The 131,430-nt window shown below is 40.9% G+C and overlaps 3 protein-coding genes and 1 long non-coding RNA gene across 7 annotated transcripts; 2 read left to right on the forward strand and 2 right to left on the reverse strand.

Moving 5' to 3' along the window:
- Positions 1–57,435: 57,435 nt before the first annotated feature.
- Positions 57,436–63,863, forward strand: SFRP5 (secreted frizzled related protein 5). Its single transcript, XM_074233198.1, has 3 exons — positions 57,436–57,988; positions 60,642–60,719; positions 62,874–63,863. Exons 1-3 carry the CDS (start codon positions 57,436–57,438, stop codon positions 63,218–63,220), a joined length of 978 nt encoding a protein of 325 aa, XP_074089299.1. The 3' UTR covers positions 63,221–63,863.
- ZFYVE27 (zinc finger FYVE-type containing 27) lies at positions 59,238–93,497 on the reverse strand. 4 transcript variants are annotated; one of them, XM_074233196.1, is made up of 12 exons: positions 93,382–93,497; positions 92,298–92,511; positions 90,427–90,497; positions 85,797–85,983; positions 85,440–85,535; positions 84,762–84,874; positions 83,209–83,336; positions 82,853–82,924; positions 81,942–82,086; positions 78,042–78,088; positions 77,007–77,088; positions 59,239–76,555 (listed from the first exon to the last, which is right to left on the reverse strand). In XM_074233196.1, exons 2-12 carry the CDS (start codon positions 92,492–92,494, stop codon positions 76,491–76,493), a joined length of 1,203 nt encoding a protein of 400 aa, XP_074089297.1. In that variant the 5' UTR covers positions 92,495–92,511; positions 93,382–93,497; the 3' UTR covers positions 59,239–76,490. The 4 variants fall into 4 exon arrangements, 3 of the variants coding, with proteins under 3 accessions (XP_074089298.1, XP_074089297.1, XP_074089296.1); XM_074233195.1 differs by having other exon boundaries at positions 83,209–83,339; positions 93,382–93,496; XR_012477844.1 differs by lacking the exon at positions 59,239–76,555 and having other exon boundaries at positions 77,036–77,088; positions 78,042–78,284; positions 83,209–83,339.
- Positions 93,498–93,844: 347 nt separating this feature from the next.
- Positions 93,845–121,532, forward strand: LOC141521078 (uncharacterized). The gene is made up of 3 exons (XR_012477845.1): positions 93,845–93,876; positions 104,141–104,235; positions 119,738–121,532. It is a non-coding gene; the product is annotated as an uncharacterized LOC141521078 (long non-coding RNA).
- A 3,310-nt stretch (positions 121,533–124,842) lies between these two features.
- On the reverse strand, positions 124,843–129,306 carry MARVELD1 (MARVEL domain containing 1). The gene is made up of 2 exons (XM_074233199.1): positions 127,027–129,306; positions 124,843–125,955 (listed from the first exon to the last, which is right to left on the reverse strand). The coding sequence occupies exon 1, from the start codon at positions 129,304–129,306 to the stop codon at positions 128,782–128,784; it is 525 nt and encodes a 174-aa protein (XP_074089300.1). The 3' UTR covers positions 124,843–125,955; positions 127,027–128,781.
- Between the last annotated feature and the right edge of the window lie 2,124 nt (positions 129,307–131,430).

Consider the following 131,430-nt stretch of genomic DNA (forward strand, 5'->3'; position numbering starts at 1 on the left):
TGGTCTCAGACACTTCCTGGCTGTGACCCTGAACAGGCTACTTAAACCTCTCTCTGACTCAGTTCCCTCAATTGTCAAATGAGAAAAAAATAATGCTTGCTTCACAGGATTTGTGGTGAGGATCAAGTGAAATAATATTTGCAAAGCACTTGGCAAACCTTAAAGCAATATGCAAATACTGGTTATTATCATTATAAGCCTGAAAAGGTAAATTGGAAGAAGATAGTAAAGGGTTCCAAATACCAAACAGTAGAGTTTATGGTTTATCCTAGTGATAATAGAAAGTCACTGTAGCTTCTCGATCAGTAGAGTGACCTATCTGAGCTGTGCTTCAGGACTATCAATTTAGCTGTGAAGACGATGGATTAGAGAGGAGAGAGACTGGAGGTAGTAAGTTCAATTAAGTGACTATTGCAATACTCCAGCAAAAAGGCTATCTAAGGGAGAGGAGGGGAAAGAAGATAGATGTTAGAGAAGTTGGAGAAGTGTATTAATAATTAAAATCATTTTTAGGCATAGTAACAGTATTTTAAATTTTTCAAAACATTTTGCATCTTAGATCCTTACAAGAGAAAATTATTACTATCCACATTTTACAGATGGAGAAACTGAAAGTTAAATGATTTGCCTGGGGCTAATAAGTCTCAGGCAAGATTTGAACTCAGGTCATTCTGACTCAAAATCCCAAACTCTAGCCACCACACCTACTTAGCAACTGAGGGGAAAGTAGAGGATGAATCCAAAGTCCAAACCTGAGTGACTAGAAGGATGGTCGTGTCTTTAATAGAAAAAGAAATTGGGAAAGGGGCAGGAGTTGAGGTACCTCCGGGACAACCAATTGGAGATGTCCAAAAAGAAATTGGCAAAGTAAGACTGGAGTTCAGAAGAGAGAAAAGGGATGGGTTTATGATTTTAGAGTCATCTTCGAAGAGATGATCATTAAGCCTATGAAAGCTATTGAAACCACTAAGAGAAAGGCTATGGGCAAAGAAAAGAAAGGTCAGGTTAAATGCTTGAAGAATACCCATAGCTAGGGGATAGGGCATGGATAATAGTTCAACATGAAACTGAGAATCAGCAGTAGGAAGATAGAAGGAAAACTCAGGAGAAGGAGACTCTTCAAGAAGATGGTGTGGTCACCCTTGTCAAATACAACAGTAAGAGCAAGAAGAATAAGAATGAAAGAAGATGGAAAATGATCCATATGTCAAAAAGGTTTTGTGGTAGAATTTTTATATGAGAAACAAATGCCTTAGCAATTGGAAAAATAACTGAGCAAATTACAGTGCATGAATGTGATGGAATACTATTATGCTGTAAGAAGGGATGAAAGGGGTGGTTTCTGAAAAATATGGGAAGATTCGTATGAACTGATGCAGAGTGGAGCGAACAGAACTAAAAGGAGAATTTACACAATAACAACATCATAAAGACAAACAACTGAAAGATTTAAGAACTCTGAATAACCATGATTCCAGAGAACTCCTGATGAAATATACCAACCTCTATAAAAAAGAATAAATGGACTCATACTACAGATGGAGTCATATTTTGGGGACACTAAGAAAGCAAAAAAAAAGCAGACTTATTTATTCAAGTGTTTTGTTTTTCTTTTTCATTGGGCAAGGAGAAGATAGTAGGGAGGAAAAATATTTTCATTTGTGGAAATAAATAAAATTTAGTTTAAAAAAACAAACAATCTTGAAAGACTTAAGAATTCTGATTAACAAAATGACAGGTCACAATTGTAGAGGACTGACAATAAAACAAGTTCTCCACCTCCTGAAATAGAGATGATAAACTCAGGGACCAGAATGAGACATTTTTTTTGGACATGGTCCATATTAGAACTTGTTTTGTTTGACAGTTGGTATTTGTTACAAGGGGTTTGTTTTTTCTTTTTTCATGTGAATAAGGAAAGTGGGAGATAAAGTAGATTTTTAAGTGAAAAATATTTTTTTTTAAAAAAGAACTCTACCCTTAAAAAAGGAGGGCTGAAAACAGACTATCAGTTTAAGCAGGCAATCATTGGTAACCTTGGGTGGAGTATATTTAATTTAATATTGGGATCAGAAGCCAAACTTTATGACAGTAAGGAATAAGAAAAGATGAGTGTAGATGGTTTTGAGGGCCCTATACAGTGTTCTAAAAGATGGAGAAGACCTGGGAATGTCAATAAGTAAGAGAAGGGACCAATGAATAAGGACAAATTGAAAATAAGAGAAAAAAGAAGGAATTAATGAGGAAGTCATCTACCAAGGTATATTAAAGGCGATGGAATCAGGGACATAAGTAGAGGCATTGGTCTTGGTGAGGAAAAGGACCACCTTTTACCAACTGATCACCCAAATATGGAGAGAAATTGAAACAAAGGAGGAGGAGATGGGGATTATCAAGGAATTTTGAGATACAGAGTGAAGAAGACAAATCTCTTTTCTTAGTCAAATATGAGGCAGGTTCTCTGCTAAATGATAATAGAAGCCATAATAAAAGCTTTGAGGAGAAAAATGAAGTTTGGCTATAGAAAATACAATCAAAAATCAATCAAAAGATAAAAGAATTGCCTTTTACAGAGAGGACTCAGTTGAGATCAGCAACCGGAGTTCCCCACACCAATGAAATAAAAAATCTAGACTAAAACAAATGTACAAGGCAAAGGCATAAAAACATAAATGAATAATCCCTCCCCTCGAGGAGCCTACATTCTATTGAGGAAATATGATATACACACAAATAACGAACACAATTCTCCTGATCCAGTTTTAATCAAGAGAAATAGCTTCTCCATTTCATTTCATATAGATATACCTAGACATCTTTATCCAAGGCATGGAGTTGACCAGCCTCCATTCCAAATATCTATGGCCTTGGGTTCCTTGATGTCCTCCATTATACCATAAATTGCTCTATTGATAATGAAGATGTTGTAAAGAGTGCAGATGACAGTGATGGTGTTGATGCTTTTTCCTTTGTTTCTTTTGTATTTGGCTCATCACCCATAACAAATATTTAATTAATGCTTGTTGGTCAGCTGATTGATCAATTGATTGAATTAAGGATGATGACGACACTGACTTGATCCCAAGCAGGAAAGTCCACCAGTTGCCTCACTTCCCACCTGAGCTACTGCTCTATGTACCCCCTTCCAGAATGCTCTGGGTACCCTCCTCAGCCAATCCAACAAATTTTTCTTCATAGATTTCCCCACCTGCCTTCCCAGACAGACTGCTGTGGTCTCTCTCAGAAAGAAACTCCAAGTTGTCCTGCCAGATCCCCATGGCGGGGGGCCAACTCCAGCACCTGGTCATTTGGAAGGAAATCATTTACATCTTCAGACCAGCATGGAACATCCAAGTCATTGCTAGCCTCTCACACTCCCGGGGGCACTGCCAGAGTCAATACACCAGTTCTGGAAGTCCAGGAAGAGGGCCAGTTTTTGAGTTAAGCATGGAAGCAGCTGCAACCCTTAAGGACTACATTCTTCCTTTCACCCACATAGAAACCAAGTTGGTTTGGCCCCACCTGAAACACTGTTGGTGGCCAGGGGGTTGATCCACAATCTGGAAAATCTTGGAGGAGTGGGGAACTAGTGAAGCCTGAGGTACCCTCAGACCTTGCCCCCCCAAATCACTAGCTTGGCCTCCAGAGTGACCCGGACTCCTAGAGATCCTCTAAATGAAGGGGTACTAAGACCCAAGACCTCAATTCCCAAGGCAGAGGTTCCAGCATCTGGATAGGTGTCTCTTTTTGTATCCTTCCCCTAAATACAACATCTGCTCCCTCTGCTGGAGAAAGCAGTCAAGTGTACAGACATGTGGAGAGACTGGACAGAAGGTAGGAGCCTGAGAAGTCTGGCTCCTCTGAAGCAAATCCTGAATAGAGGTGGAAGGGAGCCTCCATAGCTACAGCCACTTCTGAGCACTGGAGATTGTAATGATTCCTGCTCCACCTTAGGACCCTGGGAGACAAGAGCAATGCCTTCACACCATCACCCCATTGGTCACACCTTCATCTTTGGGGTCAGCAAAACCTGCCCTGTCCCTGCTCCAAAATGGAACTGGTTTCTCATAGCAGCTGGGAAGTGACAGGCAACATGACAGGCGTCATTGCCACCGCTGGGATCTATTTGATATCTGGTCTTTGGGTTTGAGCCGGTTCTCAATTCAATCTCAGGTGGAAGACACTGTCTGGTCTGAGGTTTGATAAGGCCATGCTATCATATGACATTTGGTCTAGTCATCAGGACAGAGGAGAGGAGCACACACTATCACTGATTTGACTGAGCAATGATAGACTCTTACCCTGTCATCCACCCTCTTAGCTATTCCTCCCAGCTTTGTATCATCTGCCAAGATGATAGTTCATAGAAGACATTATTTCAAGATCCTTCATTATCTTAGCCAAACTCCTATTGACCATTATTATCAATTGTTTCAGTTATGTCTGATGCTTCATGACTGGATTTGGGGTTTTCTTAGCAATGGAAATGAACCAAAAGCTTTCTGATGCCATTTTTTCAGTAGAGGAGGAATCCCGGGTAGCCAGAAAAAAACATAAGGAGTGGATACTAGAACTAATGAAACATAATATGAAATATTTTAAGGGTCATCTAGTCTAACTTCTCACACAATAGAGGAATTTCTTTTACAGCATTCTTTCAAAAAGCTATTCAGCTTCTACCTCTCCAGTGATGGAAAGCACATCACCTATTAGGGTAGACTATTCTATTATTGACCAATTCTAAAAGTTAAAAGTTCTTCCTTCTGTTGAGTCAAAAAGGGGCCTCCTTTTAATTTCCACCTATTAGTCCAAGTTCAATGATGTAGAAATTAATGGCATAACTGAATTCCATCTCCCATATGATGGCTCTTCAAAGAGATAAAAACTTCCACCATGTCTCCTCTTAGTTTTAAATCCTCCAAAGACCATACACAGTATTTTGTCTGCTAAGTGGCACAGTGGATAGAGCACTGGATCTGGAGGCAGACTCAGACACTTATTTGTGGGATGATGCTGAACAAGTCACTTCACTGTCTGCCTCAGTTCCCTGATCTGTAAAATGAGGATAATACTAGCACCTATCTCCCATGGTTGTTGTGAGAATAATATAAGATGATAGGGGGGCTAGGTGGTGTAGTGGATAGAGCACCAGCTCTGGAATCAGGAGCACCTGAGTTCAAATCCAGCCTCAGACACTTAATAAATTGCCTAGCTGTGTGGCCTTGGGCAAACCACTTAACCCCATTTGCCTCACAAAAAAACTAAAAAAAAAAGACTAAGATGATATTTGTAAATTGACTATAAGGCATAGTACCTGGTGCATAATGGTGCTTATTCTCCTCTCATCTTCTATATCTCCTATTTGCTTCTATTATATTTTGTATCCTAGCTCTTTGTGCTTGGTATTATGGATTCTATGGGAGCAGGGATTTAATATCTAGAACAATGTGTTACACATGTTTTACTAAGAGCATGAATTGAAGACCCATTGCTTTTATCTGGATGCCCTCCTCTAGATTCTCTCCACTTTTCAATATCCTTCCTAAACCATGATACCCAAAACTAGACACAATTCCCCAGATGTGATCTGACCTGGGCAGAGTACCATGGGCCTATGACTTCCCTTCTCCTGGAATCAGGGTCTCTCCTAATGCAACCCAAGATCACACCAAAATTTTTGGCTGCCAAATGACTCCCTAGATTCCTGTTGAATTTTTTATCCATAAAAATCTCAGAACTTTTTCAGACAAACTTGTCTCTTGCCAGGCCTCCCATATCTTGAGAACTTACTTTTTCTTTAACCCAAGAAAAGATTTTACATTTAACCCTATTAAATTTCATCTTATTTATTCAACTAAATCATATCAAGATTCTTACTCTGTCATTCAGCCTCTTAGCTATCCCTCCCAGTTTTGTATCATCTGCAAAGTTGATAGGCATCTATCCCTTTATATATTATTATTAAGTAATATATTAAAAGGCATGTGGTCAAATTTTAAACCCTGAAGCATGCCACCAGAGACTTCCTTCCAAGTTGACAACCAGTTTCAAAGCCATCAAGTTGCACAGAGGTCTCTCCCCATCATTTCCTCTTTCCCAGAAGACTAACAAGAGATACTTTACCAAATACTTGGTTTAAAATCAAGTTAGATGATATCATTTCTCTAATCAATCAATTTAATAATCTTTCAAAAAAAAGAAACAAAGTTAGCCTAGCCTAGCCTATTCTTAATGAAGTCATGTTGGTACTTTGAGATCATGGCTTCCTTTTTAGAGATTCACTACCATCTTTTTAATGATCCACTCTAAAATTTTCCCAAGGATCAAAGTCGAGCTTCATGGCCTGTGGTTTACAGATTCTATTTTGTTCCATTTTCAAAAATTCAGAACATTTGTTCTCCTCCAGTAGTCCCAGTCTTCTATTCATTTATTTATGTTTTGTGTTGGAATTAGTTGTGCTCACACTATAACACCTCTTTGAGGGCAGGGACATTTCCTTACCCAACTTTGGCTTCCTAATGTAAATTCAATGAATTCTCTACACTCAATTTCATAAGTTTAGGCAACTCAGAGAGATGGGAGAAACTCTTTCTATCAATGAAAACTAGCAATTTGCAATCTGGGAGCCCTGATAGTCTAAGGAGCATGTCCAGGATGTGTCAGAGGCAGAATGTAAACTCAGGTCAGCTTAACTCCAAGGCTACCTTTATAGTGACTGTATTATGCCGCCATCATGTCAAGAATATAGAAAGTGCTTAAGAAATATTTGTTTGACTGTGGTATATGCATGTCATGGAACACTATTGTTCTATTAGAAACCAGGAGGGATGGGATTTCAGGGAAATCTGGAGGGATTTGCATGAACTGATGCTGAGATGAGCAGAACCAGAAAAACACTGTACACCCTAACAGCAACATGGGAGTGATGTTCAACCTTGAAGGACTTGCTCATTCCATCAGTGCAACAATTGAGAACAATTTTGGGCTGTCTGAAAAGGAGAGTGCCATCTGTATCCAGATAAGGAGCTGTGGAGTTTGAACAAAGTGCAAGGACTATTCCCTTTAATTTAGGAAAAAACAGATATCTTATTGTCTGATCTTGTTACCTCTGAGAATTCTCTTCTCTTTAAGGATATGATTTCTCTCTCATCACACCCAATTTGGATCAAGGTACAACATGGAAACAAAGTAAAGACTGACAGAGTGCATTCTGTAGGGGGGGAGGGGGAGGGAAGCAAGATTGGGGGAAAATTGTAAAACTCAAATAATATCTTTAATAAAAATAAATTTTAAAAAAGAAATATTTGTTTGATTTGGTGAATAAGCATATCAAGGCTCTTTAACTAGTTCACATAAGACATCACTTTAAGGGCATAATCTTAACCATCATCCTATAGACTATTGTTTTAGTCCTGTCTGATTCTTCATGACCCCATTTGGAGTTTTCTTGACAAAGAAACTGGAATGGTTTGCAATTTCCTTCTCCAGCTAATTTGACAGATGAGGAAACTGAGAGAAACAGGGTAAATGACTTGCCAAGATTACACATTTAGTGAGTGTCTGGGCTAGATTTGAACTTGGGAAGAAGAGTCTTCCTAAATCCAAGGCTGATGCCCTATCCACTGAGTCATGTAGTTGTCCCTCTTCCTATAGATGAACTTAGTTTATGAATGTTTTCCTTGAAATGTGGTGCTCAGCATTAAACATAATATTGCTAGCAAAGGAATCACTATGGTACAGTGGAGAGAATACCAGCCAGAAAGACTGGAATAAAGTCCTACATGACCATTAGCATGTCTCTTGACCTCCAAGTGTCTCTGGCAACTCTCTAAAACTCTAAGTTAGCAGTTAAGTTGCTGACCTGCAATAGTGGAGAGAGTTTCCACACTAAGACATCCCTTTACTGATGAAATCCCCAGATCTGGAGCAAAAATTTTCCAAGTATTCTAACCAGGACAGATTATAGTAGAGCAATTATGTCATATGATTTGAGCATTATACTTCCATTAATGTAGCCAGAAATTGCATTAGTGTTTTCAGCAGCCACATAAAATTGTTGGCTCATATTGTTTGTGATCATCTAAAATGTCCACATGTTTTTAACATAAACTGCCACTAAGCCTGATCCCTTCCATCCTGTGTAATTGATTTTTTAAAAGCTAAATGCAGGATTTTATTTTTTATCCCTACTGAATTTTATCTTCTTGGTTTTGATCCATTATTCGGCTTGTCGGGATGATTTTGAATCTTATTTTGTTATCTTTCATATTAACTGTCCCTTCCCGTTTTGTATAATGTCAGAATTTGATGAGCAAACCCTATGTGTCTTCTTGCAATGCATTGGTATATTGACCTGCATAGGCTTAAGAACTGAGACCAGTAGTACTCTACTGCCAATCTCCAGACTGAGCCAGTCATTCATCAATGTTCATTGGTACAGTTCTTCAACTCACCTAATGGTACCACCACCAGCTTGAGACATCCCAGATTAGCATTATCAAATTCTGTGTTGAAATCAGGAAGGTGACTGGATCCATCTGGAAAATCTGGAAAAAATGCAGAAGTCAGTGTAAGAGCATCTTGCTTCACATCCCAGTCCTGCCTGTGTAACCTTAGGCCAGTCACTTTCCCTCCATCACTCTACCTTATCTGTAACTCAATGCACATTTAGAACCGCTAGGATCTATTATATAATATCCCAATCAAATACTGGATGGAACCATAAAATCATAGACTAGAGAGACTTTGGAAATCAACTAGACCAAGCCCTTAATTTTTTTTTAATAAAGATCCTGGGGAGAACATTGTTCACAGTAACAGAATCATCATGTGATGATCAATCATGATTGACTTAGTTCTTCTCAGCAGCACAAAGATCCAAGACAATTCCAAAAGATTTGTGATGGAAAATGCTATTCATATTCACAGGAAGAACTATGAAGTCTGAATGCAGATCGAAGCATACTATTTTCACTTTTTTTTTTCATCGTGTTTCCTTTTATTCTGTTTCTTCTTTCACATGACTAAAGTGGAAATATGTTTCACATGATTGCACATATACAATCTATATCAAATTGTTTACTATCTTAGGGAGAAGGGGAAGGAGGGAAGAAAATATGGAATGCAAAAATAGAAAAAATGAATGGTAAAAATTGTCTTTCCAGGTAAAACACTATTTTTAAATATATATATATATATATATATATATATATTTTAAATATATTTTTAAAAAAAGAAATCTATTGGGGTAGTTAAGTATTTTATTGAACCTGAATTCAAATCCATCCTCAGAAACTCACTAGCTGTGTGATCCTAGGCAAGTTATTTGCCCTGTTTGCCTCAGTTTCCTCATCTATAAAAGAAGTTGGCAAAGGACATGGCAAGAACCCAGATCTTCTGAACTCTTTGTCTTTTTCCTACAACCCAGCTGCCTCTCCCATATACCACTTCCTCTATAAGATTTCAGATTTCAGAACCCTGGCTTCCATCTCTTCACCATGAGAGGATAAGGGAACAGATTCTGAAGCAAATTCTACCTACCAGCTACAAATGGATCAAGGTCTCTCCTCTCTCTCTCTCTCTCTCTCTCTCTGTCTCTCTCTCTCTTCTGGGATGTGTCTGCTCATTCACCTAGCCTAGGCTTCCCAGCTATGTACCCCCTACCAAGACTCTAGCTGACTCAAGACTCCAGCTCCCGGCCCTGGAATGTGGACATGGCGTCCCACACTTTCTCTCGGTCTCAGCTCACCCATCACCTATTAACAGTTTTCTGTCAGCCACAGAACAGAGTGAGGGAGCTCCCCAGGGCTTATCTCAGCTCCTCAGTTTCCACCTGTAATTCTGCTGCTGTCTCCAACACCCCTTCCCCCTCCTGCTACTGGGCAGCCCTGATTAATAGGCTAATGTTATCTTATCACGCTGTTGCAATGGTTATGTATTAATGGGTTGAGAATGGAGGGGAGGGGGGAAGTTAGAAGGAGACATTCTTCGCCACAGACCAGCCTGAAAACTAATCAGGAAAGGAGGTACATCTCAGTAAGGCAACATAGAGGGACACATCCATAATCCTTCCCTAGCCCACAGACAGAGGAGCACTGTAAATAGCTAGTGATGAGGGAATTTGAGACAAGGCAGGAAGGTTCTGGGAAAGGTAGGTAGCAGACTAAAAAGTACGCTACTGAATTTTGTAAGGAGATGGGGGGAAAAAATAGATGGTATGAAGGCAAGTCAGCCATTACATGGATATGGATATGGATGTGAATGCAAGTCAATTTATGACATTTTATGACAAAATCAGCAACATAGGATAATATGGAGGCCAAAAAGCAGGGGACTGACCCTATCTTTTCTTATAGTTTTCACTTGTGTCCAACTATCCATGAGGGTTTCTTGACAAAGATCCTAGATTGGTTTGCCATTTCCCTTCTCCCACTCATTTTACAGATAGGAAAACTGAAGTAAACAGAGGTAAATGACTTGCCCAGGGTCACCCAGCTAGTAAGTGCCCGAGGTTGAATTTGAACTCAAGCCTTCCTAACTCCAGACCCAACACTCCATCCACAGTACAATTAACTTCTCCAAACCTCATTCCTTTTTTTAAAAAAATTTATTTATTTAAAGTAATGGAGTTTAAGTGACTTGCCCAGAATCATACAGCTAGGCAAATAATAAGTGTCTGAGGGTGGATTTGAACTCAGGTCCTGCTGACTCCAGGTCCATCTGTCTAAACCTCATTTCTTCATCAGCAGCATGGGAATTTCTGCAATTTAGTGAACCCAAACTTAGTCTCCTCCTCCTCAAGAGGTATCTCTGGTTTTGAACATGTATTAGCATGAATTATGAGAACAACAATAATGAGATGTCAACAGCTAGTATGGGGAGAGAGCTTTAGACTGGAAATCAAGACAGACATAGATTCTGCTCCATCTTGAACATATTTACAAGCTGTGTACTGTTGGCTGAAATATTAAATCTCTCTGAGCCCCATTGTTCTCTTTTCTGAAATAAAGACAGTACCTGTAATACCTGTCTCACAGGCTTACGGTGAGGTTCTAATAAGATCAAACAGGTGAAAGCTTTACAAAGTTTGAAGAGCTGTACGAATGTCAACTAGTTTTAGTACTACCATGAAGAGGGAAGAAAAGGAAAGCAAAATTAAAAAAGGGTTCAAATGGATGGAGAGATACAAGAAGAGAGAAATAGGTGGCTAGAGGGATAAAGGGAAAAAGGAAGGTAGGAAGGAAGGAATGGAGGGATGGAGGAGGTGAGTGATGAAAAGAAGAATTGATGGATTGTTGGGTGGAAGGATGTAAAGTTAGAATCAGATGTTTTAAAATAATTTATGACAAGAAAGCACATCATATGTGTAAAGTCATGTTTAATGGATACAAACTCAATTGACAAATATCAGGAATATGTGTGAGCCTCAGGCTCCCAAGGACCAAGAAAGAATGTCCCATTTCTCTACCTGGGAAAAGTTGAAGAAGAAAGTTCCATTTAAATGTCCATAAGAGAATCCATATTGGCACAAACAGGAATAGGGGAGATTTGCCTTAAAGTTATGTCTCCTCCCTCCCTTATTCCCTAAGCCATCTCTGGCTATTCCTTTCCTCCTATGGACCTCTTTCCCTCCTCTCTTTGCTCTGTCATTTCCCATTGCCTTTTTTCAAAGGGCAAAGGGCAAGCCAACCAGGGAAAACAATGTGATATCAACCTCATTTATCCCAAAACTATTTACTTTGGGTCTAGAATTAACAGAGTCTCATTCTCCAACCAATTAATATTAGGGACCCAGAGAGGGCATGGGGAGGCTGGGTTACTCATTGCCAAAAGATGAGGAATTGACAGGACCCTGGGAAAAAAAATAATAAATCTCTCTAATTGCTCCCTAATCCTGCTTAGAGAGCTTACTGCAAGGAGCATTCAGCTCCCATTTACCATGGTAGTCATGCCCTCCACCATCCCCAGGCAAAGAGGTACTCAAAGGCTCAGTGTGAGCCTGTTCTCAGAATTCCCCAGATGGAAGAAAATAGAATGATCGACTTCCTTGGGGTGTGTGATTTACTTCAAAATGTTCATGTTAGTGATCCCAGCTCTATATTCCTGTGGGCCTCCCTTACATCCCTGTTTCTATTTTCTCTCCTGCCAGAACATCTTTATCTCTGGGAAAGGGTCTTAGGTCATTAATCAATCACATTGGCTCCGCTAGCACAAAGCAGAGTCTGACCCACAGTTTTCAGGGTCTGCATTCTTTGGAGTTCTCCCACTCTATTCTGGGATCCCCCCACAGAGCTGGAAAGCACCTGCTTGTATTGGGGACCTCAGTCAATTCAACCAAACAAACAACATGATGTGGGTCATGAAGAAAACTCTAGATTTGGAATGCAAAAGTCCAGAACCTGGTTCTACCATCTGCTAGTTGTGAAACCACAAGTCACTTAAATACAAATATAGAAAAAAAGACATTCAATAACAGGCTAGTACGTACAGACCACTAGGTGGGCATGGGGGAAGGGGTGAGGTGAAGAAGATCTTCCAAGGATAGTGTCAGACTTGGAGGCAGGAAGACCTAAATTCAAATCCAACTTTAGACTTTACTAAAGTGACTCTGGGCAAATCCTTTAATTTCTCATTCTCAGTTTCCTCATCTGTAAAATGAGGATATCAAGGGCACAAGTTATGAGGATTATACATATGAAGCACTTTGCAAACTTTTAAGTCCTGTATAACTCACAGCTGTTATTATTATCCACAGTTTAGATAAGCTAGAATCTTGGTCTTTAATGAACTGACAGTCCAGAAGGCAGATAAGATACCAGGACAGATAACTATAATACACAATATTACATGATAAGTGTATTACAGAGTAGGTCTGATGGGGATGGTTTTCCTGCATTTGAGTTTTTTAAAGGATGGTTAGAATTCTCAAATTTGGAAGAGTAGAAAGAGAGCAGAGACTTGTAGCCAAGAAAGCTTCAATAGGAAGGTCTAGGATGGAGAATTGCCTAAGGAAACATAGGCATAAAATCATGGTATGGGGAAGCAAGGGGAGGGGGGTGTAGTAGAATTGCCCAATTTTCTTGGAGCATAGATTTTGAGGGAAGTAAGAAGACATAAAGTTGCAAAGGTAAGATAGATTATGGAAAATCCTGAATGCCAAGCAAAGGAGTTGGAACTTTCTTTAGCAGCAATAGGGAGCCATTGAAATAGAGTAGGTAGTGACATTATCAGTCCTGCACATAAGGAATATTATTCTGTAAGCTATGTGAATGGTGTATTACAAGGGAGTGAAACTATTAAGGATAACGATGGGAAACTGTTAAGAAGCTAGTGCAAAATCCAGCAGCTGGGAAGACGGTGATAGCTGTGATATCATTGTCTTATCATTCATTCTACGAAACTCTTATCAGGATATTAGCATGATATTCAGCTAATCAGTCAATCTAATAAGTATCAACAGAAAATTATGAATGTTAAAAAAGAAAGGAGGATTTTTCTTTTACGAGAAATTTGGAGTCAGTAAAAGAATTAGTAAGGTAATCCAGTCCATTCCATTTGAACCCTAAGCTGATTTTTAAAACAATCAACAAACATTTATTAAATATCTTCCCTATGCTAGACTCTAAAGATACAAAGACAAAAAGGCACAGACATCTTTCATGACTAACCAGGTAATATTCCCTGTTTAGAATCCAAGGTTCCTTGAACAAGTTCATCTCTCCTTTAGGTTCTTTCAAGTAATCTTGTGTGACTTCAGTGCATGCATAAGTGACACCTAATTGAAGATAAATTGGTCAACATATAATAAGCACAGTTAGATCTTGTATTGTTTCCCTCTTTAGATCCATCTGGGTGGCACAAGATCCATTTTGCAGTAGAGTATCATTGATAAAGGCAATGATGTTTGTAAACATTTCGTATGGCGCCTGGCCTATAGTCACTTAACTTCTGTCTCCCTCAGTTTCCTCATCTATAAAATGGTGATAAAATTCACACCTGTCAAGCAGGATTATTGTGAAGATGAAATGAGGAGGTGGTTAGGTGGTGTAGTGGACAGAGCACTGGCCCTGGAGTCAGGAGTACCTGTGTTCAAATCCAGCCTCAAACACTTAATAATTACCTAACTGTGTAACCTTGGGCAAGCCACTTAACCCCATTGCCTTGCCAAAAAAATAAATAAATAAATAAATAAAATAAAATGAGATTTTGAAAGCCCTAGACAAACTTTAAGGCACTCTATAAATACTAGAAATTATTATTTTAGAGACAACTAGTAGGTCAATGGATAGAGCCCTAGACCCAAAATCAGGAAGACCTGAGTTCAAATCCAGTCATGGACATTTACTAGTTGTATGATACTGGGCAAGTGACTTGCTTCAGTGTCCACTACCATGAATCCACTAAAGTCTCTGGACTTAATGAAAAGAAATAGAAAATAGAGCTCTAGTGTCTCTATAAGGTGATAAAAATCAAAAGTCGTAAAATCATCAACTTCATCAGAAAGATTGAATTTGATAATGTTTATCAAATATTGATATCCTCCCCTCTTCCATATATCTATGGATCTCATAGATATAAATATATATATATATATATATATATATATATATATATAGAGAGAGAGAGAGAGAGAGAGAGAGAGAGAGAGAGAGAGAGAGAGAGAGAGAGTCTAGTCTAGGTCTTGTAAATGGTGTAGCAGATAGGACAGAACTATGCATGACTCTAACAAGTCATCTAATCACTGCCTACCTCAGTTTCCCCATATATAAAATGGGATTAATAATAGCATCTACCTCAAAGGCCTGTTAGGATCAAATGAGACAATATATGTAAACCCTTTGCAAACTTTGAAATGTTATACAAATATTAGTCTTTACTTCCTTGCTCATCTTTATTTCTCATTGCAGCATGACTGAGACTAATCTTATCAGAATCTAAATGAGGGACTCCACGTAATGTTTTATTATTGACATTTTATCATATCTCTGTCATTTTTTGTTGCATTCCCTTTAGTTTCAGCTTTCAATGTACTCCTTAAATGCATCCTTAAGTAATGTCTAAATTGTGTCTCTTGTCAAACCTTGCATAAAATTGCTTTTTTTTTACCCATCCCAATACTTTTCACTTTTAAAGAATAATACTGTCCATAATCTTCTGCCATCCTCCTCCATAAAGTTTTATAAATAATTTTATATTCTAAAATGGTATTTCTTGTAGCATTCAGGTCTTTCCACTTGACCTGATCAAGTGATTACCAGCTCATGAACTTATTAGACCCTTGTTCTCCCCAATGGTGATGGATTTAAATTGGTTAAACTTCCTTAGGATACCATGATCATCTATGTTCCTAATTGTTCTTTTATCATTTCCCATTTTCCAGCATCAACAGCACATTTCAACAGGTCAGGTTAGCATTGCCTCAATTGTACATTTAAATAGTTTCATTTTTGCTTTCTTCTAATTTGATATTGATCTTTATCTTTGTTCTCACAAGTCAATGCTTTACCTTTATAAAGATAGCTAATGGCTCCCACATTAGTTACTATCACTTCCTGTCAATTAAAATATACTCCATTTCCCTTGCTGTGGGGCTATTTGATACCTGACATGTTCAGCCCTCCCCAGCTATCTTCTTGCAGAATGTATTTATGATAAAGGCAGGAGTCTTCAATAATTGTCTATAAGCCTGTGTTGAGATAATACTTGTAAAATGTGTTGCCAATGCTTGATCCAAAGGAGAAGCTTAATAAAAGTTTTTTCCTTTCTCCATCTCATTTTTTACTCCTAAGCCATATTTCCTAACAATTTTTTCTCTCCATTAAAATATAAGTTCTTGGGGGCGGCTAGGTGGCATAGTGGATAAAGCACCGGCCCTGGAGTCAGGAGTACCTGGGTTCGAATCCAGCCTCAGACACTTAATAATTACCTAGCTGTGTGGCCTTGGGCAAGCCACTTAATCCTGTTTGCCTTACAAAAAAAAACTAAAAAAAATAAGTTCTTGAGAGTTGGGACCATGTTTTTACCTTTCTGACACATAATAAGCCCTTAATAAATGTTTGTGGACTGAATGACTGAATAGCTAACTCTTCTAGGACCACTTTTGATTAAATTATTGAATATTAATGCATGTATTTGTACATTGATATGAAGGGTGTCATTGAGTTCTTAGAACTCTTCCTCCTCATCATCATCATTACACGCTTCAGATTCTGATGACCAAGATGCATTTATTTTCACCTGGTCTTGTCTTTGGATGCAACTACTCTGCCAACTGCTTGATTTTTCTCTTCATGAAGTCTGAGTCACTTTTTCACCAGACTGCTATTTCTTTTCATCTTCTGTTTTCATTTCATGAGAATGTCAAGGTTCTCCCAATTCAATTCCTCCAGTGGAGTGCCCAATTGTAGTGTACAAGAATCTCACACAGGGAATTCCAATGGTTAAGATAATGTTTATAGACAATCTCAAAAGTGGATAGTTCTCAGCATCCTTTGCTTCCTTTTCAATTACTCAGACTCTAAAGTAGAAACGAAAAGGGGCTGCACAGAACCACAGGCTATCTTATATTTTATTTTGTTACCTGGATTAATATGCCTAGAGAATTTATCCCCAAGAAGGAAAATTATTCAAAGAAGTCAATCTTAATAGAGATGACCTTCTCTACATTTAGGTAAGTTTGTCCCAAGAAAGCAGGCATATTCCAAAAACTATCCCTAAAGCCTTTCTAACATGGCAAAATTTGTCAGCACCTGCACTGGCAGAGGTCTATTACCACAGCCTTTGATTATCCATGGTCACTTCCATGCTTCAATGAGAAATCAATCAGATGAGGAATTTGCAGAGAAAGATTGACTGAATTTTGTGTATAAACTTCCATTCATATATAAAACTGTAAAACCAATGAAATGTAGTGAAAAGAGTATTGAATTTGGAGTTGATTTAATCTCTCTCAGCCAGTTTCCTCATCTGCAAAATGAAGGCATTGAACTCATGAAATGAAAATTGGATTTGGAATTCAAGGTCTTGGGTTCAAATCTATGTTGCTGGTTTTCCCACTGAAACCTCACTGGGTCTTTATTTTCTTTATCTACAAAATAAGGGAAGTTAAACTAAATAGATGGCCCTTGATATTCCTTACAGTTCTAAATCTACAATCCTAAATCCTATCTAAGAGAGATCTCTTCCAGCTCTAAATCTTATGAAAAAGGACAAAGAAGAGGAAAAAATGAGTTAACAGTCTACAAGGGCATCAGTACAAAGCATCCTTCCCTCCACTTCCCGCCCAGCTGCTACTCCACATGAGGACACCATTGTTGGGGTCTAGTCTAACTGACCAACAGCCAGAGCCTCAGCATACAAATAAGATTATTCCATCCTCCTACCCAGTGGGCCTACCAGAAAACTAGGTAGGGCCACCATAGCCTTTGTTCCCTGCCCATTTTAAAAATCTCAACCTCCAGTTTGACAAAAAAAAGCTACAATGGAATTCATTATCAATTTTATTCAGGCAAAGAGGGTCAACACTGTCCCCCAATTCCCATTTAAATAGATTTTTGCCTCTCACCAAAGAGAGTAACATTATCTAATCCAGAAATTCCCCAATCCCCCAAAATGTTAGCAAATCAACTAGATTCCGGAGGCCTCAACTTCCATTTTTATTTCCAGACTTTTCCTAGTCCTCATTCTCATTTCCAAGGTCCTTTAAGTCACAGTTCCCATCTAGGAGACCCTTTCTCCTCTTCTTCCTCAAAAACAAAAAGAAAGTAAAGACATGAAGTCAGAGGCTAAAAAAATAACAAGAGGTGATTCCATAGATTCTGGAGGCCTCCACATAATCAACAACACTATCTCCTCCACTAATTTTGTTCTGGGATGGAAGAACTAAAAAGGGAAGAGAGGAAAGGTGTTCAGCCAAGACCCACAGGAGAGATAACATAAAATGTAGACCTTGATGCTCCACAGTAAGCCCTAAGAACAGAAAAGAAAAAAGGAAAAAAGCAAAATTTCCTAACAGCTATGAAATAAATCAAAGAAAAACAAACACAATAGACACTGCCATACAAAAAACTTCAGAAATGCATGCTGGAACATCATTAGAAGATATGTAAGAAATACTAAGGGATAAAATAAATTGGATAATAAATGTATTAAAGGAATTAAAAGAAGACTGTAACTCAGGAGGAAAAAAAAGTCACAGGAAGAGATAAAAGAAGAATGAACAAGAGAGAAAAATACTAAAAAACATTTATGTTGTCACAGAATGATTATACCCACACTCATCCTGGGCTCTGAATCCATTTGGGTCCCCTGAGGTGAAGTCTTTTTCTCTCTGAAATCTGCCTTTCAGATATGTAGAATCTGATCAGGTTTTCTTATCTTCCTAGTACCAGTAATATTGAATGAGATGTGAAAGCTCCAAGCCCCAGAAGTGAACCTATTCTTGCCACAAACATTAAGTGAGACTTCTTGAACCCTCTCTGTGTCTGTTGCATCTAACTTTCTCTCACACACATGTCAAGGCTCCAAATCAACTCTTATATATACACAATAGATTTTCTCTCTCTCTCTCTCTCTCTCTCTCTCTCTCTCTCTCTCTCTCTCTCTCTCTCTCTCTCTTTCTCTCCCCTCTTTACTCTCTCTACTCTTTCTTTTTTCTTTCTCTTTCTCTCCTCCCTCCCTCTTTCTGATGTTGTCTCTGTTACACACAAACATACATACACACACACGTACACACAAACACAGAGCTTTTTCTGCAGTCCCAAACTACTTCAGTCTCCTATTTCTTGCACTGTTTTTCCATATCTATTTTCCCACATCTTCTAACAGATTGGTTGAAAGTAGTCTCAATACTTCTAAAATAGCAGTGGGACTGACTAGCCTCTAGTGCACTTTTACTTACCCTTTTGTTGATCTAGCACCTAGGATTATACTACAAACACAACTTTCAGGAGGGGGTACCCAGTATATGATTATTGGAAAATTAATGCACTTGGTGGATCAAAGAGCACTTGCTCTGGAAGTTGAGGATATGAGTTTAACTTCTTCCTTTGGTGAATTTCTTTGAATGACCTTGGGCAAGCTCTTTCCTTTCTATAATCCTGTGCAAGTCTTCCCTCCCACTTCTTTGTTTACTTTTACACATCTAGTTCAAAACAGAAGCATTTAATGAAAAGGCTTACTACATTTTTTCCTATTATCTACCAGTCCCAAGTCCACCCTTCCTTCTTTCTTTAGTTCAATACTTGACTCACACCTTTCCTCTCTACCTCAACTCATGTTCTCCTATTTTGAAGACTTCGTTAATAATGTTGACCTCCTCTCAAGCAGCCTGGACTCCCACATCATCAACCTCCTTGACTCCCATGATCAGGTTCCCCATTCTAGCTCTCAATATCACTCATAATTGCAGGATCCCATGATCTCATGAATTCTAAAATTCTCCTTTCTCATCATAATCCTAGTGTTCCATTTCTCCTCCTGCATAAACATATTCTTCATCCTTCCTTGACTTCCAGTCATTCTCCCCTGCTCCTGCCTTACTTCCTTCATCCTATATTTAATATGCATATCCTATATTTAATCAGTTAACCTATGCAGTGATTTCTATTCAAATCCTCTGAGCCTTGTCTTTCCATCATTCATACCCTGCCAATCCTCAGTCCTCCATCCTTCCCACTACCTACCAAACTATAGGAAGAACTACACACACACACACACACACACACACACACACACACATGTTTGTGTGTGTGTGTGTGTGTGTGTGTGTGTAAAACAAAGATATATATAATTATGTATATTATATATATATGGTGATGTCCACTGGATAATATTAGTTAATCTCAACTGGACTCTCACTGTTATATACACCAATCCTTTCACTCTTCCTTGGTTGGCTCTCCACCACATTCTCTGTTTTCTATTTTCAAGTTCCTAGCATCATCCTACATCTCCTCTCTCTAAGCAGATGAACTCACTTTTACTTTGTTGAAAAAAGCAAGGCAACTCCTCCTGAGGTCTCTCATCTCCCCTGTTCCATACCTCAAAATACTTTTATATCTTTATATCTCCTCTCTCTCTCTTTCTTGACTTCAGCATCTGAAGCCGTGGAATTTCTCCTTGCCAAGTTTTGAAATATGGAGCAGGGGACATGAGAGACCTCAGGATGAGTGGTAGCCTTGGTTTTTCTCAGCAAAGTAAAAATAATGCCTGTCTGTGACCCCGATCCTTTCCTTTCCATGATCCTCTAGGAGTTTGTTCCTTTATTCATCTCTTTCTTTCATTTTCCTCTCTCAAACTAGTTATCCCCAGTTATCTATCTCCCTAGCTTTAAATATTTTCACTTGACCCTGTCATCCCCTCAGGCTATAGACCTATCTATCTCCTCCCTTTCACAAACTAATTCTTAAAATCATTAACACTTACTGCCTCTACTGCCTCACCACCCACTCCACATCCCCTTGCACTTTGGCTTCCAACCCCAGCACCACCACTAAAATTACCTCCAAAGTAACCAGCACTCTCTTTAACTGCCTAATCCTATAGCTTTTTCATAGTCCTCGTGCCCTCTGTCTTTGTTGAAGCTTTTGACACCATGGACATTTCCTCCTGGACACAGTCTCCTTCCTTGGCTTTAATAACAATGCTCTTTCTTATTTCCCCTGATCCCTTTTCTGTCTCCTTTTCTGGTTTATCATCCATCTCATGCACCCCTAAACTTGAGGGGTCCCCCAAGCCTCTTTCCTGAGTTCTCACTACTCTGTTTTCCATGGGTTTAATTATCTTTTCTGCACAAATTAACTCCCAGATCTATCTATCTAGTTCAAACACCTCTTCCAAATCTATTCACTGTCAGTTCTGAGTGATGATGAAAGTTAGAATAGGGATGTTGATCATGAGAGTCAGGGAGGTTGATGACTTGGACAACCAGGCTGCTTAAAAGGACACCAACATTAAGACTAAAGGAAATGAGTAGAGAAAAACTCCCAAAATAAATAAGAGCAGGTAATCCTCTACAAATGGAAAAAGAAGCAGATAATGATCTGGGGAAAAAAATCTTTAATGCAAACTCACAAAAAAAAAGGTAGATGGCAATACAATATATGTGTGTGTGTGTGTGTGTGTGTGTGTGTGTGTGTATGTGTGTGTGTAATGATAGCTAAATTTCCATTATCAGAAAACAACAAATCTAAAATGACTTAATAAAAAAAGAAATATGGGAGATCAGAGCAATCTGTAGTCATATGAAAAATTGCTCTAAATCATTATTTACTAGAGAAATGCAAATTAAAGCTTCTCTGAGGTACCACCTCACATCTCTCAGACTGGCCAATATGACCAGAAAGAATAATGATCATTGTTGGAAGGGTTGTGGGAAATCTGGGACACTATTACTTTGTTGGTGGAGCTGTGAACTCATTCAACCTTTCTGGAGAGAAATTTGGAACTATGCCCAAAGGGCAACAAAAATGTGCATACCCTTTGATCCAGCAATTACCACTACTGGGTCTATACCCTGAAGAGATGATGAAAAAAAGGGGGAAAACATCACTTATACAAAAATATTCATAGTAGCCCTGTTTGTGGTGGCAAAGAAATGGAAATTAAGTAAATGTACTTCAATTGGGGAATGGCTTAGCAAGCTGTGGTACATGTATGTCATGGAACATTATTGTTCTATTAGAAACCAGGAGTGATGGGAATTCAGGGAAGCCTGGAGGGATTTACATGAACTGATGCTGAGTGAGATGAGCAGAACCAGAAAAACACTGTACACCCTAATAGCAACATGGGGGTGATGATCAACCTCGATGGACTCACTCATTCCATCAGTGCAACAATCAAGGACAATTTGGGGCTCTCTGTGATGGAGAATATCATCTGTATCTAGAGAAATAACTGTGTAATTTGAACAAAGACCAAGGACTATTACCTTTAATTTAGAAAAAAACTAATCTTATTGTCTGATCTTGCTATCTCTTATACTTTATGTTTCTCCCCTAAGGATATGATTTCTCTCTCATCACACTCAATTTGGATCAATGTACAACATGGAAACAATGTAAAGACTGACAAATTGCTTTCTGTGGGGGGTGGGGAGAGGGAAGTAAGATGGGGGGAAAATTATAAACTCAAAATAAAATCTTTAAAAAAAGAAATATGATAAAGTCAAAATTTAAAAATGATATAGGCTGCATTTTCAGACTGCAGTGCAATAAAATAAGAGATAACAATTTGAATAAGAGGAAGCAGAGCAGAGCAGACAGAAAACCAGCCTTTGGACCAGGAAGTAGTTGTTATTATTGCTGTTTAACCATTTTCATCTTGTCCAACCCTTTGTGACCTCATTTGGGGTTTTATTGGGAAAGATACTGAAGTGGTTTGTTATTTCCTTCTCCAGCCCATTTTATAGATAAGGAAACTGGGGCAAACAGGGTTAAGTAACTTAGCTGTCATACAGCTAGTAAATGTCTGATGTCAGATTTGAAATTAAGAGGTTGAGTCTTCCCGACTCCAGGACCAGCATTCTACCCCACTGCAGCACCACCTAACTGGTTTTTTCCTCCAAACCAGAACGATTTGGGTCCAAGTCCCATCTCTGACACATTTTGCCTGTATGTAGGCTATTCCTCTAGAGCTGTGGTGTCAAAAGTTAATAGAAACAGAGCCACTTAACTATATATAAGGATCCCTGCTGTTACATATTGACTTAGAAAACAGGTTGACATTTTCTATGCCCTATTTTATTTTTCTTTATTTGCTTAAATATTTCACAATTTTAATCTGATTGAAGCCCACAAGGGTATCACAACCACATGTTTGAAACTTTTTCTCTAGGCAAATCTCTAAGATTTTAAGTCACAGAGGAAGTGCCAACCTGCATTGGTAGGTAAAGTGACCTCAACCTGAAAGTTCCCCATACCAATGCTATCACAGGTCAAATCCCTATCTCTGTCCCTAACTTGAATAAATCCTACCCCAGTGTCTCAATGTGTCATGAAGTTGATCTCGGGCTCTTGAACTTTATGCTAACTAGACTGTGTTGGAATTGATTCGTTGAGCTACCTAATCCTTATAAAAATATTGACATATGGAACAGTCAGTTTTCAGATGAAGAAATTAAAGCTATCTATAGTCATATATAAAAAATGCTCTAAATCATTGTTGATTAGAGAAATGCAAATTAAAACAAACTTACACCTATCTGATTGTCTAAAATGAAAAAAAGGAAAATGATCATTGTTGGAGGTGATGTGGAAAAACTAGGACATTAATGCATTGTTGGTGGAGTTTTGAATTGATCCAACCATCCAACCAGAGCAATTTAGAACTATGCCAAAGGGCAATAAAACTGGGCTTCCCTTTGATCCAGCAATACCATTACTGGGTCTGTATCCCAAAGAAATAATAAAAAATGGAGAAAGACTCAAATGCACAAAAAAATTTATAGTAATTTTTTTTGTAGTGGTCAAGAATTGGAAATTGAGGGAATGTCCATCAATTGGGGAATGGCTCAACCAATTGTGGTATATGAACATTATGCAGTACTATTGTTCTGTAAGAAATCATGAGCAGGTACACTTCAGAAAAGCTTGGAAAGATTTGCATGAACAGCTGCTAAATGAATTGAACAGAACCAGAAGAACATTCTGTACATCAATAGCAGCATTGTGTGATCAGCTATGATGGGCTTAACTCCTCTCAGCAGTTCAGTGATCCAGGATAATTCTAAAAGACTTGTGACAAAAAAATGCTATCTATATTCAGAGAAAATACTATTTTCACTTTTTTAAACTTGTTTTATGTTTTTGTTCTTTTTATCATAGTTTTTTTTTTGGCCTTAAGTTCTGATTCTTCTTTCACTACATGACCAATATGGAAATATTTTAAACATAATTATATATGTATAACCTATAACAGATTACTCACTGTCATGAGGAAGGAGAGGGAAGGAAAGGAGGTAGGAAAATGTGGAACTCAAAAACTTAATGTTGAAAACTATCTTTGCATATAATTGAAATAATAAAATAACATAACATAACATTAAAAAATTTTGACATATGAAGACATTTTGTGAATTTTAACATACTATATAAATAATAGCTGTTATTATATTGCCCCCAAAAAGGAGCAGAGAGAACAACAATAATCATCATTCCATATGTTTACTTTCCCATATTTACAAATTTCTCTCTTAAATAGCATCTTATTTAATCTTCCTAATAATAGTCTCAGATTTTCACCAAGCATTTGGCATTGTCTGCCCTTTTCCATATCTTGAGAATTGATTCTTGAACACCTTTAAAATGATGTGATGCCTCTAGCATGGGTAGACACTCCTCTGTATATTTATTCTAACCAGCCTCTTTTCTTCACTTCGTTTTCCTTAGAAACATTTCTATTTCCTCATATGCATAATTGGGACTATGATGTAGGGGACATGAGCATAAACCCTGAAGCCATGACAGTTTGAGAAGGAAGTTAACAGCCTTTCATAGGCAATTATTCTAAACCTGGCTGCAGCTTTGCTTCCATATTTAAATTACTTAAATATAAATTATTTAATAAAGCACATAATATCCCATTTTGCTTATTGTTTGTTGACTTTAAAATTATTTAATTTGGAATAAAATGCTATCTCTATTGCATAAGTCATAAAAAGGTGTCTCCCTTGCATAAGACAAAATCACATAGAATTCCATGAAAGATGATGAAACAGAATGCCTTTTGTTCAAGAAAGTCATATTAATTTATTATTTGTCAATCAAGTCGTATACAGGTACATGGTCATCAAAACCATTTGCCGCCAACACAGAGGCTGTCCAGTGCAGCATCCAAATGGAAGAGTGATTGTACATGGGTGATGAAGACCTCCAAATGTTTGCAGATGGCATTGTACTATTCATGTCAAGCCCTGCAATTTCAGAGAGTCTCCTAAATGCAATCCATAATTTCTCACAAGAGTTTGCCTAATTATCCATACAGGAAAACCGAAGTGGATAAAGAATATCTACTGTCCAAATCCCAGATTTACATATTCAATTTTATCAGCAGCCCAGAGAGTTGGTCTACTAGTATAGATATTTCAAATAGAACATGAACTGGAGTCCAAAGCTGAACAAGGAAGGAGAAATGTATGGATTGCCTTTGAGAAACTACAAAGTGATTTCAATGAAGCCAACCTTCTCCCTGCAACAAAGGCACATTATTTACATATAATATTCTACTGTCAATGCTTTATGACCAAAATTATAAAATAATATTTAACAGAAAACAACACTAATATCAAATATCAACCAGGGGAATGAAATAAAATCAGTGCTTGCAGACAAAGTTGTTAGGGTACCTATGTGAATGAAAGGAAAGGAGAGACTAAATTCATTAAGGCTGTATGAAAAGACACTAGAAAAATGAACAAAGTAATGGACCAAAGAAAGTAGAGAAGGAGGACTAATATAATTGAAAGCAATAAAAAATTAACTGGAAAAATAAATGAGCTTGCCAAAGTCATAAGATAGAAGATAAACTCAACAAAGCACCAACATTCTTAAATACTAACAATGAACAGCAAGAAAATATGATAAAGAAACACTATTTTAATAGCAAAAACATTAACTTTCCTAGATATACATATGACCTTTATAAGGATAACTCTAAAATTATACTGACAGAAATAAAGGGGGACATTCAACATTTATGGATGAGCTGTATTAAACATAGTAAAAATGACAATACTGGCCAAATTAATTTACAGACTTAATGAAATACCAATCAATTGTCTCTTTATAGAACTCTAAAAAATCATAAAAAACATTTTATGGAAAAAACAAAAGAGCAAAAATATCAAGGAATACTCTGAAAAACAGCTGGAAATGCACATTTAGTCTTTAAAATATATTATAGAGAAATTGCTATCAAAGCTATCTGCTATTGGGCAAAAATAAAAAAATAGAAAACAAATCAGTAGGAAAGAATAGAAAGTCCAAGAAAAACAAATAAAAATAAAGGATTAGTGTGTGATAAACCAATAGAAATTTAAAAACTAGGGAAATGATTAGTAAGTTAATAAACTCAATTGAGAAAATAGGTTTTGAATATAGTAAAAATAAATAAATTAACTTAAAACCATCTGAATTCATTAAATTTCATATGTACTAAAGACTTAAACATTACAGATTGAACCATAGCAGAACCAAGAAGGGAGTTAGGGGTAGCCACCAATTGAACTCTCACAACATTCCTCTCCAAACAACTTTAAAATCACACTTCAAATCAAATTTTAGAGTGGAAGGACCAACCAAAGGTCAGAATGAGACATTTTTCTTTATGAAAACTGAAGAAGTCAGCAGAAGTCTGTGACACAAGGGTGGAGGACTGTCTGAAGCATCCACAGAGCAATGGCAGCAGCATCTGGTGCTTTGGGGATTTTCAAGTCCAAAGATGGTAAGGAGAAAGTCAGACAATTGATAAGAAAGTCATTACTAGGGACCCATTATTGGTATTGGGTGCAGCTAATGCTGACTTGGTAACTCTCAAAAGCAATTCTGAGTCACAATTCCAGGACAGAGAGGAGGCTGGGTCCTGGGAGTTAGTCACAAGGGAGCTGGGACCCTCTTCTCAGTTCCAAGACAAAGAGAAGCATTAGCACTTGAAAATGCAGGAGACCAGGGGCGGCTAGGTGGTGTAGTGGATAAAGTACCCACCCTGGAGTCAGGAGTACCTGGGTTCAAATCCGGTCTCAGACACTTAATAATTACCTAGCTGTGTGGCCTTGAGCAAGCCACTCACCCTGTTTGCCTTACAAAGACCTAAAAAAAAATGCAGGAGACCAGGGGCCTTTCCTTGTAAAGGCCAGACCACAAAGCAGAAGAGTAGTGACCAAATCTCTTTCTGGACCACATCACTTTGGAAGCACTAAAAACTTGGAGATCCCCAGAACTAGCTCTGGAAACAGCAGCACAAAAAAATCTGAAGTTTGGGAAAGTGCCTCTCCACTCCCAGGTGAGCAGAGCCCGACTTTAACACAAATTACACAGTTGAGAAATAATGTTGAAAAATGAGTAACCAACAAGAACCATAAAGTTACTGTGGTATGAGAGAAATTAATAGTATACTATTTTATTAATTACTAATATCAATTTGTGATTCACTCTTCTCACTTCCATTAAAATCCAACTCCTGAAAAAGTCAATATCCAAAGAGCCTATTTGAGTGATGAAATTTCCTCTTAGATCTCAGACCATTCTCTCTGGGTTGGTCCTCACCAGTTGGGAGACCTAATTTCTGTTTGGGAGCATAAACAGAACCCAGTCTCGGTGAGCCTTTGCTCAAGTTAAAGACTCTCTGACCTCCATTAAAGTGTATGGATACCCATTTTATGAAGGAGAAAATTAGCTGGAAATGTCCAGATGAAAATACCTTCTCCTGCTCAGATGCCATGAGGAGACTGAGTCTCATGATCAAGTCATCTTCTCAGCAGGAGTTAAAGACTTTTAGGCCATTTTCTCATTAGATTTCATCAATCAGGGTTGAATTTCACTTGTCAAGGGAGATCCTTTTCAGAAGAGATTTAAGGAATTTAGAGTCTCCCTTGATGTCTTTGGTTATCAAGAGGAATCACTGACCATCAATAGTCAGATTAATAAGTTAATTATTAATTATCCAGAAACTCTGTTTCTTAGAATTTTCATTTGTCACAATTGGCAGGGAAGACCAAGACATTAACTCAGAAGACAATAATGTGTAAAAAAAAAACTTCCCAGAAAACCTCAAAGAAAAGTGCTAATTGGATTTAATTCTAACAAGAATTCCTGGAAGAGTTAAAGAAAGAGAGAAGAATGATAAAGGGGAAAACTGGAAAAAGAAAGGAGAATGATACAAATAAATTATGAAAAGGTAACTAATAGTTTGGTAAAAGAGGCACAAAAATACTGAAGAAAAGTCACCCTTAAAAATATCACTAATGAAAAGAAACTCTTTTAAAAAATTGAGTTGAGGGGTGGCTAGGTGGCGTAGGGGATAAAGCACCGGCCTTGGAGTCAGGAGTACCTGGGTTCAAATCCGGTCTCAGACACTTAATAATTACCTAGCTGTGTGGCCTTGGACAAGCCACTTAACCCCATTTGCCTTGCAAAAACCTACAAAAAAAATTGAGTTGATCAAATGGAAAAAGAGATACAAAAGCTCATTAAAGAAAATAATCTCTTAAAAATTAGAATTGAAAAAAAATTAGAATTGGATGCTGGAAGCTAATGACTTCTTGTGATATCAAGAAACAAAGTCAAACGAACCAAAAAAAAGATTAAAATGTGAAATATCTCAGAAAAACAACTGAACTGGAAAAGAAATCAAGGGGAGAAAATTTAGGAATCATTAAATCACCTAAATACCATAATCAAAAAGAAAAAAAAAAGACATCACAGAAATTATCAAGGAAAAACTGCCCTAATATACTAGAACTAGAAGGTAAAATAGAAATTGAAAGGATTCCTGAAAGCAATCCAAAATGAAAACTCCCATGAATTGTAGAGAGCTCCTAGGTCAAAGAGAAAATATGGCAAGTAGCCAGAAAAAAAATTCAATATCATGGAACCACAGTCAGGATGACACAAGATTTCCCTTTAAAGGAGCAGAGGTCTTAAACTATAAGATTCCAAAGGGCAATGGAACTAGAATTTCAACCAAGAATAACCTACTCAGCAATACTAAGAGATATCCTTGGGGGTGGGGAATAGGTATTTATTGAAATAGAAGACTTTCAAACATTTCTGATGAAAAAACCAGAGCTGAATAGAAAAATGACAAGACTCCAGAGAAGTAGAGGGTAATCAATCATAAGGAACTCAATAAAGTCAAACAATTTACATTCCTTTGAGACAATAATACATGTAATTCCTAAGAACTTTATCATAATTAGGGCACTTAAAAGGAGGTTACATAAGCATAAGACATGGATGTGAGTTTATTCTGTTAAGATGATCTCAAAAAAAAAATGAAGGGGGGGAGAAAGAGGAATGAACTGAAAGAAGGGGAAAAGGGAGAAATAGAATGGGGAAAATTTCTCAAAGAAATTTGCAAGGAGAAGTTTTTACAATAGTCGGGGAAATAGAGTGTGACAGGTAAGGCTGGAACTTTGTTTTCATTGGAATTGGTTCAAAGAGAAAAAAATATGATATGTGTATGTATGTATGTGTGTGTATATATATATATATATACACATATATATACATATATATATCCATATTCAGTTGTGTGTGGAAATCTAACATATCCAATATGAAAATAGAAAGTGAAGGAGAGAAGAGAAAAGTGACTGGGGAGGAGTGGAGGGGTGAAAGAAGGGAAGGCTAATTACAGGAGGTAGTGGTTAGAAGCAAAATAGACTTTTAATGAGGGACAGGATAAAAAGAGAAAGGAAGAAACAAAAGATAATGAGAAAGAGGGAAATACACAGTTGATAATCATAATTGTAAATGTGAGAGGGATGTGCTCACCCACAAAATAGAAACAGCAGAATGGATTAGAAACCAGTATTTAACAATACATTGTATGCAAGAGACATACTTGAAACAAAAAGATATAGAGTTAAAATAAAGGACTGGAAAAGAATCTAATATGCTTCAGCTGCAGTAAAAAAAAGTAGGGGGTAGCAATCACTATCTCAGACAAAGCAAAAGCAAAAATAAACCTAATTTAAGAGATAATCAGAGAAACTACATAATGTTATAAGGTGCTATAAATAGGTACCATAGATGAGCAACTAGGCAGCATATGTGGATAGAGAACTGGGCCTGCAGTCAGGAAGTCAGGAAGATCTGAAATTAAATCCATCTTTAGACATTAAATAGTTGTGTGACTCTGGGCAAGTCACTTAACCCTGCTTTCCTCACTTTGCTCAATCTGTCAAATGAGGTGGAGAAGAAAATGGCAAACTACTCCAGTCTCTCTGCCAAGAAAACCCTAAAATAGAATCATGGAAAATTGGACACACTGAGCAATAAACATAAACAATGAAAAAAATTTCAGCAAGTTTCTCTGCTGAGTCCTCATTTCTCAATTTACATTGAGTATATAACTGAGTGAAATTTATAAAAATGAGAAGCATTTACAAATTTTAAAATAAGTGTCCAAAGGATAGAAACAGTCCTCAGAAAAAGAAATCAGTTATCAAAAGTCAAAGCAAAAAAAAAAAAAACCTTAAATCGATTGATTAAAGAAATCCAAATTAAAACACTCTGAAATATCACCTCATACTTATCAGAAATGAAAAATATTTGGGAGATGGGGGAATGAGAGAAAAATAGTGGTTCTAATGAACTATTGGTGGAGTAGTATACAGATTTAACCTTTCTAGAGAACAATGTGGAGCTTTTCCTAAAGAGATATAAAACTGTGCATATTCTTGCACCCATCAATAACACTACTAGGTCTATATCCCAAAGATATCAAAGGAAAAGGAAAAGGACCTTTATCTACAAAAATATTTACATCATCTCTTTGATGATGATTGTAAAGATGCTCATCAATTGAGGAAGGACTGAGCAAGTTGTGGTATATAATTGTGAAGGAATACAATTGTGCTATTAAAAAATAATGAAGGGGCAGCTAGGTGGCGTAGTGGATAAAGCATTGGAGTCAGGAGTACCTGGGTTCAAATCGAGTCTCAGACACTTAATAATTACCTAGTTGTGTGGCCTTGGGCAAGCCACTTGACCCCATTTGCCTTGCAAAAACCTAAAAAAAAAAATAATGAGAGGGGGGGCGGCTAGGTGGCACAGTGGATAGAACACCAGCCCTGGAGTCAGGAGTACCTGAGTTCAAATCCGGCCTCAGACACTTAATAATTGCCTAGCTGCGTGAGCTTGGGTAAGCCACTTAATCCCATTGCCTTGCAAAAACCTAAAAAGAAAAGAAAAAATAATAATGAGAGATGGTTTCAGAAAAACATGACACAACCTCTATGAACTGATGCAAAGTGAAGAGAAGTACTGGGAGATTATTGTTTTTAGTAATAGCAATGGTATAATAATGATCAACTGGGAAAGATTTGGCTACTTTGATCAATAAAAATGATCCAAGATCATTCCAAAAGACCCATGATGAAAAATGCTATCTCTCTCCAAAGAGAGAACTGATAAACTCTGAGTGAAAAATGAAGAATAATTTTCTCATCATATTTTTTGTTATATAACTTATTTATATGGAAATAAGTTTTACATGATTTCACATGTATAATTAATATAATATTTCTTGCCTTCTCAGTAGGTGGGGGATGGTTAGGAGGGAAAAAAAATTTGGAACTCAAAAATTGAAAAAAAAAGAATGCTAAAATAGGTAAATAATAAATTTTAAAGAACAAACCCCAAAATAAAAAAAAATTTAAATGAACTATAAAAACATAGAAGGAAATGGAATCATATTTATCCCAAATACAGAAAAGATAAATTTTTATCTACCAAACAAATGAAAGTTTTGAAGGTAAAGCAGATGTATGTACTTGATTATATGAGAGTTCAAAATTCTTATATAGAAAGATCAATACAATCAAAATAAAAAATATAGATGGTGAAAAATATTTGTGGCCTTAACATCTAAAATTGGTGAGAAACTAATAAAAATCTCAGAGGCAAAACTCAATCCCCAAGGAATATATGGCAAAGAAATATTAACAGACAATTCACAAAAGTTTAAAGATAAATTATAAATTAATCACTTGAAAAATATTCAGTCTTGCTAATAATCACAGAATCTGTTTGAAAGAACCTCAGATGTCATCAGATACATTCAAATGTATTCAAATATCCTCCCTCAGTTCAACTCTGGGACCAGTTCATTGTCTATTTGAGACAATTGTATGGGTTGTCTATACAATGATAAAACTCCATGTTGGTGAAACTATAAATAAAGGTACCCCATATTACTAATGGGACCCCAAATTGGTGGGATATTTTTGGAAAGTTGTCTGGCAGCACCTGTCAAAAGTTACAAAATTAACCATATCCTTTGATAGAATAATCCCTTTATTGTGAATATACCCCTAAGAGCAGTATTGAAAAAGAGGTAGGGAAAAACCTGTGTTTTGAAAGATTTTATAGTAGTTTTATTTATTATTAGAAAAAAAATTGGAGGGGTGGCTAGGTGGGGTACAGTGAATAGAGCACTGGCCTTGGAGTCAGGAGTACCTGGGTTCAAATCCAACCTCAGACACTTAATAATTACCTAGCTGTGTGGCCTTAGGCAAGCCACTTAACCCATTGCCTTGAAAAAAAAATCTAAAAAAAAAAATAAAAATAAAAAAATTGGAAACAGCAGTTGTAATATGTGAGATATCACATTATGTCATAAAGATGTACTTTGGTGTAAAACAGAAGTTCTCAAAGTATGGTATTAAGAGAACTCTGAGTCTGAGGAGTATGAGGTCAAAAATATTTTCATAGTAATTGCCTATTAAAATGCTGCTCTGAGGTAAGGGAGTGGAGAGAGAGTTCCAAGGTCTGTCCTTTGGGGTTCTGACCACATTCAAATCCTGATCACAGTCTAGGCCCCCCATAGCACAGCAGGGCCCCCCCACCTCAGCCCCATAGCAGAGTGGTGTGCTTGTGGGCATTCACAGACCAGGAGGGAGGACAGAGCTTCACATACTGAGATCCTTGTGGGGGGATCCCAATAATACTCAAAAGCTCAGGAAGCACCCCAAGACCAGGCACAGGCTAGGGAAATGAGTAAACAGAGAAAAAAGAGGAACACCATTGAGGAAAACTTTGTCTATGATCCCAAAAAGGATCAAAATACTCAATCTGAAGATGAGGAAGTCCAAGCTCCTGCATCTAAAGACTCCAAGAAAAAAAACAGAAAAAACAGGCTCAAGCTATGACAGAGCTCAAAACAGATTTTGAAAATCAAGTGAGGGAGACAGAAGAAAATTTGGGCAAAGAAATGAGAGAGATGTAGGAAAAACATGAAAAAGAAATCAGCAGCTTAGTCAAGGAGATCCAAAAAATGCTGAAGAAAATAGCATGCTAAAAATCAGCTTGGGCCAAATGGATAAAACAGTTCAAAAAGTTATTGAGGAGAAGAATGCTTTAAAAAGCAGAATTGGCCAGATGGAAAAAGAGGCAAGAAAGCTCTCTGAAGAAAACAAATCCTTCAGATCTAGAATGGGGCTGAAGGAAGCTGATGACTTTATGAGAAATCAGAACACAATACTTCAAAACCAAAAAGAATGAAAAATTAGAAGAAAATGTGAAACATCTCATTGATAAAACAACTGATCTGGAAAACAGATTTAGAAAAGATCATTTAAAAATTACTGGGATACCTGAAAGTCATGATCAGGAAAAGTGCCTTGACATCATTTTTAAAGAATTCCTACAGGAAAATTGTCCAGATATACTAGAAGCAGAGGGCAAAATAGAAATTGAGAGAATCCACTGATCTCCCCTGGAAAGAGATTCAAAAAAAAACACCCCCCAGGAATATTATAGCCAAGTTCCAGAATTCCCAAGACAAAGAGAAAATATTACAAGCAGCCAGAAGGACACAATTCAAATATCATGGAGCTGCAGTCAGGATCACAAAGGATTTAGCAGCAATTACATTAAAGGCTTGTAGGGCTTGGAATATAATATTCCAGAAGACAAAAGAGCTCAGAATACAACCAGGAATCAACTACCCAGCAAAACTGAACATCCTCTTCCAGGGAAAAAGATGGACTTTCAATTAACCAGGGGAATTTCAAATATTCCTGTTGGAATGGCCATAGCTGAACAGAAAGTTTGATCTTCAGGTACAGGACTCAGGTGAAGCATAGAGAGCGGAGGAGAAGGGGAAAATATGAGGGACCTAATGATAATGAACTGCATGTATTACTGTATAGAAAAATGATACTGATAATACTCATAGGAAACTTCTCATTTAGTAGAGCAGGTAGAAGGAGCTTTTATGGATGAAGCACAGGAGAGAGCTGAGTTTGAAGATATAATAAATTGTAAAAAATGGATTTAATGGCTAAAAAGGAAATGTAATGGGAGTAAGAGAAAGGAGAAGTGGAATAAGCTATTTCATATAATAAGATTTTTTTATTACAATGAGCTATTGCAATGATATAGAAAGGGGGAAGGCAAGGGGGAATGAGGGACTCTTCACTCTCATCAGAGGTGGCTAGGAGATAAAACAGTATATATACTCAATGGGGTATAGGCATCTAGAATAAGAAGGAAAGAAGAGGAATAGGGGGAGGGGGGGATGTGAGTGATTGAGGAGAGGGTCCACCATGAGGGAGAGTGGTCAGACATAACACATTTTCTTTTTTACTTCTTGCAAGGGTCTGGGATTGGATGACCTGTCTGGAACCACAGGGCCAGGTGGTTGCTGGGCTTCAGGGGTGGTATGTGGGCTTGGGGCCTCTTGACCCCAGGGCCAGTGATCAGTCTGCTGTGCCACTCAGCTACCCTACAGCACATTTAAGAAGAGGGACAGAATGAAAGGAGAGAGAAAATATAGTGTGTGGTAGTGGGGAAGTACCAATGGAGGGAGTTACGATCAGCAACAGCAACAGTAGAAAATTATAGAAGTAGCTTTTGTGATGGACTTATCCTAAAGAATATGATCCACCCACAGCAGAGCTGGTGGTGTTGGAACACAGATTGAAGCACATTTATTATTATTATTATTATTATTATTATTATTATTATTATTATTATTGGGGGGGGCTTGCAGGGCAGATGGAATTGGGTGACTTGCCTGGGGTCCTACAGCTGGGTGATTGCTGGGTGTCTGAGGCCAGATTTGGACCTGGGTACTCCTGACTCTAGAACCAGTGCTCTGTCCACTGCACCACCTTGCCACCCCTATTATTATTGTTGTTGTTGTTATTGTTGTTGTTATTATTATCATTTTATTCTATTTTGGGTTTTTTTTTGTTTTTGCAGGGTAGTGGGGTTGGAGTGGCTTGCCCGGGGTCACACAGCTGGGTGATTGTTGGGTGTCTGGGGCCAGATTTGGGCTCAGATGCTCCTGACTCCAGGGCCAGTGCTCTGTCCAATGTGCCACTTAGCTGCCTCTATTATTATTATTATTATTATTATTAAATTTTAATTTTTTCTTCTTTCCTTTACTTTATTGCTCATGAGAGTCTATATTTTGGGTGGAGGGGGTATTATGTTTACTCATAAACAAGAATATTTTAATAATGTATAAAAAAACATCATTTATACAAAAATAAAATAAATATAAATTTTTTTTTTAATGCTGCTCCCTTTCCATCTACATATCAATGTGAGGCTGGATTTTCTTCATATACTTCAATCAAAATAAGGTATGGCAACAGATTAAATGCAGAGGTATACAGGCAAATCCAACTGTCTTCTATTAAGTTTGGCATTAAAAAGAACACTCTCAGTGTCCTCAAAAGATTTTTTTTTTGAAAATATAGGGGTAGCTAGGTGGTGCAGTGGATAGAGCACCAACCCTGGAGTCAGGAGTACCTGAGTTCAAATCCGACCTCAAACACTTATATATGGCAAAGAAATATTAACAGACAATTCACAAAAGTTTAAAGATAAATTATAAATTAATCACTTGAAAAATATTCAGTCTTGCTAATAATCACAGAATCTGTGTTTGAAAGAACCTCAGATGTCATCAGCTGTGTGGCCTTGGGCAAGCCACTTAACCTCATTTCCCTTGAAAAAAAAAACTAAAAAAAAGTTCTTTAGGGTGGCTAGGTGGTATAGTGGATGGAGCACTGGCCCTGGAGTCAGAAGTGCCTGGGTTCAGGTCTGGTCTCAGACACTTAGTAATTGCCTAGCTGTGTGGCCTTGGGCAAGCCACTTGGCCCCGTTTGTCTTGCAAAACCTAAAGTATATATATATGTATATATATATATATATATATATATATATATATATATATATATATGTATGTATATATGTATATATATGTATGTATATATGTATATATATAGTTATTTTTCATAAAAATGTGTTAACATGAAATGGGTTTATTACTTTTATTTAAAATGATCTGATTACTTCTAAAATTATCTGTTTTCATTTCATTTCTATGGAAAATATCAATAGATATAACTGGTTCTTTGGGAACTACTGGTTTGGGGACTAGAATCCCATGGCTATGAATGATATTCCCATGACCTGCTGAGCACTTTATGGGAAACCAAAATCTTTGGGTTACAAGGGAAGTATGGTTACAAAGCTGAATAGAACAGACTGTTGTGAGCCAGGTTAGGATACTTTTATTCTACCTAGTAAGACAACAGAAGTTCCATACATTGGACATATCTATTGATAAACACTTGTCGTCCAACTCAAGGGATATATCTGCTTGAATGAGATCCAAAGGGGTACAGGTGTGAGTTACGGAACTTTGATTGAATGTCACTAGGTCAAAACCCCTAAGCCTGATGATACCGCAGCACTGAGATATCTTGGTGATATGGGAAAGACCTACATCTAAAAGGTCAAGGTCTCCCATTATATCCACACTATCATCAGTCATCCTGTTCTATCAACCCACTAGGTTCAGATGATGCTGGAAGACAGTGAAAATGGTGTCTTTGAACTATCACCCCTTCACTTTAAAACAAATTAGGTGCATGTCATGATATCATTTATTTGATGTCTTGGTCTACTTCGAGAACAAAAGACAACAACATTCTCTGACAAGGTAAATTCTCTAAGACCAGAGTTGTAAAGTAAGCGATGCCCTATATCAGAAAAGGAAGTTTGCTTATCAAGAGTTCCCTGAACCAATGAAATCACAGGATCAGTTTTAGTTTGGGGGTTTTTTTAAAGTTCAATATAATGGAATACTATGATGAAATTAAGGCTGATAACCATAAGGAATATAGAGAGACTTGGAATAACCCAAATGAAATTATGCAAAAAAGAGAAAAGAATCAGAAGAACAAAACATACTTTTTAATAGTATCTCTTTTTTCCATTTACATGTTAAGACAATTTTAAACATTTATCTTTTTATTTAATCATTTATTTATTTTTCACATTACTACAATAGCCTTGCTGTGAAAGTAAACATAATTCCCCCCTTCCCCCATAAAGATAGAGAAATCTCAGGAAAAAATAAAGTGAGAGAAAAAAAGTGTACTTCAATCTGTATTCAGATACCATCAGTTCTGTCTTTGGGATGGATCACATTCTTTACCACAAGTACATCAGAGAAGTTCCTTCAATATTTTTTCCCACAGTTGCTATTGTTAGCTATATTTCCCTCCATCCTATTCCTCCCCACTCCCATTTATTCTGTTCTCTCTCTCATTTCACCCTGTCCCTCCTCAAAAGTGTACTGCATCTGACTATCCTCTCCCATGATCTTCCCTCTCTTCTATCACCTACCCCCCCCACCCTGTCCTCTTTCTCCCATCCCTTTCCTCTTCTTTTTTTCTTTCTGTGGTAAGATAGATTTCTATAACCTATTGAGTGTATATGTTATTTCCTCTCTGAGTCATTTCTGATGAGAATGAAAGTTCACTCATTCCTGTTCACCTTCCCCACTTCTACTCCATTGCAAAAGTTTTTTTCTTGCCTCTTTTATGTGAAATATCTTAGCCCATTCTACCTCTCCTTTCCTTTTCTCCCAGTACATTCCTTTCTCATCCATTAATCCCATCTTATATATTATACCTTCATAATCAGCTCTCTCCTGTGCCTTGTCTATATATGCTCCATTTAACTATTCTAATAAATGAGAAAGTTGACCTGAGCTTTCAGTATCATCTTCCCATGCAGGAATACAAGCAGTTCAACATCATTAAATATCTCATAATGTGCCCTTCCTGTTCACCCTCTCTATGCTTCACCTGAGTTCTGTACTTTTTCAACTCTGGTCATTTCAATAGGAAAGTGTGAAAGTCCCCTATTTCACTGAATGTCCATCTTTCCCCCTGAAAGAGTATGTTCAATTTTGCTGGTTCACTGATTCTTGGTTATAATCCAAGCTCTTTTGCCTTCCAGAATATCATATTCCAAGTCCCTCGAGCCCTTAATGCAAAAGATGGTAAATTCTGTGTAATACTGACTGTAGTTTCATGACATTTTAATTGTTTCTTTCTGACTGCTTATAATATTTTCTCCTTGACTTGGGAGTTTTGGAATTTGGTTATAATATTCTTGGGAGGTTTTACTTTGGGATCTCTTTCAGGAGATGATTGGTGGATTCCCTTAATTCCTATTTTACCCTCTGCTTCTAAGATATCAGAGTAATTTTCCTGAAGAATTTCTTGAAAAATGAAATTTAGCTCTTTTCCTGGTCATGACTTTCAGGTAGCCCAATGACTTTTAAATGATCTCTCTTGGATCTGTTTTCCAAGTCAGTTGTTTTTCCATTGAGATATTTCACATTTTCATTTTTTTGGATTTGTTTTATTGTTTCTTGATTTCTCACAGTCATCAGCTTTCCTTAGCTCCATTCTACATTTCAAGAAATTATTTTCTTCAGAGAACTTTCTTATCTCCTTTTCCATCTGATCAGTTCTGCTTTTTAAGGCATTTTTCTCCTCATTGATAATTTTGGATTTTTTTTTTCATTTTCCCCTGTCCCCAAAATGATAAGCAATTTGATACAGGTTATGTTAAAAACACATACTTTTTAATACAATTATAGAAAAAGAAAAATCTTTTAAAAGTATAAAGATGAATGGACAAAAAAATAAAGGAGATATAGAGGAAGCTCTATTTAAAAAGCTGATGCTAAACATTTTGTTGACAATCATAAATTTAAAGGTGGTTGTTCAGATTTGTCTGAATCTTCGTGACTCCATACACCTTAGTACATGTACACTGTCCATGGGGTTTCCTTGAGAAAGATACTGGAGAAGTTTGTTATTTCCTTCTCCAGTAGATTGAGGCAATCAAATGTTAAGTGGCTTGTTCAGGGTCACAGCTAGTAAGGGGCTGAGGTCAGATTTGAATTCAGGTCTTCCTAACTCCAGATCCAACATTCTATCCACTGAGCCACTTAGTGGCCTTCATTTCTTCTTCTTTCTTCTTCTTCTTCTTCTTCTTCTTCTTCTTCTTCTTCCCTTTTTTGGTTTTGCTTTGTTTTTTTTGCAAAACAAAGAAATGGGGGTTAAGTGACTCACTGAGGGTCACACAGCTAGGTAATTGTTAAGTGTCTGAGGCTGGATTTGAACTCAGGTTCTCCTGATTCCAGGGTGCTATATTGACTGCACCACCTAGCTGCCCCAGCTGCCTCCATTTAAATGTTACAAGTATATTATTCTGTTTTATTGATAGTTAAAATTAAATTCACATCATTAAAAAAAAGAAAAATATACAACTAACTCTAAAAAAGGAGAGACAAGTGCCATAGTCCAAGCAAGGTTTTAGTCTGTTAGTCTAGAAGTCATAGGAATGGAGAAGAGGTGACAAGTGAGAAAAGTGTGGTAGGAACAGAATGAAAGAGACTCAGTAACTGATAAAATACTAACAGTGAAGGAGAGAGAATAGTTAGGAGTTCACCTTTCCAAATCCATTAGAATATAGATGAATAGTAGATTTGTTGGCAAAAATGGTGAAGTCAGAAAGGAAAGAAAGATAATCATGATGAGTGGATGCTCCTAAATTCATTCAACCAATCCGTAGTACCCACTAAAATCACAAAGACAATTAAGGAAACACTTCTGGGCCTCAAACAGCTTACCAGAGAAAACAATATATATATGATGCTTCAAGCAAAATAATCAATTAGTTTTTTTATGCCCAAGTGAGGAATAAAATCAAACTGCTTTGGGTCTTGATCAGTCTCCTGCTCAAGTCTGAATAGTGTGATTTCCTGTCACTCTCTGTTTTTCATGGCAAGTTGCCTCAGAGAGAGAGGGTTTCCTAAAATGGAGGATTTTTTTTCACCCACTATCAGTTGCAGGACATGAAAAAGAAATGGTCCATGTGATGCTCAGAGCCAGTGGGGGCCTGCTAATAAAAATTGTGGTGTTGGAAACTGATTGCCAAGAAATTTAGAATTTTAGCACAAATTCCAGAAAGTCAGAGGCTTCTGGATAATGTGTGAATCACAAGGAAGGAATCTACTATTTTCTGGCCAAACACTCATCTTTAACAAATTCACAAGGAACATCAATTTCTCTCTTTTTTTAACTATTCTCTTCCTGGTTTTCCTTTTAATTGCCTTGTTTTATATTGTGTTTAACTGTCTAAAGTACTACTGGCCAGGATAAATCCTTTTTTGGAGATAAACAGAGTGGGTCTTTAATAAATAAATAGATAATGGCTTTAAAAAGTTAAGAGATCATGGAAGGTCCATCGTCTTCCTTGAAATTTGCCTCATCTTCTAGCTATTACAATTCCTGCTAGCACAATAGCATTTATACAGCTTGTAAAGCAAAGGGTTTTACTTGTTTATTTTATTTCATTTGATCCTATAACAATTTTGTGAAGGAGGTACTATCATTACTCCCATTTTATAGAGAAGGAAGCTGAAGCACAAAGCAGTTAGGAAACTTACAGTCATAATGCAATTAGTAAGTATCCAAGGCAAAACTAGAACTCAGGTCTCACTGACTACGAGAGCCTCTCCTCTGTCCTCTTTGCTATTTAATTGTTACAAGGATGGATTGCGTTATAGATTTAACAATTGAGGCATTATAGAAATCATATATCTCTTCATTCTACAGATGAAGAAAGTGAGACCCAGAAAAATGAAGTTACTTGTCCAAAGATAGCATGGAGAGTGATTAACAGAGGAGGATATGAAGTCACGACATGTTGTTCCAAATCCATTATCTATTACTATACATCATTCTTTCTGCATCCCTTGCTTAGGAACCACATGGGGCCAGCATCGTCCAGCACACTAGAAGCTCCTGAAACAGCCTTTCAGAATCCAATTCCTTCCTAATAGGAACAGTCCTGGGAAAAATCAGCAGCCACAGAATTTGCCTCTGGGGCTTTGATGTATGAGAAGTTACTAAATCACAGGACTTTTTTCTTGCTCTGATTTCTTAGAACTTTAAAAGCAAGCTCCCATTGAAGATTATAGAATCCCACTTTCCTCACATGTTTTTAGCCCATGTCCCAAGAAAGGGGGCAGAGGGTTACCACTCTAAGTCTGTGCAAGTCCCAGGGGATAGAACTGGGAAGAGATCCCCAAAAGGTCAGCAGAAAATGCTGGCTGCCTAAATAGTCTTTCAAAGAAAGAAATCCAACTTAGCAAGAGCCATATGAAAAAAAATGCTCTGAAAAAGTACTATTTTTGAAAAATGCTAAGAATTAGCATCACTAAGAATTAGAGAGATGCAAATTAAAACAACCCTAGGATTTCTCCCTACACTCATCAGATTGGCCAAGTTGACAGAAAAAGGAAAATGACTTATGCTGGAGGGGCTGTGGGGAAGCAGGTACATTAATATACTGTTAGTGGAGCTGTAAACTAATCCAACTTTCCATTCTGGAAAGCAATTTGGAACTATGCCCAAAGAAGCTATTAAATTGTGCATACCTGTTGACCCAGCAATACTGCCAAATCTATACTCTGAAGAGATCAAAGAAAAAACACACATATGCACAAAAATATTAATGACAGCTCCTTTTGTGGGAGCAAAGAATTGAAAAGTGAGGTGATGCCTATCAATTTGGAAATGACTGAATAATTATGGCATATGAAAGTGATGTGATACTATTGTGTTATAAGCAATGATGAGGAGCATTATTTCAGAAAAAATCTAGGAAGACTTGTAGAATGAAGTGTACAGAACCATAATAATTTTTACAAAAACAACAACAATATTATAAAGACAAACAACTCAGAAAGACCTGGGAATTCCAATCACAACTTCAGAACAGTTGTGACCAAGCACAACTCCAGAAGACTCATGATGAAACAGTAAGAAATGATGGCCTCAAAAGGTAGATTGAGGCATATTATTTTTTTAAATAACTAACAGAAATTTGTTTTACTTGACTATATACATGAGTAAGAAGGACCTCCAAGTGTAGAGAAGCCCTCATGTGGCAAGGCACTATCCAATACATCTATCATGGGAATGTCCTTGTATGACTCAAAGGTATCTCTTCTCCAAAGAAACTTTCATTTCAGCCAGCAAGGAAAGCAGGAAGTTGGGACCAGAGGCCACCATTCTGCTTTCCTCAGAGAGAGGGATATAAGGTTAGAATCATATCTGTTTTCACCTTTAAATATTATTAGTTTAGTAGAAATTATTGTATTCAATCTAACTCCTCATCACTCTTTCTCATTATCAGTAAAAGGAGAACTCCAAGCTCTTTATCCAAGGCTCAATCCTTTTCCCACCAAATATCAATTCCACAATGAACACCCATAACAAATTGCAAAGAAACTCTCTTATCCAAGTCACAGCAAAATAGAAAATACATAGGTAAATATATATATATACCAGACAATACAGAGGGAAGGAGGAACTCTCCTATTGGGAGCAAGATAATTTTGCTCAACCAAGAAAGAGAATTCTAGTCTCCCCTAAGGGAAAACTCTTTAGTGTAGCAAACTAAGGATAGGGATATGATGGAGACTGCCAGCCCCTCTTGTGTCATTCAGCAACCTTCTTTCCTCTCAGAGTTTGGAAACCAGAAGCAGCCAAAGTTATGCAAAGATCAAAGAAGCTTGAGAAACATCAAAGAGGATTCAAGAAGACCAGAACCCAACTACTCTGGCCAGCTCTACCCCACCCCTCATGTAGAACAGAACATTCATCTCTACCAACAAAAGAGTACACTATCAATGAGCTTTGGGATAGTGGTTGACAAATGTATGTAATCGGCGCTTGGATTTTTCTTGCTTTCTTAATGGGAGGAGAGAGAAAGGATCTTCAATAAGAGAAAAAAGGAGAAAAAAAAAGGATAAAGATGGGGGGGGCGGAATGCTGGTTGCCACTCTTTCCTGTCTTCTGGCTTATTTAGATTCCAACTTAAAGAACAAATTTTTTCTGATCCCCAAAGAACTGATTGTAGGAATTCCATATATTAATTTGGTCCTGTATCTCTTCTTAAGGACTTTTGTAGCTATGGTAGCAAGACTTCAGGACTGTACACTGGGTTAAAGTTGGGAAATATATTGGGGTGGCTAGGTGGTGCAGTGGATAGAGCACCGGCACTGGAGTCAGGAGTACCTGAGTTCAAATCCGGCCTCAGACATTTAATAATTACCTAGCTGTGTGGCCTTGGGCAAGCTACTTAACCCCATTGCCTTACAAAAAAAACTAAAAAAAAAGATGGGAAATATTAAAGAGAATCAGATGCCATAATTTTGCAGGGACAGTCTCAGAATTCGACAATCTATACTGAAAATCCTGGGGGAATTCCAAGAAAGGTTTTTCTTGCTAGTAGACTGATGAAATTTCTTTGGATAGACTTTTCTTTGAAAAGACTTAGAGATGTAGTAATTTATTTTAAATTTATTCTTTACACATGTTTATCTCAAGTTTCTTCAGATAGACTCCTGAGCCAGAATTTTCCAGAACCTCATCAATCTCAAGCCTTAGTCTGGGGGCTAATGGAAAGACTTCAACCAAGTTCCTCCTTAAAGTTGTAGTCCTCAGTGGTACAATTCAGCAATGAATAGTTCTCCTCTCTGGTCATATAAATCACCTCACCCTCAGGGTTCTAAGGAAGGAAAGGGAATTAACTCTTCTCGTCTCCTCTTACCTCTTACCTCTTCTCCCTTTGGTTCCTTTTTTTGTTCCCAGCTCCAGTTTCACATAAACCAGTGGTTCTTTGGGTGGACTTTCCAGGAGAGTAAAACTCAAAGGAGAATAGCACTACTGACATCATCAACTCTATGAGGTGACTGAGTCATTATCATATTTGCAGTTGCCTATGTCCCAACTAGAAAGAGAGAGAGCGGGGGGTATCTTACATTTTTATGCACCTTCACTACATATCTCCCTGCCCTTGTTAAAGATATCCCCTATGTCTGGAATGCCTCACCCAGTCAAATCTATGTGATGTTGATTCCTGTGTTTGACAAATACAAGAATTTCTATTATTGGAAGAAGGTATCTCTTTTTTTATAAGAGCTCCTAAGAAAACTAGACAAAGTTTAGACCAACAACTTATACTATACACCACAATAAACTCAAAATGTATACTTAACCTTGAATATTAAAGGTCATACTAAAAAAAAAGTTAAGAGAACAGGGTGAGATAATTTTCACAACTGTGTCTAAAGGAAGAATTCCTTTCTTAAGTTTTTAATTCTTTTTTTATTCACTTTGATTTTATTTCCTCCTCCACATTCCCTTTCACTTCCCTTCCCCCATTATAAAAGCAAGAAAAACAAAAAGCTTGTTACAAAACTTTGTATACATATATGTATGGACACACATGTATACATATATGTTATGTGTGTATGTGTTTTAATCTATACTTTGAGTCAATAACCTCTCTATCTAGAGGAGAGTGGCCTGTTTCATCATGAGCCCTCTGGAGTTGTAGTTAGTCATTATGTTACTCCAAATTACTAAATCCTTCAAAGTTGTTTGCCTTTACAATGTTGTTGTTTTTGTATAAATTGTTCTACTCAATTGTGTATCAGTTCATACATGTCTTTCTAGGTTCTCTGAAACCATGCTTTCCATCATTTCTTACCACACAATAGTATTCCATCACATTCAAATTCCATAACTTGTTTGGTCATTCTGCAATTGATGGACATCCCCTAAGTTCTCCTCTGCCACATATATCAACACCTCCCTTTGGTACCACATCCAATCTTACATAAGTCATTAGGAAATGTGAATCTTCGGGACCTGAATGGAGTAAGCTCCACTAATTATGTATTCTTGTATTTTTCCACAACCCCTCTAGCATTTATCATAATTCTTTTTAGTCAACTTTGTCAATCTAAGGGGGAAATCTCGGGGTTGTTTTAAATTGCCTTTCTCTAATTATTAGTGACTTAGAGCATTTTTTCATATGACTAAGATTTGCTTAGATTTCTTCCTCTGAAAATTACCTATTTGTATCCTTTGACCATGTATCAATTGGGACATGACTCCTATTCTTTTAAATATGAATCATTTTAAGAAGAAAATTCTTTTTTTTAAGATTTTATTTGAGTTTTGAGTTTTATAATTTTTCTCCCAATCTAACTTCCCTCCCCCCACCCCCCCACAGAAAGCAATCTGTCAGTCTTTATTTTTGTTTACATGTTGTGCATTGATCCAAATTGAGTGTGATGAGAGAGAAATCATATCCTTAAGGAAGAAACAAAAAGTATAAGACATAACAAGATCAGACAATAAGATATCTGGGTTTTTTTTTTTCCTAAATTAAAGGGAAAAGTCCTTCAAATTTATTCAAACTCCACGGCTCTTTATCTGGATACAGATGGTATTCTCCATTGCAGACAGCCCAAAATTGTCCCTGGTTGTTGCACTGATGGAACAAACAAGTCCATCAAAGTTGAGCATCACCCCCATGTTGCTGATAGAGTGTACAGTGTTTGTCTGGTTCTACTCATCTCACTCAGCATCAGTTCATGCAAATCCCTCTAGACTTAAGAAGAAAATTCTTAATAAAGGAAGATAAAATATCACAAAAGATAAAACAGGCAATTTTGACCTCATAAAATTATAAAGCTTTTGCATGAATAAAATCAGTGACGACAATGAGAAGAAAAATTATAGAGTTAAAATGATTTACATCAAATATTATTAAAGTCTAATATCTAAAATAAAAAATTAACTGACATAAATGAATAAGAGCCTTTTCCCCAACAGATAAGTAGTCAAAGGAATGAATGGGTTCCAAAAGAATATTTGCAGACTACGTGTTCTAAAATGAAAACATGATTTAATCACTAATAGTAAAATAAATACATATTGGGACAGCTACAGTGGATAGAGCACTGACTCTGAAGTCAAGAGGACCTGAGTTCAAATCTAATCTCAGTCACTTAACATTTACTAGCTAAGTGACCTTGGGCAACTCACTTAACCCCATGGTTCCACATTTTAAAAAAAGAAGAAATACACATTGAAACAGCTCTGAGGTTTCATTTCATACTCCACAAACTGGCAAAGCTTTTAAAAAGACAATAATAGTCGATATGAGAAGGGTTAATGAGAAGATAGAGACATTGATATACTGTTCCTAAAGCTTTGAGGTAGCCTGTTACTCAAGATATAAATTTGGAATTACACAAGAGAAATTACTAAATTGTCCATAACCTTTGACCCAGCAATCACACTACTGGGTATATCCCCTGAGGAAATCAAAGACAGAAACAAAAATCTAATTTATACCACAAATATTCATAATAGAATTCTTTGTGGTTGGAAAAAAACTAAAACAAAATAGGTGCCCAATGAATGGGGAATGTCTTTTAAAAATTCATTATATGACCGTAGTGGAATATTATTTTACAGTAAGAAATTATAAATATGAAAAATTCAGAGAAATGGGATATTTATATGAAATAAACCCTAGAAAAAGGCACAGAACCAAGAAAACAAGGTACATAATGAATACAGCAATGGGAAAGAAAAAGATCCCTAAAAGGAAGTTGACCAGCAAATAATGGGTGGTTGGGGGCAGGAGACAGTGAAGATCCTGGAGAAGTGATAATGACGCGTGTCTCCTCCCTCATATCAAATGAGGTGGGAACTACTAGGATAAAACACTGCATACAGTTAGACATGGTTTTTCTGTTGGATTTTTTTTCTTAATTATTTTCATTTCAAGGAAGGTTTCAATATGCTAGGTAGAGTGGGGAATGACAATGCTGTAAAGACAAAAGGAATAAACTATATGTGTGTATAAATGAATATATGTAAGTGTATATGCATATATAATTTCCTTATAGTGCTCTTTAGGACTGGTGTGTGTCACATCTTCATTAGTCAATTATTATAAACTTCTTTTTTTTCAATTATAAACTTCTTGAGGGAAGAAACTATGTTGTTTTATCTTTATATCTCCTCTAGTGACTGATGTAGCATCTTATACATGGTAGGTTTTTAAATGTTTGTTGAAATATTAAACTGATCTCTCCCTATTATAGTGTAAACTCCTCAAAAACAAAGATTATATTCTATTCATCTTTGGATCCACAGAGCCTAAAACATTACTTAGAAAATAGGAGAGGCTTAATCAATATCTATTGAATGAATGAACAATTGAATGAACAAATTCTTTCTAGGTATTCATTGGGCTCAAAGAATTATTAGTATAAATCTCAGGATTTGGCCCCTACTAAAGGGGTGTTTTTTTCCTACACTCTCTGCTGTTGTTGCCCCATGGCTACTGCTCCTGCAGCCTCAACATTTCAACTGTCTAGGGTTGGGCTAAAGAGAGGAACAGAGATAATTCTGTTGTTCACCAGGCCATAAAATGGTGGAATTGGGGAGAGCAGGGTGGGAAATAGATGTTTATATAGGCTTTATATGCATTATCTCATTTAATTCTGCAACAATCTCGTGAGCCAAGTCATGTGGAAATTATTATCCTGATCTAACATATGAAGACACAGAGAAATTCAAATAAGTAACTTGCTCAAGAACATACTGCCTATGTAAATGGGAAAACCCTGAACCAAGGACTCCTCCAAAACCTGAGTTCAATTTTGCCTACCAACACCTTAAGTACAAAGGGAAGCAAACATCCATAAGGTTGGAGGGAGATAAAGGGGAATGGTACTAGTCAAAGAGAATGAAGGTTAAATAACAATCAATCAACAAGATTTTATTTATTTATTTATTTTAGATTTTTCAAGGCAATGGGGTTAAGTGGCTTGCCCAAGGCCACACAGCTAAGTAATTATTAAGTGTCTGAGGTCGGATTTGAACCCAGGTACTCCTGACTCCAAGGCCGGTGCTCTATTCACTGTACCACCTAGCCACCCCAACCAACAAGAATTTATTAGGTGCCTACTTTGTGTCAAACACCATCTTAAGTACTGGATATGTTGTTGTTGATGATGATTCATTTTTTTTCAGGCATGTCCAACTCTTTGTGACCCCATTTGGGGTTTTCTTGGTGAAAAATCTAGAGTGGTTTGCCATTTCCTTCTCCAAGGTGCTAGAGATAAAAATTCATGCATAATGAGATTGGGAAATTAGATTGGGGTCAGGTTGCAAAGAGATTTGAAAGACAAACCAAAGACCCACTTGTGAATTGATCACCCAGTCAATTTTGTGTGTGTGTGTGTGTGTGTGTGTGTGTGTGTGTGTGTGTGTGTGTGTGCCTGGTCCCTCTATTGCTCTAATGGCTACTCTAATTCAGCAATGATCAGATCTGTTCTTGAGTCTTTTCCCATGAAACCAGATTATTATTCTACTTCAAAGAGTTTACAAAATTCTTTCTCCTCATCAGATGAGTAAAGCAAGTAAAGGCAGCATAGTGTATTAACTCGTTTGCTGGACTTGAACTGAGAAAGTCCTGGGCCCCAATTCTTCCTCTGACACTAATTGTGTGACCATGGGCAAGCCACCAAACCTATCTAAACTGCAGTTTCTTCAACTATAAAATAAAGATACTAATAATACTACAATACTTGCCTCACAGAGTAGAAGTAAGATTCAAATAAATATATGCTCTGAAAATTCTCAAGCATCATAGAGATGTTTGTTGTTATTTCAAGGTTCATTGTTCTTATTTTGGAGATGAGATATGATCAGTAGATAGAGTATTAGTTTGAATCAGGAAGACCTGAGTTCCATATTGCCTTCTATCTAGGTAAGACACTTAATTCCTCTTAGCCTCCATAAAATGGGAAGGGGATGGAGTGGATTTAGGAGCCTCTAAGACCCCCTCCCAGCTCTAAATCAGTGATTTAAGAAGATCAGAAAGGGTAAGAAACAAGCTCATAATCAAACAGCTATCATTTAAAACAGCATGTGGTGGAGCTATATATTTAAATGTCAGCTATTATTACCCCCCACCCCAAACTGCCTCGTTTCCCTTAGTAACATACCATTGAGCAGTCATCCATGCATTTATTTAACATCTATGCATTTATTTAAATCTTTTTAAAGCCCATATTTTCAGTTTGTGCCACCTCTTGGTAGCTCTGAGTAGGAGGAGATTGACTGGGCTAGATCACACTTGGGGAGCTGAAGAGTGATCCTACATTACTCCTTGGTTTTCAGCACCAATATTTTCCCAGTGATGCTATATGGTTGTGAATTCAGGAAAGTCACGATCTTAGAAGCATCAAAATGGCAGCTGACCCACAGGGCAATAGAAAATTGCATGGGTGTGGCTGCAGCATATTATCAACAATGACTATTGAACCTTGAAGAGTAACGTAAAAGGCATCATTAAGGATCTTCAGGGCATCCGCCAAAAGAAAAGAAGATGGGTTGTCAAATAGTGGGAGTTCAAGATAACACACAGGTAGCCCAAGTGGTTAGTTGGTGCCCTGGAGACACTAAAAGAAGTAGAGGCAAGCCCCAAGAATGTTAGGTGATTCCTTGGTGGAGAATTTATGCAAAATCATCAGCAAGAATAGTACAGGATGAGTAGGGCATGATGGTTCATGTCTGTAGTCTCATGATGCTGGGAAGGCTGAGGATGGTGAAGCACTTGAAATCAGGAGTTCTGAGCAGCAGGTAAGTTAAAGTCATTAGGGGATGTGCACTAAATCCAACACAAATAGGGCAAACTCCCAGGGATCAAGGGCCAGCAGGCAGCCTAAGGAGAGGCAGACTGGCTCAGGCTGGAAAATGGAGTAAAGACTCCTTGCCAATTAGTATTAGGATCAGGCCTGTAAGTAGGCACTGGGGTTCCAGCTTGAGCAAGATGAAAAGAAAATGGAAGAAGGAAGGAAGGAAAAAAGAAAAAAAGAAAAAGAGAGGGAGAAGGAGGAAGAGAAGGGGGGGAAGGGAAGGGAAGGGAAGGCAAGTGAAGAGAAGGGCTGGGATGAGGAATAATGAGGGGTCTGTGATCTATATCAGTGGAGGGGCTGCACATCTGAAATAACAGTCATCAACATAGCAAAGCACCATTGCCAAGGGTCACAAGTTCTAAAATTTCCTTCCCCAGTGTGAGAAAGAGGATCTGCCATCCCTGTGTTTATCTAGTCCTCTGTGAATCAATTTATGCAATCAGTAGATACTACCTTTTGGGAAAGTGATTTCCCTGAGCTTACTACCACTGTGACAAACAGATCGATTCAATTTAAGAAGTTGGACTTTTTGTTTTCTCTCTGTCTGTCTCTGTGTCTGTCTATCTGTCTGTCTCTTTGTGTGTGTGTGTGTCTCCCTCCCTCCTTTTTCCTCCTCTCCTCTCTTCTCTGTTTCTCTCTCCTTTGCTTTCATATGTCTCTTTCCTCTGTCTCTCTCCTTTCTCAATCTTTCTCTCCTTTCTTTATCTTTGTGTTTCTCTCTCCACTCCATTTGTCTCCATTCCTCTGTTGCTTTGGCTTTGTCTCTGTGTCTTTTCTGTCTCACTTTTTCTCTTCTCACTGTCTCAATCTCCCTCCTCTGCCTCTATCTCTGTTTCTCTCTGTGTGTCTCTCTGTCTGTCTCTCTCCAAATCTCCCCAAAATAGTGTCCATTTCAAAGGTTTGGAAAATTGGTGAACAAATTCACATTCATCTCAGATCATTGACTCTGATAACAGCTAACACTGACATAGTACTTAAAGTTTGCAAAGCATTTTGCATACGTGATCTCATGTGAACCTCACAACTATAAAGCAGGTGCTAACAACATCCTCATTTAACAGATAAGGAAACAGAGGTTCCAAGATATCAAGTAACTTGTCAATGGTCCCACTAGTAAAGCATCAGAGGCAGGATTTGAACTTAAGTTCCACTGATTTCTAGTCTAACCTTCCTTCCACCATCCCATGATGATGATATCCCCATCCAATGTGAAAAAAATGTACAATCCCTACTAACAATCTGATTGCCTATTTCTCCTCAGGAACTAAACATCCCCCCCCTTTTGATCTCACCATTGCTAATACGTCAGTAGTAAAGAAGTCAATGATAATATTACAGGTTTAGATTTGGAAGCAACATCAGAGATCCTCTAGTACCATCTCTTCATCTTATAGTTGAGAAACTGAAGTCTAGGGAAATTAAGAGATCAATAATGGTCAAACAAAAAGAGATGTAACTGAGCCAAAATTAAAATTAAGGTCCTCAGATTCCAAATTTCTTCCTGTTATGCTATTGTACCACTCAATTTACTTAAAATAACAAGAATTGTGGTACTATCAGCATTCAGACTCCCACTAACCACCGAAAGCCCAGACAAGCCCCCTTATTTCCTCCTAACCCCTCTTGAATCATAAGGATGAAGCATGAGATCCCCACCTCCTATCAGAGAGGTGAAGGCCTTAGGGTGCAGATTGAGACATCTATTTTTGGGATATGGCCAACACAGGAATTTGTCTTGCTTGACTATGCATGTTGGCTCTAAGGGTTTTGTTTTTCTTTCTTTTTCTGTGGAGAAGGGGAAGACAGGAGAGGGAGAGAAGGTGGATTTTTGTTCATTAGGGAAAAAAATTAATTTTAATTTTAAATGAGTTTTTTTAAAGACAAGAGAAAAAAAGTTTTGGAACTCAAAATCTTGTAAAAATGAATGCTAAAATTTTTACAATATATAATTGGGGATAAAGAAAATACTATTAAAAGACAAGCAATCAGGAGCCCAATCATTCCCCCAAGCCTCCTTCCTTTTCCATAAGGGAAGAGAAAATTAGACTGCCATTGCCTCCACAAAAATCTATGAACCTCTCACCCAGTGAAAAAAAAGATTTTTTTCAGTTACTTTTGTCTCTTTCTTGGGAACTTGTCATCGTGTTAATTCAGGAACTTTGGAACTCATTGCTACAGTTTTCTCACCCTCAGCAGAATATTGTGCAGAGATCTTGGAAGTCTTGTCTCTCTGGCTGTTCCCAGTGGGTCCTTCCTCTTGGTGTCATGAACAGAGTTGCTCTCACAAAAGGAGAGAAAAACCCTAAATGTCTGCCAGTGAGAACAGTCTTCCTTGGACCCCAATTCTTAAGTCCTTGCTTACCTTTTGCCTCCAAATATCACCTTGTACTATTCCAGGAATCACTTACACCCCACCAATAAGGTCCATATCCTCACCATCCACCAAAGAGCACTGGATTGGCAGGCGGAAAAACAGAATTTGAAATCTGTCTCTGCCATCTCATGCTAATTAATCATATACTTCTCTGAGTTTCAAGTCTCTTAGCCTCTGTTTGCCTCAGTTTCCTTCAACTATAAAATAGAGACAATAAAGTATAATAAACTAATAAACTTACCTCACAGGGTGGTTGTGAAGATCAGATAAGTATTTGTGAAACACTTAACACCAAGCCTGAAGTATAATTGGCACTCAGTAAATGCATATTTCCTTCCTTCCTACTCCAACCCATCTTCCATTGCCCACCTTCTCTAGGGTTTTTTCCCAGCTATTGAAACTCACACAAACCTTTCTGTTCTCTGATTTTTCAACTACACCTACAAGCAGGAGCACCCCATTTGGCACCTGATTATGTTCTTGTCTAGCAGCAGAATTATAGACTCTTAATATATTGAAGGGAGAGGGGACTTGAGAGATCACCAGGATACCTAATTTGTCCTCATAGACCAGAGACATGATTCACCTAATTCAGTGGTACAGCTTGAACCAGAGCCTGAGTCAAATTCAAAGGACTCAAATCCTTCTTCAGCTTTGCCCCAAAAAGTAATACCCAGACCTTCAATATAGTTCCAGTTCCCCCACTTTCTGCAAGTGAGTTTTGTATTTGTATCTTCTTTGAGAGGCAGTTAGGTGGTGCCATGGAGCATGAGTTCAAAAAATAGCCTATCAGTTGTATGACCATGAACAAATCACTTAACCTTTATTTGCCTCAGTTTCCCCAGCTGTAAAATGAGCAGGAGAAGAAGATGGCAAACCATGCCAGTATCTTTGCCAAGAAAACCCCCAAATGGGGTCACAAAGAGTGGGACACAACTGAAATAACTAAACAACAACAATAACAAAACTAAGTATATTTCTGCATATGTTGACTAACAGAGTGTAAGCTCCTTGAGGGGAGGAACTATTTTACTGGATTTTTGTATCTCCAGAATCTAGCAGAGTATCTGGCACATAGTAGGTGAACAATAATAGCCCATAAGTTGATATTCATTGATAAGTATATTGAATTTAATTTAACCCATTTCAGTTCTCCTGACTCTCAGTCTCTTACCTTTATGCCACTCCCCCTCCTAGTTAAACTAAATTCTTGGATTCTATTCATATCTGCCTAGTTTGAAAGAGTTTCTGAGTAACTGTAGGCAGCTACTCTCCTCTAAGAGGATTAAAAAAATCATTCCATTGTATACTCAATGAGGGCAAGACTGTCTTTTGGTTCTTTTTGTATTCCCAAAGCTTAGTACAAAGTACAAGCACTAAAGTGAATCCAAAGGCCTCAAATCCTTTACCAGTACATAGTAGGCACTTAATAAATGTGTATGTGACTGACTGACTGATTGATTGATTGACTGAAAAATGTACTCCACCTGAGAGAAAGTCATAAACTGAGGACAAGATCTCAGGTTTTGCCTTCAAACTTGGAGATAGCAATAGTTAATCCAAGTAATCATTTAGTCAACAATTATTAAACTCTTTCAATGTGTCAGATACTGGGAATTGATGCAAAGAAAGGCCTTCCCTGCCTTCAAGAACCTTGAATTCTATTGGGGAAGATAGCATACAAAATACCTACCTAGACACAAGACGTATGCATAGTGTAAATGAAAAGTAATCTCAGAGATAAGGAGCTAGCAAGAAGTGGAGTGGGTAAAGGCATCTTGCAAAAAATGATATTTGCTCTGAATCTTGAAGGATGCAAAGGGAGAGCCACAACCAAATCCCATGCTCTAATCTCTAGGAGCCTGAAAGAGAGGTTAGTATATTTATATTGAAGAAAATCTGAAGCCATCTCTCCCAAGTGCTCTGTGGCCCAGAGTTATGCAACCAGGATGGGGAAGGTCCTCCCAAGCAGCCTGAAGGTCCCCAGAAGCTCCATCACTAGGCCAATGAGTGGCTTAGAGTGGGGGTTGAAACAGAGCACAGAGGGGCCTTTCTTTGGGCTGGGGAAAAAAGTCAAGGCCCATCAATGTGACCCCAAGTTCAAGTGTCTAACAGTTCTAGGCCATGACCCTGGCTCCAAGGAGAAAGACAATCCCTCCATTGGCCCCCAAGACTTGGGCATCAGCATCCTTGCTCCCATGAATAGCTCCTCCTCTCCAATTCTCCTATTCCTTAATGAAACCATTGTAGGCTCTGTGTTCCCTTAGCCACCCTACCTCCCCCTCACTCTCCTGCCCTCCCTTGCCCCATCACTCTTTGGCTTTCTCTTCCCCCCTGAGGTTTTCAACATCTCCCTTGACCATCTAAAAAAGAACTAATTCCCTGAGTCCTATATGACCCAGAGCCTTTGACTTGGTTCCCAGGGCATCAGCTCTGACCAAACAGAGCCCAGTCAAAAAAAGGATGCCCCCCTTTCCTTCCTGTCCCACTCCTCACAGAGCTTTTCCTTCCAGATGCTAAGAAGAAACTCAGAAACTCTACCCTCTATCTACATGGATATGCTCAAAGAGCTGTCAAGTGTAGTGTGATACTACATTCCCTTTGAAATCTTGAGTCCTTGCCCTCCTTAGGTCTCTCTGGATAGCCTAACTCCATCAGCAGCCACTTAGAGAAGGCTAGAGTGGTCTTAGGGAACCAGGTCAGCTCATTTTCCTCCTTTTATTAGATAGTTTGAATCACTAGTCTGTAGAATGGTTAAAAAGAGGGCTAGACTAGATAATAATTATAACTAATAATAATAGAATATTTGTGAATATTGGTTACCATTTATATAGTATTTTTAAATTTGCAAAGCCCTTCCAAATAGTATCTGATTTTATTTTCACAACAGCTTGGGAGTAGATACTTTTATTATCCTCATTATACAGATAAGGAAACTGAGGCAGACCTAGATTAAACAAATTGCCAAGGATCACCCAGCAAATAGTCTGTGACGTAGGATTTGAACTCTGGCCTCCAGGTGGACCTACTGGTTTCCTTAGATTATGTCTAAGGTCCCTTCCAATTCAAACATTCCATGTTTTTCTAAAAACACTTTCCTCATTCTCTCACACTGGGGTCAATGTTAAATGCAACACCCTTCTCACTAACAACTCTTTCTCCCTTGCCCAGAGTTACTGGCTGGCTCTCTAAAAGGTCTCTGCAAGGCAGTCATTGGCATCCATTCAATTTACTCTATTCTGTTTCCATGAGATCATTGAGTAGCAGGGTAGAAGAATGCCAAGGACTTCCATTACATCTGAGAATCAGGAGACCTTTTGTTTTAGCCCTTCTAAGTAACAAGACCTTGGACAATTCATTTCCCTTCTCTGAACTTCAGTTTCCTCTTTTGCAAAATGAGGAAGTGGGACTAAACGCCCCACCACACACACACACACACACACACACACGCACGCACGCACACACACACGCACACACATGCACACCACATACAAGATCTAATCCAGTTCTATCAGTCCATGGTTTGAAAATAGAATATTCAAAATGGTTCTAAGGGTACTTGCTTCCCTGAGGAGCCCCTGCTGCCCTGAAGTGAGGACAGAATCCTCCCCTCCAGAGTAGAGCCCCCCAGAAGTCAGCCTTAAGTCTGTTGAGCAGACTCCTTCAGAACTCCCTAGAGTCACTTCCCCATAGAGCACTTGCTTCTATTCCCAGTTGTATTTGCAAGGAGGCTTCTTAGGTGGGCGAGATTAGCTGACTCCTCCTCCTCCCCCAATGAGCTTTCTACCCCAAAAGGACTGCCAGGTATCCATCCCAGCTCTCTTTGGGGGGGGGGCTGTTGTAAGCAAGTGTTATGAAACTGCCCATAGCAACAATGCATCTCTCTGTGAGGCCAGCAGACTAAGCAGCCAAGAAAAGCAGAACCCTGGGGCACGAAAGGGCAGCCAGCACCTTTGAAAAGTACCTAGGTGGCTCCGACTTCCCGAAGATTGAGTCCCCTTGAGGGTGCAGGTTCCGTCTGGTGCCCAGCCCCTGGGGCATAAGCACAGACACCTCAGGGAGCAGAGATACCATCCAAAGCCTTTCAATGGAACCTTGGTCAAAGTTGGTGGGGCCCAGTCTTCGTTATAACAATTGTCATTTCTCTAACCACTTTATGTTTTATAAAATTCTTTCCTCAAAGCAACCACGTGGTTCAGTCCAAGTATTGTTTTCATTTTGCAAAAGAGGAAACTGAGTGTCTGAGAGGTTTTGAGACTTTCCTATATCCGCACAGTCAGCCAGTGACAGAGCTCCCATGACCACCAAGTCGACTGTTCTTCCCGTTCTACCATAATAAGCCAGGTCTGGGGAGTACTGCCATCACTGTGTACCCACTCCCAACTCACCAGTCACTAGCTTTCTACTGCCCTCTCTTCCTAAAGGCAGAAGGATGACGGAGGACCCATGACCAAAGAGGAGACCTGGAGGCAGAAGATCTAAGCCCCAGTTCTTCCTTGTTATCTTGGGGAAATCATTCAGTTTCTTCACCTATAAGATGGCGGGAGTAGAAATCATGGGGAGGACGAGTGAGGATGGAGAGAGGGCTTGGTGAGTGGCACAGAAGACGAGCGGATGGTGGGAAGGGAGCCACTCGTCCTCCCCAAACTCACATCCACCCTTTTCCTGCTCAGCTCAGGAAGGTCACGTTGCGCTTAGTGTGTTAAGTCGGCGTCCTGAGACAGCCCTCGGGTTCCTTGTCGGCTGTGGTTCGGAGGGAGTTGATTCCTGTCTCACGTCTAACTCACAAGAAATGGGATCGGGGAAACAGGTGGAGATTCCAAAACTGAAGCCCAAGCAGAGGAGATGAAGCAAGACAGGGTTCCCTGGAGAGCCCTGTGGCGGGGGGGGCTCGAGAGAGCCCCAGTACCTCCGTGCCTCCACGGACCACCTCAGGGCCCACGGGCGGCCAGGTTCCGCCGTGGAAACGTTGTCTTCTACGGCTGCCCGCCGGGACCCGACGAGCAAGGCTCCTGATGAAGCCCAGCCTGCCTCGGCGGAGGGGGCCAGAGTCAGCCCGGGCCAGAATGGGGAGCAAAAGGAGCGGGCAGAGGTGTGAGCGGAGAGAAAGCAGAGCGGGAGGCGCGGGCCGGGGGTCGCGATAAGGGAGCCCAGGAGGGGGCGAGATAAGGAGGGCTGGAGGGGGAGCCGCGCCGGACCGGGCAGGAGCGGGGGGCCGGGCCGGGGGGGCGAGGGGGCCGGGCGGGCGGGGGCAGCCCCGGGGCGCGGGCCGCAGCAGATTGGCGGGGCCGTGGCCGGCGCTCCGAGGTGGGTGGTGCCAGGGCGCTCGGTCGGGCCGCCGGGCCCCGCGCCGCAGCCTCACACGCCGCGCCCCCGAGCCGCAGCCCGGAGCGAGCGCCCGAGCCCTGGCGCCACAGGCGGCCGAGACGGAGATGCGGGGCGCGCGGGGCCCGGCGCTGGCGGGGCCGGGGCCGGGGCTGGGGCTGGGGCTGCTGCTGCTGCTGCTGCCCGGCGCGCCGGCCGCCCGGGCCGAGGAGTACGACTACTACGGCTGGCCGGCCGAGCCCCTGCCCGGCGGGCCCGGCGGCCGCTTCTACTCCAAGCCCCCGCAGTGCCTGGACATCCCGGCCGACCTGGCGCTCTGCCACACGGTGGGCTACAAGCGCATGCGGCTGCCCAACCTGCTGGAGCACGAGAGCCTGGCCGAGGTGAAGCAGCAGGCCAGCAGCTGGGTGCCGCTGCTGGCCAAGCGCTGCCACTCGGACACGCAGGTCTTCCTCTGCTCGCTCTTCGCCCCCGTCTGCCTGGACCGGCCCATCTACCCGTGCCGCTCGCTCTGCGAGGCCGTGCGCGACGGCTGCTCCCCGCTCATGGGCTCCTACGGCTTCCCCTGGCCCGAGATGCTGCACTGCCACAAGTTCCCCCTGGACAACGACCTGTGCATCGCCGTGCAGTTCGGACACGTGCAGGTCACCGCGCCGCCAGGTAGCCGCCGCCCGCCGCCGGGACAGCGAGGCGCCCGAAACGCCGACCCTCTCCCGCCTCCCCAGTCCCTTCCCGCCCCCGACGCTGGGAGCCGTCTCTGCCCCTGCCCTGCCTCTGCCCCTGCCCTGCCTCTGCCCCTGCCTCTGCCCCTGCCTCTGCCTCTGCCCCTGCTTCTGCCTCTGCCCCTGCCCTGCCTCTGCCCCTGCCCTGCCCCTGCCTCTGCCTCTGCCCCTGCCCTGCCTCTGCCCCTGCCCCGGCCTCTGCCGTTCTCTGCCCCGGCCTCTGCCTCTGCCTCTGCCCCTGCTTCTGCCTCTCTGCCCCTTCCCTGCCCCTGCCCCTGCCTCTGCCTCTGCCCCTGCTTCTGCCTCTGCCCCTGCCCCTGCCTCTGCCCCTGCCCCTGCCTCTGCCCCTGCCTCTGCCTCTGCCCCTGCCTCTGCCTCTGCCCCTGCTTCTGCCTCTGCCCCTGCCCTGCCCCTGCCCTGCCTCTGCCCCTGCCTCTGCCTCTGCCTCTGCCCCTGCCCCGGCCTCTGCCTCTGCTCCTGCCTCTGCTCCTACCCTGCCTCTGCCCCTGCTTCTGCCTCTGCTCCTGCTCTGCCCCTGCCCCTGCTTCTGCCTCTGCCCCTGCCCCTACCCCTGCCTCTTCCCTTGCCCATCTCTGCTCCTACCTCTGCCCCTGCCCCTGCATCTGCCCCTACCTCTGCCCCTGCCTGTCCCTACCCCTGCCCTGCCCCTGCCCTGCCTCTGCCCCTGCTTTTGTCTCTGCCCTTGCCTGTCTCTGCCCCTGCCTCTGTCCCTACCCCTGCCCCTACCTCTGCACCTGCCCTGACCTCTGCCTCTGCCCCACCCCCAAAGTCTCTCTCACTCCAGTTTTGCCCATCACAGGCTCAAACTTCTTTCCTTCTCTTCTTTCTCCTTTGGAACAACCACAGGGCGCTTGAATCTACTTCCCAGCCCGAGGCCCGGTGTCAGAGGCACAGAATAATGGGGTGGGAGGAGGTGGAAACTGAGGCAATAAAAAGTAAAGACAACTGGCCGACAAACGAATAGTGTAGTGGCCTTAACCTGGGTTGGGACTCCACTGATATAGCCAGTCCTCATCTAGGCAATGCTCCCAAGCCCTCCCCACAATCTTTTCCTGGGAAATATGGACTCCAAGTGGCCCCCAACCCTGTACTCTGCCACCCATGACAGACTCTGAATCCTATCCAAGACTGACCCTGATGGCATGTTAACCCGCAAAATCCACTCCTGTCCCCACTCCCCCCCTATCCCCTCATTCCTTCACAAAAGCCCAGAGATGTGAATCCTTGAGGGTGAGTTCCTGAGGGGCTTTATTAAAGGTCTAGCCTTAACCTGCATTGGGTTGAGAAAGAAGAGTGAAAGGATCAGTGGAATGAAAGAGCAAAGAAGAGGCTGCCAGAAACCACTTCAGTGAGATGTTTTTCAGCCTTGGGTATTAACCCAAGCTCTCTCCTCTTCTTCCCTTGGAGATCAAAATGCAAACAAGTCCTTCAGTTTGCTTCCCCTTCTCTCTGAGTCCCTCTCACTCTCCCCCTTTGGCCCTGTGGGGTGAGGGGAGGAGGAACTAGCTGGAATCCAATCCTATCCCAGAACTGTTCCTTCCCTTATCCCATTTCCATCCTCTCTTGGCTAAAAGTGAAGTTCCCAGCCAGTCAGGTAGACAATTCCAAGATGAGCAGGAACATTCTCAAATACGTATTCTTCTTAGTTGGACGTTTTTTTCCTCTCCGTGGAAGCTCACTCTGATACCTGACTTTATGCTTTCCAACACTGTCCCCTTAACTACTCCATAACTCTCTCTAACCAGGCGGTGACTTTTTAATTGAACAGAGCTGGGCAGGACCAAGGCAATCCTATATTGTTGTCCCACCATGTTGGGGGGAAGCAGGTTGCAGATCCAGAAACTGATCACTAAAGGGCTCTGGTCTGGGAGAAGTAGACTCAGCTAGCCTTGGCAGTCCACGAATTTTCAGTCTCACAGGCGCCAGACTCTGTGAACCTGATTTAAGTCCTGTCTGTGATGCTTACTGGAGGCAAATTACATAACCTTTCCCCTCCACTTCTTCAACTGTAAAATGAGAGGGTTGGAAACCCTTCCAGATGATTCTATGGCCTTCAGACTAGCCCCTGGGGTTAAGCCCAGTGAGGGAGTTTGGTCAACAACAGTTCAGGGAAGCAGTAGGAGTGATAATCACTCTAAAATGGAGGGAGGTGGGAGAAAGGGCCCAAAATGCGCTCATGGCCAGAGGCTTCAGGGGCAATTGGAGCCTTGCTCACAGTCTCCTCCTTACTTTCTCTTGTCTACCGGGATCCAAAGTCAAGTGAAGTCAATAGGCATTTATTAAGAACCAGACACTGGACTGAGTGTTAGGAATACAAAGAGAGACAAAAATAGCCCTTGCTCTCAAGGAGCTCTCAGCAAGACAATAGGCAGACTAGGTATAGACTAGAAAAATTGGACATCTCAGGGAAAAGGAACTAGTATTAAGAGGGATTGAGTCTCATGCCCCTGGGGCCCTTATAGGTCCAGTGATCAGAGTGGACAGCAATGGGAAAAGAAGCCATGGGTGGGGGTGGTTAAAGTCCAGGAATGGAGGCATCTCCCAGCATCAGTTCTTCCTTCTCTCTGCAGTGTCAAAGATCTGTGCCCAGTGTGAAATGGAGCAGAGTGCAGATGGCCTCATGGAGCAGATGTGTTCCAGTGACTTTGGTGAGTATGGTGCCTTGGAGCCTCCCCTCAAAACCAGCCTACACCTGGCTTCCATTAAGTGCTATCTATATAAGAGATTCCTATAAAAGGTGTAACATGCATCTATCTGGGAGACATATTGCCTGCACAGAAAGGTGGGCTGCTAAAAATCCTACTTTTAAATAGATCTGTTCTTTAGTTCACATAAGATTTTCAACATACTTTGCATATCCAGGATATCATTTTCAGAAAACTAGAGACTATGGACAGAATATTTCCATTTTACAGATGAGGAAGCTGACTGTTACTTTCAGAGATGACTTGATTATAACTCCTAAGTGTGAGGGACAGGATTCAAAACATCCTGACATCACTCTCTTAAGTAATCATTGTCAGCATTTAAATGGATTGAAAAGGATTTTTCATACATTGTCTCATTTGTTCTTAACAACCCGGTAGAGGTAGGTTTTCTTATTATGCCCATTTTACAGATAGAGAAACTGAGATTCAAAGAAGTTAGAGGACTGAGGCAACTCACTGAGTTGTTCTCTAACCACTCATATATAGATAGATGGATAGATAAATAGACATGTACATGAATACACACACACACACACAGACACACACACTACATAATGGGTAATTACAAAAGAAGGCTGCAGGGTGAAAAGAAAACATTAAGAAGTAAGGGCACTAGGAAGCCCCCTTGTTAGAGGGGGTACCTGAGCTGTGCTTTGCCCAGGGTTAAACAGCTCACTGAGTTGACTAGGATTACTCTATTCTGAGAGTAGGCTTGAACCCTGATCTTCCTGACTGTGAGCCTAGGATCCATCCATATAACATAACCTGACTCAAGCCAGAAGCTTCCCACTGGCTATCTACAGATGAAAGGGCTCACACTGGAAAACTGAGGCTTAGATCAGGAAAATGACCACAGTAAAATAATTCTAGTTCCCTGAACCCAGGAGATCCAACTCCAGCAATGTTGTGCTCTCTTCTCATGCCTCTCCCCTGCCCTCAACAGTTTCTTTTCATCAGGTTTCCTGAAAACCCAAGACTTTCCTTCCCCTATAACATGCAGGACTTTGGCTAATCTTCTAGAGACCCTCGGTTTACATAGGCTTAACCACTAGATAACCCATCACATTTTCCCTGGGCAGTCAGTGTCAGAGTTGGACAGGAGTCAAAGCCAGGGCAGTGATGGGCATCTTAAAAATAAACACCATACTTCAATAGGATGGCCACTAGGTGGCATGGTGGACAGAGCATTGGACTTGAAGTTAGGAAGATCCAAATTCAAATTCTCCTCAGACTCTTCTGACCTATGTAAACCTGTGACTGTAATCTCTCTCAGCCTCAGCTTTCTCATTTATAAAATGGCAATACTAATAGCCTCTATCTCCAAAGGGTTGTTGTGTAAAGCTTTGCAAGCTTTAAAATACTATATAAATTATTATATCACATATATACTATATTATTTATTATTACTATTTATTATTACTAAGGACTATTTCATCAATGCAATTTAGTCCCTCTACCAGTGTAGATAGCAACCCATGTACATCTCATCCTGTATATTTCCTGTCCACAATTTTCCAAAAATCCCCCTTTTTAAATGGCCCATGACATTTGTTCAGTATTTGTAAAAATACAAGCTACAAATTATTTTCACATCTATTATCTTATTTGATCCTCATGACTACCTTGCAAGAGGTGGGCAGGGCAAAAAAATGGGGGTCAGTTAGGCGGCACAGTGGATGGAGCACCAGCCCTGGAGTCAGTAGGACCTGAGTTCAAATCTGTCCTCAGACACTTAATAATTAGCTAGCTGTGTGACCTTGGACAAGTCACTTAATAACCCCACTGCCTTGCAAAGCGAATGAGAGAGAGAGAGAGAGAGAGAGAGAGAGAGAGAGAGAGAGAGAGAGATGATACAGGGCCAATATATTTTCATTTTATAGATGAGGATACAAGTTTAGAGAAACTGGACAATTTGCCCAAGGTCACATACCTTACAAGTCCAGAATTCAGACCCAGGCCCTTTGCTCTTTCCAATCAATGCATCATAAATAGAAAAGCATCTCGGAATTGAAAGGGACTTGAGACAGTTCCACAGTATAGATTCCCTCCCTCCCATAAGCCTTCCTTACATCGTCCCTTCTATCCCTCCCACAGTAGTCAAAATGCGGATCAAAGAAATCAAAAGTGAAAATGGTGACCGGAAGCTAATTGGGGCCCAGAAGAAGAAAAAGTTACTCAAGACCGGGCCCTTAAAACGCAAGGACACCAAGAAGTTGGTGCTCTACATGAAGAACGGGGCCAGTTGTCCCTGCCCCCAGCTGGACAATCTGACCGGGAATTTCCTTATCATGGGGCGAAAAGTGGAAGGGCAACTTCTACTTACAGCTGTCTACCGTTGGGAAAAAAAGAATAAGGAAATGAAGTTTGCAGTCAAGTTCATGTTCTCCTACCCTTGCTCCCTCTACTATCCTTTCTTCTATGGGGCTGCAGAGCAGCACTGAAGGGTAGCCCTTCCTTCTTTCCCTCAGACCTATCTGGTCTCAACTGGTGCCTTCTCCCAGGTCTGCCTCTTCCAATCACTCCCTACCCCAGTCTTCCCTCCTGCTCTGATTCTGTAGGCCTGATGGAACGACCCCTTGAGTGGGAAGGAGGACTGTTTCCACATGGAAGGAAATGACAAACAACTGGCTAGATATTGCCATAGGCTAATAGGTAATATTCTGGCCTTAAGAGAAAGGTATGGTGTTGGGGAGTCACTCTCATTGGCCAGGATATAGTATGGTGCCCCTGCTTGGTACCAAAGGAATTGGTCTCTATCCCACTAACACTGTCTTCTCATGTTGAGGAGACTCCTGGGTCTCAGCAAGCAAGTTATGGGGCGGGGGCAATTGAAGAGGTTATTTCCAGAGGAAGGTAGGGCAAGGTAACATCTCTCATCCTCAATGATGGACTGGAGGGGTCTCATTCTGAAATATGATAAGCTCTGTTCCTCCCCTTACTTCATTCTCCCAGAAAGGAAGTTAGAAATGCCAGGTAAATGCATTATGGAGTTATCATCCAAGTCTCAACTTCCCCTCCTTCCCCTTCTATCATTGACTTATTCATAACCCCCATTTCCCCCACCCTTTCACTTAGGCTTACCTACCACTAGCCATGACTTAAAGGGGAAGACCAGTTCCCAGTTCTATGCAATTACTGCCCCCTACAGAATTTCTCCTGGGGCTTCTCACTTTCCATAATATTTACTTCCCACCACTACCACCCCCAATCATGTTTAAGTAAATTATTACTGGTGTTGAGGTCATAGGGGCTAGAGAATTTATGTCATTTGTTTTTTGTAAGTTTATAATTAAACCAGAGAAACCAACCAAAGAAATTGGACCAAAGAATTTCTTTGCCTGACATTCTCAGAGATTGGGGTGGGAGGGACAGGTCCACCTATGAATTCAGAAATACATATACTTCATCTTTAGCAGGTTAAGAACAATAACCTAATTGACATTTACATGGGCCTTTAAGGTTCACAAAATGCTTTTTCTTCTCATTGAGGTAGACACTGGAAGTCATGGGACCTCCATTTTGCAGATGTTCAGAGATAACAGAGTATGTGCTGAACCTGGTTTTAAAAGGATCTGAGTTCAAATCCAGATTCAGACACCTAGTTGTATGACTGAGCAAATCATTTCACCACTATCTGCCTCAATTTCCACATCTGTAACATGAGAATAAATAAGGTAACACATAAAAAGTGCTTTGCAGACCTTAAATGTGAGTGATCATCATCATCATTATTAGTATTAAGCATCTACTATATAGCAAACACTGTGTTAGATAGTGGGAATATAAAGACAGAAATGAAACCATATCCAAGTCACAGATAAGGGCATCTAAAACCTACACTGTGACTTAGGTCAGGCAGAAATTCCTAGTGACTTACTATGTACTAAGATGCCAATTAGCATCTTCTCTGCAATTTATAGTTCTAAAAAGTTACCTAGAATCATGGGGTCAAACTCAAGTAGACAGAAGCTGCTAAGTGGTCCATGAGGATCCCTGAAGATCACAGATTGGCAGTTTTTAAATGTCATGCTATCTACATTTTACTGTATTTTTACTTACATTTTTTTTCTCAGTTACATTTTAATGTTTGGGGCAACAGCCCATGTGTCTGACTTCTCTCCCCTAGAACACTGAAAAGTCAATTCTTGTCCAGTCACCCAGGTGATACTATGTGTGTAAGTCAGATCAGGAGGCACTTGAACCCACTGTCCCAGTTCTAAGGTCAGCTCTCTAGCCATTCAACTAAATATACAAAATTCATTACAAGTAATTACAAAGTAATGAGGGTGTGAAAGAAGTTTGAGAGTGAAGGGATCAGGAAACCCCCCTTTTTTTTCAGAAGGGGGACCTGAGCTGTGCTCAGTCCAAGATCACAGTTAATTTAGCAGCTGATCCAAGCAGCTCCTCTGGTTCCAGATCCCATGTTCTTCTAAACTCATCTGGTATTTTGTGAAGCTTTAGACCTTAAAGGCTAGGACAGATGTCACTGATTTCATTGAACAACTCCTTGGGAAGATAAGTCAGTATCAGAGGTAAGAGGAGTAAATGAGGAGGTTCAGTTACCCAGTAACTAGGTACATGCAATCAAATCTTCCTAATCAGAAAGTCTCTCTTACTGAGAGAAAACATAATATAGTGAAAAGGGCAAGGACTTGAAGTCTTAAAAGGTCTGGGTTTGAATTCTCCTCCTGGCACTCCCTAGCCATGTGTCCATAATAAAATTTTGTGTTATTGCTGTTGCTCAGTCATTTCAGTCGTGTCCTTTTCTGTGATTCCATTTGGAGTTTTTTTGGCAAAGATATTGGAATAATTTGCCAATTCCTTCTCCAGTTCATCTGACAGATTTGACAGAACTAAGGTACACAGGGTGAAGTGACTTGTCCAGGTTACCCACCTAGCATCCGAGGCCAGACTGGAACTCAGAAAGATGAGTGTTCCTGACTTCAGGTCTAGTATTCAATGCACTATCATTATTTCAGCTGATCCTCACAACAATCCCTGTCTTGCAGAAGAGGAATTCATGAGCTAACTGTTCACGTACTTCTCTGGGTTCCAGTGTTCTCATCTGTAAAATGGGGGTGATAATATTGTTTATCCCCTAACTCAGACTTTTTTTTGAGAGTATAATGCTCCACAAACCTTGCCCAAAGATGGGGAGGATTCACGCAAAACTCTATATGACAATCTTGGACAAGTCACTATGTGCTCCATAGACAAGCCCTTAGGGAGTGATCTGTACCTGCTGTCACACAACTAGTCAGTGACAAGATTAAAGTCTAGAATCTTCCTAACTCTAAGCCTAGTGTTCTATCCATTAGGCTGCACTACAGAGTAAATAAATATGAGCTATTTATTATTCTGTTTATTTGTCAGAGAGGAGCAGGGGAAGCCAGGATCCAAAGAAACTTGCCTGGAGAATTTGAACAATGCCCCCTCTTATTCTTGACCTTCAGATAACCAGCATCCCTATAAATGAGGAATTCATAGTTTAAGAACAATGAAGAAGCCAGGACACATTTGGGGATTTGAGGAAGGGCAGTAATCCCTCAAAGTTAAACTACTAAGTACATGAGACCTAAAAGTAGTGTCAGAAGAGAGCTGGATCTGGGTTTGAACCCTGATTCTGCTATCTACTAATTAAAGAACTATTTCTTAACAAAGCCTGTCCTGAACCAGAATACAAAGAAAGACTAAAATGTGACCTTGGACAAGTAACTTTTAACTATTCAGTGCCTCAGTTTCACATATGTAATATGAAGGGGTTGAGCTAGGCAACTTTCAAGGCATAAATTAATCATTCTCCACCTTACTGTGCTATAGATAACTAAGCTATTGAGAGGGAAGCTGCTCAGGGTTGCAGTGACTGGTAAGAGACATATTAAACCTGAGACCCTCCTTTCACAGCAGGTGCTTTTGCCACTGTGAAGGGTTTGGGTTACACAATTAGGTTACAGGAATTTGGCATGAGGGAATATAAGATTATAATAATGCCACTTTAGGGTTTTCAATGTACCATATATATATGTATATATGTATATATATGTATATACATATATATATGTATTATCCCATTTGATCTTTACAACAACCCTGGGAAATAATTATTATTATCTATTACTATTATTACCATTTTATACAGATGAGGAAACTGAGGCAGAAAGAAGTTAAGTCACCTGACCACAGTCACACAAATGGTAGTGTCTGAAGAAGAATCGGCACTCATGCCTTGCTCACTCCAGGTTACTCTATCCCCTATGTAGTTTGTCTATAAAAATGTAGGTGGCCTGGAGGATCAAAGATGCCACAAACTTTAAACAGGTGCACCAAAATGGAGCCAAGGCAGAAAGCCTGGCTGGGCATTCTACCACCATCTACCACCACCTTCTCTCCCTTTCCTCAATCCCAAAAGTCAGTTTTGGTGGCTATTCCTATGCTCTTGAATTTTTCCAGCTTTCCTTAGGCTCTCAGTCTACAAAGATGAGCACAAGTTAGCAGGTGCTGGATTTGATGAGGGCTCCTTCTAGAATGGTAATTCTTAACGAAGGGGTCTGTGGAAGACCACGAATTTGTATGAGGAAAAATATGTTTATTTTCACTAAATAAATTTAGCATTTCCTTCAATTATTGAAAAACATTATTCATAAGAGGGGTCTGTAGGCTGGCTTCACCACACTGCAGGTTTATGAATTAAAAAAAAAGTTAAGAACAATTATTCCTAGGGATTAATCAAGAAACGGCAATGGTGTTTTACCTGGAGGAAAGGAGAGAGCCCAGCCTCCATTTTCTCTCTGTCCAAGGGCCGATTTTACTATTCTATCCCCCACACACCCCAAAAAGGGGAAAAAAGCAGCTGTTTAAATTAAGAGGGAAGGGAAAGGAAAAATGGCATAATCCCAGGAATTCTCCCTCTGAAGAAAGACAGAGTTCTCTGAGTCCACACTAACAGGTGGGGCTTAAAATCCTTGCAGGCTGGAAGCACTGGGGTAGAAATCCCCCTCCCCAAGCAAGCAGGTGGGCCAGCCACAAAGTAAATACCAAGCATGGACAGTTTCCCCTTTGTCTCTGACTCAGAGGGAAAAGACACTGCCACCCTCCCTGAAGCCCTGCTCCCTGCCCAGTTGAACTCCTGAATCTGATCCTTGTCTCTGGTCAAATATTTGTGGATGCTTTCTTGGCAAGTTGGGACCAGGGATATTTTTCCACTGAACAAATTGGCCAACACCTCTCCTCTTGGTCTCGGCATAGTACCTACCTCTGTTAGGTGCTGGCCGATCAAGGAAGGGCCCACCCAGCTTGTTCCCTCACCCCATCTGACACTTGCTTCTAAAGGAACCCCAAGTCTTGTGGTCAACATCACTAGCTCCTTATTCGTGTAGAACATTTCAGTCGACAAAGAGCTTCACATTGACTCCCACACAGTCCTTACAAACTAGCCTGGGATGTAACTAATGACAACAGTTCATATTTATTTATAATATGTAAGTATTATGACCCTGGTCAAGTCTCTTAACCTTTCTCAGCCTTTGTTTCCTCATTTAGGGATATTTTACAAGGTCGTTGTGGAGACCAAATATCATGCAAATTACTCTGCAAACCTTAAAGCCCTATAGAAATGCTGGCTATTAGCAGTTATTATCATTACAAGGCATTTTCCTTGAAAAAAAGCTTGGAAAGGAGGTTCTTCAAGTTCTACACACAGGTGATGAAACTGAAGTTCAGAGGTTGGGTGATTCATCCTCAGTCACATAGTAAAAGCTGACACTTTAAAATCTACAAAGCACTTTATCTACATAATCTCAAAACTTCACAGTTGTTCGAGGTAGGAACTACAGATATTAATCACCCTTTTATTGAGGTTCAATAATGTGAAATGACTTGCCCATCAATTACTCATCTCAAAAGTGAAATCTGAATCCTGGTCTTCCTGACTCCAAGTGAGCACTCTATTCACTATGCCACAGTGCAGCCAAGATCTAGTCTTCAGGTTCAGGATCTCATCCTCTTTCAACTATGACACTGCCTCTGCTGTGTTCCTATAGGACAAATAGAACTGGGGAAATCAAGATACAGAGAAAGTGTGAATGGTTTGTCCAGGATTATATCAAGTGAATGGGAGAGCTGGGTGGGGTTCAACTCCAAGTCCAATACTCTTTGCACTCTTCCAGACTTACCACCACTTTCTGGGAAATTAAATTCAATTTGTAGACTAGGGAGTTTCTTCTGTCTTACTCCTTTCCTTCCCTTCTCCAGTGCCCCACCTCTTTTTTAATCCTTAGGCAACCTTCAGAGGCAGCATAAGAGAATGGAAAGAGCTGGATTTCCAATCAGCAATGACCAGGGCTCCATGAATACTTAACTTCTAACAGGGCTAGGTCACTGGGCAAATTACTTATTTTCAAAATTGGATGATTACCCCAGAGCATTGAGAATTACAAGGTATAATAGATGTAACCCTCAAAGCACTATAGAAAAGTCAACTTGCATTCTCATCACCCTATCTGTCAAGGTGGGACTCCTAGCTTAACTCCTTTCAGCATCTGTGATCAGCTCCAAGGACCAAGAGAGCAACAATGTCCTTGAGCTCTCAGATGACGGGTCTGGTTGTACCTACTTCCCCTTCTACAACGTTCAGTAATCAGAGGCATCAATTGCTCACACCAGAAGGTACCTTAGAGATCAATAGTCCAATTCCCTACTTTTTAGAGAAGAGGAAACTGAGAAAGGGAGGAAGTGATTGCCTGAGCTTATCCTGCAAATCTTGGCAAACTCAGGCCTAGAAGCCAGGTCTATTTGCCTGCCAGTCCAATGCCCTTTCCACCACACCCAAGCACTTGCATGGGAAAGCATCCCACATGGTCAACATCACTAGCTTCTTATTTGTGTAGAACATTTCAGGCTACAAAGAGCTTCACATCTATTCTCCCACATGACCCTTACAATTAGCCTAGGATGTAGCTGACAACATATTTATTATATGTAAGTATTATGACTCTAGTCAAGTCTCTTAACCTTTCTCAGCCTTGGTTTCCTCATTTAGGGATATTTTACAAGGCTGTTGTGGAGACAACCTTGTAGACCCTATGGTTCAAACCAACACGAGTCCTCAAAGACCAAGCTTCCATCTTGGTGACCAGCTGGAGTTTTTAAGGCTGGAGATGCAGGGATCTGAACCCTCCCCCTCATCCCTGGCCCTGACTTTATCCTGCTTCTGTTCCCAGCAGAGGAGGTCACATTCCTGAACCACTTTGCCAACTGTAATCCTGACAAAAGTTCACTCCTTGGGAAAATCCTCTAGGGAACTGTTGTGGCTGGAATGTATGGCTGGGTTCTAGCTCCCTAGTAAGGGGAGCAGAATACAGTGGGATGGAAGGAAAAGCTGAAGCTGGAGAAGTGGGGGAAGGGGCCTGAGGAGTCTGGAATCTCACAGCCCCCAGACAGGCTGGGCGTGAACGGAATGTGCTGTGTTCAGTGTTGGGCTTGAGGCCCAGCTATCCAACCCATCACAATCTCTTGGCTGAGGGAATAAGACTGGAAGGGGCAAGCAGAGGTTACTAGAGGCCACTAAGTTTAAAGATTTCTATTAGAAGACTGGCACTTATTCTCCAAAAGTGCAGGTGGAGGGGACCCAAGCCCACTTCTCTCTTATTCAGCATCTGTGAAGTTTGGGGGAAGAAGTGAGGATTACTCTTCAACCACCTCCAAGACACTGGCTCATCCGATTTCCATCAGTCATATGATGGAGGCTTGGTCCAAGTGGCACCTCTAAGCCTCAGTTTCCTCATCTGTAACACTTGTACTTACTGACTCACAAAATCAAAGGGAGGAAAGTACCCTGTAAACTGTGGAGGCTCCCTAAGTATGTATTGTTATCAATATTACTACATATCCACCTCACTAGGAAAAACTTGTCTGGTGGGTCAGTTAGGCCTCACTGGAGACAGATGAAGGCTCCAGAACAAGAGAATAGGGTTGAGATTTCAGCTGAGTGCCAGAGTTAAGGGTATGAGCTCCCTTTAGTCAATGTCCTGATAAGTTATGATAAAAATAACTAGATGACTCCCCCCCCCAAATCTTACAAACTTGTAATCAGGACTTGGGGTAAGGATGGCTAGTTCAAACCCTTATTCCCTCTTCAATCCTAAGCATCACTTCATCTGTCTTATTTTTTCATTTTTAAAATAGACATATTAATAATATTCACATTACCTACCCCTAAGGTTACTGAGAAAAGAATTCTGCAGCCTTTTATAAATGTGAACTATTTTTTTTATTGACTCTCATTTTCTTCTATTCATTCTTCTAAAGATTTGCCCTCTTTGACCTTCATAATAACCCATTCACATCCCTAGATAGCAATCAAATAAACCCTTAACCTCTCCTTTCTCCTAGCAAAACAAATTCCTTTCCTGTTCCCTATAGTACAGACATTTTTGCTAACTTTGCTGCTCTTCTCTGAATCTTCTCCAGTTTCAATTCACCTACAATGTACTGAGCTGTTGAATGTCTCCATTTCCATTTTATGACTAAAGGTGAGCACAAACCTCTAATATCAAGGTCCAACTAACAGAACCCTGGATGACAACTTGGGAACACAGGAACAGAGGAGATGCTTCTGGTGATGTGAGCAAAAAAATGACCTTAGTAGTTGATCAGAACCCCTCTATAGCAGAAGGAAAACTCCTGAGGCACTTAGGTTTGGGAAAGAAGACAGAATCCTCATCACCAAGAGACAGCTAGGTGACACAGAAGATTGTGTCCTAGACTTGGGGTCCGGAAGATGCGAATTCAAATCCTGCCTAACACTGACCAAACATGTGACTTGTTCCTTCCATCTGCAAAATGGAGATAATTACAATACTTATTCTCAGGGATAGTTGTGAGGATTAAATGAAATGACATATATAAAGTTCTCTGTACACTATACAAATGCTAACTTTTGTTATCACAAATAGCTCACATAGGGGCTGCTAGGTAGTAGATGGTGCACTGGCCCTGAAGTCAGGAAGATCAGAATTCAAATGTGACTCACATACTTTTAAAAAAATTACTTAGCTATGTGATCTAGGGCAAGTCAGTTAACACCACTGCCTTCCCCCCGCCAAAAAAATACTCAGAGAAGTGCTTTAAGATTGGCAAAATACTTTCTTTACAACAACCCTATGAAGAAGGTCATGCAAATATTTTACACCCATTTTATAGATGAGGAATCTAAGGCTCTATATAAGAAGCTAAGTGACCTGTCAACACAGGTCCAGCTCCCTCTTCACACCACTCTCTCCAGTCAGAGGTCCTAGTCCTTGACGGGATAACTTGGGCATGTGGCTTCCTTCTGAGAGAAAAATCAAGCCCCCCTCCCTGTCCATATCACCAGAAACTGAATTCACCAACAAGGGAGTTCCCAGAGCTCACACAGACAGCATGCTAAGGTTCATAAATCTGTGAGACAGGGTGGAGTTTAAAAAAAAAATCAATTACAGAGAGGCTAAATGACTTGTTTGTTCTACTTCATGAGATACAAAGTTTCAGGGGAAGTACTTGAACTTGGCCAGGTCTTTGGGTTCCAGTTCCAGTTGTCTTTCCATTTAACAGCCCACAGTGACACCCAAATCCAATTCAATTCTGTACTTGTGCCTACTGTGGGAAAAGTTTGTGGGGTAGACAAAAAAGGTGGGGAAAATGTGGTGCTTGTAATAAGAGTTTACAATCTAATACCTGAAGGAGGTCTATTCCTGGTTCCCTTGAAAAATCACTTCTTAGGAAATTGGGGGTTAGGAGGGATTTTTGCATCAAGTTTCTCTGATAAAGGTCTCATTTCTAAGCTACATGGGGAATGGAGTCAAATTTTTAATAAAAGCTATTTCCCAAATGGTAACTGGTCAAAGGATATGAATAGATAGCTTTCAGAGGATTAGAGTTCTAAAATATCAAAAGCTAGATAAAAATGTTCTAAACCATTCATTAGAAAAATGCTGATTAAAACTGAGATACCAACTCATACCCATTAGATTGGGTAATGACAAAAATGGAAAATGATAAATAGCTGAAGAACTTCACAAAAACACTAATGCATTGTTGGTGGAGTTGTGAACTGAGCCAACCATTCTGGAAAGCAATTTGGAACTACACCCATAAAGCTATTAATCTGTGTGTATTCTTTGATCAAGTGATATAAAATCCTTCCCCAAAGAAATCAAAGAAAAATAAAAATAAATATAAATTTATAAAATATTTATAGCAGCCCATTTTGTGGTAGCAAAGAATTAAAAATAGAATTTTAAATTAAATAAAAAATTAAAAACAAATGATGCCTACCAATTGGAGAATGGCTGGACAAGTTATGGAATTTGAAGATGATGAAATACTATCATGCTATAAGAAATGATGAATAGTATGATTTCTGCAATGTGAAGTGAGCAAAACCAGGAAACCAATCTAGTCACAAAATCCTAAGAACAATCAGCTTCAAAAAACTCAAAACCTCTAATCAAAACAATAACCGATCACAGTGCCAAAGGATTCATGATGAAACATGCTCTCTACCACCAAATTGAGAACTGATGAACTCAGACTGTGTTTTGCTTTTCTAGTTTTCTCAATGGATAGGAGAGGACAAGGGAAACAATTTGGAACTGAAAATTAAATAAAGTTAAAAAAATGACAGTAAACAGATAGACCATAAGAATAACAATCTACATACAATAGGGATCTGCTCCAAATTAGCTTCCCTAGGCCTGTATGCCTCAATTCATTAATGTTCTTTATTTAAGGAAAAAAATACATAGCATAACTGGCTTTTGACATAAGGTTCGATGACATTCCTGATAAGCTCTGAATGTGATTTAAAAAAAAAATTCCATTCCTAGTTTCTGCACCTCCAAAAACAGGGTCAGCTTTAGGCAAAATTGCAAGTATGTCCTTAAGGTCTAGTCTCTTCTTTCTGTATCCCTCCCTTTCCCTATTTCCACTCCACCACCCATCCCTGATTTTTCTTCTTTCTGATATCCACTGCCTTTTGCTCTCCCAGTGTTTAAAAAAAAAATCCCAAGTTTAAGATCAAACTAAGAGGAGGCCTTTACTGCTGCCCACTTGAATTCCCCACTCAATCCAATTTCTCCTACATTTCCTCATAAAAACAGGAAAGAAGTTCAGCTTTTACTCATTTGGCATCATCCACAATGTTCCAGGGGCAGCTTCTACTCCTGGCCTCTTTAAAGGTCACTTGCAAAGATTATGACAAACCACTCTAGTTGCTCCTTCATAATCATGCCCAGTCTCAAGGCCAAAGTTTCTTGCATAATGAGGTCAATAGAGGACTTCCCAAAGGGATGGAAATCAACCCCTGAACCTGGTTAGGATAAACAGGGCAGATAAAGTCTGCAGGGCAGACTTCAGAATTCAGGGCCACCCAATCTGAAATTTCACATGCTCTAGCTTCCTCACCCCTATCCAGAGACCTCCATAATCATCTAAGATAACTCCTTTACTCAAGCTAGTCTCATCAAACTTCCCTCTTCAGCCCAAGCACTTGAGATACCAGAGACAGAAGGCTACCAAAAGGGGTCACACTTTCTCATTATTGTCATCTTCTTTATGCTACAACTAGAAAATTCAGTGTTACAATATACAAAGGCCACCCCTTCCCGATTTTTCATTTGTACTGCCCAGAAACCCAACCTGCCACCAACCCCACTTTCCAGCATCTGCTGCTGTCCATGGTGTCCCCTCAGCTCTCAATCAATTTTGCTTGGTCTGTCTTGATAAGGATTGGTTCTTATTTTCATCACTCCAAAGTCAGCAGTTTTACTGAATTCTCCTATTTTCCAGCTCCATCTCTCAATCTTGGAAGGCCACAAGTCTGGTCCAAGAGTGAGTGCTTCTCCCAGTTAACAGGAGAAAGGTCTTCAAAATTCCTCCCCTGCAGCATTAGAGATTACCTCCCCTAGGCATCAGCCCAAGGACTAGATGGCTACTCTTTGCCTATAATCATGTCTTGGTGGTAGCAGCTATTTAATTAAGGAGATGACAGAAACAACAAGACAGCAAAAGTCTCAATTGCAGCAATCACTGTAGTCCAAGATGGTACTCGCACAGCAAATAGGGCAGGGACAGAAAAGAGAGGTCCAGTTACCCAGCCCCAAGAGTAAAGGTTTTACAAGAATTGAGAAGGGTAACACAAATGGCCTGATGAAGTTTTATTGTTGTCCCCATATATATAGAGACTTCTTTAGCAAACCTCCAGTGTAAAGCACAGTATATTCAAAGCTCTCACTTCTAAGGAGAAAGAATGGAAGAGATGGTAGATAGGGAGGCACAAAAGTCCAGTTGACCCCAGGGGAATCCCAGGGCAGCCTCCAACTGAAAAGGGGGCAGATAGGAAGGGGAAGGATGAGGTCCTGAAATACCTTAGGTGTTAAGTCCTATGTCTGAAGGAACCTTATAGTTCCAGAAATAGTCTCTGGGTAAGGGCAGTCCCAGGTTCCTCTCTAATCTACTGCCAACACCCCCTGTTCCCAAGAACCACATCATAAATAAATAAATAAATAAATAAATGTTTCCAAGATATGGAGGGAAATGCCAGTGTAGAAAGAGAATCTGACCAGGCTCAAAGTTTGGTCCTCAAGAAACTAATAAAAGAGTGTGGTCAGCTTCAAACAATCTATTAACAGAGCATGGCCAGAAGGCCATAGAGGCTCAAAGGAATATCCTGACTTTACTACTACATCTTTGAGCTCATCCATGATATAACATGAGGAGCCTTGGCAACTTGGAGAAAGAGCCACAGTCAGTTTAAAAGAAAATGGAACAGCTATGGGACTGGACAGCACAAGGGAAATCTATGGAGGCCTCAACAGAAATGGGAAGAAGCTAGCCAGTTCCCAAGTTGCCTCTCCACCCTCTTACCTTCCAAGGGAAGTGACTGTGAGAATGGGTTGGGGGGAGGGGGTAGCTAAGGGCTGCAAGGATCAAAGCTTCATCACTGCCTTAGATCCAGTTCACCCAGAGTTAACTGGCTGACTTCTAACTGGTCATTCATCCTTCCAGGTTCTTGACAGTTACAGCCCCAGGTCATGTGGTGGCATCCTGCACTTGCCCTTGGAGGGGGTTGAAACAACAAGGACAGGGAGCTATGACAGCCTCCCACCATCTTTACCCAGGTCCTCCTGGAAAACCCCCCTGAGGTCAAGTACTTTGGGGTTTCTGTCCCTATGGGCTGATGGGTGATGAAGGATCCTTTCTAGTTCTGGGGTCCCAGTTCATTCCATAACTCCCAGCATCATGAAGGCCACAGGATGAAGGACAAGCCAAACTTACAAATAATCAGACCAAGATGTGCCTTCACTCACTGCTGCCCACTCTAATTCCCCATTCAGTCCTGCTTCCCCTCTAGTCCACTATTCCAGCAGACACCTCTAGCAATCGAGGGACTCCCCCGCACAGAGATCTGTAGGAAGCTATCATTCCAGTCATTCAGAGGAATACAAAGAGAAGCTGGAAATGTCATCAGTGACCCCAGGCAGGTATGTCTCAGGTGGAGAAAGGAAGGGGAGGCACCTCTCCAGTGTTCACCCCAGCTCTGCTCAGCTCTGTCCAACAACCTCCACACACTGACAGGAGGGATCTGGGGAGACTCTAACTGCTAGCCTCTGGAACAGGCTCAGGAGAGGAGGGGGAGTAGGGTGGGCTCACAAGGGCCACCCCATGACTCTCTTCTCACTTGCTCAGGGTCTGGTTACATGAGCCACACACAAATACAGTCTCTCTCTGTGCTTCGGGGGCTGAAAAGAAGAAAGAATTCAGTGAGAGACATCCTATACTCCCACCTCAGTACCCTGACCACAGAAAGAAGAAAGACACTCATCACTTACTTGTTCCTGCAGATGGTAAGGAGAACTAACCCCTCTTTATCACTAACTCTAGGTTGCCCCACTATTTCCAACTTCCTTAATACTGACAACCTATAGAATTTCTTTTCCATGGAAATGGTAGTCTTGAGAAATCCTGGGAACTTCCAGGCCACCATAACATTAATATTCTCTCCCAAGGAATCAGAGGCAACTTTAAGAACTCACAGTAATTATTGTTTGCTAGAATTTTTTTTAAAACAAAACAATGTAAACAAAGCCCCATAACTGGGATCCAAATCTCTCAATGCTTGTGCCTTAAACTTTGTCTTCACCATGACCCTTTCGTTCCAATAACCCTCCCCTGGCCCCCTCACTGACTCACCTGTGGCTCCCATGGAGGACTTGGGGACCTTGAAGGAGCAGCACCGGGAGCAAAAGCTGTTTCCACAGTTACTACAGTTCCTCTGTGAAGAGACAAGTCAAGGAAACACAAGATGAACCTCTCTCTCTTGTTTGAGGCCCTGCTCCCTAGCTCCAAACACCATAGATCTCACTCCAATAGCTGGATCTTCTCCAAGTCTACCTACTAGTTCCTAAGTTTCAGGTTCTCCCCAGCAGAGAGGTCAGTGAAGGAACTATGGATTTCCCAAGGAAGGAGACCATTAGGGACTTCAAATCCCATCTAAAACAGACCAGGAAGCTCAATGTCAGTGACTCTCAGGTGACATCCTAACCCTTAAATGTTGGGCAATTTGAATCTCTTCAAAGACTCCAGAGACTTAAGTCTTTGGAAATATGCTTACACAAGAATGAGAGGAACAGGACCCAAAAATGACTTTTACCACCCTTATTTGAATGATGGACATGTTGACTTTTGAAACTAGTAAAGTAATAGGAAAGAGACAGAAGGACAAGGGTATCCAAGGTTGAGGAAACTTTAGAAAATTTTCTCATCTCCAACCCAACTCAATTTGAAATTAAACTAAAAAATCAGTGCTTAATTAGCACAATACTGGTAAAAATAATATCTGTGCTTAATAAATTCTAGATGACTCTTTTCAAAATTCAAGCTAAAGACATTAGGTCTTTACCCAGGAGAGTAGCATCTGCCCCATTACAGTTCTGTTTCCCTTGCTCGTAATGTCTAAGTATCTTTCCAGTGGCCAAGGGGGAGACTTCAACTGACCAGGAGTGGAGTTCTACGGTGCCATATGAGGGTACAAAGATATCTGCGCACTAGGCTATATTGCAATCCTAAGGTAGGTAAGACACAGGCAAATGTTAGAGATATGAGAAGCTGTATCAGGAAAGTAATCTACTCCATGAAGAAGCCTGTCTAAGGAACCAAGTCTAGGATGTTCTGAAAAGGGGCCATCACCTCCTCTGGCCCAAAACAATATATACAAGGAAGACTCACCCTCTTCTTCAGCACTGAGAAGGTAGCAGAGCAGCTTGTACAGTTTCCTGAGAAACAAAAGGCAGAAGGTCATCTTCTCACCTGACCCAGGTCCCTCAACTCTCTCCTTGCTCCTCTATATCATCTATTTTCCCTGAAAGGATTACACTCCAAACAATTTCTCAGGCTGTTCATAATGGCTGGCAAGATTTGGTTCAGAGCTGCACCTTTAGCTCCAAAGTTGAGCACATCCTCCTAAAAGCCCTAGTGAGCCAAAGGAATAGGTTAGAAGAATGAGTGAGCCTTAAAGATGCTGTATGCCCCCGAGCCCATTTCTCCCACTGCCACTACTGCCACCAAAACCCTGCCCTAGGCTCCATTCACCCATTGAATCCTCATGCCCACCATGAAAGACTTTCTCATCATAGTCTAAAAAAGTTACTTGTCTAGAAGGTTCTTGATTTCAGAAGGACCTGAGTTCACATCTGGCCTCAGACACTTAATAATTACCTGTGTGACTTTCATCAAGTCACTTAACCCCACTGCCTTGCAAAAACCAAAAAATTAAAAAAAAATAAAAAACAAAAGGAAAAGTCAAAAAAAATAGTGAGCAAAAACAGGTGGCCCTGACAAAACAATGTTTCTATCTGGGAAAAAGGGTCACTTCAAAAGTTCAAAGCAAGGAGTATGTATAGGCTATTCACACAGAAGGAAAAGAGCCAACAACCTTGTCTGCCAAACCTGATCACTTGCTAATGCTGCTCCTTGAAAATCACTATGCTTATAATCAAGGTGGCAATGCCCTTCCACATCTGAGGGCCCCATTTCTCCCTCTCACCCTGAAAACCCCCAGAAATAATTCAAATTCTCTGTGGTATGCACTGGAGGGAAAGATATTCCTATACTAGAAGCAATGATGGCAGAAGAAGAAGACAAGTCTGAAAGGAGAGAACTACTTTAAGACTCAGAATCAAGACAAGAGCAACAAGACTCCAATCTAGTGGTGATAAAGAAGAGAAAGTCACCCTGGGAGTAAGAAGCTTCCCTGGCAGAGGGCAAGACTGGTCATTCTCTGCAGAATCAAGAAGAGCTCTTCTGCTCAAACTACAACTTATCAACAGTGGACTAAGAAGGACAGACCTGACACAAACCTTCTCAGTACCCATCTGTCCCCTTGTCCCTGTGAGAAGGTCCATGAATGGAGGTAGCATTCAATTGGAGTTGGAAGCAGAGCCTGGTAAAAAGAAAGATCCAAGCAGAAGGACAGGATTAAAAGACCACACCAGGCTGAATTTCAGAGTTGTAAGAGGGAGAAATGTCTATAGATTTCCTTCTGAGGATTGGAGGATATGATGGAAGGCAAGATCCAGGGCAACTAGATCCCACCTCTTAAGAACAAACCTGAGAAGAAAAAGGAGAATAACTACAGGGGCAGAATATAGCTTGCCACGTCTAAAGAGGATCAGTGTAGGGTTTAAGTTCACTTTTATTTAAATGCTTTTTTTGGTTAAAGGGGGAAAGGATGGAAAAGAAGAACTTCTATTCAGAAATGACTGACAAAATACCAAAGGATCAATAAAACTTGCTTTTAAAAATAAAAAAGTTATGAAACCCAAGCTTCCTGGAAAGGTCTCTCAAAGATGGGCAGGGAGCTCCTCCTGATCCACCCACCAGGGGAAGGAGCACCATGTCCAGGGATGTACAATTTTCATATGGGCACACTGGGTCTCTCCCTAGAGAATGACCAGAAAACCATCCAATCCTGGGGGGGGGGGGGGGGGGCATCATTTGCAAAGACTCAGATGGGAAGAAAAGACATTGTCCTTTGGAGAAACAATACCAGGATAGACACAATGCCCAAGAATCAATTCTGACCCAGCTCTCTCTCTGCAAGTTGCTTTACCCCAGAGACCTCACTTTCTATGGCACTTCTTCCTCCAACTGCCCATTTAAGAAGGCCAGGACACTCAGGTCTTCAACCCTTCCCAGGCTGCACCAATGACTTGGCTCCAAAGGCCTCTCTCCACTCTGCCCAGCCCCACCCCCAGCACCTTTTACAAGGTCCTATCTCCCCTTGATGTCCAGTTCCCTTTTTATGGATTGTCTCCCCCATTAGAATGTAAGCTCCTTAATAAAAGGAGCTGTCTTTCTGTTTGTACACTGAATTGTCCGCGGACAGCAATAACGATACCAATAATGGAGGTTTGTTGACTAGCTGGCTCCCTACTGTCAGTAAGCAGAAGCTCTCATAGCCAACCAAGGAGGAGATAAAGGCTAATGTGTGATGCCAAATTAGGAAATCACCCAAGTCTCTAGTCTAGGCCATGACACTACCACCAGCCACTTAGAAAAGATAGTCCTCTCTGCCATCACTAATGAAGGGAGAGGTGAGAGAAAACTGTGCTTTAGATTCAAAGCTCTGGCACATTTTTCTAGAAGTATTCTCCCCACAAGGAGGTTCTGTTCTCTGGTTTAGAAAGGCCTCAAGAGCAAGCAGTTTAGCATAGTCTGAGAAGCTGGAGAAATCACTACATATTCATAGGGACAAGAAGTTCTGGCAACAGCACAGAAGGGATCAGAGAGGAATAAAAGGTCCTTGGCTTTCCTCCAATGTCTAAAAGCAGTTTTTGCCCCTATTTGGAAAGACCCTAACTACAACTAAATAAATATTTCCCATCCAGATTAATCAAAGTGATGATATACACCAGGCACTAAAGATAGGGGAAAAAATATGAGGGCCCAAGCAATACTTCCTGGCTTTGCACAATGACTGATTTTTTTAAGGTAACTGGAGTCAGAAAGATTAGGAATTCACCCAAACAGAACTTCCCCTCTAAGTCCAGGCTAGAGGTCCAAGTTAACTCCTGCTCATTCCTCCCAAGCAGCTCCAGCTCCATCCAGTGGATAGCCGAGCCAGAAGCTGAGCAGACCAGGGAGGAGCTCCTAGGCTCAGAACTGCAACAAATCGAGCAGGTCCAAGCTACTGCTCAAATATCCATGCAGCTCAAAAGCTGGAGGGGGGCAGGCAGGAGAATTGCATGGATGACACAAAAAGACATATGGAACAGGATGGACTAAAGAGGGGCTGGCACCCCTTGCAAGCCATTGCTCCTGAAAGGGCTCTCTTCTCCCTGGGAAGAACTGTCCAAACTAGCAGGGAAGTGAGATACAAGGCATCTGAGAAAGAAGGCAGAGGTCCTGATCCATCAGCCTATTGAAAGCAAAGGAAATCAGACTCCTCTAGTCACTAACTCATTTCCTAAATCAACCAACTGCCAGCTCATGTAGCTTCAGTCTGGGCCCCAGGTGCTGGACCTTCTCAATCGAGCTGGGTCCTGGGAAGGAAGGCTGCCTTTCTGGCCTCTCAGCCAAAGCTTGTCAACAGGGAGTAGATCCTTCTTGTTCCCAGAAACCCAGCTGCTCCAGTCTCTGAGCTTCAGCATCCTAAGCCAGGCTTCTCAGGAGTACAGCCAGTCACACCTGCCTGCTTCATACAGATCCTTTCCCAACAAATTAAGAGCTGAGAAAAATATATGGATCTGAGATTAACAATCATTCCTCAAGCACAGTGAGCTAAGTCCTTGTTTCCATGTAGGCTTGAACAAGTGAGTCAGAGTTCCAGGTATTTCTAGCAGAATTCAGGCCTTCCTAAAACACAATTCATTTCAAAGTCAAATTATTCTACAATTCCTTGAACTGCCTGGTCTGATATTACCTCCCTGAAAACTCATATTCAATCTATAAAGATAATTAAGGAGAAGTCCAACTACAACCCAAACTAGATTTGCATTTGTCCCAATTCTAGGGTCCCAGACCCTAATCCTCAAATCCTAATCTCTGGAGCTAAACACCACCCACCTCCTCAGCCCCAACTTCCCTCCTCTGCCCCAAGCTTTCTCTTGCTCTCTTAAAACCAAATACCAAAATTGTTGGTAGGATAACGTTTTCGGAGCTTCTCAGTGAGTCGAGACACTTTGCTTCGAATCATTTCATTCTTGCTCATAAAACCATTGTCATGTAGGGCCATATCATACTCCACATTGCAGGCAGATCCTTCATCATCTTCCTGTGGAAACAGTACCTTTTAGTCCTGCCCAGAAGCTGACTGGAACCTGAGACATAAGCTAAAAGCCAAAGGTGGAGCAGACTGCACAAAGTCAGACAATGGGCTCAACTAACTCAACCATCCTCCCTGCCCCAGATCCCTTCCCCATCCACACAGTCATACTCACCAGCACCACAAGGTGGGTCTCCTGCCTCCCAGGGTGCAGGGGGAGAGGGAGAGAAAAGAAGAGAAGGTAGCAAGAGGAGAGGAAAGCCTGTTTTCAAGATGTGGGGTATTCTAAGCCAATCATACAGAAATTCTTGATAGGGCTAAGAAAAGTTGTCCCATGCTGCCCCACTTTCTAAAATCTACTCTCAGTGTCTGCTTTTCTTAGCATTAGAAACTGAGACCCTCCCCACCCTCTTCAAGAGGATTCCCAATGGACTGATCTATTTTTAAAAAGGAAAAAAATGAAAGTGAAGACACTAAACCATTCAATTCTCACAAAATAACCAAACTACTGAGAAGAATGTATTTACCCAAAGATTTGGCAAGCTATCCATAAAGTATGACCAGTAATATAAAACTGGACAAGAAGACTACACCCAAGACCACACAGGAGGCAAGAAACAAGAATCCTAGAATCAAGAAAATTCATAAAAGGAACAACCCTAGATTTGAGTCCCTCATTTTAGGCGAGTAAAAAGATAATAGAATATCACAAGTGCCCAGGCTATTAACCTCTTGGGAACCCTTGGGTACAAGGCTCTATCAAAAGGATACCCACCTCAATAGCATCTTTAAATTCTTCATCTGGCTCAGCCTCCTCTGCCTCCTCCACACTGCCTGGTGTGAGGTCCTGTGAAGAAAGGTTTAGGACATCATATCTGAAAGGCAGAGATGTCTGCCCCTAGCCAAATCAGCATGGCCAAAGTTGCCTGCTCCTGCTAGGGAAGACATGCTAAAGAAGCAAGTATTGAGACAGATATAGAAAGGCATCTACGTAGAAGAAACAGGAACTAAGCCACGTGGAGGTTGGGGTCAATAAATAAGTCACAAAAGCAGCTGGCACATCACTAAGGGACAATGATCTACAAAGTCACTGGCAGGGAGAAGCCAAGGATCCTAGTGCTAGACACTCACCTCCGTGGGAGTAGGGGTTGGACTGCAGTCCAATACTGCTCTTCCACCATCTGAGTCGAGGCAATCCTCAGTGTTCACTGGAAGCTTCGGGTTCATCCGCTGCTGGAGGGTAGCCCGGTATTCTGCCACTACTACCCAAGGGCAAGTGAGGAAAATGTACAGATACAGGGGAAAAAAAATCAGCAAGCCACCCCATAATGTTCTCACCCTTCTCCTCTCACCTCAAAATGTCTGGTAAAGATGAACCCCTGATGGAAAAAGACAGATCCAAATGCATCTCTATATACAATCTTAGATTTTAGATAGATCTATGATCTCTTATCAAGGATGCTCCTCCACATGAAATCACAATCCTTTCCCATTCATAAAATTCCTACTCTCAGGCCGCATCTAGATGTTGGAGGTGACCCTGGGTCCTCAAAAATTATGCCAACTAAATTCAAATTCTGGTATGAAACTGGAAGGTTTCAAGTATGGTTCAAGAACTAGTCTAGGGGCAGCTAGGTGATACAGTGGATAGAGCGCTGGTCCTGGAGTCAGGAGAACCTGAGTTCAAATCCAGTCTCACACACTTAATACTTGCTGAGCTGTGTGACCCTGGGCAAGTCATTTAACCCCACTGCCTTGCAAAAAACAAAAATAAAAACCACACAGAACTAGTCTAATTTCCCTCTCTTCTTTGTAAAAGAAGGGGACTATGGGTCCACTGCATATACCAACAAGTTACATACAAGTGATATAAAAGCAAGAGATGAATAAACTTTTTATATCAGTAAACTCCAAGAGGGAAAATGTTATATGCTATCAGTAACCTTTCCTTAGATGGTTTTACTTAACTGTTTTCAAGGAACGTACTATGAAGGTGGGTTTCCCTGGATGTCTGTTGATGTCTTGTTAAAATAAAATGGATGAGTAATTTTTTTTTAAAGAACCAATCTAATGGGGTGGCTAGGTGGCATAATAGATAAAGCACCGGCCTTGGAGTCAGGAGTACCTGGGTTCAAATCCAGTCTCAGACACTTAATAATTACCTAGCTGTGTGGCCTTGGGCAAGCCACTTAACCCCATTTGCCTTTCCAAAAAAAAACCCTAAAAAAAAAGAACCAATCTAATTAAGTAGAGTGGTCCAGCACATTTGTGCCACCAGGTGATAATATTTTTTGGCTTAAACAACTCATGAAATACAAAAATACAAAACCCAATATAATTCTGCACCAGCTAGCCAGAGCTCAGGAAGTCCCTAGATTGTCTCTCTATGGCACAAGGCAGTAGACAAAAGGTCCACTCATCAGTCATCGTCAGTCTTGTGCAGAGACACTGAACCATGAACCAGGCCTGGGCTGAACTCAGAGAAGCATCATTGGGCGGAGCAGAGGGCTTCTGTGATCGGAGACTGCCCCCTGGCGGAGCAGGCAGGCCTTGTGAACCAAACGAGCCAAACCCAAGACAGGCACAATCCCAGGATTCTCACTTCAACTTCAAGGGTCCCTTTCTGAGTATCCAAAAGGAACCCACCCCTACCATGGCAGTCTGGAGCCCCTGGAAGCACTCACCTCGGTAGAACTCCACATTTCCCAGAAAGAGAGTGCTGTTGAGAAGGGCAAGGACCCAGCATAGGGGAAACACATACAGTACGAAGACAGAGCCCAAGAGAGCCCCATAGAATCTGGAGAGAGGAAGACAAACAGCAAGGTCAGAGGCCTTCTGCCTAGTCACAGGAGCACGGTGGGCCAGGGGTCACTCCAGCCCTATTGGACAAAGGAGGAAGCAGGAGTGGAGAGGTGAGTGACCTAGGGTCCCACAGAGAGAAGCAGAGTCAGGAGTCAAAGGTGGGGCCTTCTAACTTGCAATGCCTCCAAAGGTCTCCAGGTCTAAAGTCAAAGCTGGTTCTGGGCACCTCTACCCAAGAATGCATCATATGGCTCCATACATAGAGCCTGTATATATAAGAACTTCTCTTCCCTTAGTGAAGAAATAGATCTACCTTCCCCCTAAAAGAACCAACTTGCTTTTTCCCAGGTCTCAAGTTGGAATTTCATAAATGATGATTTTATTAAAGCAAAAGAACTGAAAGGGACCTTAGATCATGCAGGCCAAATGCCTTATTTTTACTAATGCCCCTGAAGCTGTACAAAAGTTGGAGCCAGAGGCAGGAGCAGAAGCCCAGGGTCTCAGGAGCACCAAAGGGTTAGAAGAATGGGAAGTGGGAAGAAAGGAAGGCCAGGACTCACAGGGAGGACACTGCCGGGTTCTCCCAGTACAGCACTCGATAGACCGACTCACACCTGCAGCACAAGCCATTCAAGAAGTTCTCCAATTGAATCAAGCTGTAAAGGCACAGAGAAGCTGAAATGAGAAGCAGGCCCCAGAGGTGCCGGGGTACCCTGGGATTCCACACTAGGGGAAACGAACAGCTGGGAGTTCTTTAGTAAGCCCAGGAGTAGAAGTCAATGTCCTTCTTCAAAGAAGAATGAGGAATCGAGGAGGGCAGGACAAGCCGTTTCAGTTCTGCAGCTCTCTAGACCACCCTAGCTGTTCTCACTCAACCCATCTATGCCACTGTCCACCCTTCCCCGATTCACACTCACAAGGTCTTCACCTCTGCCACAGCCTCGGGCCGTGACAGCCGGACCTTGCGCAGATCTTCCTGCCTCACACTGTGATACTTCCTCCGCATCAGCTCAGGCTCGGGCAGACGCACCCGGCACACCTCCTGAAGGCAGCCCAGCAGAGCAGGCACAGAAATCAGCAGGGCCCCCACTGAGTACCAAGCACCTAAAGGCAAGAGAGCTACCAGTCAGACGAGTTAACTCTCAAGCTACGGGTTATCCTAGGAAAGGGCAGCTGCCTGGGACCCGGGGGGGGGGGGGGGGGGGGGGATATCAGGTGTTCTCCCTAGAGCTTCAACTTCAATTGCTGACTTCCAGAAACTCCTCAGCACCCGTAAGAACACTCAAGGCACCATCAACATCTTCCAAGGAAAGGGGAGGAAGATTGGTCAATGATGATGATAATCCATCCTGACCTAATGCAAAGCTTCCTTAACTAGACCATTCAAAAACAACACTTCTCCTCTGTCCTTTATTAAAGGACAAGTCAAAATAGGATAACTGATGCAAATATGCCTCATTCTCTGCCTGAACTGTGAGCTCCTTGAGGGAGAAAAATTCTGATGAGAACAAGGAGAGTTATGAGAAACGATGTGGACACATAAAGAAATTGTCACTTTCGATTTTTTTAAAGACATATAAAAGATAAAAGCAAGGAAGAATAAATGCAAAAGCCTGAACTAGTCGTATAGGAGCCCTAAAGCTCAGAAGAGGAGGCTGGCAAGGAAAGCCAAAGACAAGACTGAAAAAAGGAAAGCCCAAAACAGGGCAGACACACCACCCAGGATGGGCAGCAACGATGCACAAAACAATGAACAAAAGGAAGAGTTGCTCAACTTCTATTTTCCTTCCTGGTTCTTGGTCAAGAAAAATACTCTTTTGACTACAAAGGGCAACCAAATATGGCTAATAGGGAGGTGACAGAAAATTAGTAGGAAAATAGTAAGCAAAATCCTAGCCGCCTTGATGAGACTGACTATGCCCAAGTGAACAATATCCTGAGGTATTGGAAAGGTGGGGGATGTGTTTTCTGAGACACTGTCAGTAATTTTTAAAACATGAAATATAAGAAAATGGCTGTATGACTAGAAAAGGAAAAATAGTTGTCCTGATTTCCAAAAAAGGAAAGGAAACAAATGGAGCGTCCAAACTAAAGGCTGGTAAACCCGTTAAAATTTCTTAATCTATTATTAATAACCACAAGAAAAAATACTTAAAAAAAAAAAAAAGATAAACAAATTAAAGCAACTGTGGTTCTACTTCATACTCGTCAGATTGACAAGAACAAAAGACAAAATGGGAAGAGATGTGGAAGGATAGCCATTAATGCGCTAACAGTTGATCCAACCATTCTGTTTTGGAATAAAATTTGGAACTAAGCCAAGAAATCATTAAACTCTGCATACTTTCTGACCCAGTGATAAAGCTACCAAGCTCACAGAGATCAAAGACAAGGGGAAAAGATCCATTATAAAAAAAAAAATATTTAGAGCAACATTTTTTGTTGTAGTAAAGAATCAGAAACAAAATAGGTACCCATCAATCAGCTGGACAAATTGTGGTTTATGAATGAAATGGCATATGACTTCACTCGAAGAAATGGCAAATATGACCAATCCTGAAGAAGAACAGCCTGAACTGGTATAGTGACTTGAAAAGAACCAGAAAAACAACTCAAATGATGATGAAAATAATTAAAGGAAAACAACTTTGAAAGATATAAGAATTCTAGTCAACTGTTACCAATCATGAATTCAAGACTGAAACATCCTGTTTGAGATGATGGACTAGAATACAACGTTTTCTGACATGGTCAATATATTGATTTTTGTTTTGAATGACCATATTTATGTGTTACAAGAGAGGCCTTTTATATGAGAGTTAATGTGTAATGATAAAGATGAAAGAAAGAAAAAAGAATAAGAATGCCATCTGGGAGCAAAGTGGATAAAGCATTGGTATTGAGTTCAAATCTAGCCTCATAAAGTTGCTAGCTATGTGACCCTGGGGTAAGTCACTTAATCTCTTTCTACCTCAGTTTCCTCATCTGTAAAATGGCAATAATAATAGTACCAACCTCTCAGAATTGTCAAGACCAAGTGAGATAATATTTGGAAAGCACTTTGTAAATCTTAAAATAGTCTATAAGTACTAACTAATGTAAATAATTAAAAAAAGAAACTCTAAAGGGGACTCATGGGTAATTTTGTGACTTCCATAAAATTCAATATACACTTTAAATTCAGTTTCAAATGAAGTTCTCTTTTTTGCTATTCTTTGTACAATGAATGAAATGTTTTATATTTGTTGGTCAGGTTAATCTAAATCTAAACTAAAAAAATATTTTAAACACGATCATAAAAAATTAACCTATTTTTCTTTACCGTCAATTACTAAATGAAAAGTGGGGGAGATGCTATAGCAAAAGTTTACCTGGATCACAGCAAAGCATTAAACAAGGTCACTCATGCTGTTCTTGTGGACAGGATGGAGAGATGATAGTAAAGTAAACTACAAAATGGATAAATGACTGGACTCAAAAGAGTCATTAATGATTCAACTTTGGAAGGTCTCTAGTAGAGAGCCCCAGAAATATGTGCTTGGTCCTTGGATCATTTCTAAAAACAATCTGTACAAAATCATAGATGGTATGACTATCAACTTTGCAAAGCTAGGAAGAATAGCTAACATAATAGATTGGAAGAGTAGATTATAGTCTGGACTCAAAACAATCTCAAGCAAAATACTGGACTAAAATAAGTTTATTTAGTATAAATTTAATTTAGAATTTTATAAATTTTATAGATATAAATATAAATTCTTACATATGGGTTCAAAAATCTCAACTTCACAAGTATAAGACTTGGGAGAGAGAGAGAGAGTCATGGCTGGATGACAGCTCATATGAAAATATCTGGAAGTTTTAGTGGACTGCAAAATCAATATGAGTCAATAGACACATCTGACAGATTTTTAAAAATGCTAATGCAATACTAGACTGCATTAGGAAAGGCACAGTATCCTGGATTTGGTAGTCCTACTACACTCTGCCCCCATCAAACAACATCTGGACTATTTTGTTCAATTCTGATTACCCAATTTAAGAAAGGAGAACAATATGCTGAAGAATAGTTGGAGAAGGGTGCTATAATGATGAAAAGAATATGAGAATCATTTTGAAAAACAGAGTATGTTTAGCTTTGAGAAGAGACAGCTAAACATAGCTATCTCCAAGCCCTTAAATTAAGACTGACTGGCATATAAAAAAAGGAAGTCAGGGAGGTATTGGTTGCTTGGCCCCAGAGGGCCAAATGAGTAGTACCAAGTGAAAGTTTCAAAGAGGCAGATTTTGACTAGATATCAGGAAAAAACTTCTAATAACTAGAGCATCAGGAGATAGTAGATTGAAGAAATGAACAGAAGTCTTCAAGTCAAAGGTGGATGACCATGTCAGTGATGTTAGAGAAAGAATTCTTGCTCAAGTATGGTGATCCTGGGGTCCTTATAACTGAGACTGTGTGTTTATGTGACCACATCACTTGTCAGCTTTGTATGCTCAGTACATCATATATGCTGACACAGAAGTAGGTGTTTGCTGTTTGATGAACTTTATAGACAAGTTCTAAACAGTCAAGCAGATCTCTCACAAGGATCAGTACAAAGGAAAAGAGGTCTTCTAAGTTCTAACCTTATTTATTTTCAGTATATTACATCTGAATTCCCACAGATGACAACCCTTTTGACTTAGACAGATCTGTGGCCTGGTCCTAACTTTTCTGTAGTTACCTGGGTGAAGTCAAAAGCATGGCTAGCATGTGTAAAAAAGTTCACATATAATAATACTGGCACAAAAAGTCTCTCACAAGCCTACCATTTAGAATGTTCCCACAACCTCACATCCTCTTTCCTTTTCTGATAAACACATGCTCATCTGATTATATGCTATAAAAAATTCAAGCCTCAACTTTCTCTTGGTACCTGAGATTAATGTCTAGCTTAACTCGTTTCCACAATAGATGGGCTGATCATCTCTTCATTTGTCCATGATCATTCCTTGACCCTTGTTCATAGTCTTTCTAATTCACAGACCAACATTAGCTACAGCCAATATTTAGAGAGTGCTTCAAAATCTGCAAAGCACTTGACAAATATGTTCTCACTGCAGTCTTCCCACAACCCAAGGGAAGACAGTGCTATAATACCCACTTTAAAGAGAAGGAAACAGAAGCAAATAGTGGTTAAGTGACTTGCCCAGTCACACTGTCAGTACATGTCTGAAGCAATATTTGAACTCAGGTCTTCCTCTCTCCAGATCCTACATTGCCTCCTCATAGCAAAAGTCCTTTGCTATTTCAAATGCCATTAGACACAATGTATCAGCTTTTTGGAAGCAAAGACAGGAGGAGGCCAGGAGTTCATCCAGAAGAGAAGGATAGGATAATACAACTGGTATGGCCTCAGGGGCTGGCTGCTCTTGTTCCCTGGCACTTCCATGTGGCAATAATATCAAAGGAAAAAGAGAAGTTCCTTCTCACTCACCCCCAACCTGCAAGTTTTCTACTCTCATTAATCTGTGGGCCCTACCTCAGCCCTCCAAACCAGTTCTTACCCTCGCTCAGAGTTAGGAAGAGGAAATTGAGGCCCAGGCAGGTCAGCAAGGAACATACTGGTGTCTGCCACCTACAACACAGAAAACCCTCATCAGTCAAGATGGTGTTCCATTCCCTCCTACAGAATATCAGACAGGGAGATGAATTCTATATGGTCCCACTGAGTCAGCAAGCAGCAAAAACAGGATAGGAGACTGAAGAGAAATGCTAAATTATGGGTAGGTTTTTCCTTCCTTGTAAGGGCCAGGTAAGGAGGGAGGCCTAGTAAGTATGGCAGGGTATGAGGGGAGATATGTGGGGGCCAAGTCACATACTAATCTTTGCGATGGGAAGAACAAGCATCTCAGGGGACTAGAGCAGAGGTGCTTCATCTGGGGATCTGGGAATAGATTTCAGAGGGTTCCTAAACTTGAATGGGGAAAAAAAAATTACATCTTTCTTTTCAGTAAGCTCCATAAGAAATTTGCCAGTTCTTTTACTTATTTTCAGAAACATTCTTCTAAGGGGATCTACAGGCTTTACCAGTCTTTCAAAGGGGTTTTTGACACACACAAAAAAAGGGTAGAGACCCCCTAGACTAAATCATCAGGACAAACTCTACAAAAGTACACCTGTGAAGGAATGTAATGATTCTATGAAGACAGATTTTATCATTCTCCTGAGTGAGAGAATTAGGAGTGTCTGGGGAAGACAGAGTAGTTAAGTGCAGCCCCTTAGAAGGAAGTTCAGTTCCAGTAAAGAAAAGACTTAGAAGAGCAAGATATCTGTCATAGTATCACTTGATTGTAAGCATAGTACCCAGCTGAGATAAACTGTGAGTGAAAAGAAACTAAGATGGAAGCCAAAAGCAATATAAACAAATACAAAAAGACAATTAAGACTAATTACAATGTACTTTAAAAAATAAAAACATTTATTCTATGTAATTGGACTATTTCCTCATATTCCAAATAAAGTTAATTTCTTTGTTTTTATGTAAATATATTTTTCTTTGTAAAAAACCCAAAAACTTAAGACTCCCTAAAATGATACTTCTCTGCAAGCTTCACCTTAATGTCTGACTGACTACTAATGTTATCCTACTCAAGTTCCACTGATTATCTGATTGCAACTAACAAGGGTCTAGTAGGTAGGAAATAAGAAGGTTCCCCTGAAACCTCAACCTCTTTATAGTGTGAAAAACATCTCTGTCCTTAAAGCTTCTTCCATGCTAACTTCCCTCTTTGAGAAGATTTGTGGTGACAAGCCTACTACCCACAGGAAGAGCTGCTCATGGAAGAATGGCCTTTTAGAAACCATGGCTGATTTACACGGATCTGATGTCATCACTACAGACCAAGGTTAAAACCCTTTCAAGTACCAAGTGCTCTTTACTAACAAAAGAGCTAAAGAACAAGCTATTCTCACATCCTTGGGCTCCCAAAGGTACATAAATAACAGATTCCTGTAGATTTGGGGGGTGGAAGAGTTAACCCAAAATCCACCTTTTTAAACAATCTCTTCACATCCTCAGTTTTATTTCTCTTGAAGGAAAAAAAAATACAAAAAAAAAAAAGAATCCACTAAAATATCTTAATACGCTATGTGTCATACTGTCTCCCCTGCTAGGCTCTGAGCTCACTGAGATCAGGAACTGTCTCCTGCATTTCTTTGAATACTGTGTATTCTAGTGTATAACATAGGTGCTAAATAAAAATTTGCTGCCTGAGTGCCTCAGACTAAAACAGGCTACCTGACTTGGTAGCCTGGAACAAGGATTCAAATCTAAGCTGTGGTGACTTTCAGCTCAGGTTCCTGAACAGCTACTGAAACAAGGCTGGAAAGCAAAAGGTGCTGAAGACCAGATATCGCTACTCCATGAAGACCATACCTGAGCAAGTAGAGGATTCCATCGCCTGCGTCCTTGAGGGGTTCCAAGTAGAGGACAAGCCTCTTGTAAAACAGGACTAAGTTGAAGAGGTCAAGCACTGGAGGCTTAGGTGGGGCAGGTGGAGAATCAGGTTGGGTCTCGGGCACGGCAGTGGGTATCCCTTCCGGACCACATCCCTCTTGTTCTAGTGCCTGCATCTTACATTAAGTTAAAACTGAAACAGTAAGCACAAACACATTAATGAGAGGAGGAGTGGGCAAGAGAAAAAGAGGGGAAATCCTCAGGCTCCTCTAGACATTCACCCATAGTTATTGCTATTTTTCCATTCCTACTCCTCAAAAGGATAACCAGGTAACTCCTGGGAACCTCTCTGACATACCTTCAAACAATAAATACTCTTGCATGAGGTTCAAAGAGAATTAAATATAGCTTTTGTTCCCAACTCCGCATCCTGGAGAGCTCCCACAACAGAGCACATTATTTTCCCTATCTAAGAGCTGAACCAGAACAGGTATAAAAATAGGATTTAAAAAAATTTCACTTTATAATTTCGATCAGACCCGGGAGGGGTGGAGGAGAGGAGAAAGACAGGAGGCCCCTCTCCCTCCAGCCAATCACAGCACTGGGCAAGTTTATTGTCCGGGGTGGCGAGTACGCGTCGGGAGGGCTCGGCCCGGGGGGGGGGGGGGGGGGGGGGGGGCGGCCCGGGGGTCGGCCCGGGGGTCCGCTCCGTGCGAGGTCCTGGCGCTTATTTTTCCGGCAGAATCGGTTTCTTGTGTCACAGGGCGCGCTTTATTGCAGGCTCCCGGGGCAGGCCGGCCACCGAGCTTCATCCTGCGGCCGGAGGCCGGACTCCACGCCCCGGGCTGCCCTTATCTCCGGCAGACCCCTCCCGCCCTCTGCGCCTCGGGGCGGCTTTCCGGGCCCCCGGGCCGCCGCCTCCTCCTTCCCAGGCTCGGGGAGACTCCAGCGTCCCGGGGGGCTCCCCCGACCGGCCCCGGGCCATCCCCGAAGGCCCCGCGCCCAGCCCAGCCCCGGGGGACGAGCGGGAGGAAGCGGCTGCCGGGGGCCGGGCCCCACCTACCCGCCCTGCGGCCTCCCGGGATCGGGTCCGCGCCCCCAACCCGGGGGCCCGGGGTCGCCGCTCCAGCGTAGCCGCCGACACAGCTTCCGGAAACCTCGCCGACGTCGGCGCTCACGCGGCGTGCCCCGTGACGTCGACGCGTCGGCTCCGCCCCTTCTGGTTATCCAATCATAGCCTAGGCCGGGGAGAAGGCGTGTCCCTGGAGGAGCCCGCCTCCGCCCGAGGCTCTCTTGCAGGCGCCTCTCCCGGGGTCCCCCTCGGAAGCCACGCGCATGCGCGCGTCCTTCTCAAAGCCCCCGCGTTTCTAAGCGAGCCGATTTAGAATGACGTCAGCATGAAATAGCCGCGTCTCCTCCCCGAGGGGGGCCTGACCCTTGAACTCCAGCCCCGTCACGTTGGCGAAGCCGCGACCAAAGGGCGCCTCAGCACCGAAGGCGCCCGACGGAGGATCGGGGCCGGCCTTCCGGCTTGTGGACCCGGCACTCCACAGTCCAGGTGGGTCCCGGCACACCTCCGTGCGAAGGCAGGAAAGACAGACAGAAAGAGAGAGAGAGAGAGAGAAGAGAGAGAGAGAAAGAGAGAGAGAGAGAGACAAAGAAGAGAGAGAGAGAAAGAAGAGAGAAAGAAGAGGGAGAGAGAGAAAGAAGAGAGAGAGAGAGAGAGAGAGAAGAAGAGAGAGAAAGGAGAGAGAGAGAAAGACAGAGAGAGAAAGAAGAGAGAGAGAAAGAAGAGAGAGAGAGAAAGACAGAGAGAAAGAAGAGAGAGAGAGAAAGAGAGAGAGAGAGAAAGAGAGAGAGAAAGAAGAGAGAGAAAGGAGAGAGAGAGAAAGAAGAGAGAGAGAGAAAGGAGAGAGAGAAAGAAGAGAGAGAAAGAGAGAGAGAAAGAAAGAAGGAAAGAGAGAGAGAAAGAAGAGAGAAAAAGGAAAGAGAAAGAAGGAAAGAGAAAGAAAGGAAGGAAGGAAGGAAGAAAGAATAACTCAATGAATCAAGGAAAAAGAGGGTGGTCAACAATGTCAAAGGCACACCATTCCCTATTATTGTAGAGGTCCTCCCCATCACAAGAATCACCACACAAGAATCATCCTGCATTCCTCACTGTCTGTCATCCACTCATCCACACACCCAAAGTCAATCATTTTCACCTTTGCTACTTTTCTCTTGAATATGCCCCGTTCCCTCCTCTGATCCCACCATCTCCCTAGGTACAGGCTCTCATTGGGTCTGCCTGTGTCGTCTTTATCCATAACACTCCATCCTCCATTAATTTATCTGAAGTGGCTTTTTCTAAAGCTCAGGTCTGATCATTTCAAGCTCTACTCAATAAATTCCATTGACTTCCAGGACCAAATACAAAAATGCTCTGTTTGGCATTTATTCATGAACGCCTTTGGGGAGAAGTTCCTAAATAAGAACTTTAAAAAAAAAATGAATGAGATATTCTCCAGGACTCCAAGTTAAGGACATCATGAGCCTGAGAGTTTAAAAAGAAATTTGAGCAAGACAACTCTCAAATATGTTCTCTTCTCCAGACCCCAACCTCCACCCTGGTGCAAAACTTTATCACCTGAGGCAGTTAGGTGGCACAGTGAATAGTGCACTGGCCCTGGAGTCAAGAGGACCTGAGTTCAAATTTAACCTCAAGATATTAATGACCTAGCTGTGTGACCTTGGGCAAATCACTTAATCCCCTTGCCTTGCAAAAAAAAAAAAAAAAAAAAACTACCACCTCAGACCTAGATTGTTGCAATAGCTTTCTAGTTGCTCTCTCTAAAGATTCTCCTCTCTCCAGGGCAAGTCTGACAAAGTCTCTCTCCTACTCAATAAATTCCAATGGTTCCCAATTATTTTCTAATAAACTCCAGGATCAGATATAAAATCTTCTGTTTGGTTTTCAAATCTCTTCTCAAGTTGGCCCCTTCCTACCTTGCCAGAGCTAGTATCTTCCCTCTGAGATCTCTAAGTTATCAATCCTTGAAAACAGGGTCTGTTTTTATCCTCTGTACTAATTACAGTATCTGGCACAGTAAGGGCTTAATAAGCATCTGTTGAATGACTGATCCCCTCACTTTAGATTGATGTTCCCCAGAACTGAACATTAGCATTTTAATAAATAAATATTTGTTGACTGAACTCTTTAAGACATGAAGTTCCTCAAGATTGAAAAGAGAGAAAAGTGAGTGCCGTCCTTTTCCTTTTTTAAAAGAAAAACAAACTCCACTCCAGTAATTATAATCAGATCACTTTATCTTCAATATAGAAAAAGTAGTAGATATAAGTCAGAAAGCTCAGGTCTTGGTCCTAGCTCTCTGTTACTTGGCTTCACTGGCATCAGTTTCAAGTCAGTTCATTAAATAAGGTTTAGATAGCTACCATGTGCATTCACAATACAAATACTATAAGCCCTAGTCTTAAAACACTTAATCTTTACAACTATAAATCGAGAAGGCTGGCTTGAGTGATCCCAAAGGTCCATCCCAGTTCTAAAAGTATCTCATTCTGTCTCTATGCCTCGGGACACATATTTCTTAGGAACAAGACTCTTCTTGCCCTGTCTCAGTCTTCTGTTGTTCTTCATGTCTTTGCTCTGAATCACACACAGTTATTGATACCAAGATTGTTTCCAAGATGGTAACCTGAGGAAATGAGAAAAAAGGGAAGAGAAACGAAATTTAAAGCTAAGTATCTGTAAAATTCTGAGAGAATATATTTTATGTTGATAGCATTAGGCAAATATATTTTGCAGCCTTATTAAGTGTTAAACGGATCTGAGTGTGATTCTCAGCAAAATGCTATTGGAAAGCACAGGGAAGAGGGTAGGAAATACTTTAAGGATGTCTTCATCTCTTATTCCTCCTTCAAAGTTCAATCTATGATCACTTTTTGTGTGAATCCTCTGATTTCCCCTCACCCCCACATGGAAGTGATCCTTCATCTTAGGATAATTATAACCATTAGACTATCATAATAGTAAATTATATATTATATAATATATGATATAATATATTATATTATGCTATTTATATAGAATTTAAATGTTTACAAAACACCATATATATATATGTACATATATATATATATATATACAAAATCTCATTTGATCCTCTCAACAACCCTTTAAAGGTTGGTTCTATTATTATCCCTATATTTTTACAGATGATCAAACTAAGGCTGAGGGAGTGATTGAGGATGAGTTGAATTCAGGCCTTTCTAATTCTCAGTCTAGTATGCTCTCTCCTAAGTCAATTCAATGCCAGTCCACTCACAGTCTTTGCTTTGTATACACTTATTACACTTATCATCATCTATTTTATTTTATGTTGTATAGTGGGGTGTCAGCTCCCCAGCTGGACTGTGAACTCCGTGCAGAAAGTCCTATTTGTCTTTGTTTCACCCCGAGTGAGTAGCAGCACAGTGAGAGCCTCAAACATAAATGCTTCATAAATATTTGTTGAATTGAACATTTGCTGAATTTCATCCCTCCAACAGATGGCAACCTCATCCAGCTCTCTCTGAAATGTCAAGTCTTTCAGACAACTAAGACATAATGTAGTTTTTTTTAAGTATGGCATGTATTGTTATTGTTTGATCATGTCCAACTTTTCATGTCCCTATTTGGGATTTTCTTGGGAAAAATAATGGAGTGATTTGCCATTTCCTTCTCCAACTCATTTGACAAATGAGGAAATCAAGGCAAACAAGGTTAAGTGATTTGCCCAGGGTCACACAGTAAGTGTCTAAACTGGATTTGAACTCCAGATCTGGAGCTCTATCTTCTGTGCCACCTAGCATCCTTTGGTGCCCAATCAGAAGCAAGTAGTATAGTAGTACAATATTGTGCTTAATTTTAATTTGGAAACCTAGGTGAATAATCATGGTGAATTCACTTCACCTCTCAAAGTCTCATTTCCTCCTCTGTAAAATAGGGGTCATAATACATATATAATCTATCTTATAGAATTACAGGTAAGAAAAGAGTTTTGTAAACCATTAAGTCTTAACAAATTAACAACTTACCCCATGGAAATAAATTCTTGTCCAGATGACAGACAGTGTAGAATCTGAAGAATCACAGAATCACAATGCACTGTGTTTGAAATCGGAGTTTGATAGTGACCTGTGTGATCTTGGTAGAGATAATTTTTTTCTCTGGGACTCAGTTTCATCTTTAGGGGGGGCATGAAATTAGGGTTAAATTTTAAGTCAGAGGACCAAGTTTCAAATCTTAACTGCTATTCACTAACTAGATGACTTTAGGCAAGTCATTCTAGACCTCAGTTTCCTCATCTGTAAAATAGGGTAGGATTGAATAACCTTTAAGGTCCCTTCTAGCTCGAAATCTATGATTCTAATAAATCACATTTACATAGCACTTTATCTCCTATGTCTTCTGCAGCCATATAAAGGTGTTCTATGCATGCTTTTGCCTTGGGGAAATAGCTATACGTGAAAAATGTGCCAGTTTAATGGATAAACATCACAGATGTAGAGTCAGGAAATTAATATCCCTTGCTACATTTTTATGCCTCGGGTCTTGCTGTAGGGAAGCAACTATCCATCAATGACATAGGAGTTAAATGGTTCAGAAAGCAAGGCAATGGAAATCCATGTAGTGAGAGGCATTTTCATCTTATCAACTAAGACCCAGATTTGTCTCCCAGAGAGGAGACTTAACAGGCAATTTGGGGGGAAAGGGCAAGAATACTGTACATGAGCATAGGTACTAAGGAGCCCTGTCTGTACTGGAGCATCTAAGAAGGCAGGCTTCCTTAACCCCCCCCCCAACCCCATTCTAGTCCTCCAATAATACAACTAACCCTCCCCTAGGATGAAACCCTAAAGCAAGTGTTCTTAACCTTTTATGTGTCAAAGGCCCCTTTGTCTCATGAAGTCCATGAACACCTCAGAATAATTTTTTAAATTTATAATTGAAAGAAATTCTCAATTTCAGCTAGAGAATACTGGACATAAAGATGTAATTTTTTTTATCCAAGTTACCAGAAATCTATCCAAAGACCTCTTCTGAGGAGCCAGATTAAAAAACCCTGCCCTGAATAACTCCTGCAAGAGAGAACAACTCCTATAGATTGCTACAATAGGGATCATAGACAACTGAGGAGAAAGGGTGTATCTCCTAGGATGGCAGGTAGCAAAGACAAAGAGGGCTTTTAATTGACAAGCCTTCCTTTTGCTCTCCAAGGTCAGGAAAAGAAAGAATAAAAAAAAGTTCCCCTTTCTTCTCTTCCCCTCTTCTTTCTCCCTGAGGATGATGAGACAAAAAGATTCCTTCCCAGGAATGCCTATTCAGAATCAGAAAAAACAAAAGAAATGCAGAAGCCTGCCCTGGCCTGGATTTCTATATTGAAACCTCAAACATGTATTTGCATGCAAATATGCGTATCTGCGCCATACAAACTAAATTTAAACTTCTCCAATCAAATAAGCAACTCTTTCACATTTGTATGAAGATAACAGTGGAGATAGAATACTCTTCATGAGAAAAGTTACGCAAGAATTACTAGCTGACCAATAACAACAACTAGCATTGACAGACTTTTAAAAAGTATCATAAAGGCTTGCAAAGTGTTTTACAACTATAACAACCTTATGAGGTGGGTGCTATTATTATATTCATTTTAAAACAAAACAAAAAATCTTCAGAATCTGATGAACAATACATTCACTTTTTAAAAATTTTCTCTTAGGTACTTCTTTCCCTTACTCCTAATTCCTCACACTAAAAATGACTAATCTGTAGGTGTTTAGCACAAATGTGTATGTACAATATTCATCTGACTCCACCACTGAGGGGAGAGGGGAGAGGGGATAGGAAGGGAGGGTGGAAGGAAATTATGTAACTTAAAAATATGCACATGCATGTGGATGGATGTTGAAAAACTTTCATAATATGTATTTGGAAAAATAAAATATCAAGTTAAAAAATTATTATCTTCATTTTACATTTGAAGAAACTGAGACATGCAATCCACCCAAACCCCACTGCCCTGCAAAAACTAAAAAAAGAAAAAAAAAGACCCAAAATAAAATAAAATAGTAATAATAGTAAGTGTGGCTGGGTGGTGGACAGAGCATTGGCCCTTGAGCCAGAAGCACCCGGGTCCCAATCCGGCCTCAGACACACAACGATCACCCTGCTATGCAGTCCCAGGCAGGCCACCCAGTCCCATTTGCCCTGCACCACCCCCAAAATAATAATAATAAAAAATGTGTTTGTTCCAACACCAACAACTCTGTCACGGGTGGATCATATTCTTTATGATAAGTCCATCACAAAAGTTACTTCCATATTTTTCCACTGTTGCCATTGCTGATCGCAACTCCCTCCTTTCATATTTCTCCACAACCATGTACTATATTTTCTCTCTCCTTTGATTGTTGTGTGTACGGGGCCGGATGTGGGCTCGGGTGCTCATGGCTCCAGGGCTGGCGCTCTGTCCATTGCACCACCTGGCCATACCTACAATTATTACTATTATTATTTTTTTAATTTTAATTTTTCTTCTCTCCCCTTTATCGCTCAAGCTAGTCTACATTTATGGGGGGAGGGGGTATTTTGTTTACTCTTAAACAAGAATATTTTATTAATGTATAAAAAAACATTATTTGTACAAAATGAGAATAAATATTCAATTAAAAATAAAAAAAAAAAACTGAGACTAGCAGAGGTTAGCTTAATTGCCTGGGATCATATAACTAATAATCATCTGAGTCTAGGTTTGAATTGTCTTCCTTTCTTCAAGTCCATTGTTCTATATACTGTGCCACTTATCAGCTTCTAGCATGGTTATCAGATGTATTTTGATGAGGAAAAGGATGATAACAACAAACTGACCTTCCATGACATTAATCTCTTTTATAAATAAATCCTGAAGATAAAAGAATCACACCTAAATGGAAGGATGGCATCTAAGTACTTTTTTTCCCCAATTATTTCTTTATTTTCCCCAATTAGTAAAGATAGATTTTTCAACATTCAGTTTCTCCCCCCACCCCCGCCTTTCTAAGATAGCAAGTAATCTTATATGGGTTATATATGCACAATCATGACACATATTTCCATATTAGTCAAGCTATAAAAGAACAAAAGGGAAAAAAATCACAAAAAAAATTGAAATAGTATGATTTGATCTGCATTCAGACTTCATAGCTCTTCACCTGGATATGGATGGCATTTTCCATCACAAGCCTTTGGAATTGTCTTTGATTACTGTATTGCTGAGAAGAGCTAAGTCTACCATAGTGGATCACAACACAATGTTTCTGTTTAGGTGTTCAATGTTCTGCTTCTGCTCAATGCAATCAGCATAAGTTCATAGAAATCCAAGTTTTTTCTGAAATCTGTCTAATCATCATTTCTTATAGAACAATAATATTTCATTACATTCATAAGCCATAACTTGTTCAGTCATTCCCTAATTAATTCCCAGTTTCACAATTCTTTGCAATTACAAAAAGAGCCACTATGGTCTTTGTCCCTTTTTTATTATCTTTTTTTGGAATACAGACCCAGTAATGGTATTGCTGGATCAAAGGGTATGCACAGTTTTTTAGTCCTTTGGGAATAATTTCAAAGTGTTCTCCAGAATGGTTGGATCAGTTCACAACTCTGCCAGCATTGCATTAGCATTCCAGTTTTCTCAATCCCCTCCAACATATATCATTTCTCTTATCTGTCATATTAATCAATCTGACAGTTATGAGTGGTACCTCAGAGTTCTTATAATTTCCATTTCTCTAATTAACACTGAATTTACCCAGTAAATCTTGAAGAGACAAATAAATAAGTCAAAGGAGGACCCTTGTGATATCATGGTCCTCTTTAAGAACACAATACCATGGGGGCAGGGAAGTAAAATTGGAAGAAAAATTGTAAAACTCAAATAAAATCTTTAACAAAAATAAATAAATAAATAAATTTTTTAAAAAGAATATTAATTTGGCAATAATGTAGTGTATGGTCTGGAGAGAAGAGACTTGAGGCACGAAGACAAATTAAAAGACTATTTCAATAGGTCAGGAAAGAGGTTAGTAATAGAACTTGAACTGAAAAGGTAGTCATATGATGAGAAGGAGATGGATGCCAAGAGATGACGTGCCAACAAGACTTGGCACTTGATTGAGATGGGGCACAATAAGAAATTATGGATGTCCTCATGGTCCTGAACCTAGAGGATTAGAATAATAATGGTGTCCTTGACAGAAAAAAAAAGAAGTTCAGAAGATGGATGGGTAACAGACTGGAAATGACTTGTTACTGACATGGGAATCATTCCTAAATTAGTTGTCTGTGTACAGTTTGTTGGAACAAAGATCAAAATTAATAAAATTAATACAAAAATAGAAGAATAAAAATCAGGAAAAGACTTGTTATGTAATTAAAATAATTCCAACCTGACATATTTAAAGAATCTTTTGATGTCCCCCAAATTGGAAGTAGATGGAGAAAATAGACAGCAATAAAAATTATTGCTGTTTTCTAATGAAGTTGTAATTTGTAAATCATTTGCCACAACAAGGAGACTAGGGGAAAATACAGAAACTGCTTCAACTAGCAAATGCTTGATTTTCCTGTCAAAATAGGAATATGGAAACCAAGGACAATATTAGTTTAGAATACTTGTTTGATAAATCTAATGGAAGATGATGGCAGAAGATTATGCATAGGACTCCTTCATAAAATAGCATAGAGAAGAAATGTTTGTCAGAACATCCAAAATTAAATTCTTTCTTCCCCTCCCCAGATCAGATGATAAAATCACAGATTATGTACTAATATGCGTTAATGCTATAAATTAACAAGAACATATATCTATACTTTTTTTTTTTAGGTTTTGCAAGGCAAACGGGGTTAAGTGGCTTGCCCAAGGCCACACAGCTAGATAATTCTTAAGAGTCTGAGACCAGACCTGAACCCAGGTACTCCTGACTCCAAGGCCAGTGCTCTATCCACTATGCCACCTAGCCGCCCCCATCTATACTTTTTCAACCTCTTAACAATGAATAAATTCTCTTTGACTTTTTCCTCCCACAGGGACAGTCTCCCATCCCCCTATGCTTGCCATTGTCTAGCAAAAGGTTAGTTATGCCCCTGATGCCATATAAAAAGCTAGATTGTCAACTCTGGAAGACAATTAAGGCAGGAGACAACTATGGAATGGGTAAATCCCTGGCAGTAAAGAGAAGAGTCAACCTTGGAGAAAGAACTGAGCTTTTGAGATAATATCACACTTTGTCTTTCCCCTTATGTGCTATGAGACACATGGCAGCAAAGGAGAGGGAACTTATCTCTCTTTACTTCTCCCCCAAAAGACTTTTTACCAGTTACAGAGTTACCTAATAGGAGATGTGGTGCCTGGCAGGGGGCAAAGATTATCAGTGGATACAACTGACCCCTGGCAACAAAGAAAAGAGTCAGATATAGATTCAAGAAAGAATTATCCCTGGAAATTGAACCCACTCCTCTATAGACACTATAGAAAAACTACATACAGGTTTTTACAATGCCAAATTTATGAGTTGTCTTGAACATAAGTTCTCTATATATGTACCTCATTACTGGTATACTTTATATATGTGTTCATTATTCCCATTGATACCGAATGTATTTGTGAGAGATTGTGTCACAGTTTATGTGGAGGATGTTTTATCTTTTCTCTTCTTACTATGCTATTTTAATAAAAGCCTTTAACTTGTGAAAAAAAAACACACAATACCAACTAAAACAACAACCAAATAGTTTGCAGAGTTAGTTTTATCAAACAGGCAATCGAAACAAGAAACAGCATTTCATGGGGTATTTTGCCATCTTGTCTTACATGACTTATAATAAGCCTTTTTTTAGGTTGGTTTTTGTTTTGTTTTTTTTTTTTTTTGCAATGCAATGGGGTTAAGTGGCTTTCCCAAGGCCACACAGCTAGTTAATTATTAAGTGTCTGTTGTCAGATTTGAATTCAGGTACTCCTGACTCCAGGGCCAGTGCTTTATCCACTGCACCACCTAGCAGCCCCATAATAAGCCTTTATAAAGACCACCATGAAAATATTTGCAGCTTATTTCCAACATCTCTTGCAAAGAATGAGCTACAGAGAAATTTTATGAAAAATGTTATACCAACAAAAAAAGCCCTCCAAATTAAATCAGTACATATAGAGAGAAATGGCTTAGTAGAGGGGCTAGCTTTGGAGTGAGGGAAACTTGCACTCAAATTTTCTGTATGATACATTTTTTTTTTTGAGACTAGGTCTCAACAATCATTGCCAAGTTTACACATGGGGAGGGTTGTGGGAAGGAAGGTTGGTAGAAAAATGTGTAAATCAAAAGCTTACAAAAAGATGAATATTAAAAACTATCTTTGCATGTAATTGGGAAAAAATAAAATAAAATAACATAGCCAAGTCCGACACCACTGAAGAGCAACAGGGAAGTTTTGATCCATAGAAACCTAATTAGCTTTAGCCCTACTTCAGAATTCCAGAGTTCAAAGAGCTATTCTCCCACCAGAGCAGCCCAACCCTTCAAAGAGTCAGAACTACAGACTACAAATGTAGTACCATCACACCTAGCACATCTGACATGTATTGACTGTGTGAATCTGGGAAAGGCAGTTTTGGAGCCTTAGGCAAGATTCTAAGACTATAAATTTCAAATGAGTATCTCACCAGCTTCAGGAAAGGAAATTTCTCTGCTAGGAAGAAAGACAAGAATGAAACCAAATTAATTCTTTTATATTTGATTACTTTTAGAGACAGGTAGGTGGCTCAGTAAATAGAGTGCCAGCATGGACTTACGAAGACTCATCTTTCTGAGTTCCAATCTGGCTCTGAAACTTACTACCTGGGTAAGTCATTTAACCCTGTTTGTCTCCCTCAAATTGGAGAAGGAAATGGCAAATCACGTTCTGTCCGGGGTCTTCTTCCCCGGACTCCCGAGTGAGCTCCTCAGTGGGCACTGCTTCAGGCGTCCCTGGTTTTTCCCTCCCCCGGGGATCAGCGAGGAGGGACTCAGGCAGACACTTCTTCAGGAGGCATATGTTTTATTAGGTGCAGAGGGATCCCCCGAATAGCTCAGGGCGCTGGTTAATATAGGGAGTTATTTCCGGGCTGCCACCCCAATCCGCCCCGAGGGCAGAACCTACCACCCGATTGGAGCAATGGACACAGGCCAACCAGGCGAAGCCACTGCTCCCCTTAAGGAGCCGTGTCTTCTCTGGGTTGGTCTGACCTCACTCCCGGGGAGGTCCTATCCACCCAGGCGGTCAGGGCCGACCCCCGACAACTCCCCCTTTTTGTTTGACATGAGTATGTCTGCCTTGAGTTGCTCAAGGGCCCAACGCCCCATTTTTATAAACAGAGAAAAAAGAAGGGGAAACAGGCAACATAGCAATAAGGCCATTAAACACCAAGCACCAAGAATCAACAAATAATGCATCCAATGATTAAGGTCTATCTTATTTATCCAATCAGGGAATAGACCGTGATCATCCTCCATATCTTTCTTATACTGATCTGTGATATTCCTTATGGTATTGATTATTTTGTCTAACTCATCTAGATAGATAGGTAGGCTAGTATGGTCATTCAGGGTTTGTATAGCCCTGTCAAGTTGTTCGCTAGCATTTCTGACTGCAGCTGTCATGCAAGCTGGTCGTTTAAGGACGTGATGACATGGTAGCCCATCTAGTAGCATCTGGGTTCTCACTAAGGTAGACAGGGCTTGTACAGCAGAGACTAGAGCACTCAGCTCTGTCTGGATTTCTTTATTTATTTGTTGCTGCATCGACCATGCTTGTGTAGTAGCTTGCATAAACCTCTGAAGGTCCTCTGCCAGGATGTGCATCTGGTTAGCTAGAGCCGAGATTTCTAATTGCTCCAGCACGGAAACTACAAGCTCAACTACGTCCAAAACTGGAAATTCCACATCCCTCTTATCCCTCTCCATCATAGCCATAAGAAATTCAGAATCTGCAAAGGGTTTTGACGTGCTTACAGGGAGGAAGGTTACAGGGGGTATCTGCAATAAGAAGATCAGGGTCTTATTTGACCCTACATACTCTGGCTTAAGGGTGTTAGTCATTGTTCCATTGTTACATGTAATGCTATAGCGCTCATCTGTCCATTTGAAAGAAGTATTGGTGCAGATGAGGAACATATCTGAGCTCCGAACAGTCACTGCTTGTGTAGTAAAAACATTACACCAATAGTCTGTCCTCTGTCCTTCGGGGCACACCCAATATAAGTCATAAAACAGTTCAGCCCAAAGGTTCCAGATGGTGTTGTTCACTTTGGCAGGGGCAGTGTTGTCCGTAGAATGAATGATGACATCGAAGGCTGCTGCGGCTTTCCAAAGGTGCGTCTGTGGTCTGGTACTGTTGTCTTTCATCACATGCGGGACCGGAGCAGCAAAATAGGGGCCTGGGCCGCCATCCAGGAAATACACTTGAGTGCCGTTCACGTTGGGACCGTAGACTGGAACTCCTGTAGAACAAACCTGTACGGCTTCAAACATAGTTGGTGAAGGAGAGCATGGTGGTAGAGGGGAATGGGGTATTTCTTGGTTAGGGGACATTCCTGCAGCCACTCTAATCCTGTCCATAAAATTACAAGGGCCATCAGTTTTATTACTTTCCCAAGAGGCTTTAGTGGTATTGCATCCGCCTCCCAGAATCCAATGCCACGTTTTATTGAACTCGCTCAAAGCCATTCTTCCTATATAACTGTTATTGGGCAGAGGGAGTGACGAGACATAGTGTATATCTCCTTTGGTCTTATCAACTGGCGTCAGATAGGCCACAGGCATAAGATGTTGGATCATAGAAAAATGCAAGAAGTCACCATGCCCAAGATTGCTATCTGGTCCATGAGGGGTTTCTTTAAGTGTTCCATTTACCACCTGAGCACAGAGGGGGTGAGAGCCTGTAGTAAGGCATATCGGAAGATGCAAAGAAGTCAAAGTTACAGGGCTATTCAGATCATGTTTCTTTTCAGGAGGAGCCCCTTTAAGTCCTCCTAGCACTAGGTAGGCAGAGCCTGCTAACTGTAATTCCACTGGATCTCCTATCCATGTGGCTGGAACAACCGTAGGAAACCCTGGTATTACTGTCCAATAAGTAAAATGAGTGGCCTCAGTAAGATTTTTCCAATGAAGGGGAATGGATCGGGAGTCAATGGGTTTTAATCTGCTTAATATTCCTAGTATACTTAGCCATTTATGTGCCATCTTTGCTTTCTGCGTCCTGTTGAGGCGCTTCCGTCTGCTTTTTTGGTGGTTTCTCTTTATCTTCTGTACAGGTCCTGGTCCACCTGGTGGGCACCCAGCGTGTCCCTTCACCTGTGTGGAGACACAAGAATCCCTTTCCCCATACCATCACCTGGGCGGGACCATGCCACTGTCCTTCCTCATCTCTCCACCATACTGTTGTGGGTTTATTTTTTGTTAGGTTTTTTGTCTGTGTGTGTGTGTTTCTTGTGTTAGTGGAGTTTGTGGAGGTAGTATTTGTTTCATAGCAGGGGTAATGCCCTGATCATCACCAATCAAGTAATTCCTGGTGAAGACCGCAGTTGCTACCTGAACTGCAGTGAGTCTACCACGCACTCCCCCCTTTTTGTTTAATGAGAGTGCGCTTCAAGGACTGATTGGCACGCTCCACAATGGCTTGACCGGTGGGATTGTAAGGGATACCGGTAACATGAGTGACACCGAATTGGTGGCAGAAGCGAGCAAAAGCAGAGGAGGTATAGGCCGGGCCATTGTCGGTTTTTAACAACCGAGGTATCCCGTGGGTGGCAAAGCAGTGAAGACAATGAGCTATCACATGGCGTACAGCCTCACCAGGCTGCAAAGTGGCCATAATAAAGTTAGAAAAAGTGTCCACAGTGACATGAATCAAGCTGGCCTGAAAGTGGGTGACATCCATCTGCCAAATATCATTAGGGGCCAGGCCCCGGGGGTTGGTGGCACGTACAGTCGGGGCAGGGCGAAAAAGGACACAATGCCTGCATTGTCGGACAATGCGACGTGCCTCTTCCTTAGGAAGACCATAGAGCCGTGCAAGTGTTTTTGCTGGGAGATGAAATGTGTCATGAACAATAGAAGGGATCTGCATACATGACTATCTCACTTTTGATATCAGGGTCAAGGAGAGCCGAGTCAGCTATGGCATTCCCTGAGTATATTGGGCCAGAAGTGGACACATGAGATCTGACATGTAAGACATAGAGGGGGTCAGAGCGGTGTAGGAGAGACCGTTGTGCTTGGTGTAAAAGATCTATGACTGCAGAATTGGACAAAGAAAGATCTGCTAGAGCTAGCTGTTGCAATAAGACAAAGCAGTAATAGCTATCAGTGATTAAGTTAAAAGGCTCATAAGCACACAGTTCTAAGGCTATCACAATGGCCTGCAATTCATTCTTTTGGGCTGAGGCATATGGAGTTTGTAACACCTTCAATATCTTCTTGTCTGGAATATAAATAGATGCTCTATGGTGTTTGGTAGCATCGGTAAAAACATTGACTCCCTGTACTGGTTGAGGAACTACTGGGTTGGAGGGATACTTCAAAGGGAGTTGCAACCATCCTCGTAATGAGGGAGGTGGATGACCCTGAGAAGTGGGATAAGTAGACAATAACATGGCCCACTCCTCTGAGTTCTGTGCTAGATGAGTAAATATTGCAGGATCCTCTTGGAGCAGTAACATAGGAATGGTGCCAAAAATAGTAATCGCAGCTTCTGCTGCTTTCAAAAGGAGTTGTGCATCCACTTCAAACCTAGAGGGTATAGACTTAATGGGTTTTGATGAATGTACCCATTGTAAAGGACCTGTAACTTGGAACACTACTCCGGCCTTACCCAATGAAGGATGACACACCAAAGTTACATAAACCGGAGCGGTTGGATCTAATCGGGCAACAGTTGATGTGGATGCCAAGTCCTGTATCTGAGTAACAGCTTCCCTGGCTGCAGGGGTCCATGTACGAGGCGAGTTCAAATCAGATGAGCCTTTTAAAATATCATACAATGGATACATCATATCATTGGAAATAGGAACTACATTCCTTAGCCATTGAATTGAACCAATTAATTTCTGAAAATCATTTAATGTAGAAACTTGAGCTGTATCAATCTTAGGAGATTTCTTCACTAAATCCTTGTATACCTGATGTCCTAAATATGTGTAGGGAGGTTCTGTTTGTATCTTTTCAGGGGCAACTTGTAATCCATATGCTGCTAGGGCTGAGGTAATCTTTTTTAAAATAAGCGAGACAACAGTCCGGTGGGATGCAGAAATTAATATGTCATCCATATAATGAATAATAATGGCTCTCGAGTGTTCTCGCCTAATGGGCATCAGAATCTGTGCAACATAAACCTGACATAGAGTGGGACTGTTTGCCATGCCTTGTGGAAGGACTTTAAACTGAAAACGCTGAGCAGGTTCTTGATAATTTACAACAGGTACACTAAAAGCAAAGCGCTGTCTATCTACAGGGTTAAGGGGTATACTATAAAAACAATCCTTTATATCTATAACAGTTATGGGCCAAGCCTTTGGAATGGCAACTGGAGAAGGTAACCCAGGCTGGGTGGTACCCATAGGTTGTAGAGTGGCATTTACCTTTCTTAGATCTACCGACATTCTCCATTTCCCACTTTTCTTTTTGATTACAAAAACTGGGGAATTCCATGGGCTGGTGGATGGCTCTACTTGTCCAGCCGATAAAAGTCCTTGTACTATATTAGCAAGGGCCTGTAATTTCTCTTTGGTGAGGGGCCACTGATCTACCCAAACCGGTTTGTCAGATCGCCACGTCAGCGGTATGGGTTGCGGCCCTCCAGTGACCCCTAGTGGTTTAAAGCTGTGTCTGTAGTTAGGGACAAGCCCAAGGTTTGCAAAACATCCCTCCCCCATAGGGACATAGGAATAGGAAGTACCAAATGGCGGAAGATCCCTGCCACATTATCACTTTTCCATTTTAGAAATCTTAGGGACCTTTTCCCCAAAGTACCTCCTGAAACTCCCGTGATGTCTTGGGGAGTTTTTGAAAGTTCCCAACAGGGCTGCCAATCTTTTGTGGATATGACCGAGACATCAGCACCTGTATCAATTAAACCTACAATCTCTCTTCCCTCCACTATAAGTGGTAAAGTGGGACGGTGGGCTGATATAGCCTGTGTCCATGCCACAAATGTGTCCTCATGGGTACGCTCTCTCCAATCCTTATCTATCCAGGGGAGGGAAATAGCAAGAGCAACAGGCTCACCGCCTTTTAGCTCTATTGGGTAATGATGGGGATTTGTAACAGTTATAGAAGTCTGGCCTGGGCTTAGGAGCTGTGTGTGGACAATGACCTGGGGAGCGAGAGCAGTTCCAATCACTAAGCGGTGGAAGTCCCTAGGGGAGGCTTTAACAGTAGTCGTAGTCCATGGGCTCAATTCTGTGCTCTCTGAGAGGGGAATAGTAACCGAGGGATTTAATAGATCAGCCCTGGGGTCGGGCCCTCGGCTTCTCGACCCCTCTTCCCGTTTCCCTGCGGCCCACCATTGCTATACTTCTGGTTTTTGTTTTTCTGCCTACAATGCTTTGCTATATGACCAGGTTTACCACAGACAAAGCACTTCATTGCACTCTTCTGGGAATTACGGCACTCAGCTTGAAAGTGACCGGTCTTTCCACATCGGAAACAATTTCCTTTACCCTTTAATCTAGGCACTAAGTTTGTGGTTTGTAAAGCATTAGCGAGGAGATTAATAGAGGTTTGGAGAGGGTCTGGGGGAGGTTCCTCATCTAGGGCCTTATCAATTATCTCCTCTAAGGAGGGGTCAGCAGGCAGAGTAGCTAGCAAGCCTTTTGAATGAGTTAGTCCTCCCTTTATTAACTGAATGATTAATGGTTATGCTGCATTCCCTGTCCCGAATTTCCTTTCCATGGTGGTCTGCACTCTGCTGATAAAATCTACAGCAGACTCCTTAGTTCTCTGTTTCAGCTGCTGCAGAGGAGTCGAGGCTGCTCGAGCCAATTTGTTCAGGGCATTCAGTCCTGCTATCTGCACTGCCCTGACAACGGGTTCTGAAAGTTGTAACTGAGCGTCCACAGTGTTAAATTGGCCACCTCCAGTAAGTTGGTTAGTGATTAAGTCAGAGTTATTTGGGTCTATGATCTCAGCCTGTAGCCTGGCCTCTCTCCGCCAGTAGGCAGCCCAGGCGGTGTAATGAGATGACTCCAACACCGCCTGTAAAGTTTCGTCCCAATCTGTGGGGAGCCAGGCGGCGGTCTGAATGTTAGAACTTATGAGCCGTTTTACATAGGCAGATCCTGGCCCATAATTATGAACTGCCTCTCTGAGATCTTTGATAAATTTGTACGGTATTGGGCGGCGAACTCTAACCTGTTGGCCGTTTTCTCTTTGCACAAATACTGGGTAAGCAGCTGCTGAGGAAGTAAGATAGTCTAGGTCTTCTTCCTCTACTTCCTCCCCATCCTCCAAAGCCTTATGAATGGCCTGCTGTAGCCGAGTCCGGCGGGGTGTCTGGCTGGGGACGGTCGCCCCAGACCCTTCCTTTCCTCTATTAATCTCCTCGCTAATGCTTTACAAACCACAAACTTAGTGCCTAGATCAAAGGGTAAAGGAAATTGTTTCCGATGTGGAAAGACCGGTCACTTTCAAGCTGAGTGCCGTAATTCCCAGAAGAGTGCAATGAAGTGCTTTGTCTGTGGTAAACCTGGTCATATAGCAAAGCATTGTAGGCAGAAAAACAAAAACCAGAAGTATAGCAATGGTGGGCCGCAGGGAAACGGGAAGAGGGGTCGAGAAGCCTATTTAAACAAGCTATTGGTGCCAAAAAAAGAAAACCAAGAAAAGAAAAGCAATAAGCAACAGATGGAGAAATGGGCATTAATACAGATTATAAACATTTCCTTCAAATGTTTAACCAAAGTAAATCAATTGCCATCATGGGGAATACAAAAGAGCCTAGAATCATCCAAGAATTAATTTATCTCCTTGCCAAGCAAGGTAATACTGCAGCCAATAGCAGCATGATTTTAGAATATAAACTCATTTGTAAAATCTTATGGAGGGGGGAAAAAAATCTTATGGAGGAAGATAGTGGAATATTATAAGATGTATCACCTCATAAAACAGTGGGATGTATTTGAAAGGAAAAGAAAGTTTTTTAAAAAAAAAAAAGTTTGGCAAATTGAAAGGAGGACAACAAATAGATGAGAGATGTGACCTATAAAAATTTTTTATGATTGACTTTTTCTCAGCAAGGACAATAGAGCCACATCATATAGACCCCTGCCTAGGATATGCTGTCCAAGGACATGGAAATGGCATTAAAGAAAGGGAAGATGGGGAAAAATAGCTGGACTAAATCATAGGATGTTCCCATTTGAGATGCCATAATGCTTGGTCAACAAGGAATACTAAAGGTGGGGGGGGAAATTAAAATGTCATTATCACTAAAAAAGAAAAAAGTTAGGGCGGAGCCAAGATGGCGACAAGAAAGGATCGCTTCTTAGGCACTCTCTGATAAAACTTATAAGCTAAGGACTCTAACTAAATTTTTGAGAGACAGAACCCACAGAGGGACCCAATAAGGCAGTTCTCCTACTCAAGGTAACCTGGAAAAGAGCAGAAAGGTTCTGCTCCCTGGGGTTGGAGGGGCGGCCACCAGAGGGAAAGAACTTCAGCCTTCCAGAGGCAGCCCCAGGGCACTGGGAACCCCGCTCACAGCAGCATGGGAGTCTCCTGACCTACACCCCAGGGAGCACCGGGCACAAATTAAGGCAACAGCTGGGGGTCCTCTGCCAGAGTGAGCACATGAATCCCAGCCCTCAGGGTACACAGTGAGCAGCATGGCCAGCACAGCCCAGATCCAGGAAACAGAAGCAGGTGGAGCAGGTAAGCAGGTGCCGCCAGGGCGTGAGCCCATTGAACCTAGTGAGGGAAGTGAAGAGAGACTGCAGAGCTCTGTCCTCTGCCCCTGGAACAGGACTCTGGGGCTCTGACCACATGCAGATCCTGATCGCAGTCTAGGCCCCCCCATAGAACAGGATCCCCCCCACCTCAGCCCTGTAGCAGAAGGGGGTGCATATGGTCATTCACAGACCAGGAGGGAAGACAGAGCCTCACACACTGAGACCCTTGTGGGAGTGTCCCAAAAGCTCAGGAAGCACCCCCAAAACAGGCTAAGGCTGGGAAAATGAGCAAGCAGAGAAAAAAGAGGAATACCATTGAGAAATATTTTGCAAATGAGCCCAAGAAGGATCAAAACACTCAGTCTGAAGATGAGGAAGCACAAGCTCCTGCATCTAAAGACTCCAAGAAAAAACAGAAATTGGGATCAGGCTATGATAGAGCTCAAAAAAGACTTTGAAAATCAAATGAGGGAGTTAGAAGAAAAAACTGGGAAAAGAAATGAGAGAGATGCAGGAAAAACATGAAAGTGAAGTCAGCAGCCTAGTCAAGGAAATCCAAAAAAATGCTGAAGAAAATAGCATGCTAAAAACCAGCTTAGGTCAAATGGATAAAACAGTTCAAAAAGTTATTGAGAAGAATGCTTTAAAAAGTAAAATTGGCCAGATGGAAAAAGAGATAAGAAAACTCTCTGAGGAGAACAAATCCTTCAGACAAAGAATAGAATTCAGGGAGATTGATGAATTTACCAGAAATCAGGAATGGAATCAATACTTCAAAACCAAAAAAATGAAAAATTAGAAGAAAATGTGAAATATCTCATTGAAAAAAAAAACAACTGATATGGAAAACAGACTTAGGAAAGATAATTTAAAAATTATTAGAATACCTGAAAGTCATAATCAGGAAAAAAGCCTTGACATCATTTTCAAAGAATTACTATAGGAAAATTGCCCTGATAGTCTAGAAGCAGAGGGCAAAATAGAAATGGAGAGAATCCACTGATCCCCCCGAGAAAGAGATCCCAAAAAAATCAACCCCTAGGAATATTATAGCCAAGTTCCAGAACTCCCAAGTCAAAGAGAAAATATTACAAAGCAGCCAGAAGGACACAGTTCAAATATCGTGGAGCTGCAGTCAGGATCACACAGGACTTAGCAGCAACTACACTGGAAGCCCATAGGGCTTGGAATATAATATACCGGAAGGCAAAAAGAGCTTAGGATGCAGCCAAGAATGAACTACCCAGCAAGGCTGAATGTCCTCTTCCAGGGAAAAAGATGGACTTTCAGTGAATCAGGGGAATTTCAAATGTTCCTGTTGGAATGGCCAGAGCTGAACAGAAGGTTTGATCTTCAGATATAGGACTCGGGTGAAGCATAGAGATTGGAGGAGAAGGGAAAAATATGAGGGACTTAATGATGATAAACTACATGTATTCCTGTATAGAAAAATGACATTGATAATACTCATATGAACCTTCTCAGTTAATAGAGCAGGTAGAGGGAGCTTTTATAGTTGAAGCACAGGAGAAAGCTGAATTCAAAGCTAAAATATGGTGTAAAAATGGAGTCAATAGAAAAAAAGGGAAATGTAATGGGAGAAAGAAAAAGGAGAGAGGGAATAAGCCAAGATATTTCATATAATAAGATTTTTCTTTATTACAATGAGCTATTGCAATGATATAGAAGGGGGGGAAGGCAAGAGGGAATGAGAACCTTTGCTCTCATCAGAGATGGCTAGGAGAGGAAACAGCATATATACTCAATGGGGTATAGGCATCTGGAGTAAGAAGGGGGGGACAGGGGGAAGGGGGGGATGTGAGTGATGGAGGAGAGGATGGACCATGGGGGGAGAGTGGTCAGATATAACACATTTTCTTTTTTTACTTCTTGCAAGGGGCTAGGATTGGTTGGCCTGTCCTGGACCATAGGGCCAGGTGGATTCTGGGCCTAAGGGGTGGTATGGGGGGCTCAGGGCCTCTTGGCCCCAGGGCCAGGGATCTGTCTGCTGTACCACTCAGCTACCCTACTGCACAGTCAGAGTGAAAGGAGAGAGAAAATATAGTACATGGTAGTGGAGAAATACGAAAGGAGGGAGTTGTGATCAGCAATGGCAACGGTGGAAAAATATGGAAGTAACTTTTGCGATGGACTTACCATAAAGAATGTGATCCACCCATGACAGAGTTGTTGGTGTTGGAACAAAGACTCAAGCACATTTTTTATTATTTTTATTTTGGGGGGGGGGGTACAGGGCAAATGGGGCTGGGTGGCCTGCCTGGGGCCACATAGCAGGGTAATTGTTGTTGTGTCTGAGGCCGGATTTGGACCCAGGTGCTCCTGGCTCAAGGGCCAATGCTCTGTCTGCCACCCAGCCACCCCTACTATTATTACTATTTTATTTTATATTGGGTCTTTTTTTTTCTTTTTTTTTTTTTGGTTTTTGCAGGGCAGTGGGGTTCGGTGGCATGCATTTCACACAGCTGGGTGTTTGTTCGGTGTACAGGGCTGGATGTGGGCTCGGGTGCTCGTGGCTCCAGGGCTGGTGCTCTGTCCATTGCGCCACCTGGCCATACCTACAATTATTACTATTATTTTTTTATTTTAATTTTTTTTCTCTCCCCTTTATTTTATCACTCAAGCAAGTCTATATTTATGGGGGGAGGGGGTATTTCATTTACTCTTAAACAAGAATGTTTTCTTAATGTAAAAAAACATTTGTACAAAATGAGAATAAATATTAAATTAAAAAAAAGAAAAAAGTTGACCAAGAGAATATCAGTAACCACTGACCAATTTGACCTCTTTCATGTCTATCCAATTTCTATGAGAATAATCAATTATGTTGAGAACATCCTTGATGAAGACTTGAGATGAGGCAGAATATCATCAACAATATTTAATAGCAGAACACATCTTTATAATCACATAACAGATAGGAAAGTAGAGAGAACATAAGATACCACTGTGCATATTATTTTCATACTATTAAAAAACACTTTCACAAAGTTCTCCATCAAGGTGTCTCCTATTGATATGTTAAAATCCTTAAAAGATCAAGCAATAAACATGATTTTGTTCAATGACTCTGCTTACTACTTAAAGTAAGGCATGAAACAGAGAGGTTTAGGCTTACCTAAGTTGATAAGATCACAGAGGACAGCCAAGGTAGAATCCAAATAGAAGAGGAAATCCCTATACTTTGGTTCAGTTCTCTTCTTGTATTTATTTGCAGATGATATAGTGCTGATTGCATCAAACCTGGCAACATAGCAAAACATCAGAAATAGAGACCTCTGATCACACAAAATAATTCATCCTGACCAAAGAGTAGGATTTTATTTCTTCCAGTGACAGAACAATAATAAAGAAAATCAGAGGAGAGATTGCTCCAACTGAGTGAAGCTTATTTGGCTGAGTGGAACAGCTACTTTGGGGAGATGTCTGCTAGTACCCTGTAGGGGGGAGCTGATGGGAGGTCTGAATTCTAATTCCTGAACTCATCATTTTTTTCTTTTTGTTTTTGTTTTAGTTTTTTGGTTTTTGCAAGGTAATGGGGTTAAGTGACTTGCCCAAGGTTACATAGTTAGGTAATTATTAAGTATCTATGGCTGGATTTGAACTCAGATCCTCCTGACTCCAGGGCCAATGCTCTATCCACTGTTCATTCCATTTAGCTGCCCCAAACTCATCAGTTTTTAGGTTTGACTTTTTTTTTTTAGATAACTGGGTGTCACAACGGCTAGAGTGCTGGACTTAGAGTCAGGAAGGCTCGTCTTCCTGAGTTCTAATCTGGTCTCAGACATTTATTAGCTGGGTGACCCTGGACAGGTCACTTAACCCTGTTTGTTCAATTTCCTTGTCTATAAAATAAAAAGGAAATGGCAAACCACTCCAATATCTTTGTCAAGAGAATGCCCAAGGGGGTCATGGAGTATCAGACATGACTGAACAATAACAAAATAGAATGATTTTGATTCACCTAAGTCTTTGAAGAATTGAAGCAGTCAAATTACAGAGTAGTTTTATTAATATATTTTTCTGGCTATGAATAAAGAACAATTATACTATATTCAGGGATTTTTTTTTCAGACAAGGAAAACTATTTATTTCCTCCAAATAAGCTAAAGGCCTGAAACAAAGAATTCCCAAGTGAGCATTGACAGAAAACAACAGAAATGAACAACAACAACAATAATTACTGTCATATACTCCTAGGAAGTTAATATTATCTATTAATATAATTAAATGTAATTAATATAATCAATTTTGATGGTATTAAGGTACCATCGAAACAGAAAGCAATTTTTAAGGTTGCTAAATCAATTTTTCACATTTTCTTTTTTCCTAAATTTTTTACCATGAAGTAGAAAATTATCAAACAAACCAACAGTTTCATACATAAAAGTGAGAAATGGAGATTGCATATGAAACCCTGATTCTATTCCATTCTATGCAATGAGTTTTTGATTGACTCAAGCTCTCTCTCTGTGGGTGATTGTAATCTGACAGCAAAAGAAAGAATGTCTTAATGAGTGGGAACCAGAAGCCACAACAATCTAAATGCATAAAATCTACATTCATACACACACACACACACACACACACACACACACACACACACACACAAACACACACATACAAACACTAACTGGGCTATCACCCACAAAAGTGGTGGAACCAGGAAATAGCTGTAGTCAGCTCTCAAGGGTAATTTGTATAGAATTTTAAGGCTACTAAGTGTTTTATATAAATTGCTTGATTAAGTATCAGCACTTATATAGTAGTATCTACCAAGTACCAAACACTAAGCACTAAGCTTTTTATTCCTTTTTGTTTGTTTTTGAAAGGCAATGAGATTAAGTGACATGGACAAGGTCACACAGGTCATTTTCAAGTATCTGAGGTCACATTTGAACTCAGGTCTTGCTGACTCCAGGGCTAGTGCTCTATCCACTGTACTACAATTTTAACATTTTTTTTAATTTTGAGTTTTAACTTCTCTCCCTCCTATTATCCCTTTGCCCTCTGAGGAAGCAAGCAATATGATATCAAATATACATGTGTAGTGATACAAAACATATTTCCATATTAGCATGTTGCAAAAAAACAAGAATAATAACAAAAGTCAAAAGTATGCTTAAATCTTGTTCTGAGCATTTTGCACATGTCTCATTTGATCCTTATTATTATTTCCATTTTACAGATGAGAAAACTGGGATAAAATGTCTTACCCAGGGTTACATGGATATTAAGCATCTCAGACCAGATTTGACCTGAGTCTTCCTGCTTCTAGGCAGAGCTCTCTATCCACCATATCATTTAGTTGGCATTTGATCTTTACAACAAGTCAGGCAAATAGTATAGTTACTATTATTCCCCTTTTAGAGAGGAGGAAACTGAAGGCAGAGAGATTAAATAACTTGTCCAAAAAGAACCAAAAGGATGAGAAGTTTCTCTTGTTACTGTTCAGTCATGTCTGACTCTTTGGGATTTTCTTGGCAAAGATGCTAGAGTGGTTTGCCACTAGTGGTTTGCAACTTGTCTACTTTCATAAATACCTTGTCTACCTCCATAAATCTCACACTCATTCCCCTTCCTTATATGGCCAATACCATAGTTCAGCCCATTATTAACTATCTCTTGACAATTACAGCTCCCTAATTGAACTATCAGTTTCTAATCTTCCCTTTCTCCAATCCAGTCTAGCTCAGAAAAAATCGAAGTCTTGAACTCAAAAAGCAACCATCAAAGCAAGGAATATTCATGTCTCAGGATTGTAAATTCATGTAAACCATGATTATATAAAGATAATTTCACCTCTCCTGTCCATTAAATAACCAAGTTCCTCCCAATAATTCTACTTCTGGTCCTTAAGAACCTCCAAACTCTAGGAAGGAAACATTCCCAGGAGAAAAAGGAGATTTCTCATTTAAGGATGACCTGAACTATTTTCAGATGTTGTCTACTGCTTTCTGTAGAGGGAGAACTCTGATGAACTAGATTCAACAAGGAAGGATTGGAAAGGGTTAACTGAGATTTATCCTAATGTAGTCTGTTGTCATCAAGATAAATTTTCCTGAAGGTCAAATGCAAGAAATCACTGGACCAGATCAACCTTCTCCTCCTTGGGAGCATTGATGGTTTATTAAAGACACAACCTCTGGGAGGTAGAATGTTTAACATCTTTATCAGGGATATTATTTTAAATTCCATTCCAGCTTTCTAAGATATTATCCTCCTAAATATGAAAATGTTTTATGGCTATTTGTCTTTAACATGATAATTAAATGTCATTACTTTGACTATTAAGGGTAAAATCATTGATGGGAGCTCATGAACTAAGGTTTGGTGAATTCATGTCAGAAGACAACCTCATGTGGGAGATCTATTCTTTGTACTTTAGTGTTTGTGAATACACCATGGGTTTTTGTAACTTTGTGATTTTGGCAAATCCCTTCATATTTGAAGGCCTCAGTTTCTTCCTCTATACAATGACATGGTTGGACTAGATATTTTCTAAATTTCTTTCCATCTCTATCTCTATGATCTTTTAAAAGTAGCTAGATGATATTGCAAATCTCACTGTGGACCTCTAAATTAATCAAGTTATCTAATGGGGGAAAGATGGAAGTTAGAGCAAGGAGAACCTCTCCATATCAAAAGAATAACAAAGACATTCCTTAAACTAAAGAAATACCAGAAATGATAAGGAGGAGATGAAGAGGAAGAAGGAAAGGAAAAGTCAAGTCATCAAAATAGAAATAAAGACAATATTCTCCAGCTAAGTGATGTGATCAAAAATTATCAACAAAAATTAAAGATAAAATGAACACATAGGGACAAAATAACTGCTGATAAACCAGGATACTCAGCAAACTTTGTTTGGAAGAAAGACTAAACTCCAAACGTGAAAGAAAAGGTCAATAAATAAATAAATAATAAGAAGAAAGAAAGAAAGAAAAGGGCGATCAGTAAAAACCTAATGAGGATGTCAGTCTCCAAGTAGAGAAGTTTAATCTAACCTCATCCGGGAATGAGAGTATGCTTCAGCTGGTAGATCACAAAAGGAGCTAATCAGAGGAAGGCTTTCTAAGTCTGGATCTCTGATTCATTCAGTGGTCATTTATTAAAATTCTCTGTCTGCAAGACTTGTGACAGATGCTCAGAAAGATGCCAAGTTTAGATAATACAGCAGTCACTGCCCTCATAGAACTTTCAGTCTAGTAGAGAGGTAAGAGGAGAACACAATTAACTACCAGAATACTGTTACATGAAAAATACAAAACAAAGTGGGGATCACAGCAGAGTAGACTAACTATAAGAGTAGCTATTTGGCTTCAATGTAACTAAATAATAGACAAACCGCAATATTTTAGTTATTTATTAACCTGTAATATTTTTACCTGCTCTCACCTTTAGGCAATAATAAATAAGAATAAATTACAAGAGGAAGACTAAATAGCTGGGGAAATTAATGTGGAAAGAAAAGATCACACACCAGAATTAATGAAGATAAGAGGGACTTTCCATATTTCACTTCCTTCAAATGGCAGTTTGGCCCTCTCAGTCACTGATGCCCATAACCCAAGGATTAACTCACAATCACAGTCTGAGTAGAATGTAAGCTCCTTGAAAGTAAATACAGGCATATGTCATTTTATTATATTTTGTTTTATTGTGCTTCTGTTTTATTGCACTTTAAAGATATTGCATTTTTTTTACAAATTGGTTTGTGATAAATGTTCCTTAAGCAAGTCTATCATCAATATTTTTTGCAACAGCATGTGCTCATATAGGGTCTCTATGTTATATTTTGGTCATTCTCACAATATTTCAAGTTTTGTGTTGTTTTAGGTTTTTGCAAGGCAAACGGGGTTAAGTGGCTTGCCCAAGGCCACACAGCTAGGTAATTAAGTGTCTGAGACCAGATTTGAACCCAGGTACTCCTGACTCCAGGGCCGGTGCTTTATCCACTACGCCATCTAGCTGCCCCCAATATTTTAAGTTTTTTTCATTATCATTATAGCTATTTTAGTGATCAATGATTTTGATGTTATTATTATAATTGTTTGGAGTACCGTATAAGTACCACATCCATATAAGACTGCAAACTTAATGTTGCGTGTGTTCTGACTACTCCGCCAACCAGCCATTTCCCCCCACACACCTCCTTGAACCTCTCTATTCCCTAAGGCACAATAATATTGAAGACTATTTTCTAAACCTAGTTGATAAAGTAGCAGCATGGTTTGAGAGAATTGATTCCAATCAAAGCGCATCATATGTGTCAGGGAAATCTTTTTTGAAGGGAAGAGTCAATTGACATGACAAACTTCATTGTTGTCTTATTTTAAGAAATTGCCAGACTTCAGCAACCACCAGACTGATCAGTCATAAACCATTAACATTGAGGCAAGATCCCCCCCATCAGAAATACTATGGTCCATTGAAGATTCAGATAATGGTTAGCATTTTTAAGCAAAATTATATGTACATTCTTAAGACATAATGCTATTGCATATTTAATAGTCTACAACCTATTGTAAACATAACTTTTGTATGCAGGAGTGTGACCCATTTTATTGTTTTATTGTTTGTTTTATTTTTTTAGGGTTTTTTTTTGCAAGGCACTGGGGTTAAGTGGCTTGCCCAAGGCCACACAGCTAGGTAATTATTAAGTGTCTGAGGCTGGCTTTGAATTCAGGTACTCCTGACTTCAGGGCCAGTGCTCTATTCACTGCGCCACCTAGCCGCCCCTGACCCACTTTATTGTAATAGTTTGGAACCAAACCCTCAATATCTCTGAGGTAAGCATGTACTCTTTCATTTTGTCCTTATATGCTTAGCACACAATACAGTGTCTGATATAAAAGGATATGCTTAGTAAATGCTTATTGGAAATCAAAGACAATTCTAAAGGATTTGTGATGGAAAATACTGTCCACATCCAGAGAAGGAACTATGGAATCTGAATGCAGACTAAAGCCTACTATTTTCCATTTTTAAAATTTGTTTTCTGTTTTCTGTTTTTTTCCCTTTTTTGTTCTTATTCTTCTTTTATAACATGATTCATATGGGAATATGTCTAACATAGTTATATATTTGATTGCTCTCTGTCGGGGAGGGGGAGGAAAGGGAAGAAAGGAGAAAATGTGAAACTCAAAACCTTATCAAAAGTTATTTCTGAGAACTATCTTTGCATGCAGTTGGAAAAATAAATGCTTTTTTAAAAATAAATCAATGCTTATTGGATTGAATTGGATGCAATGTTCAAATTGTGATTTCAAAGGTCTGATAGTGAAATATGCCTCCTATTTCTCAAAAGAAAGAGGGGATGGACTAGAGATGTAGAATGAGAAACAGCTTCAAATTTCCAGAACATTGATTTGTTTTGTTTGAATGTACCTATTTGTTATAAAGGTGGGGGGGGGTGTCCAGATGAGGGGGAAGAGAAGAAAGAAATCACTGAAAATAGCTAATACAAATTGAAAGAAAAAACACATCAATGAAATATTTAAAAAGAAAAAATGGATTTTATTGGGTTGCCAAGGATTTTATTGGATTGTCCTATAAGCTATTGACAAAATAAAGGAAGATCAGGGAACTAGGAAGGAAAAATTACTCATTCTTCCTTCCCACTATAAAAATTTCCAACCTAGGCTGTTCTCAGTGAGGTGTTTAAAACAAATAAAAGCAGAACTTGAATCTCTGGTAGACTTAACATTATCCCCAAATGGATTTTTTTTTTTAACAACACAAACCAATCTTTGGTTAGGGACAGATTTTCAAGCAGGCAACCATCAACCACTCCTTGTGCTTCAGGTAACCCTTTCTCTCTTGCTCTATTCCCCACCTCCCTCCAAATTTTTTTAACTTTCCAAGCTGTAAACTCAGCTGTACAAAGTGGCCCTGAACCTCCCTGTGCTCAGTACAGGGATTCAAAGGCAAATCTGTGGATGTGAAGAGTCCCTATGGACTATGGTTTGGAATAGAATGAAGGAGACATCAGGATTTGGATCATTTATAATAACCCAAAGTCAACATCTCTGGGGAAAAGTTGCTCTGCCTGTCCAGGAGATGAACCCTCCTTGTTTGTTGGAGTAAGGAGAGATTCTTAAATTACTGATTAGATAAAGATCAGTTGGGCATAGGTCTAGTGTCTTCCTGTCAACACCACCCCCAAGTATGTCAGTTGTTTCTTTCTGTTGAAGGCTAAAATCCTAGGATAAAATGTTGCTCTTCTCCTAGTCCCAGCCCTTTCATCTGATCATATATCCCATGACAGTGAGTGTGAGTACTGAAAAGATTATCACCCCTGTCTGGCTACTGTTTTAAGTCCCAGGTCTCGCAAGTGTGACTGAGCAAATTACTTCATCTCTCTGAATCCCAGTTTCCTCTTCTGTAAAATCAGAGAGAAGATTAGATAATATGATCTCTAAGGATCTTTCTGACTTAAAAAAAAACTCATCTAAATGGACTATGACTGTTAAGTTACCAGATCACCTCAAACCACCCCTGGGGGCAGGGAAATGGGCAGAGAGAGAGAAGCAGAACTGTTTACATTTTTGGATGAAGTCACTGTATCTTGCAGGGAGCCAATAGTTTGTCTTTGTGTAGAGGGTGTTTCCTTCCTATCCAGTTCCAGTTCTTCCTATTCTCAGGGACTTTGGAAAATTTAGATCATACATTCTACTTAGGGTAATAGTTACAAAAGGGTAACCATCTTGGGTTAGCAGCATTAGTGCCCTAGAGCTGTAAGCTATTGAAACTTTCTTTAATATGATGTGATGTGATCTGGAGGATATAAAGTAGGGAAAGCCAGCTGGAAGAAGTCTCTCACTGTCATCACTCACAATACATACACCAGCTCTAAGGTGTGGTCTGGAATTTTCAGCCCTCTGCCCCATACCTTGTTTTCTACAACTAACTACCCTCAAGATTACCTTCTATTGGGAGGAAACTGCATGCCCAGAATAAATAAATACAAAACAAAAATGTGATAACCCTTTCCCTGATTATTTTGCCAACTACATACAGTGAAGGCTGAGTTGACAGAGGGCAGATGCCACTCTTAGCTTCTCTGGGGACACCCTAAGGGGCACAATTAATTCTTAGCAAATTTACTAAGATGACAAAATGAGACCAGCAACTAGTAATTACGAATTGGATTATGGAGGAGAACAGACCCCGAGAATCCAACCTGCCCAACAGAGGTGTGATACTCATCTAAGTTAACTGTAACTGTTAAATTGCCATCACCTCGAACAATTTGTGGGGATAGGGAAATGGATCTGTGAGGAATCTGGAGAGAGAAAGGGCTTCCTTCCAAGTTCTTTGGTGCCAGGAGCTATGAGTTACTTTTGCAACATGTATATCCAACAACTACTCCTCACTAACATTTTACTCTAAGATTGAGCCCACTCTTTCCCATGGCTGCTTTGTATATTTCTTGAAGAGTAAGTCCCAGGTTTATTGGGGGGGGGGGGCGAAATAATAATAATTGTAACATTTATATAGTACTTAAAAGTTTATAAGAAGCCTTACATAACTGTGATGCAGATACTATTATTAACTTATTATTTTACCAACAAAAGAATTATGTTGAGAGATGTTAAGAAACTAGGCTACATTTGAACTCGGGGTCTTACTGACTCCAAAGGTCCACTTTGACACCTAGCTAGTGGTCTGGAAAAACCATATTCTAGCAGGTATGAATGATGGATGAGATAATTTTAGAACTATACAAATTAGTCCATAGAATCTAATCTATTTTTCTTCTGAACTTTTTGAAATATATTCCCCCAAAATCAATAGTGTGGGAGAGTCATTAAAGGTTTATGAGAAGGGGAATAATGGCGAGAATTATGCTGCATTTCGAAGATTACTCTGACAGAGTGAAGTTGGGGGCTATTCATTCCAATCCTGCCGCTTCTAGACTCTGGGGGCTGATGGTCCTGCTAGCTTACAGAGAGTCAATTGAGAGCCCTAGGCAGGGACTGGATTCTCCAAAATACCACAGAGCCCTTTCCTGACTCTAGGAAACACAAATACTATTTTCTTCCTCTTGGTTCCTGACCTCAGGCAACCTCTGCCTTTGAGTGAAGCTGTCCAAGAGAGTTATGAACTTAAAGTCTGTGACCCTCCCCATCCCATCCTGTAGGAATCAAGGCTGCTGTCAGTGCCAGAGGAATATCTGGAGCTAATACTGCTCCTGGGAGTGGGGGGCAGGGGAAAAAGATGTTTGCAGGCCCCTGCAAAAGCAGGGGGGATTCTCCCAAGTCCTACATCTCACACTTTATCTCTCAAACTGCACCATCCCAAATATACAGAAACACACATTCATGCATGGCAGATAAACACATTCTTTCTCTCTTCCAAAACCTCAGACCCTGGATTTCTTTACTGGTTCTATTTCCTCTTCTCAGGGAAGGCCAAGAAAAAAAAAGTGACTAAGGTGCAAGGACGAAGATCTACCAAGTCAAAGAGACCCTAGATGAAAATTCAGCCCCTCCCAAAGTCAGATGAAATGTGAACAAAACTTTATTCAGAAAAGCAGATTAGTAAAAACCCCACATTGTGTGGCAATTAGAACGACTGCATGGAGACAGGTCTCCCCAAACTCCAAGTCTGCCTCAGCTGGCAGTTGCTTTACTGCCTTCCTAAGTAGATCCAGCTGGAGACTTAGAAGATCATGGTCAGCAAGCCGACTTGGAAAGTCTGAACCAAGAGCCAACTCTAGGGTCTCAGGGGAATGGCTAGTGAACTTGTCTTTGACACACTTGGATCCTGGAAGCAAAGGGATGATGATTCTAGCCTAAGAGGAGCCTCTAAAATTGGAATGACTCTGGGACTAGATTCCTGATAACACTGAATGGGACTGGAGTTTCAGGGAATGTGGAGTGGAGTGGAGAAAGAAAAAGGATTGTCAAATCAATCCTCAAATCTCCTCCATTTTGGAAGATGAGAGGTAGGTTGGCAAGGATTTAGAGAGTCAAACGCCAAAAGTATAGCTAGAAAATCAAATTAATTAATCTCTGGAAAGCTGAGTACAGTACATCTGTCAGCCAAAGGCAAAGGGCTGATGATGGCAATTAGGAAAGCCACAAATAAGATCTAATAATAAGTAATCAAAGTGATGTCAGAATAGGTAAGGCACCCTTGACTAACAAAAGTGAAGTGGGAGACATGAGTAGCATTTGGAATAGGGATAGTAGAAGGAAGGGTGTAGCTTGGATGATGATGAGATGAGATGGAGGAGGAGGAAAAAACAGGGGGAGAAAGTGGAGAAGGAAGAAGAAAAACTGGGTGATAAGTAAGATCTGTTCATTTACTGGAATATGCACTCAGGTATTGGCATAGGGAAATCAGATATGTATGTAAACATATATAATATATATATACATACACTTGGAAAAAACCCAAACCTAGCTACCACTATCCTGGGATCATGCGTTACAGTCCCTGGCAGAGTTGCCCAGATGGTGCTATTCCAATATTGCTCTGGTAAACTCTGAAAGTTTCTTGCTTCTTCTGTCCAGAGCTGTCTTCTCAAGTCACCCCCACTGACCATCCCAACAAGATGAAGAGATGGAGGATGTGAGTAGCTGCTTGGGTTCTTCCCTCAGTTCTGCACCAAGCTGAAACATAAGAAATAGTTATTCTCGTTTGTTCTCTGGAAACATATCTGTCCCCATATGCTCCCATAACCAGTCTGAGCAGAGAGAGACCAGTCTCCCACCCTGGAACACGGCAAGCTAATGGCACCAACAGCCTCAAAGGATCCCATTGAATTCCAAGTCTCCCCTTCAGAAAAAGAGAGAACATATTTCAGCCATCTCAGGTGGCATGGGAGAAGAGCATATACCCAATCTAGACTAGACCCTTTCTATATCACTTGGTTTTAGGGTGACAATCCAGGACATGCCAAAGTTTGTGGAGTTAAAAGTGGGGAAAATAAATGTAGGAGTGATTGAGAGTATTTGCAAAATAAACACAACGATTCAATACCATTTGTCTCTGGAATTGCATATTAGTAACATGCCTCTGCCTGACTCTCTAAGAGGCCCAAGCGGACAAATCCTAAAGTTCCATCAGATGGTGTTGTCTCTACATGCAGAAGAGATTCTGGTCAATAAATAAATGCTTCCTATTTTACAAAGCTGGAAGTAGGGGTCTTAGTCTATGACTACCAAGCCCACACACTCAACATTAGTTATCTCTAAGTCTTAGGTAAGAATTGTAATATTGTGTTAAAAAACATTCTATGTTTAACTTAGTTATACATATATAACCTATATTAGATTGCTAACAGTTAAGAGAAACATGAGGGAGGAGTGAGAGGGAGAAAAATGTGGAACTCAAAACCTTACCAAAAAATAATTGTTGAAAACTACCTTTGCATGTAGTTGGAAAAATATTTTTAAAAAAACATTCTAGTATAGTTTATCATGTTATTAGGTTTCTAATCAAAAGGCTGGATTTTTAAAAGTCAGCTTTTAAATTAATTAGGGCTTTGCTTCTCAAAGATGAAATAGTAACTTCAAAACTGTGATTCCACAAGTTGGGCACAAATTCTAACCTCACCAAAAATGGAGGCATATAAAAATAAATGAGTTTTTCTGTTTTGACTCCAGAAGTTTAGTGACTAACCAGTCTTAACTCCACCCCACAGAGGTGGGGAGGTGAAAAATAGGAAGATATTTACTTACCTTTTTAGGGACCTTCACAGGCAAACATCACTCTCAAACTGTTCATTGGCATAACCTCTGATTCTTCAACGTCTGGAAGACTTCTCTACTTGGCTGTTGCATATATGAGTACTAAGTGCAGGAACCCTATGTTGGCCATAGAGATTCTCACCAGGTTTCGGAATCATGAAGTTGCTCATCACCAATATTAGGAATTAGACCTTTTCTTGGTGAAATGTAGTCTAGATGACACTCTGCTTGCAAAGAGATGGATAAAGTGGCCAATTCCCGCAAGGAACTACGATCTTAACAAGCTATTGAGTTGAAAGGAGTCATAATTTCAAATAACTTTCCATAAAGTCCCTTAGCTACCTCTTTTCCACCAGCCCCACCCAAGACTTTAAAAATAATCTCTCTGGGCCAAATTAGCAGGGACCATCATTTCTTACAGTCTACTCAAATTCAGTTTATATGCCCTAATCTGCAAACTGATCTTAAACTGTTTTGACTACCAAAAAGCTCATGAGTGTTTTAACTTATAAAGGTAGACTGAGGCAGCTAAATTGGATCTCATTAATCAGGATTAATAAAACTGAAGGCAAACAAATGGTTGCTTCAAATCTTGGTAGCCTTCACCGGCCCTAGCTTGAAAGGCAGCTTTTGTATATACTAATAACTAGCCTGGAGGTCAGGAGATCAGAATGGCTTTTGGTCCAACCTCCAAACAGCTCTGTTCGTTTAGACAAGAGACTTCACTTTTAGGGGACCCATTCACCCATCTCTAAAACGTTGGCGTTGTACAAGAAAACGATGGCTAGGGTTTCTTTGGTCTTTTATGGCTTTGGTCCCTAAGGCCTGTAAGGCAACCAGGTGGTCTGCAGGTAAGCCACACAAATGTGAGGGGTTTCTGTGAGCGGATGAGGAGAAGGGGTGTGCACAGATGAGCAAAATGACACGCTCTCAGCACCTAGGAGTATTTTGGTGTGTTTGGGGATGCAGTGCCCATCTACTGGATGCACCGCCCTGTCCGGAGCACCCTGCCAGGCCACAATAACACAAAGCCCACCCAGCTGAGAGGATGTTGGTCATCCAGGAGGGGGGTGACTAAAGCCCTAGGGTGCACAAAGGTGTGGCCCTGTCCTGGGGTAAACTTGCTCTTAGAGTCCCAGCCCCCTGGCTCCTCATTTATTCCGCCTGCAAGCCAAGTACACTGGCTGATTGGTTGGCTGACAGCCCGCCGCCCGGCCCGGAGGGAGCCGCGGCTGGAAGAGGGGCCAAAGGAAAGGGCTGCGCTCCTCCCGGAGAAGGGAAGGAGGGGTTAAGAAACGGCTCCAGAACAGGCTTCCATTGAAGAGCTAGCCCCGGATCCACGTTTAGATGTGGGGAGGGGAGAGGAGGCCAGCCGTGGGAGTGGCGGAGGTTTCCTGGGCCGGCCAGCCCTCTGTCTGTCTCTACCTGGCTTTTCCAATCCGCAGGCGGCCAGTCTTCCGTGTCATCTCTAAGTGGCCGGCGCCCAAACTTTCAGTTCTTGTCTCTGCATCCCGCAGAGGCCAGGGGGCCATCCGCTCCCTGGGCCACGGTCTGGGTGGCTGCGGGGGCAAGAGTTTGCACGAGAATGCTTCGGTCTGGGTGGGGTCGGGGGCGCAGATGAGCCCCCCGGGAATAAGGGCTGCCGGGCTGGGAGGGCGGGGAGCTGCAGGGAGGACGGGATCTGGCGAGGGAGGGCCGGGGGTCTTCCGGGCCCCCGGCCCGCGGCCCGGCGGCCGGGCCGGCCCCTCACACCAGGTCCCGGTGGCCCCGGCAGCGGCGGCAGGAGCCGTAGAGCGCCGAGAGCAGGTAGAGCGAGAGGCAGAAGCAGCCGCAGACGGAGGCGGCCAGGAAGGCGTTGTAGGCGCAGGGCAGCGGGTACTGCTTGAGGTTGCAGTAGTCGTGCCGCCGGGTCTGGTCGATCATGATGCCCGAGGCCGCCACGTACAGGCCGGCCGCCAGCAGGTCGTGGAGCACGTTGGTGAGCAGCCAGCGGGGGCCCAGCAGCGGCACCAGCTCGTGCTTGCCCAGCAGGCTGCTGAAGTAGAGGCCGGCGGTCAGCAGCCAGAAGAACACGGAGACGAAGAGCGCGAAGTGCACGGGGCCCTGGTACTTGCTGCAGGCGATGGTGATCCAGAAGGCGGCCCCGGCCAGCAGCTGCAGCAGCCTCAGCACGCCCAGCGGACTGCGCAGGAAGGGGCGCTGCAGGCTCAGCGAGCTCCGCGCCCCGCCGGCCGCCGGCGGCGGGGGCTGGCGCGGGGGCGGGGGGCGCATGGCCCCGGGGCCCGGACTTCAGCCCCCCGGGCCCGGACTTCAGGGGCTTCCTCCGCCCGGCCGCCCCTCCTTGCCCCGCGGTCTCACCCCTTCTTTCTACGCTGGCATTCCGGAGGCCGGCCTCCCCCTGCCAGCTCTGCTCGGATTCTCCAGCTCTCTCCACCCCTCCTGCCCGGGCTTTTCTCTTCCCCTTCTGTCTCCTCCCCCGAACTTTGTCCACTCCCTCTTCCCCTCTTCCTGCCATCTTTCTCAGCACCCTCTCCCCCCCTCCTCCACTTTCCCAATCTCCAACGCCCTGGGCTGGGCAGGGGCGGAGCCCCAAAGCCCCTTCCAGCCAGCTCTCCTCTGGCTTTGATGTGCCCGGGCCACGGCTTGGCTCCTCTGGCTCTGCGAACAACGTCCCGATCTTCCTCTTCCCCGTAGCGACTTCTGGGCCCGTTACTTTCCTAACTTCAGAGTAGTCTCCGCCTGTCTCTGAAAAGCGGAGGGGAAACTCCCTGCTTCTTGGGCTGTGGTCCACACCCAAACAGCATTTGGTCTCCTTCAGCCCGGCCAAACTAAGTGCGTCCCTCCTTTTCCAGCCTGGTGCCCATGGCCGAGAAGATTGTTGGACTCTCTGGTCCAGTTACTTTCCTAACTTCAGAGACTAGACTGCCTGTTTCTGAAAGGGGGAGAAAAAAAAAACGGTTGTTTCTTAGGTTGTTGGCCGTGCCCAAATGGTCATTTTTTTCACCTCTCATTTAGCCCAGTCAAACTAAGCAAGTCCCTCCTTTTCCAGCCTGGTGCCCATGGTGGAGAAGATTCTTGGACTCTCTGGTCCAGAACTTCAGATGGAGAGTCTCTGCCTGTTTCTGAAGGGTGGAGGGGAAAACTCTGTTTTTTAGGTTGTTGTCCACACCCAATAGCATTTAGTCTCATTCAGCCCAGCCAAACTAAGTGTGTCCCTCCTTTTCCAGCCTGGTGCCCATGGTGGAGAAGATTGTTGGACTCTCTGGTCCAGTTACTTTCACAACTTCAGAGAGTAGTCTGCCTGTTTCTGAAAGGTGGAGAAAAAAATGGCTGTTTCTTAGGTTGCTGTCCACACCCAAATGGCCACTTATTTCTTCTCACTTAGAAACTCATTTACAAACGAAGTATGTTCCTCCTTTTCCAGCCTAGTGCCCATAGTGGAGAAGATCGTTGAGCTCGCCTTGGTCTTATGCCACACCTGCAGAAAAGTAATCATAATCATCTCTTCTGAATGAGAACAGCTGTGCTGGTAAATATTTAACAACTTATTTTCTGGAAAGGGCAAACAACAACTACAAAATAAAAACACGTGCTGACTATACATTTTTTAAATCTAATCTGCACTATTTATATTTTAGCCATTATAGTCTCAAACCTAGACAATAAACATATCAATAAATTCAGCCCTGACAGAGGTGTAAATGCTCACACTGAAAAGTGTATACAAGCTGCCTACAGCACACCTCATACTGCTGCATGGCTGACTATTATGGGAGAAAAAAAGTTGGCAGGATCCTGTGTTAGAGAAGAGAAGCCAATCTTGAGCAAATAGCAGAGCCTTCAGGAAGTAGAGGACCAAGCCTACCTGTCCACTAATTAATCCTGAATTCAAATATGGTCCCTGCCCTGGTAACATTTGTTAATTAGATGGAACACAGGTTAAAAAAATTCATTTCTACAAATGTTTATCAGTGGCCTACACTTTGCTAGACACTAAGAAACAATAATAATAAAATCAGATGCAGAACAGAATCTATATGAACCCTTATGGAGCTTGTGGTCTAGAAGGGAAAGGGATACTACAGGATTTACCTACCAGCTCCAGCCAGAATCACATGGAATTCATGAAGCAATGTGTCTTGAAAGGCAGTATTGCATAGTGGTTAAAGGGCCAGCCTTGGAATCCGAAAGATCTGTGCTTCAGTGTCATCTTTGATGCTTATTAGTTATATGACCATTGGCAATGTGCTTAACCCTTCAGTACCCCAGTCAACTTTCTTAAGACTATGATAACGATTTTTGTCCTTCATTGTCAAAAACGACTATGACATCAGTTGAAATGAGGGAGGTGATCCATGACATACATGTGAAATGGATTTGAGTGAGGAGGGGTGC

The sequence above is a fragment of the Macrotis lagotis genome, chromosome 4 (genome assembly GCF_037893015.1).
Source record: "Macrotis lagotis isolate mMagLag1 chromosome 4, bilby.v1.9.chrom.fasta, whole genome shotgun sequence".
Lineage (NCBI taxonomy): Eukaryota > Metazoa > Chordata > Mammalia > Peramelemorphia > Peramelidae > Macrotis > Macrotis lagotis.

Coding starts and splice junctions, on each gene's coding strand:
- MARVELD1 (XM_074233199.1), bottom strand. CDS start 129,306: ATGCGCCCCCCGCCCCCGCGCCAGCCCCCGCCGCCGGCGGCCGGCGGG.
- SFRP5 (XM_074233198.1), top strand. CDS start 57,436: ATGCGGGGCGCGCGGGGCCCGGCGCTGGCGGGGCCGGGGCCGGGGCTG. Junction 57,989..60,641: donor GCAGGTCACCGCGCCGCCAG/GTAGCCGCCGCC, acceptor TTCTCTCTGCAG/TGTCAAAGATCTGTGCCCAG. Junction 60,720..62,873: donor GATGTGTTCCAGTGACTTTG/GTGAGTATGGTG, acceptor TCCCTCCCACAG/TAGTCAAAATGCGGATCAAA.
- ZFYVE27 (XM_074233195.1), bottom strand. CDS start 92,494: ATGCAGGCACTAGAACAAGAGGGATGTGGTCCGGAAGGGATACCCACT. Junction 85,536..85,796: donor GTGGCAGAGGTGAAGACCTT/GTGAGTGTGAAT, acceptor GTGCCTTTACAG/CTTGATTCAATTGGAGAACT. Junction 77,089..78,041: donor TCTCAGTGCTGAAGAAGAGG/GTGAGTCTTCCT, acceptor GTCTCTTCACAG/AGGAACTGTAGTAACTGTGG.